This window comes from Lacerta agilis, chromosome 8, assembly GCF_009819535.1.
Source record: "Lacerta agilis isolate rLacAgi1 chromosome 8, rLacAgi1.pri, whole genome shotgun sequence".
In the NCBI taxonomy this organism is placed as follows: domain Eukaryota; kingdom Metazoa; phylum Chordata; class Lepidosauria; order Squamata; family Lacertidae; genus Lacerta; species Lacerta agilis.
In genome coordinates, this window is record NC_046319.1 from 56,267,792 (window position 1) to 56,388,925 (window position 121,134).

Below are 121,134 nucleotides of genomic sequence, written 5' to 3' on the forward strand. Positions count from 1 at the left end.
CTTATCTCATTATACATGACAAAGCTATCTTTAGCCATCTCACCCCTTGCCTTTCCCTGTAAGACCCTGTAAAAATTGCAGTCCTTAAGAGTGGTCTACAGGTTTTCCACACCTATCAGCTGATCACCCATTCCCACCACCCTTCTGAGTAATACCCCTCCCCACTCCCTCACTATATTTAAGGGTCTGGTGACTTCCGTTTCAGTGTATCTGAAGAAGTGTGCATGCACACGAAAGCTCATACCAAGAACAAACTTAGTTGGTCTCTAAGGGGCTACTGGAAGGAATTTTTTATTTTATTTTGTTTTGACTATGGCAGACCAACACGGCTACCTACCTGTAACTTAAATTTTAAAGAGACTAGTTAAACAAAAGGTGCTCCCTAACCAATCAGGTTAAATACGTTAAAGCTTTTTTATGTTCAAAGGACTTCTGAAAGTTGCAAATAGCGCTTCAGACATTGTCTTAGAGCCAGGCATTCTCCCATCACTCTCCTAAATTGATGCTGTGATGTGCATGTGTTTTGAAGCATCTTCAAAGCACCTCATTTTAGTCCGATGCAAGCTTATGGAGGTTTAATTGAGAAGAGCTTATTTTACCAGATGGCATAAGACATGGATGGGTAACCTCAAGCTCAGGGGCTGAATGAGGTCCCCCAGGTCTCTCTGTGTGGCCTTTGGGGGAATTTCACCAGTCATCAGCTGTGCTTCACACTCTTCTGGGTGTAATGGGACTTTGTATTCCATTCTTGCTCACTTGGACGGTGTGTGAGATTGTAGAAACTAGCCAAGTGGTACAAAGGCAACGTTTTCATTCATTACTCTGCTGGGTTTTGCCCTGCCCGCCACTGGTATCCCTTCCTCCCAAAGATTGCCCAGAGGGGAATTTGGCCCTTGTTGTAAAGGTTCCCCACCTTTGGCTTCAAACTTCATTCACTGGATAGAAGACATATATGGTCATGGAATGATTAGCAGTGGTGTCCAAACTTTTTTCAAAGAGGGCCAGATTTGATGAAGTGAAGGGCCGTGAGGATTGACCGAAGGGCCAACCAAAGTTGTTAACCTTTATTTTAGGACTGAAGTTATTGAGCTTTTTGGGGGGTTGAAGTTGTTGAGGGTTTTTTTTTTTTAGGATTGACTTTGGACATGCCTGGATTAAAGGAAATGTATCCTGCCCAATTGCATGTTGTTAGGTCTGAGGGTGCATTTTCCCCTTTTGGGAGAAGCAGCGAGAGCAAAATTTACAGCACCTGCAGCGACATCTCCCAGACTGTGTGGTGTGTGATTGTGCCAAGGGTAAAACCGCTACAGTATGCTGAGAAAGCAAGCAATTAAATAATGACTTTATATGCACCCACTGGGGAGGCTGCCTGCTGTGTCCCTGCTTGATTTGTTGCCCTGGTCCTGCTTCCATCAATTCAGCTTGCTTGGCAGGGATGGGAAGCTTAATGTTGCGTTCCTGCCCAGGTCACTCTTCCTTCCAATAAGGAAACAACCATCATCCTTACTGAAGCACAAAGACAGGGGCTCCGCTGAAGCAGGGTGGGTGGGTTATTTTAAATCTTGACACAGGCTAGCACATAACCATTTTTAGGTGTAATAGCCAACTGAGCTCCCAAAGACTGTTAACACCCAATCGTAATGAGCACGCAGGTCAGAAAGGCGCTCCTTCAGGTAACTGTAGGATTTCTGATGGTATTTTTATTGCTTCTTCTATGTCTTGAATTTTATTGTATTACAGTTTGGAGTTCATAGAATTGTAAGTGGCATTGGTTAGACATGCCATGGACCACCTGAAAGAATCTTTCAGGCCACTGGTGGTCTGCAGAGCAGTCTTGAGAACACCTGCTGTAGGGTAACTTAGCTGCTGCATTTTACACTTCAGACCAGCTGTAAGGGCAGCCTCCTGAAGAAGAGGAGTAGGAGTAGTAGTTTGGATTCGATATCCCGCTTTATCACTACCCTAAGGAGTCTCAAAGCGGCTAACATTCTCCTTTCCCTTCCTCCGCCACAACAAACACTCTGTGAGGTGAGTGGGGCTGAGAGACTTCAGAGAAGTGTGACTAGCCCAAGGTCACCCAGCAGCTGCATGTGGAGGAGCGGAGACGCGAACCCGGTTCACCAGATTACGAGTCTGCCGCTCTTAAACACTACACCACACATTACAGTATCCAATCTTCAGATCCAGAGCACCAGCATCTCAGCCATACTAGATTTAGCAGAGAAAATCTTCCTTTTCACTCTATCAATATCCAGGGATTTGGAAAGTGTGAATTTAAAGACCGTAACAAATTATTTCTTTGGGCAGGTTTCAAGACTATTCAAGTGCAGAAACTGACCACTAAGCAGACATTTTCTCTCTTTCTGGAACTGGCTCCCTCTGGACTAGCCAGATGCCCACAAAGACAATGTTAATAGTGAAAGACTTTGCTTTCTTGACTTCTCTCCCCCACCCCTGAACTGGAGACTGTGAGGGGGAAACCACCACTGTCATCCTGACTTCGGAGTAGCACCATCTCAGAGATGCTTTGAGGTGTGGTTTCAATTTTGAAATGAAAAGTGAAGGGTTTCACACCTATGCCATGCAGAGTGGGGAGACATACCATCCAGAATGTTACAACCAAGGAAGATCTAAGTTCAGCTCTCTGCTAAACCGTAATCCCAGCTGTGCGATCATGGCACAATCACAAACACCCAGCCTTCCCCACTGCCCTCTGTGTTTTGAACGATAACTCCCATGCCCGACATTGGCAATGCTGGCAATCATAATCCAGAACATCTGGAGGGCAGTAGGTTGGGGAGTGATGACCCAACCTATTCCAGAATGAAGTCTGCTATATACAGCTCATTTTCTCCCAGGACGAATGCCTGGATACAAATGTGTTAATAGCCACAAAGCAATGTCTGCCTGTAGAGACAAAACCAACTCCAGTCTACTTCGTACTCTTGAGAAATGCTATCAAGTCTACCAATTCTGAATTCCTTTCCTAATAATACTGAACTTGGGTGCTGAATTGTACCAGCCAGGTAGGCAATCTCAGCATTCTTGGGGGAAGGGGAACCATGAAGTTTGTGGGGAAGAGGAACATTATGGCAGATATCAGCCTTCCTTTTAGGGCAAGGCCAAGCCTTCCAGTGTTGTAGGACAGGGCAGCAACCTTGCCTCAAGCAGTGGATTCTAGGGCAGCCTTGAAATTAAGTAGATTTGTCACTTTACCACCACAGGGGAAGATGCCAGTTATATCTTCTGCCACAGGGCCCAAGTTGTCTTGGACCATCCAGTGGGGGCTGTTGGGCTGCTGATTTGAGAGAAGACACACGGCTCTTGAACTATCATAGAAAACAAGTTTATTGCATTTCATGCAGCTTTATTATACACATGCATTGACTGAGACTTCATACAGTTAACCAATAACTCATATCTGTGCATCCAAACCGAAAGTATTTCAAAAAATAGTTCAAGGCCAATATTAAAGCCTTAGGGGCAGCTTTCCCCAACGTGATTCCTCACCCCCAATGCCCTATCAGCCCCAGCCGGTTGTAGTCCAGAACATCTGGAGGGCGCCAAACGTTGGGGAAAGCTGCCTTCAAAAACAGGTTTAATACAGAATTGCTGGGGCTGGTTTACTCCCCTCCCTGCCCCCTCCCTCTGTTAAGCTGAAGTTAACAATACTTAGATTTGGGACATTTAAAAAAAAGAGAGAAACCTTTCACACGCATACACCCACACGCAGGCTCGCACACTTCCTGACTGAAATATGAAGATGGGGATATGTCCAGCTTATGCAGCCAACACAGGGTTGTTGCAGGATGAAAGTCCTGGAAGATGAAGTTTACTGGACAGGGAAGTGGGAGGGACAAGGAAAAGATGCTGCACCAATGAAGAAACAGGGAAACAGATACACTGCTTTTGACAGAGCCCTATAAAAATTATCAGTTATGTACAAATCAGAATTGCTGAGCAATGTAGAATTTGCCATTTTCTTTTTAAAAAAGAAAAAGAAAAATATTGCAACATTGTCAGTTTGTGGGGTTTCCTTGCCTCCCACCAGATTGAAGCAGTTCATATAATACAACGTAGATTGCTGCCCTTGGCAGGTTTATATCAAATGCAGATATATATTGGGGAAGGGATGGAGGAGAAGAGCTGAAGAGGGTCTCTGGTTGGCAGTACAGCAATCAAGATGGTGTAACTTCCATAACATCCCACAGCCCTCTGGCTGGACCAACTCAGTCTCCTGTAACTTGTGGGGCCTGTCCATCTGTTGTCTGATTGGTGGACTGGATGAACATGGGTTGGGTGATGTCCTGGCCGGCAGGCATGGTCACTTGCTGGATCTGGTAGAGCTGTTGGAAGAGAACAAGCAAGGAGACCCACTGAGGTTCCCTCTTCAATGGATATACAGTGGTACCTCAGGTTACATACGCTTCAGGTTACATACCTAGCTAACCCAGAAATAACGCTTCAGGTTAAGAACTTTGCTTCAGGATAAGAACAGAAATTGTGCTCTGGCGGCACAGTGGCAGCGGGAGGCCCCATTAGCTAAAGTGGTGCTTCAGGTTAAGAACAGTTTCAGGTTAAGAACGGACCTCCAGAACAAATTAAGTTCTTAACCCGAGGTACCACTGTATTCAAATACAGAATTGCAGCATCTTGGAACAACCGTTACATAGGCAAAAGTGAGACCCACTATGCTAGGTCAAGCAGTTTAAACACACTGCTGGTGAAGTGTACCCTGCACCATGGCCATGTATGATACTCAACCAGGAGTCCCTACTTCACTGAAAGTGAAGAAATAACACCACCATTTACATCCCTAACTGCATCATTGCTCATCCCAAAGGCCCATCCAGTCCAGCATCCTGTTCTCGCAGTGGCCATCTAGTTGCCCATTATGGGGAACCTGCCAGCAGGACCCGACCGCAACAGCCCTCTTCCCACTTGTGATTCTCAGCAATTGGTACTGAGAAATATTGCCTCTACAGTTTCCCTGTCTCCTACTGTAAGATTGAAATAATAAAATGGAGACATAGACTTAATTTTTCAGAAGCCATGAACTTCCCAAGCTTTTCATTTTCTTAATGAAAATAAGAGGCAGGAAGATGGCCAAATAGGAGCTAGAGAAGACCCACCTCCTTCTGAACTACATCACGGTGCTATAACGTAAGAGTCCTCCTGGATCAGCCCAATGACCCATCTAGTCCAGCATCCTGTTCTCAGTGGCCAACAATATGCTTATAAGAAGCCCACAAGCAGGACCTGAGCACACCAGCATCCTCCCCACTTCTGATTCCAAGCAACTAGCATTCAGAGGCATACTGCCTCCAGCTGTGGAGGGAGAACATAGTAGCATCATGGCTAGTAGCCACTGATAAGCCTTGTCTGATCCTCTTTTAATCCAACCCAATGGCTGTCACCATGGGTTCTGCAGCTCATACCTGTCCGTCTGTAAACTGGCTGAATTGCTGCTGTCCCTGCTGAACCTCCGTCTGTGCAATCTACGAGATAGATGATTGGTTTATTGACATTTGCAGCCCCACTATGTAAAAACAAAAAAAGGAGGACAGAGCCCACTTGCCTTAACTGCACCCCCACACAGAGAGACCATTTTAATTTTCAAGACATGCTTGCCCCACCAGGTGGCTCTTGTCTTCGGCTGGCATCAGAGCCCTTTGGTTCACAAATCCACCTCCTTGCCCCCATTTAACAGAATAAGGCAAAAAGAAAGGAATAGAAATGTTCTATGGAAGTATCTTCAACATACAAAAACACAGCAATTTGCAAAACAAATTTTCTTCATCAGAGAGATTAGAGAGAATAAAACCACATAGGCCTGGAGGAAGGGTGAGGACAAAAGGATGATTGAGGCTGCTTTGTTATGCATGCTAGATTTTCAGATAACAGGACCAGTGGTCAGGCATGATGGGAATTTTAGCTAACAGGACCAGTGGTCAGGGATGATGGGAATTTTAGTCCTAAAACATCTGGAGCGCCGAGTTTGCCTATGCCTGCTATAGGCCATTCACACAGCCAGCTGAGAGAAGGAAGCTGTGTGCATGGAGTAGGAGGGGAAAGGCGTATTTTATTTTTTTTAAGTGTGTTGCTAGGCTGTACATAAAGATGCATCCCAGACCTGAAAGAGCAGGAATACTGTTATATAGGAAATAAAAGTAAAAGTAAATGATGCTTTCAACGAATGTATTAACAGTGACTAAAAATGGTTCTTGCAAAGCACTGGAAATCAGATATGGTGACTGAACAGAAATAATGGCAGTGTTAAATCTGGCAGGTGGCCAGAACAGAAAAGCTGACCTATACAAGAAAGGTGGGAGTGGGAAGAAAAGGGAAGGAATAGCATTTAGCTGAATTTGCCAAACACTGGAGGAGGCCTGTGCCAAACAACAGCCAGATTTTTGTATTCCAGCATCTGTTCCAGGACAGGTTGTATCTTTTGTATCTTGTAGTTTTCTCTGATGCATGACAGATATTTCCTGAAAGTGCACGTTAACTGTAATTTGTTTTCTGGGAGTTGTCTTTTGATGGGAATTCTGGTGATCAAGCCCCAGTACCTTGCTTGAAACACGAAGGGGTGGGGTAGGATGGAGTAGGTCCAAAACAGGTTTCAGTACTTTTTAAAATGGAAAAAGGCAGGCAGCAGAAAAAAAGACCCAAGGAAACTACTGCCACTCCCTTGCCTCAGTGACCAAGTTCAGGAAAATCCACTTCTTTTCAACAGACTAGGTACATTTTAACAGCTATTAACAAGCCACTGGACCTCAGTTTATACCTGTTGTGTGTTGGCTGCAAGTGTCTGGATTTGGCCCTGGACCACCTGGGCACCAGAAACGGGCTGGGTTAAGCGGATATACTGCAGCTGACCAGCGTTCAGATGTACCTAGAAACAGTAGGAGATGGCATATAGTTGGTAACCTGAATCATGCAGGCTTTACACCCTTGTTTCCAAAAGAGACAGAGATATTACACAGGAAAGGCTAAATAAAGCCAGGGCTGAAACGTGACCATATGTCCCCCTTTTACATCATCCCCCTTGACTGCAAAGCAATAGGAGCATGAAAGGAATCAGGCAGAAATATAGGTATCCACATGTTGCTCTTCATCAAATGTTAAAGGGGAACATGCAACCTAGCATTTCTGATTGTGCTATAAGCTAATATGTTATGTTCTGAATTATTACTATTACCACCTATGTTAGTAATTGTATACAAAAGTCTCAAAGCAACTTAACAATACAAAATATAAAAACATAAAGATAAATTAAGAGCTTTTTTAAAAAAAATAACCAAAGTACAACACAATAAGGAGGGTAAGTCTTACCCCACTCCCCTAAAAGATGAGCACCTCAATATAGGCTACTTGACTACCAAAGGTCTGGGCAAACGGAAATATTAGCCTTGCACCTACAACCTGACTGTCATGGGGCCAGTTGTGTTTCTCTGGGGACAGCATTCCAAATAGTCAACTTTCTGTCCTTTAACATTAGACACTTGTGTACTATATGCATGGAAACCTTTTTCTTAAAGGAGCAGGTGGGAGAAGATCTTCAGACAGAGAAAGTGTTTTAATACCTGTCACTGATGCCCAAACCATTTGGAGCAGAAACTATGAAGCTTGCAGTTTGCCCCCTTGCAGATTTCTCCAGCATGCAGTATTTTTCTCTAAACGTCTCACCCTGTTACAGGCAAAGTGTAGCCCCCTGTAGCAGATATACTCTATGTGAGCACAGGCACCTCTATGCATTTGTCTTTCAGTAACGAAATTTGCCTTCAGGGGAAAACCCTGTTTGCCACGAAAGGCCCCTAGTTAGATTTTAACTATAAGAGCTAACTCTGAAATAGACAAGGCAGACTTTCTGGGGTTTAACTATTTTTCTACTGCTCAAAACCAGAAAGCTTTTGTCACAGAGTTAAAGTTAAATCCCGTTGCCTCAAGCTGTTTTGAGGTGCACCTGCAAAACCTTTTCCTAAGGTGGGCTGGGTATAGTTTGCAAACACTTGTGCACAACTCACACAAAGACTCTACATAACACTTGAACAGTTTATTATTCAAAAGCATTCCTATATCTTTTCATGTTGTTTTAAGGACTGCAACCCATCCTGGTTGTACAAAGCAGGCAAATGAAGATTTCAGAGCTGAATGCAGCTTTGGTAACAAAAGTTGCAAGACGATGTGATCTTTGACTTAAGAACACTAAATATATATTGTCAAAGTGTGCTGTGCAGAACATACAAATGACAGCCAGTCCTACCCATAGGGCTTGCAGCCTATGCGACAATGAACAAGATGTGTGCAAAATGGATGTGTGGGTATGTGTGAGAGACAAGGAGTTGGCTTGGTGGAAAGAAGGGAAGGCTGTCAGAGGTACAAGGCATGCTCAAAAATTTAATGAATGCAGGTCATTGTCCACCCCCCCCTAAAATTTACTTTCAGAGCCTCACAACCCTCTGGCATATGACTGTATGCAATTAGCTGCTGTATATAAGGACCTGTTGACTCAGATATGAAGCCAACAGTGGCATCAGAAGAGCACGACCATGGCTCATCCACGTCTTCCTCTTTAACCCATCCCACCAAGTGAAAGAAGTAGGAAGGGAATGAGCTCACTGGAGCCAGGGGCTCCCACCTGTACCTCACCCATCTCTGCATCTTTCATGGTGAGCACAGCTGCTCTGGTGGCAAAAAGTCTTTGGCTCTGCCTGCTGGAGAATCCTCCCTCGCTCCCTGAAACTTTGGACCCTTCCTCCCAGTATTATGCACAGTTTGAGAGCCACTGGCGTAAGTCAGCGAGAGAGGAAGAAATGGAGGCAGAAGTTTAGAAGAGAAGGAGCAGGAATAAGAAAAAGGAGGACATTTAGGCATAAGGTAGACTGCTGTGCAATGAACGGAAGGACCCTGAAGCTCACACAGAAGAGAAACAGTATGGATTTGAGAGCAAGTGAGAGTCAAGTGTCCAGAAAGCACTCCAATATGTGCTGGTGGTGAGGAAACCCCCCCTCCCCATGCTCCCACACACCAAAGAATGCCATGCAAATGGAAAGCTATCATGGCGGGCTCTATCCTAATCTTCTTCCTGTTTACGTAGCTTTTACAGAAAATTGTAGTTTATGACAAAAGTTATAATTAATTATTTCAGTGATTATTTGCAACATGCAAACATTAGCTGGATTACAGAAGTGTTTGACTTGAGAGCACTGCACCACATACGTTTTTTCTGAACTTCTGAAATGACGGGCACAGATGGTTTGCGAGTGTGTGTGGGTTTGTGGGTATTTGAAAGTGCAGCACAGCAGAAGGCAAAAGTGGGAGAAACACACAGAAGAGAGCTACTGGGTTCTTTATTGTAGCACAATGTTCTTTAACCTTGGGGCCCCAGATACAGTATTGTTGGACTAAAACTCCCATAATCTCTGAGCAATGGCTAAGCTGGCGGAGGAGATGCAGTCCAACAGCTTCTGGAAACCCAAAGTTGAAGACTGAAGCCCACTCAAAGCAGTGATGGGTGTTGAGCAGAGAGAAGTAAACACAAGTCCCTAACACAGTACTATTTCTGCCTTCTGAGTTGTCTTAATAGCAGGATATCGTCAACAACAACAGCCTGCAGAGAGAAGACTCTCTTGAGAACAAGGGTCACAAGAGGACAGCCTGAGTACAAAGAATAAGATCAATCGTATGCCTCCTTACCGGTATTTGCTGAATTTCTCCAGTATTAGTGATGATCTGCTGCATGACCTGCATGGTCTGCCCAGTCCCACTCTGTGCTGGCTGAGCCTGCCCCTGTGGCTGAGCCTGGACAATCTGAACCTGCTGCCCTTCTCCGACTTGCATAGTCACAGGGGTGGTCTGAAAGAACAGAGCACAAGAGAAGCATCCTGAGCCTTGAGGTATCCCAAATATACCTGACGCCTGGCTGGTTCCCTGCAACAGCCAGACTGAAAAGAAAGAGAGAAATACACAGACCCTCAACTTTTTCCAAGCAATGTCCCAATCTGCCAGAATTTATCTGCTGACTACCTTCAAGGAGGTGCAATGGATAAGATTCTGATTTTTATATTGTGGTAAAAACAATCCGAAAGCAGAAGTGACCAGTACCTCCACTCCCAGTGGAAAGTGAAAGTGGGTTAGAATCAGGACACATCTATGCAGCTTAGTTGCACTTTGGCCTGGCTGGAATTTATCACGTAACTGTGATAATGCCTCTTGCTTGCCTGTATGGAGGATGGAAAGGGATGCATGTGGTGAAGCTGATTTCGCATGGCCAGAACGTACCAAGGTAAGTCACACACGTGGCACTCTTCAGCCCACCTCTAATGCAGGGCACAAGCCCTCTGGAATGCCATTTACCAACCTGCCCTTGCTGAGGCTGTGCTATGATGATCTGCCCTGGCTGGATGGTCGTGGTGGATGTGGTCGTCTGCTGCCCTTGCTGCTGCCCCTGCACCTGGACAGCTGCAGGCTGCTGAGCAAGTGTGAAGTAGTACTGGACAGGCTCTGCCGGGGTCACAGCCTGGCGCACCTCCTCCTGTGCCAAAGGAAAAAAGGGGGATGAAAAAGCAGAGTTCATCAGCTGAAGTCCTCTTTGTGATATCCAGTACAGCAGCCTGTGCAGATCCTAAGTAATGGACAGCAAGCCTATGCCTACTGACCTGAAAATGATGGGCTTCAATGGACTCAGAGAACAATGCGTGTCTCTCCATTGTCAGAAACCTTATGGTGCGCGTCCCCCAATTTTTTAATTGATTTTGTTATATACAAAAACATGTAGACACCAAAAACCCTGATACCTTATTTGATTGGTTTTGTGCTTCTATCATCCACTTTGCTCAGTCCTGCTTTCTACCCAAGCACATTGTAATTTGATTTAGAGGAAGCCACAAGAGGTTAATGTGTGCTGCATACGTGGGACATCGCTCAAGGGTTTGGTCTTAGCAGAAAGTGGTGTGTGTCTATGAGACAATCTTCCAAGTCTGCAAAGTTTTGTGATATCCCCAGCTGACTCAAGGTTTTCGGTAGGTAGTGGGTGGGATCTGGGGTGTGTGTAAGTGCTTTTATGGTATAAGTACTTTCACCACTTTTTAAAGAAGGGGGTGGGCTTTCATACTCCTAGAACAGGCTTCCTCAAACTCAGCCCTCCAGATGTTTTGAGACTACAATTCCCATCATCCCTGACCACTGGTCCTGCTAGCTAGGGATCATGGGAGTTGTAGGCCAAAAACATCTGGAGGGCTGAGCTTGAGGAAGCCTGTCCTAGAATATCACTACAAGCAGTGGAGAAAATGGCAGTCCTCTAGCTGAAAATCTAGGGTGCTACAGCCAGTGGTGGCCTGGAAACAGGAACACCAGGGTTCAAATCCTTGCTCATCTATGATGTTTGTTGGGCAAATCTTGCCTTGCCATCTCTCCATCTAATTTACCTAGGTATGGGTGAAATGGGACCCCTCATATGCCACTCTGAGCTTCCTGAAGCAAGGGTGGGGTGTTAAATGAACTCCAGGAGGAGAAAAATCACTCCCATTCTGAATTCTCCAAGGTGGATTTGGAGAGCAAAAATACCTCCTTGATCATAACCACTTCAGACTGGATGAAAACTTCTCTGTAACTCAAAAGTCTGAGTGTGTATGGCATAGGTGGGTGGGTTGCCCTTTCCGGAAGCATGTGGCCAAGAACACTAGTCTCATCTGGACTAGTGTTGCTGCCCCCTGCAGATATGGGCAGCGTTGGGTAATAAACAGCATAACCTTTCAGCAGGAAGCTTTTATAGACTGCTTTTGAGCCCCTATCAAAGCTGTGAGTTAATAATAATGAATTATGGTGATAATCTATGTTGTTGTTGTTGTTGTTGTTGTTGTTGTTGTTGTTGTTGTTGTTGTTGTTGTTGTTGTTGTTGTTGTAAGAACAGCACTCTCTTCCCCACTTTGAATCAGCCTGTAAGAGATGATTTGGAAATAGAAGATGAAGATGTCTGAAGATGAACAATCCATGGCAGAAGGCGTAAACAACCTTCTCCCAGCCACCACAAAGTCACAGCTGAGAGTGTAGGATGTTTACACATGCTGCTGCATGGGAAATTCTGGTTCTATGTAGAGCATACACCACAAACTGCTTGCAAATCGGTTTCCTTTGCCTTCTTTCCTATCCCTGAAGGTAGAGAAAGAAACAGGGCGTGGACACTTGTCACCTTTCAATTGCCAGCTTGAGCACCAGCTCTGCAAAGCTGTGACACAACTACCTTCTGGTTCAATGGCAACACACCAAACATCGAGTTCCTAGTATGCATAAAGGCATATGAAGCTGAAAAGTTTGTAAGTTAGTTACAAGATCCCAAAGTATGTTGAAATCCCTTTTTGGGAGCCTTGGTTGCATCTGAGGGTTAGAAGTCATTCATTACTCTTTTTCATTCAGCCAGTTGGCTTCAATGTGCTCTCCCCCCTCCCCAGCATGGAGTAAATTATCTCCATGTAGGAAAAGGGAAGGTGTGAAGATGTCCTCACCTTCCAGTGTTCAAAACTGTAGATCCTGTGGATTATTCTGGCTAACTTTACATCTTAAGCTTATCAGAGACAAACAGGTTACACAAAGCATTATCCTCATACACAATGGGTACAAAAAATATAGTTCAAGTACAACTTTCATTGTTTCTGAAACATTTTTGGATGCACAGTGATTGGATTTTAATGACTTATGCTTCTGAACCGCAGTCACAGTCATCCAGCTCTCCTGCCAATAGTCTTGTAGATTAGTGGAGGCCAAGCAAAAAGACCGCCAAGAATGGCTGGAATGGATTCCATCAACATAATGTAAGGATCTCTTGTGCAAACTTATTGGTCTGTCCCACTCTGTAGATCCAGGGTTGATTGCTTTAAGGGGAGGAAAAATCTCTTTACAACGCAAGAACTGGATAATGCTTTGCCAGAAGAATGCAGGCCTGCAACCCACCCAGCCCCGCTTTTGTCTGAAGGACACACTATATATCAACCCCAAATAATGCTGTTAAATAAACGTATGGTACAGCCATATTCGGAATGCTGTGTACAATTCTGGTCACCTCATCTCAAGGGTAGAGTTGGAAGGGATTAAAAAAAAAAGGAAAACAAGAGTGATCAAAGGGCCAGAGCAACAGTATTGGGCCTTTTTTAATTTAGAGAAAAGGCGAGTAAGAGGTGACATGATAGAAGTTTATAAAATTATGCATGGCATGGAGAAGGTGGATCAAGAAAAGCTCTTTCCCCTCTCACATAATCCTAGGACTTGTGGACATCCAATGAAGCTGAATGTTGGAAGATTCAGGACCGACAAAAGAAAGTACTTCTTCATGCAGCACATGGTTTAAATACAGAATTCAATTAAACTATGTCCTCATGTTGTTAAGAGCGAGTGTCAGAACCATTCCTGTTTTCCCTGCTGTGCCATATAGCACTAGAAGGCTGAGGAGCAGGGCTGGCTGTCAGTCTCAAAACTAGGCACGTTTTAGCTATATAGCAGGAGCTGGGGGCTGAAGGGTGAAAAAGCTAAAGACCCATTTTCTTTTCCTACAGCAACCCTGTATAGTGAAGGGAGCAAAGTCTATTTTATAACGCAAGGGTAAACATCTCCCTAACCCTAATCCCTCCTCCTCCAGGATCGTTATTATAAACTGCTAAGAGCTTGAGCAGGTCAATTCCCTCTTCTTCCCACACACCTAGTTTCTTCTCCCTCCCCTTCTAATGACACCAGCTTTTATTACATGGTGAAAGTTCTTGTGAGGCTGTTTTGGTTGTGTGTTTTTTATAAAACAAAACAAAACAAAACAAAACAAAAAAATCTTTTAATTTGCAAACTTATGTACCAAGAGAGCCCACCAAATACGTACAAACCACTATCTTACTTCTAGGTGGTTCTGGTTTGCTTTCAAACCAATGACAAACATGAGGTGGTCAAGTGCCTAGCAGATAGGCTGAAAACAAGCATCTGCCAGCAGGATGTGGTCCAACTCAAACTGGGGTAGATGTAAAGCCATTTCTGCCTGGAACACTGCAAAATATTAACTAGGAATGCAAGCTATTAAGATGCTGAGGGTGACTTCATTCTAGACAAAAGCTCCATGGAATCTGAAGTGTCGCAATCCTTGGATCGCAATAGGGAGAAAGAGCTGCAGCTTTCCCCACACATGGCCTCCTGAGGCACCTATCTTACTCTATGTTTGCAGTGAAGGCTCAGCTGAAACAAAGTCTGCTTTGGAGTTCACCTGGGAAAGACAGAAAGTAGAAAAATCTTCAGAGTGCTGCAGTCCGACCAGCTAGAACCGGGGCTGCTGATAAAGCTAGCGTTTGCTCTGATGCTCAGTGGCTTCCTTGGAATCTCTCTGCAGCTAAGCAAGCTCACCCTCCCACCACACCTGATTTCTTTATGGATAGAAAACCAGGGGCTGCCCTGCAATCTGGCAACTGGCTGAGTGGAAGCGAGGCCTTTGGTCCAGACGACCTGTCCAGCATTTCCAGTTTTGTTTCCAACATGCACATTCTCCCTGGCACAGAGAGATATTGGAACTGAATTTGGTATGTGCTGTGGACCACGAGTTCCAGGTTCAGAAGTGAGTGCCAATTCTTACGTACCCAAAATGACACAGTCACAATGCAAGAGGGGAGGTATCAGTAGGGTATCTTGTGGTTTGCAGAAGAACAAAAAATCTTTTGGAAAAAGAATTACCAAAACATCCCAATGAGAACATCTGGAAATGGTGCCCCTGCTGGAGTTATCAACTGTGTTGGAGATAATATCCATCATATTCTGAAGTGTGAGGTGGGATTTTAAAATCACAGAAAGCAGGTGATAGTTCCAGTATTACTGTATGTTTATTCTATAGCAGCTTTCAAAATTCCAGACACATACATGCTGTACTAGCAGGAATGGAATTTAGAAACGGGCACAGCCTGTGGTTGTCAGATGACAGAAGCAGAGGCTGCTGTATTGATGAGAGATTGAATTTCAAAGACAGCAGACCGTCCTTACAGCAATCCTGGAGAGTCAGCTTCCTCAGAGCTGAGGAATCAAGGCTATCTTAAGCTTCCCAGTAAAAGCTCTTAGATAATCTTGGAGCTCCCCAGTGACAGCCTTGCCCAAATAGGAAGCTTTCCCTTCTGCAGTGACTAAAGGTAGATTCTCACATACTCCGTATCAAGCCCGTTTGTGTGCCTGCAACCAAGAAGTACCAGATTCAATGGACCACATTCTCTTAGATTGTCCTTTACATAGCAGACCTCACCAACAGATGCTGAGTAAAATGTTGGATCGCCGGCCCACAACTCTGAAAAGAAATCAAATGAAGTTCTCCTGGCAGATTGGGACAATGATACCACTGCTCTAGTAGCCTCCATTTTAGCCACAATTTTACCCAAAAGGGTTCCCAACAAACCATCCCCTCGGGAAATAGACTGGGTGTAGCAGAACATCTAAGTGCACACGACCACAGTGTGACCCTATAACCCTTGACAGCTTCACCCTTGTCCTTTTAATCATCCCAGTGATTTGAAACGTTTTATATTGTGATGTATTTTATATTGTGAGGTATTTGATTTGATTTGGAAGCAGCTGGCCCCAGAATCTCCCTGGATCCAAGGTGTTTAACAAAAATGAACAGCATTTTGCATCACTGAAAGAGAAAGCTAAATTGTGATTTGTTGCATTCCTGCAAGCGGAAATTAGCAACTGCCATCTATTAACTCCACTTGAACTGCACATTAACATTCCCACACACTAAATCAACTTGCAGAAGACCATCAGCTTGATATTCTCCAGATGTTTGGACTCCCAACTCCCATCAGCCCCAGTTAACACAGCCAGTGGTCAAGGATTATGGGAATTGCACCCCAGCAACCAATTCCCCACTCCTGAATGAAGGGTTGCCCTCAACACTGCTACTAAGAATACTTAAAGGTCTCTGGTTAATGTAACCCAGCCTAATTATGTGTAGCTTCATTTGCTTCAGCCTTTCCTTTCCTCCCACTCCTGTTGCCTCCTGATCTGTCAAAATTTAGTTTATAATTTCTGTGGAGCCAGGGACCTGTCTTTTTTGCTCATGAAACTGCAAATGCCCCATGTACAGTGATGGCTACATTACTGCAATGAAGCTGGCCAAACTTCTCTCTGAAGTTCTTCCAAAGACATTGTCTCTGCTATAAGACAGGCACAATAAGGCACCGCCTTTAGCATTTTCCAGGAACATTGGTTACAAAAACAGTGGGATACAAAAATACAAAATGCCCTTAGTATTCAATTAAATAAAATTATATAGCAACATCTGTACAGAAATGCAAGTCTATTTATGAGTAAAGAAAGATGGTAAGATAGTTGTAGGTGTTTATATATATTCATATTCTGAGGGTGGTTTAATGCAAAGCTGTGGCCTAAGTGTTGATCTTTAACCTGCTCTAACGCTGCAGTTGCCTCCAACCTCAAATGTTGCCTCACAGTGACTCTTCAATACAAACCCATTATGTTTCAGGAGAACTGCAGCAGCCTGCCGCTGTAAACATCCGACTGAAAGCCCCTTCAAGCACCATACAGCTTCCAGTCAAGGATGTTTACAGGAGCAACAACTGCCGAGAAAGATTCGGGATGTGACGTTCCTGGGGTGGCTCAATTCTTGTGGCAGGGAGGACATGGGCCCTCGATGTGGCCTGGGCTGGTGCTCTGTACGGCTTCTTGGAGGAACTGGAGTCTTCTGGAAGATGGCGATTCTTCTAAATTAGCACAATTATCTCTGATTGTTGCTCTAGGGAAGTCAATGTTTGAACTATTTGACCAGCACACTTACAAGGTGTTTTGACCAGTCAGATGTGAGCACCTTAATGAAAGTTCCAGATGGCTGTGAGGAGAGTGGCATAAACCTGTATGTATCCAATCTCTAAGCACCCGGCATAAACCGAGGGCATTGTGCACAGGTTACTGCTTATGTAATGGGAGCCTGCTGTGCAGGTAATCAAGTGCCCAATTGTGCATCTGTGGAAGGGTGCATGTGTGTGTGCTCAGCACTTCAAATCAACACTCATGCTGCTTTTCACAATTTCTAAAACATTCAATTATCCTTCTCAAAAGGTGCCAGCAATACCATTTGTCACTCCAACAAGACAGAAAAGGTAAGGGTTTTGAGAATAAGACTCATTTAATACAGGCTGACAGTCTAACTATACCCGGTTTAAATATATATGCAAAAAGCAGAGTGTTGAAGCTGAGTGAACAGCACTTTCCCACCCCCACTAAAGGAGAAGATGTGAACTCTGGCGGCCATGCAGGTCAGCTGAACTTTGTTCATATTCAACAGTCTAAAATCCAGTTCTGTGTGACACCCACTGTCTGGATCTTGTGTCTTACCCATTCATTCAAGTCACTATCCCTATTTCTTCCCCCAACCCTATGTGCATCACCCCCAGGTATCTGCCTGCCCCAAAGGCATGTTCCAAGGGCAATGTTTCAGGTATAACCAGTATTTTGTGCCTGGTCTTCCATAGCATCTGACCACGGAGCTTGGCCACTCAGGAGAGAGGGCAGCAATGGCTCTACTGGAAGTTGCTTCCACTGCGCCATTCGGATCCCCAGACCAAGCTCACCTACAGAGTGCTGATTGTCCCAAATCTCCCCAACCTGAGGGTGCTACATCAGCATTGATTGAAAGATGGTCTGAAGGGCTCGCTGCTAACTTCCCTAAATGGTAGATAACGGAGGCTGGGAAATTTTGAGGGTGGTAAATGCTGCTCATGCAAGACCTCAGCTGTCTAACATGTAATGTTCTCGTTGTTTAAAATTGATTTTCTTTATGCAATTGTACCAATTGTTTTTATATCTGTAATTGTTTTATATAGGTTATATAGGAAGCAATTCATAAATGAAATAAAATCACCATCATCTCATCATCATCACAAGAGATTTGGATATGTGTCCTGAAGTTTTGGGGGCCGAACAGAGCTAGTTTAGAATCAATGCAGTGCTTCCAGACTAGTCACATCTTGATCCTAGGCAAGCACTTTTGTCTGTTATATGGTGATCTTGGGGGAAGGAATCAGCACAGGCAAAAATACTGGCACACCGCCCCCCCCCCGCCCAAATCTTTAGAGACCACAAACACAAACAGGGCACAGACTGTTTCACTCTCACCTGGCGCTTGGGAGGTTTAAGTTCATCCCTCGGAACAATGTCAATGAGAAAGTCAAACTGATCAAACTTAGTGATGGCCATGGCAATGTCGTTTCTCTGTAACAAGGAGAAGGTGGTGGTTACAATAAGCCTTGCCCACCTGTACACTGCTGGAATTGACCGGGCTCAGATTAACAAGCAATAGCGCCTCATCGATGTTAGAGTAGCCTTTCTCAGTCTTGGGTCCCCAGATGTTGTTGGGCTACAACTCCCTAACAAGCAGGACCAGTGGTCAGGGAAGATGAGATTTGTACTTCAACAACATCTGGGGATCCAAGGTTGAGGAAGGCTGTGTTAGAGGTACTTGGCAATAAAGAAGCGAATCCTTAGCAGTGGGAAGCTATCAGAAAATCTGGAAGGAAAGGTTATTTTCAAACTTCACAGCCTTGTGGAAAGTCAATCAATAAGGGATATCTTGAATTTTGCTAGTTTACTCAACTCAAGGACACATGCACTGCTTATTTAATATTATGTGGGTGTGATTCAAAATCCACCTAAGGCTACTCTACAGCAGCTGGTTAAGGTCACAAGTCTTGTATGCTCCACACAAAGGAGCAACATAATTTAGTATTACCAGCCAACTACTTTATAATGAGTCGTGGGTGGTCCACTTGTCCATAACTGACCCTCAAACTGGGTGGAGAATTATGGATCCTGAGATCTGATTATGGAACTTTCAGCATCATGTCTATTTTGGTCCTTAGTGCACCTTGCAAGAAATCCATGATTATTATACAGTATTGAATTACTACTAGAATTCAGCCCCATGCGTTTTGCTCAGGAACCTCTAGAAAGGTGAACCCCTAGTGCAGCCAACCAGTTATTACATTATTAACTGCAAGCAAAAGCAGAGGAGCACTTCAGAAAGGGGACTTCCCCCCTCCCAAAAATTAGGGATTCTTTTTGCCTTCAACTTGTTTCCAAGTATCAAACCAGTGTGGCAGCCATTGACAAAAATCTGAGCTGCACTTCTAAAGGCAATGACACTGGTGAGGTTGAACAGAGCAACCTTTGCCAACCTGGTGCCCTCCAGATGCTTTGGACTCAACTCCCATCAGTCCCAGCCAGCCCTGCTGCTGTAGTAATCTGAAACATTTGGAGGTGAAAGGTGACACAAAGGTTCGATCGACATAAGTTCTCAGGAAACACATGTTACACGTGGTACCTCGGGTTAAGAACTTAATTCGTTCCGGAGGTCCGTTCTTAACCTGAAACTGTTCTTAACCTGAAGCACCACTTTAGCTAATGGGGCCTCCCATGCAATTTCTGTTCTCATCCTGAAGCAAAGTTCTTAACCCAAGGTACTATTTCTGGGTTAGCGGAGTCTGCAACCTGAAGCGTCTGTAACCTGAAGCGTCTGTAACCTGAAGTGTCTGTAACCCGAGGTACCATTGTACTGAACACAGAGGCAAGAACTTCACATTACTAGCCACCTCACATATGCAGACACCTCAGGGCCACTTTCTCCTTGCAACTCTATCCCCACCTATTAGCACCATGGGGTTCTGACATATATCTTCAAAGGAAACAAAGTCTGAAAGTGGGGGAAGGGTTAAGTTCCTAAATGCTGCTTCTCCATTGCAAACTGCCTCCTCCTCCTCCTGACACCACTCCGCAGCAAAGGTGCTGCAACTTGGTTTTGCATGCCCAAGTCAAATAGCTCCAGTCTACTCTCCATTCCACTTCCCTGCCCCAGCCCCTACTGGAGAAATATTCAGAGAGCAGAAGGAGATACCTTGGCACTTTTAAGGTAGCTGAGAAATAAGTCTTCCGTTACCTGCAAGGTCCTGCGCTTGTTGTCCTCTGTGTGTATCCAGGCCCGTAGTGTCAGTTCTGTGATGAATATCTGAGCAGCCTTGGCAAACAGAACAGGCGCCTCTGCACTGATCATCTAATAAGGAAAGGGTGCATTTACTCTGACTATAGAAAAGCATAACTAGATGCTAAAGTCTGTCCCCACACACCCTTAAGTCTTGCTGCTCAGATTCCAGAAAGTGGACTTCCCCATGTACAGGAAAGAGGTGTCAAATCATTTTTGTATTATCACATTTTTATCATGCTCTACTCGAAGTGGCACATGTGAGTTACATGTAAAAGCACCTCATGGCCTCTTCAACCCAAGTTGATGCAAGGTTTCAAGGCTAGTCATGTCACAGACAGTGATAATATATCTACAGAAGAAGGGGTAGTTAGGTCTCTGTGTTCTTGACTCTAGTGCGGGTGTGTGTGTGTGTACTTGTGTTGGTCACCCTTGCAGTTTAAGAACAGATATGACAATTCCCCAAGTCATCTGCAGAGCAGACAAACTTCCTCTCTCACACAGGAAATGTCTCCTTTCACACTGTCAGCCTCAGTGCAACCCTCACCACTTCCAGATACAGTAAAAATAAAACTGTCAGTCAAAGAAGTATTAGCCAATCATGAGTTTTACTCAATTAAAATTGCTTATAAATAAAACGTTCTGAAGTAAAAAATATTAATACCCTGTTTAAAACACAAACACAACTACATGCACAATGCCAGAAGAGGCATTTCATCTTCTGTTTATTGGACCTCATTTAGCTAATATTGAGTCTACAGACAGGGGTTCAGAACTTCCATAGCCTTTCCTGATCCAAAAGACCAGGAGAAAGAGAGCTGCGTATTATCTGCATACTGATGACACTGCAAATCCCCAGATGACCTCAACCACCAGTTTCATATAGATGTGAAAAAGCAAGGACGACAAGCTCAAATGCCTTGGGGTGAAGCAGAAATCTCCCAGTGCTATGTTCTGAAGTTAATCCTGCAGATACGAGTGGACCCACCAAAATCACTGTGTCTCCCAACCAACAGAACCAATCCAGCAAGATAGCCATAGTAAATGGTATCAGAAGGTATTGAGAGATCAAGAAAAAACTAAGCAGGAGTAAACTCACGGCTCTTTCCTGACAGAGGTCATATTTCAGGGTGACCAAGGTTGTCTCTTTGCCAAACCCTGGCCTTAATCTGGACTGAAATGGGTCTGGATAATCCAGAATATCCAAAGCAAAAAAATAAATAAAAAAAAAATCCTTCCAGTAGCCCCTTAGAGACCAACTAAGTTTGTTCTTGGTGTGCATGCACACTTCTTCAGATACACTGAAACGGAAGTCACCAGACCCTTAAATATAGTGAGGGAGTGGGGAGGGGTATTACTCAGAAGGGTGGTGGGAATGGGTGATCAGCTGATAGGTGTGGAAAACCTGTAGACGACTCACGACTGCAATTTTTACAGGGTCTTACAGGGAAAGGCAAGGGGTGAGATGGCTAAAAATAGCTTTGTCATGTATAATGAGATAAGAATATCCAGTAGTGCCTGGAGTTGGCTTTGTTACCAATTTGGGAAGAGGTATCCAGCAGGGATGTGTTTTTAAATATTAAATATGCTGAGAACAAATTTATTGACTTGCAAATGTTAAAAGTCAACATTTTTTACAGGAATTTTACCTTTACATCTTCATCTAGTTTCATGATCTTCTTTATGCGTGCCAATGGAAGTTCCTGAACTCTGAAATCTTTCTGCAGAGATCAACAGAAAAGAAGAGACTTTGTATCACTCTGGTACACACAATTCAGTATAGAAAAGGACGTTGAAAGGCATCTACTAAAATAATTAGCTAACACAAGATGGCTTCCAAACATATTGTACAGGAGATTGTCTATTTTTCCTTTAGGCAGCCTTTTTTGACCTGGTGCCCTCCAGATGTTTTGGGCTACTACTGTACTGGCTGGGGCTGATGGGAGTTGCAGTCTAAAGCGTCTGGAGGGCACCAGGTTGAAAAGGCTGCTCTGAGGGATGACAAATGTGGTCACTTAACATTTGGAGCTCCTCCTGCTCCCCTTCATTACAGCGCCATTGCTATGGTTATGCAAGTGACCCACAGATCTGAAAAAGGACAGTTTGGCTTCTGTAATATAATCAAAATCTCCACAGGGATTGTCAGGAAAGGCACCTGACAATTACCCAATTCAAAAAAGCAAAACCAAAACATGCTTAGCAGCAGCGAAGTCAACTCTTAGTTGTCCTAAAAATGAATCCTGCTCTAATAAATTATGTTCTGTACTCTCCCCACCCCCAAGGTCAGAGTGGACAGGCATTTATAAAGTTCAAGGGAAAAATTCTATCGCTTCAGGGTCAGAGATTCTGATTTATCTTCCAGCTGTTGTGACTGCTTATGAAGAGATGTTTCTAAGCAGAACCTAACAACCATCGGGATTAATATGGGGGGGGGGGCACTCCCAGTTATGCAGGGTCCAGGGTGCAATATGATCTTTAACGATCCAACACCTGCCCTCTGAAGTGGGCCTAGAATCTAAAAGGTCAGTACAGCTGCTACTTTGTGTAGTACAAACACCCATGATTCTACACCTTTCACAAGTGATGGCTTTTCACACCCACTGAAACTTCAAGATCATTTAAGAACAGCCATCAAGTAAGCAGTCTGTGAAAAGAACTGAGTTGGCAGGAGACCTCTTGACTTCGATGGACATTTATCTGCACTGTTCATGGATTCAACTGTCAACTCTTGTGTGCACAAACAAAGCAAACACTAGTTCCAGAGAGAGAGAGACGCTCCCAGATGCTTAGATCAGTGTTTTTCAACCACTGTTCCGCGGCACACTAGTGTGCCGTGAGATGTTGCCTGGTGTGCCGTGGGAAAATTACTTTATATATAGTCAATATAGGCTCAGAGTTAATTTTTTTAACATTTTCTAATGGTGGTGTGCCTCGTGATTTTTTTCATGAAACAAGTGTGCCTTTGCCCAAAAAAGGTTAAAAAACACTGGCTTAGATCATGCACATTGGCACCATCAGCATACAGGTGACACTGCATACCAAAGCTCAGGAAGATCTTGCCCAGCAGCCTCTTACAGATGTTGAAATTACAGAAGTGACAATGTGAAACTTTGAAGAACTCGGCATATTGGTAGCCGTGATGTACAAATTAGCACAGTAGTATGCTAGCTGCATAAGAATTACGTTGGCCTACTTTGTTGTTGTTCAGTCGTGTCTGACTCTTCGTGACCCCATGGACCAGAGCACGCCAGGCACCCCTATCCTCCACTGCCTCCCGCAGGCCTACTTTAGCAAGTTGTTAAAGGATGACCAAAATAATATGGGAAACGCTTGGAAAAGTGCATTGCAAAAACTTTGTGTTACCATAATCTCCACTGTCTCATACAAATAATGGAATTAACACCTGGTGGTTAATTCCAAATAATGGAATTAACACCATGTCAAATACAGCCAAGAGGTTTAGGACAGTGGTTGCCCAAACGTATTTCAAGAAACACCAGGATTCCTTGGAACATCAACAACCATTCTTCAATTAAAAGATCAGGAATGGCAGACATGTTTCTCTGAAAACAGTTGTTTCTCTGCAACACAAGGTGTGCTCCAGGATAGAGTGCTCAGCTGATGTGAGGGTCAACATGCCATGTGAAGTTATGGATGCCTCAGAAGCCTCTGCAACTTGCAGGCTAATGTGAAGGGTTTTTCCCCACAGGCAAGTCAATGTGTAAGTAGTCTCCTCAAGCTAGAAAAATATGGGAGAAAGAAACAAAGAAACAAAGAAAGTTTTTTCTTTTACTGATCTCTCAGAACAGCCAAGAGGGATACCATCAGTAAGAGTTGTATCCAATTCAATTTGACTCGGTAGTCACACTGAAATTAAAGGATTGAACACTGTCATTTTCATTTATTTCAATGGGTCTACTCTGAGCAGGACTAGTATGAAATACAAACCAATGCCTCTGTCTCACACCCAGACCAGGCATATGACTGAAGTGGGACTTGAGGTCACATCAAACAGCAGCAGACTCTGAACATTCTGTACACCCGCCAATTGCATAGTACAGGCAAATCAGGACCTCTATTTGCATAGAGGAACATTTAGTGGATTGGCTGTACAAGACGTAATTTCAGCAATGATTATAAACAGAGTATAGCTGCAGAGGGCTTTTTTGTAATTATCTTTCTTCCACAGTCCCTATTAAAATTTCCACTCAGGCAGAAGGGTTATAGCTTGACATTCAATGTTTTGTTCATTCACAGTGTAATAAATTGAATCACGTGACCAGAGTACTAAAAAAACCCAAAAACACACACACCAAAAACTGCCCCTTTTTGGAAAGCTGCAGAAGACTTTTTACCACTGAGCTGAAATCTCAGACTTGCAGCTCCTACATGTAAGAGCTATGTTTACTAAAGGATCATAATTAATTTTATGCATCATTATCTTTCCACTGGCCTCCAAAAAGGCAGCTCTAAGCATCAGATCCAAATGGGAAATTTATCTTAGGCTGCTGGTTCCAAGGTGGGCTCTAGGGTTTATTTACAATTATATCAGACTCTAATACTGATTACTCTCTAAGGTAAATTCTTCAACCAACAGGTCCAAACCTCTTCATAAATTTGTTGATTTAAAAAGAAGTGGGAGAAAGGTCTAAAAGGTATTGTACTCCTGACTGGGAATCAAAGTATAGTTTTTACTTATCAGATTTGTAGAAGGAGGCATGGTCACTAACCATTCAAATTTAGATTTTTCTCAGAGATGTGTATGTTTCTGCAATTGATTATTTATGATGTATCTTAATTTAAAATATTCAAAAAATGGAGAATTATATCCAATTTTTCTAACATGGTGGCGATGCAGGTCTCTAAAGGGGTCTTATTCATCTGTGAATCAACTATGTTACGAGTTTAGTTCCTACACAAAGTTATATAAGGCACTGGACCTCAGGCCAATGAGCCATATGAAAATCTTTCTGAATGCAAGAGTCCTATTTGGTCCATCCACTGCAGCATGTAGATGCTCCAGATAAGCCCTTCATATTGTGCCCTCCTAACTGGTATTCAGAGGCTCAATGTCTCTCACCTTACCGATTTCATTTGGCCATCATGATAAACAGGCACTTAAAAACCTAACCTCTGCAAATTTGTCTACTCCTCTTTTCCAAGATTCCTCTGAACATACATCAGTCCACTGACCTTCTATTAGAGAAATGTGATTTGCGAGGGCATGGACCCATGTACTTTCAGTGATCCCACACATATTGTGAAGCAGCCTCCCAAGAGAGACCTCTTCATTACTTGAAGTCCTCCAGAAAGCAAAGACCTTATCATTTGTAAATGCTTTTACCGTCTGATTTTAACAGGCTGATTTATTCCGGTGTTTAAGCCTATGTGTTGCCACATTTAGTATTTATTGTAGCTAAAAATGACTAACATTTAGTTCTATGTATTTTCCTCATTTCAAATTTGCCACCTTGAGCTTTTAAAAAATAATAATAATGGGAAGTTGCTCAATAAATTAAGAATAGAAATAAATAAAATGTAAGAAAATCACATGTGCTAGCTAAAGATATGAATGTCTACGGTGGGTGGCGATCAGATGACAACTCCACCTAAGTGAGGCATCTACAACTGGCACGATTACATCTGTGGGACTGCAGGTTGCATGAAGGAATGGTGAATGATGGAAAACTGTACAGAACACCAGATACCTGCCATCCATCTCAGATGCACAACCCTACCCACCCACGAAGGCAAACAATACGTTTCCTGACCTGAACATATGTGTCTCTTCTCTTGTAGTTCTATGGGGCTACGTTCTGTTATTGGACACACACAAAACACTACATTTCTCTGTGTTCCATTCAATAAGAAAGCTGAGCAAATCATATTCCCGGAAAGGGAAATATTATAGACTTGCGCCTACACAGAATCCATCTCTACAAATGTGGTCCCTTGTAGAATTTTCTCTGCATTGCAAAGCTTCACAAAAAGCCAGCACAAGAAGCAATTCTCTCTGGCGAAAGGGATGCTGCATGGAAGATGGAGCAAACTTGTTTTCTCCTGCTCTAGAGGCTAGGACCCAAACCAATGGCTTCAAGTCACAGAAATGGAGGTTCTGACTATACATCAAGAAGAACTTTCTGAAGAGCTGTTTGACAGTGGAACACTCCCATGAGAGGTGGTGGCCTCTCCTCCATCAGACATTTTTAAGCAGAGGTTGGATGACCATCTGTCATGGATGGTTAGTTGACATTCTTGCATGGCAGGGGCTTGGACTAGATGACCCTCGGGATCTCTTCTACCTCTACAGTGCTATGACCCCCTGCTTGTATTGCTGAGTTTATTGGAGGTAAGAAGACCACAGTTACAGAAAAAACCAGATATTCAATCTTTTCCACCCCCACCCCCTTGAGAAGGCAGCATAATAATCAGCAATCCCTTGTAGATGAAACTAATCTGGTGGACAGTAACTCCTCCTCAATAATGCCGCAAATATCACCTGAAAGTTCTGGGTTTTTAAAAAAATGTAATATCTTACCACTGTTAGATTTCGAATCTCCTCCATGACCCGAGGCCAAAAAGACTGAAGGCATTGCTGGGCATCACTGTTGCCTCCTGAGCCAAAGCTCCCATCTGTGGACATTTTGGAAGCTAGAAAGAAATTAAGAGACATGTTAGAAGCAGAACTGTCTTGAGGAGCTGCAGAGTTCACATTTACCGGTAAAAGGTTCTCAGATGGCTTTGGGACATGAAGAGCAAATGCACAGCCTTCAATAATCTGGGGTGCTTCCCACAATTCTCCTTCATTACGAAAATTTTCTTAAGAGTCTTGAGAAGACACAAAGGACTTCTCCACAGATTCTATTCTTATATACAGTACCTTTCAGAAAGATCTTACATTTTGCATTTGTGACCAGGCAGTGTACTTTAGGGAGTTTATTAACCCACATGATTCTTCTGATTCCTTCAGATTAGGAATGGTTGTTCTGGCTGGGGCTGATGGGAGTTTTAGTTAGCAGTATCTGAAGGGCTGGAGAAGGCTACATTAGAGCTTTCTCTGCCATAGCATCTACATTGTAAAACAGTCTCCCCAAAAGCCTACATTCCACTATTTTAATTCAGATATTTTTGTTCACCAAGGTTACAATCTCAGTACAGTACTCATACACATGTATTAAATTCTACTGAGCCCTGTGGGTCTTTGGTCAGAGCAAATATGCCAGAAAAATAAATAACTATTTTTAAATGTTTGGCATTTAAGTTAACATTTCTTGGCTTGCAGACACTTGTTACGGTTGTATATTGTTATGCTTTTTCAATGTTGTTGTCGATTTCACATTTTTGATGGTAAATTTACTGCTTTGTATGATGCTTTTTGAAAAAGTTTATAAATGATATACCGGTATATGAACTTCAGATCACCTTAGCTTAGGTCTGGGTGGGAGGAAAAGGTTTCCAATTCACTGATGACCTTGACAAATATTGCCTTAAGTATCTTTTGATAGCACCATGGCCACAGAAACAGAAGACATCCCTAAATGCAAAATGAGAATACAATTCACATTCTAGCTAGGAAGCAAGTGTTGCCTAGCACTATCCCTTCAAAGATCTTTAATGATATGGATTCAAAGAGGCGGCACATTTCTCCTAACTTCCTAAAGACTGCTATCAGGCACAGAATTCTTTGGAATGGCAGTCTGGTAGGAACTTGAAGCTCCATGACTGTACTGCTCATAAGGTAAATACTTCCTCACCTACGACAGTTACCGTATTTTCCGACGTATAAGACGACCCCCAACTTCTCCAGTTAAAATATAGAGTTTGAGATATACTCGACCGCAGATTCTCCACCCGGCGTATAAGACGACCCCCGACTTTTGAGAAGATTTTCCTGGATTAAAAAGTAGTCTTATACGCCAGAATATACAGTACGTCAGAAGGGAAGAAGAAAACAATAATTAAAAGGGGAAAATACAGAAATCAGCACTTTTCCAGAACAAATTGAGACCCAGCCTTACAGCCACTAGGCAGAGCCTATCAGGGAGACTGAAAAGCCCTCCTGAGAAGCCAATCGTCAGCTGGCCCTGCCTCCTGTTTAGATGGAAGAGAATATCCCAAAGGATAAGATATCTCTCTCTTGCCTTCACATGAGAAGTGATAAGAAACTCCAGGAGGAGATTGTATACTAGTTTTTTTACAGGGGACAAAAGCCTGGATTGGCCAGAGAAAATTTAAGTTTGCTAAATATTCTCTCGGAAGATAATTCCACAGCTGGTTTTTTGAAATGACTGTGTTAAATATGGTATACCTTCCTAAGTTTGCATGCAGGGGAGAGGAAAACCAGAGATTGTTTTTATTCAGACTTTTAAAGAAAGCAATCTTTCTGCATAGTGGCGTAATGGGAAATGGCTGGGGGCCAGGAACAATTCTAACATAAGTGGGTACGATTCCCACTGACTTATGATCTATTGTGTGTGGTGGGGTTTATTTTGGACTTTTACTCAGGCAGAGAAAGGGAAGAGAGCTCCCCTCCCCAAAGAATGTTGAGAATGCCGTGGTCCTGGGGCAGCTAGCATCTGGACCTTGGCTTATGCTATGTAAAGCAACAACCTATTGCTTAAAAAAATAGTAAGCACAGTGCTAAATAATTCTATTGTGGGAAATTATTAGTACTTAAGTTTGCAGCTACAACTCCATGAAGAACAATAAATTTTGCTGGTATAAAAGAAAAGGAAAAATCAGAAGTTAGCTAGGACTGGTTAAGTTTTCTAAGACTGGATTTTGATGAATACTCCCTAATGGCACAGCATCTGCAATATCTTGAGAAAATAAAAGATCGCTCGCAGCTTCTTTAGAACATATTTAAATGTAATCAATCCACTCAAATATGCAATTAGTTGACAACCCTAATAAGTTATGCTGCCACATGTATGCAATTTCCATAATATATACCAAATAGATAATTCATGTGGAGCTGAAAAGACCAAGGCAATATGCAGCCTGATCCCGGGCAACAAAAGCAGGGCAAACCCCCACCAGCTGCGCGCACATTGTTTACTGATGCAATCTATATCACAGCAGGCCAGAGCAAGCTTGCAACAGAAAAGCACCTGCAGAGCAAACAGGTCCAAATGACAAGGCCACACCACCCAACATCTCATCCCATCTCGCTGCAGAATCTAATTAGGCCTCCGAGGAAGGGAAATAACTTAATACATAGTCATATGGTGGTGTGGATTGTGCTCCGACACCAGTGGGCCACTTTGTGTATTCTGCCCCACCCTGGGGGATCCAAAAGACACTTCTTCATAGTATTGGTACATGCAGCAGGCACTTGCATTGCATTTTACTAAGCTGTCAACCTGCTCATGCAAGATACATGTACTTCCACACCAGTGCAAACACCTTGTCCATGAGGTGGGGGAAGAAACCTTCAGGAATCATATAGACGATGACCCAAAATACATCTTCCAAAATCAATTTTAGTCCATCTTTAAATTGGCATAATAGTTCTATTATGTTCTTGCGCTGTCCACGGGAGATTATTCCAGAATTTCACATCAGATTTCCATCATTTATATTTTATTTTCTAACCGTTTATGTTAAGCAAGGGATTATCTGGAATTCTCAAACAGAAGAACAATAATGATGACCAAGAAAGCTTGCCCACCACTACCAGTTCCCCAAGTAAAATTAAACTGCATGGTATTTTACAGCACACACAGTTTTTGTGGGATGATGGCAAGAAATCATTAGTATCCCAGGTGAACCGAGAACATCTCAGGATATTGTCCCAGCCCCAGAATGCTCAGCAACACAGAGGGGTCCTCAGCAAATAAGCTAGTATGTGGAAGCGTTCTCCTAAAGGGGAAAAAAAGGTTAAGAGACTGTTCTTTAACAAGAGCACACACACACTGGCATAAAATTTAATAGGGGGTTTATATCTCTTTTAACTACAGTCCATTAACATTGTTTGCCTTCAGATGCTTAGATATGTTTAAGAACATCAGCGATTGAAAGGCATGCCTATATGTTGTCCCTACATGAAGGCAAGTCTAGATTTAAGGACACACAAACTAATCCCCCAGATCTGCTCTGTCCTGGCAGGAATCTCTTATGTAACTGATCTTTCAATGTTAGCACACTAGAAGCAGGCAGGACTTTCTCCTTTCAAGCAGCAATCTAATTCACTCAAAAAGCAAAATCAATATATGATCCCACCACCCTGCAATTTCCCCCTCTCAGTTATACTATCAGTTATACCACAATTTGGGTGTTTTTTATGGCATATCTCACAAAAAAATTAAAAGATCAAACTATTTTAAAGATACATCTGGGGGGGATCACATTCAGAAAAAAATAACAGAACAGCAATGGAACAGCATCAGTTTGGGACTGAAGTAAAAACATCTGGCACAAAATTTGTGGAGCAGGAGAAGAGAGGAATAAGTTTGATTTCTTTTTCCCATATTGAGTCTAGGAAATATGGGGGGACATAAATCAAACCTTTTTATTCCTAGCTATCCTCTAACATAGTTGAAAATATGTGCTTGTTTTTCTAAGTTGCCTATTGGCACAGAGTGTCCCTGAGAAAGCAGAGCTAAAGTGCTTCAATACTCTCTTACTAGGTCAAGTGATAGGTTGACTAGAACAGGGCAGGGCAGCCTTACTGATGCTCTTAAAGCACTTCACATACATTGCCTCCAGAATTGTTAACTATAGCAAGATGCCATGTGCTCCTTGGCATGGTGCTAGTGCCAGAAGTGACAGACCCACTTCCAAGTTTCTCTCTACCACACCCTCTCTGCAGAAGCTTAGGCACACTTCTTTGTGTAGTATATCATCACATGGTGCTATTCCCCAGCCTGCAACACTGGTTGCCACTGGCATGGAAACACATGAAATGAAGAAGTGACTATCACACAGGGAAACACGCCTAAATGTGAAAGGAGGGGAGTGAGAACTCAACAGAGCTGCCATTTTCAGAGGCAGCATTATGCTGAGTGTAAGGTGTTGTTCTATCTTAACACAAACCATTATCATTATCCCCTTATTGTTGGGAGAGGGGATTATGAAGGTTCACAAAAATCTGTGTCTTCCCGCATCAGCTACATGCTGGCAAGAACTGGAAGTCAGGTAGCCAATGGCATACCTGCAAAAGCAGCCACATTATTCTACTTCATGGTATTCTTTTAAAAAGTATCCTGTTTTTACAGGATGCTTTAAAACCTAAACATCAGTGCTTCCTTAAAAAAGTATCAGGGAGAAGATATGGAGTCCGGTTTAGTAAATTGTCTGCAGAATGAAAAGTCTACTAGAAGCTTTAAGGAATTAACTTTCATTCAACAACTGCAGGAAAGCAAGAGACAGCAAAATAGCATTCCTTCCCCTATTGTTGCATCCTACATCTAGGTGAACGCTGTAAATATTGCACCTCTGCTCACAAAACTAAATTGCTTACAGTGGTTTTTCAAACTTTCCACCCTCAGAGAACATTTTCCACATCTTTGCTGAGGAACTTTGGCAGGACAGGCGACCTCATGAAATTCCTTTAGAGGATTCTGGGCCAGGTTCTAAAACACATGCTTGGTTTACACTGGCCAATCCAATCAGGTCTCGCCATCAGCCCACTTGAATTGTGACTGTGTCCGACTTCTGTAGACAACACACATTTCAGGGAGGATTTCCCAACATTACTGATTTTCTTGTTCAGGAACCCCAGTTTCTCTGGGCAGAGTTTCAAAAAACAATACCTTGAAGACTGTTAGGTACATATGCTCTTTAAACCTAAAAAATTCATTTTCAATAACAATAAGAAAAATTTCTAACTCTCAGTGCAAATGACAAAAGTCTGAGAAAACATGGAGAAATGCTTAGTAAAGGTTGGGAGGGGACATGGCTACCAGCAAGATTTCCAACATCATTAGATGGTGGTGGCAAGAATGCAACATAAATACTTTATTTGCTTATATTAAAAATATTGGATTGCTTTGGAACTGCATATAAATGAGATCCCGCTTCCCATTCTGCAGTTGTTGCATATATACGTAGATGCTTTTAAAGTGTGTGTTAATTTTCCATGTTGAACTGTGCTATGCTATATTTATCTTACAAAAACAACACTGAAAACTGCTGCATATTCTCAGCAATAGGAGTTTCCAAAATAGGGGCTCATTTTACATTCACTTTTCTTATACTGGTTTCTCTCCTCATCCCTAACACAAATAAACGGAAAAAGGAACGGGAGGGGAATAATTTGAGCATACAATGACACATACACCAGTCCCAAGGATGTTTGCTTCAAGCTTTATACCACTCTGCAAAATTCACAAGCAATGTTTCTCTTTTTAGCAACTGACCTAATCAGTGAGAAATAGCAAGCAAAATGTGTACTTTTCTTATCAGATAACATTATTCAGTATCAATAACCATCTACATGACATATGATTCCCTAAAACTGAAGCTTAATTTTATTTCTTTTAAACAATTTTATGCTATAGCAGCAAAGCCAGGAAAACTATTTGCTATTTGCTGAAAGGACAAGAGTTCCTCCATCCAGAGCTATACAACAGTTGCTCAACTGTAGCCCAGCTGCTCAACTACGGCTCCCCCAATGCCTTCTGTACAAGCCTGGCCTACAAGCTTCCTACAAGCCTGGCCACATTCCTGCTCACTTTCACAAGCAACCTACACTATTGTAGGCATGATATGCCTACAACATATTGTGCACAATACGCATGGGAGAAGAGCTAAACCATACAACCTGAACTCATTTGATACTATGGACTCTAATCCCTATCACTCCTGACTACTGCCTGTGGCTTATGGGAGTGCAATTTCAAAACATCTGGGAAGGCACCATGTTGTTGTTTCAGCCCTTACCTCTGGTAAAAGTATTTCTCAAACCCAGTTCACACATCACAGGAAGCCATGGTTAATGGCTCCCTGTGAGCAAGCAGGGTACAAGGTGCCCAGTCACTCCGCTTGTTGCTCCTTTGACACAATAAGGAATAACAAGCCATGAAGCCTGGATTGCTGTTATGTCCCAACTGGGATATCATTTGTTTATCCCTAACAACCATGATTTAATGATAACTGTTTGCCAGGGAGAAACAAACCATGACCTCCAATTTGGATGCAAGGACAACCAACACAAATGCTATTGGGGAGGAGCAAAGTGGGAGTGATCAAGCAGTACATGCTAGCATGCTGCTCATTCATGGTAAGCAATGGCTTACCGTAATGTGTGAACTGGGCCACTGCCAATGTCAATCAGATTACTCTCTCTCTCTCTCTCAATCTCTCTCTCCCGCCCTTAAATTGCAGGAAACTGAACTGAAATAGTTCAGGTTTGCCAGTATTTAAAAATGCAAACTACAACAAGAGACAATACGGTGTGTTGCTTTAACATTAATTTATTCAAAATCTAGATGCAGAAAGAATAAATGCACCTGTTTTTCTTTTAAAGAGATAGCACCGTCTAATGGGATAATGGAACTTGGGTCTGGAAGACATGGTGTCCCAATCCCACATCAACCCCATGTATTTACTGGGAAGTCTCAGCTAGCTCCAACTGTTTCCTTGAAATTTCACACGAGACAAAATGTATAAACTCTATACATACTTGCAGCGGCAGTGGAAAGAACCCATAAAAGTCTGACATCTCATGTGAGATGACACAGGGATCTATTTTTACATACTCAAGGCAAGTGAACATTCAAAATAAAGCTGATCTTCCCATTAGAGGCCAATTGTGTGTGTATGCATAGGGATATATAAATATGTAGATCTGCATCAAAGGTTAGATCAAAGGCTAAAAAGGGCTTGTGACAAAGCCACACAACTCTTAGGCTAAAGCTGACATTTAGAAAGTGAATTTATTCCAAATTTATATTCCACTCTTCCTTCCCAAAAGGAGACTATGGCAGCTCATAATAAAATTATGTAAAAGCAATTCAAAACTACACATCACAGACAGCTGTTAAAAGCAGTACTATCCTTCATAAAACTATTGGCCAAAAAAGTATTTACATGTTTGTTGAATACAGAAAAGGGGTGGTGGGTATGGCGGGGGAGAGAACTGCCTGACCCACCTTAGGATGGAGTTCCATGGCTGGACCTTAATTATTTCTTCCAATACTATTTGCACCACTACAGCTATACAAACTGAAATTTTGTTCACAAAATTAATGGCTGGAAAGTCTACATACATAGTAGGGAATCACCTCGCCCTCAAAAAGCAAGAGAGAAGGTTTATGTGCACACAGGGGATGGCATAGGAATAAGTGTCGTGTCATTATGTGTCAAGGCAAGCATGCCTAGTCCTAGTTTCATTCCTCCATTGTGCATACAGTAAAATACGTGGTAATGGCCAGACGGCCTTAAAAAGGGACTAGGAAATTCATGGGGTATAGTTCTATCAACGGTTACTGGTCACATTAGATAAATAAAACCTCTATATACCCCAAGTGATGGGTGGGGCAAGCAACAGGGAGGAGCCATTGCCTTCAGGCAAGTTTCCCAGAAGCACATGGCTGTCCACTCTTGGAAACAAAACACATGACTACAGGAATCATTGGCTGGGTCTGGCAAAGTCCTTATCATCTAGCAAAAGAGACATTTTCTATTGGCAGTGAAGCGTGTATCCTATGCATCTTACAAATGCACAGGGCAGCACAGTATTTGACTTCTTGACTCTCTCAACTTTTAAGATCGTTTTTAGTTCTCATGGCTGCACAAGGAAGTTGGAAAATAAGTCAGAGCAAAACAGCAGAAAGCCAGAGTAAACTTTTATAGGCAGCAACCAACTTCTCACCAGATGCATGAAGTAGACTAAGAAAGTGGGAACACAAGAGGGGTACTGAAAAAGGAACTTGTAGCCAGCATGTTTATTCTGATTATAGAATCTCTCAAGGTGCAGACATGGCACTGCCTCTTAGAAGGATAACTGATTTGGTTCTATTGTGTTGGTTCTATAACCATATCTCCTCTTAAATAGATACTTAAGCGCTAACCTTTCCACATACAGTATATGAAGAAGAATCTGTGGCTCTTAACCTGGCTGTTAACTTGTGGAAAAGCTTACTTTCACTAACTTATTTTTGTTAAGTGTTTATAATCCACACTATTAAGAGTAGCTAAGCACAATCTGTGCCCACAAAATAAAGAATAGTTACGTAAAGCCGCACCATACACAATCCAATTCATGTACTCAAAAACTTGATACACTGGTGAAACACAGTTGCCTTGGCAGTTTCTTTCATGCAAGGTCGGAGGATTTTTCAGTTTACAAGCAGACGGAGGAATCACAAGCAGCTACAGAAACAGCATGCAGCAAAATTCCAGAAGAAAGGCAATAAGCTACCGTAAATGCTCACCAAGAGAAGAAATGACCTTTTGCTGGTGCCCCACCATAATCACAGTCCATTTGGAAAATGCTTCACTTGCTAGTTTTAAAAAGTAATGTATTAAGAGAAAAGCAAAACCCATTGGCATCGCTATTTCCATCTATTGTAGTTGTCTTTAAACAGAGCAGTTCAAGGACATAAATAAAAATGGTACTTCCAAAGTTAAACATTTACTGGGTCTAGTTTATCAAACGGCTCATTATTTTTCATTTCCTCACAACCATTCAGATTTTCCAGGTTAGCAAGGTACTTTCCAAATGCGGAACCACCTTAGAAAAGATCGATTCAACATTGTAATTCAGATGCGTTGCTAAATGTAAGTCAGAGAAGACTGAAACTCAGGAGTGAAACACTGCATGTCATGTGCTGAATAGTACACAGGTGGTGTGATTTGTCCTTTAAGTTTTGTGATCTGAGGGTGAACTCTGTGGTGTGCTCTCTTTTAAGCTGATAACATTCTGAAAAACAGGAGACCTCATGCCTAAGGCACACTGATCCCACCCTAATCTGCACCTGCCCATTCATATTTCCAAAGTGTTAAGAGACTAGTTTCTTGGACCCTAAGAGACTGTTTAAAAACAGTAATCTTGAGCAGTATTTTATATACATTTTCAAAAAAAAATAAACAAAACTCACACACACACACACATTTTAGAGATAGGTAAGATTTACCTTCCTATTGGGGAGAATGGCTGTAGCTCAGTAGCAGAGCACACATTCAGTATACAAAAGTTCCCATGTTCAGTCCCTGGCATCTCCTGGTATGCCTGGGAAGGACCCTTGTTTGAGACCCTGGAAAGCTGCTGCTAGTCAGTTCAAAACAGGGGTGGGGAACCTCCAGGTTATGGGTAAAATCTGGCCTGGAATGGATCACATGTGACATCAGGTGTGGGGCAGGTACCAATGTAGCTACTAAGGAACTACCAGGGGCTTAATGAGTTCCCAATTGTTCCTTTGGTGGAGCAAGACACTTTCCTGCCCCATCACCATGTTGCATCAACAGCACAATTCAAAGTGTTGGTGCTGACCTTTAAAGCCCTAAACGTCCTTGGCTCAGTATACCTGAAGGAGTGTCTTCACCCCCATCGTTCAACCTGGACACTGAGGTCCAGCGCCGAGGGCCTTCTGGTGGTTCCCTCACTATGAGAAGCGAAGTTACAGGGAACCAGGCAAAGGGTCTTCTCGGTAGTAGCACCCATGCTGTGGAACGCGTTCCCATCGGATGTCAAAGAAATAAACAAGTATATGACATTTAGAAGACATCTGAAGGCAGCCCTGTTTAGGGAAATTTGTAATGACTGATGTTTTAATGTATTTTTTAATTTTTTGTTGGAAGCCATCCAGAGTGGCTAGGGAAACCCAGCCAGATGAGCGGGGTAGAAATAAATCATCCTCCTCCTCATCCTCCTCCAAGCACAAAACAGTTTGTATTGAAACTGCTGCTAAAACCTAGCTTTTTTGTAGATGACTGACTTATACAGCTGACACCTTCAGAAAACAGGTTTGAACCCAAAGCTGTTGCAAACACCTGACAACTAGCTGGCTGATGGACAACTCGGAAGCACTGCATAACCACCTTAGACAGGTGAGTGGAAGAAGCTACTTGTCCGGTATCAAATGTCGTATTGGTCCGTCTGACTCAGTATAAAGCAGCTTCCTTTATGTCTTCTTGGTGGCCTCTTAAAAGAACCTATTTACTGTACCATTTCAGGAAAACATGGGAGCTAGAATGTTCATCAAACCTCTGAGTGGACAATTAAAGAGTTAGTATACCTTCAGGAGAATCTGGCCTCTGAGGCTCACAGTTGCTTATTCCTAGACACTTTCCCAAGTCATCCAAATTTAGTATGAGGTGCCACACATGTTCACAGATAATTGTGTAGGCTGTACTGCAACAATGAGAGGGCCAGCTACATGTCTTGTGATCTGTACACTTTGGCTACCCTTGGCCATTGTGTGATCTGAGCATCTCGTAGGTGGTCTTTACCAACTCAAGAAGTTGGCCCAGGTCAACATCAATGACCAGATTATAACAACTGAAAACATAAATGTTCTGAACCAGCTACTGAACCACAGCAAGCACAACAATATGAGTCCAACTTCTGTTATTTTTCATTCCATGTTGCATTTAATGGAAGCTCTAAGAAGTTCTAACTGTAGAGGGCACGGACTGCTTCCTCTATTCTCTGCAATTCATTCTCAGCCTCTGGGAGGATTATGTTTTGAAAACATATCTTAAGCATCACACTCAACAAATGTAGATTTTCTTTTTACAAAGCTGGCTAAACATTATTTGTAATCCATTATCCTACTAACCATTGTTGGAGTAAAATATTCTAATTATTTTTTAGTTTGTTATGGTATTGTATGCTGAAAAGTTCCAATCCTGAGCTCAAAAACTGCTCACGCTAATGAAATTCCCTGTCGCAAAATGTGCCTAGAACAATGGGAGTTTCAAACACTGGCCAATTGTTCTTCCATATAATTCAATCACACCCTTTCCTTTTATGGCCAAATCACACATTTACAATCTGGGAGTATTGTGTGTGTGTGTGTGTGTGTGTGTGTGTTCAGGTGGCAGATTCTATGTGCACCACCTCCTACCACTACCATAGTCCTCTTGAACTTACAGCATTGTGTGTAATGCCCAAGTTCTGCAATCCTCCTCCATCCAAACACACATACAGACACAAGGATGATGGAAATCAGGGTATTAAATACACACACACACACACACACACACACATATATATATATATGCGTACCTATGTCTCAAACATTACACTACTTGTGAGAGTCTGCTATATGTACATTATTTCTAGATCATAGATTAGTTGTCAATTTTCTATTTAATTTATCTATAAGATTCTCTCAAAGTGACATGTTGTTGTTCAGTCGTGTCCAACTCTTCGTGACCCCATGGACCAGAGCACGCCAGGCACGCCTACCTTTCACTGCCTCCCGCAGTTTGGCCAAACTCATGCTAGTTGCTTCAAGAACACTGTCCAACCATCTCATCCTCTGTCGTCCCCTTCTCCTTGTGCCCTCCATCTTTCCCAACATCAGAGTCTTTTCTAGGGAGTCTTCTCTTCTCATGAGGTGGCCAAAGTACTGGAGTCTCAACTTCAGGATCTGTCCTTCCAGTGAGCACTCAGGGCTGATTTCTTTAAGGATGGATAAGTTTGATCTTTTTGCAGTCCATGGGACTCTCCTTCAGCACCATAATTCAAAAGCATCAGTTCTTCAATGATCAGTCTTCTTTATGGTCCAGCTCTCACTTCCATACATTACTACTGGGAAAACCATAGCTTTAACTATACGGACCTTTGTTGGCAAGGTGATGTCTCTGCTTTTTAAGATGCTGTCTAGGTTTGTCATTGCTTTCCTCCCAAGAAGCAGGCATCTTTTAATTTCATAATTGCTATCACCATCTGCACTGATCATGGAGCCTAAGAAAGTAAAATTTCCCCCTGCCTCCATTTCTTCCCCTTCTATTTGCCAGTAGGTGATGGGACCAGTGGCCATGATCTTAGTTTTTTTGATGTTGAGCTTCAGACCATATTTTGCGCTCTCCTCTTTCACCCTCATTAAAAAGGTTCTTTAATTCCTCCTCACTTTCTGCCATCAAGGTTGTGTCATCAGCATATCTGAGGTTGTTGATATTTCTTCCGGCAATCTTAATTCAAATTAATTAATACAAAGTGACATACAAAACATTTCATCTGCAGGGTGTGGGGTATCAGTTTAATACAAATTGTTATAGCGTGTGTTTAAAATTGGCTGGAAGCCATTAAACACAATTTCCATTTGTATGTACTGTAATGGGAAACTAAGGCTACGTGCAGCTTCCTGGTTTGTTTTGCTACTCATGCAAAGGGAGGAGCAACGGAATTGCATACTTAATAATAATAAACCAGGACATGATCATGTGAATACAGTCACAATCTTAAAACTGGTTCATTTCCACCTATCAAACATTGTGTTAAAGTTTGTTTTTTCTATGTAAACGAGAATCACTGGAGAGGATATCAAACTACTCAGGTTAATTATTATAACATGGTACTTATAACAAATGCTATGTACATGTGGATTTCCTATTAGACTCAAGGACTAGCAACCAGGAATTGCACATCCAACAACTTGAACTGTGCAACATGTATAGTTCTCCATAAATGCTTATGACTCTACTCAGCGTTTGAAATTGAAAATTGAAATTTAGCACCTGGCTATCGACCACTTGTGACCAAGTGTAGATGCCTGGGCGCCAGTATGGTGCCTTACATCTCCACCATCTGGAGGTGCATGCCTGGGGATCATTGGATCTTAACTGTTTCCACACATTAGCAACATATCCTGTAGAATTCAACCTGCTATATTTTAACTGCACAATCAGAATGAATTTCAGGAACCAAAAAGCTGTATTGAAAAATACGGGTTTCGAGCTGTCGGGCCCCAAAATGGCAACTAGATATTCCATTTTTGCGACTATAACCCTGGTTTAAGGAGCCATTTGGCACCTAACTTATATATCTAAGTTTCTAACACTGACTCTACTAAGTGAAAGCATGGACATTAAAAGTTTGCATCGCATGGAGATGCTATTTTGCCTAGTAACTCCTAGTCTTTACTTTTGGAACAGTTACAACTCAATCTTATGAATGCTTACTTGAAAGAAGTACCACTGTATTCAAACAGGACTTAGTCGAAAAAATGGGCATGGGATTGCAGCCTCAGCCTTCATGTAAGTGATCTTGCTTAGTATCCTTACTAAGAGAGACAACAGAAATACTGTATGTCCCTTAGCTCTAAGGAGCAGTAATTCTGCAGTATAAAAGGCTGAATGCTGAAAGGCATTCTAAAATGCTGCTACGCTGAAGGCTCTATATAGGTGCAAACAAGTATGTTTAATAGTTATAGCAACTATTTAGTATGCATGCTTCCAAATGCTTTCACGAGGTTGAAGAGATACAAGAAGTTACTGATATTATAACACCTGACAATGCCCACACATAAATGTTCCATAATCAGAAACCATAGCATGAAGTGAGTTTACAAAACATGGTCTATGCCAACTGTGTGTTAGAACATATAAACAAACCATATTGGAGGTAATAGAACAATAATATCAGAGGCTGCTACACCATCGAAAAAAGCCGAGTGCATGGAAAATGAAAGCAGACAGGCACCTTTAAGACAGGTTTGCCTAGTGCAGGGGTCAGCAAACTTTTTCAGCAGTGTCCCTCAGACCTTGTGGGAGGCCGGGCTATATTTTGAAAAAAAATATGAACCAATTCCTATGCCCCACAAATAACCCAGAGATGCATTTTAAATAAAAGGACATATTCTATTCATGTAAAAACACGCTGATTCCCAGACCGTCTGCGGGCCACATTTAGAAGGCAATTGGGCTGCATCTAGCCCCCAGAGACCCCTGGCCTCTTGTTTGGGGACCCCTGGCCTAGTGCTTTGGGGAAGCTCAAACCATAGTTTGGGTTCTAAACTATGGTTAGCACAAACCACTGAGGGAGGAAAATGGCAGTAGTGAGCAAGATACCCTGAAAATCAGCTTGTCCGCCATTATTAGTCATCCCATTGTAGTACACCTAAAAAGCTGCAAGGATCCCCAGAATGCATGTCTGAAAAGCATCAAGCAGCCAAAAAACCATGGTAAAGAGTTCTGATGTTCCATCATTCCTTTCCACGTAGCCTTTCTCTAAACATGTCCTCCTCATAGTCAAGACTCCTACTTCCTTCAAACTTCCCTCAAAAATGCACTTCAATAACCTCATCTTCTCCAAATCCTCTAACAACCTAATGACAGCCTAAATTTTGTCAAACAGAAGTGAAGACTTCAGTCGAGGCCCTGAATAAGCCAGAACAGAGCAATACTCTTGTTAATGTCACTAAAATGGCAATCACATTTTGGGTGACATCATCAATGTTTTACATGGAGATTTACTGCTATCCTCTATTTGCCAGTGGGTTCAATGACTTGAATAAAGGGACAGGAGGCATGCTTTCATTTTATCTAGGACACAGAACTGCAAGCATTAGCGAAAACAGGGTCAATCTTGAGAAACTGGGGTGCTAGGATAAAAGCAAAACAATGCCTGGTTTATGATTCATAAAAAGGCCAGTTCTGCAGTTTCCTAACACATATACATGCAAAGCCGAGTCTATGCATTTAAGGATGGTGGTGACCAATAGGCTTGGCTTGAATCTTATCAATCCCTTCCATGAGGAGCTAATACTGGGGCAATACAGAAGCTAGTTGGAAGGAAATAAGTGTACCAATGTACACAGAATATGCCAGTGGCACAATCCACAAGGAAGCTCTACTGTACAAGCTCCACTGATGTTGCTATTCATTTCAGGAATGTGCCCTAAGTTCTTAACTACAGCAGAAACAGGGATGCATAGACATTTGCAAAACTTCGGTGCCAGCTGGGGAGGGGGGGATGGGAGACCTGAGGACATCCATGAAATGGGATCTCTTGCTTTTGCAGTTAAGTGAGAGCTGCTACTGGGCAACCAGAGCATCTGTTTGGGAGATCTATGTCCAGCAAGGGGTTGCTGCTTGCAAATGGGGACAAATGAAGTTAGAGCAATCTCGCAATATCTCTCTCTCTCTCTCTCTCTCTCTCTCTCACACACACACACACACACCAGCAGGATACATGGGGTCAGGGTGGTGGAGGAGAAACATGCTCCCTGTCCCCTTCAGCAACTCAAGACACCAGGGTCAATTTTGAGCCAACAAGGCTACTGGGTGGCTGGATGCTTGCCACCCTCAGTCATGAACAGCTGATACTTGAAGGGTGGTGTAAAATCCATCCTTAGAAACTAACACTTGGTAATGTTTATTTCCAAGAGACACTCTTTTGTTAACACCATGTTTAATGTTGATCCAAAATTAAGTTGTGCCCTTGTTCATCACCCCATTACATTTGGGGGGGGGGAGCGTGGCGGCTGGCAACCTGCTTTGAACGCTCAAAATATAACTCCCAAAGCCAGTGGAGAAAGGTTAGGCAGGATATAAGGACAGAAAACAACATTCCTTATCATCTTAAATATCACAATCCCTTGGAATTTTGGGGACTGAGGCAAAGGGGGTGGGGAAGGGAGAACAATTTCAAGGATTTCTGTTAAAATGGCTTCAGTTTCAGTCTTCCACTTACTTATACCAACTATGGTTTTGCTCAGGTATTACAAATAACTCTTCAGCCTCCTCCTAATCCAGATGCTCTTGAAAGCTAAGAACAGCATAAACAAACTTTGTCCTTCAATCGTTAAAACTCAGAGAAGCAGTGCTTCAAGGTCACTCTTGTTAGCAAAGGAAGGCCTTGCTCCAGCAACTTTTACTGCAACACCATTCCAACTACGAGGAGGGAGAAATGTAAAAAATAAAAAAGCCATGAGTTTCAGTCTTTACTCAATGCAAACAGGTAACCCATTCCAGAGAGCACTTGTTCCCCTTCTTCCAGTAAAGGATGATTGATCTCAGTGGCAGGAACATCCCAGTGACCTTCATCATCTACTTACAACTAAGAAGAAAAGCAAAAGCCTTCTAATACTTGTCAAAAGAAAGCAGAAGTCTGCAAAAGAGATGCAAGTCTTTTGGTACCCACAGCAAAGTCTTTAGTGGCCTGTGACCAAAGGAAAAACTTGTCTCACTTAAACCTAGATATGAGGCAGAAACTACAAGGGCAAGAGATTGAACCCTTCTCTGCCCCCTTTACTTTCCCACATCAACAAAATGTGGTTGCTGCAAAGGTTTTCAGATCACAGCACATGGAAACTGACTTTATGATACATGCAATACAATACAGAATGACAGCTGCCGTTCAGAACGATGATGATTTAAGCAAGTAATACACCCCCCTCACTGAAGCTTTATAAACACCGGGGGGGGGGAGATGACAGGTGAAAAAATATTGCCAATATTTACAAATGCATGGCACCTACATTAACTCTAATATGTACAGAGTAATGTATCAGTTTGGGGCCTCAGCTACTAAAGACTGAATGGTATATATAGCAAGGGAGCAGGTTAATGCTAACTCTCCTCCCTACACCCCCACTCCTCCAAATGTGTTGCCAATGTTCTTTGTATTTCCCAAAATCAAAAGGGCATTTGAAGAACAACTCCCTTATGTTTTTCTCCTTCTATGAAAGCTTCAGTGCATTTGAACAAAGACAAATTATCAGGAGGGGAAAGGGGGGGGGGAGAGAAAGAGTTCCAGCTTTTCAACCCAGATCTTGCACAAAAGATTAGGCATCTCTGCACAAATTAATCTCTTTCCTCACACATCTCCTTTTACAGCTACAGAAGTGGGGGCAAGCGGGGAGGGGGGGAGGGCAGGGAGCCAGCTAAAGGGCATGCACAAGCCAAGGAGAGCAAGGTAATGTAGGTGCTCCTCCATAAGGTATGCAAGGAATGCAAAGGGGCCATTTTCTGAGACAGTTTCAACTTATCTGCACTCTTGGATTCTTGGTTACAGCTAGGATCGCTACATAGAAAACAAAACAAAAACAATTGTAAAAACTTACCAGGGGTTGCGTTTATTTTATGTGCAGTTAATTGTGCTTCCTCTGACAGAGCTAATTAAGTCACTCCTAGCCCTTCTCCACACAAACACACACAAAACCAGAGGTGGAGGAAGAGGAAACAAAGGCAGCAGGAGATGCAGGAAAAGGTCTCTGGAGTGTCCACTGTGGTACAAAACTGAACAGCTGCCCTCCCAACAAACTATTCGCCATTTTTCTTTGTCTTTCAGCTGACCCCTGCCTCAGTGAAAAACTCCCAGAGACTCCAATGAAACACTGTGCAGCCTCCTTCCACTTTAACAGTCAAAGACATTCAATCTAGCATGCTATTTGACACCAAACCTCGCCTCCGCCTGCATCTCATTGGCTAAGCCCCTATATCTAGGAAGATCACAGAGGCTGGATTGGCTGCTCCAGTCATCACTAACCTCCTTTGTACACTTCCTGTTTTAAAGTTACCTTGAGATGCAGAACAGGGGTCAGACACGGAGACTTCAAGCTAGAAACAACTTACATAAAAGGAACTTCTGGCAAAGACACACTTTTAGCAATGAGAATACGAAATCATAAAAAGAAAGACAAGCCTCCCCCCCTTTTTTTGTCTGTATCCAGCACAGTAACATCTACATTTCTGGCTCTTTCTTTCACATTATATTAATAAAAACTTGGCACTGCTAATCATAGGATTTTTTAAAAAAAAACCTGGTAGTAAAAAAATCATTTTTTAAAAAAGCTATAATTTTCACAGCATGTCTATTGGCCCCACAGGCTGTCCATATACAGCATAACTTCACAGGCATTGAAATACAGAGCAACAACAAGCACCTAGGGTTGTGCTCAGAAGGGGAGAAGAGAAACAGTGGGCACATATCATTATTAGAGTACAGTACACAGGCACCTTTATGGCAGCAGGACTCAATAGCAGACTTGAGGTTTAGGAGCGCTGGTTCTCTTCCCACCCACCCCTCCTGTCAAAGTGGTCTTCTGGCAAAACTAGCTGCCCATCAAGGGATTCCCTTACTGCACACAGTCATCACAAACGCTTCCCACACCTCAGCAGTTACACATCAATTGCCAGAAATGCGGCAGGTTTCCATGCCTGCAACTGAGCTCAGCTTCCTGCAACTGCCAAAGACATGCCAATATAATAATTCAAAAGGCAGGTGAAATCATTTTATGCACCTACACCTGCACACTTTTCATGAGAACATTCAGAAAACTGCCTAAGAACCTTGTGGCACCTTCCCTAACACAGCATAAGCTGTCATGGACTAAAGCCTACTGCATCAGATGCATTTCTCTATCTACTGAATGACCTGCAGCCCCTCTCTCTTCCTAGGTTCCTTCTTCTCCCTGGCACCACTCCCTCTCTCTAACCCAAACCCTCCTTTCCTAATACTGCCTGCTTGTCTTGGGCTGCTGCCCTCTCAGGCCTGTTTTCCTAAGTTTTCCCTCTTCCCCTCTTTTCCATGTCCTTCTCCTGCCTCTCTTGATTTCTGAGTAACTCAGATCATGGCAACAGAGCTGCGCTCCCTCCACAACCAGCATGACATTAGAGCAGGCATAGGCAAACTCGGCCCCCAGATGTTTTGGGATTACAACTCCCATCATCCCTAGCTAACAGGACCAGTGGTCAGGGATGATGGGAGTTGTAGTCGCAAAACATCTGGAGGGTGGAGTTTGCCTATGCCTGCATTAGAGTAACTCAACTAAACAATGTTAAGACCAACACCACCATAATCTCTTGCAACATTACAATGCTTTACCTAAATTGTAATAAAACACAAGTACTGCGACCAAGTACTAAATTAACTGTGTACATCAGTTTCCAATCCAGAGGCAAAAGCAGAAGTGCTATGGTGCTTGCATTGCACAAATCCCTTCTTCCCCAAAGTCCAAGCTCTTGGATCAGGAGAACACACTGCATATGTTAGGCAAGCCTTGCAATTGGTCTTTGGGAAGAGTAAATGATTCCTTGTAATGTAATACAGCAATATAATAAAGCCATCCCAACTCATAGGCACATGTGCACAAACTGTTGCGCAACCAAGCCAATTATTCTGTGCATATATGAAAAGCTGAATTCTTTTGCTTCTAATATCTCTTTAATCAAAGGAGTGTTGGGAAAAGCAGCAGCAATGAATGGATTGGCAGAAGAGAATCTTTGCTGTTCCGTTCTCTTCTGCCAATCTAGATATGTCACTCTAGATATGAACTAGAGGCATTTACACAATCTGATATACAAAATGCCAAGCAGCCCCAGCCCCCAAACACAAATGTGAATGATTTTTTAAAAAATAAAACATTAAAAAATAAAATAATCTTCTATATATTTTGGAAAGAGTTTGGCCTATCTGTTTGTTCTCTGAATTTGGCACTTCTTGAGATATTGTTGCAAAAGTTGGCACAAGGGTTCCCAAGGTGAGGGTGGCAGACTTAGTTGATGCCAGACACTATTTTGAATTAAGATGGCAGACCAAAACATCACTTTGGCATGACTTTGCCTATTTTTTGGCATAGGTTTGGCCATCTCTTGAGATTACGTCACCAAACCCGGCACAAAGTTTCCTGCAGTGATAACTGTATGAAATCCCTTTCAAAACAGAGCATCCAGATATGTAAGGCACCATCTGGGCATCTCCTGTCTCCAGCTGACACTGCCACAAGAAAAGAAGAATAACAGAGAGCCACTATTATGGCACCTTGAGGCAAGACAATCATATGACCAAGAAAATCAGAAGTTCCTGCAGGAGAAATAATTTGAGACCGGCTGAGGCTGAAAATAAATCAATATAGTGGAATAATAAAGATCTCCAAAGACTATCTGGAAACCTCAGAGGCTGAAAAAGGAGCCCTACAACAGAAAACCCAACATCAAGAATGGGAGGTCTCTGAGACCTATACTTCAAAAATTAATGCAGAGATGTTCAACAAGATCAGGAGAATAAACCAAGTAGAGACAGTGAAGAAGATTACTCTGTACAACCTGGGGCAAAAAATTAGGGCGAAGACATTACTGAATGATGATTTGGAAATACAAAACAAAAAAACCCCATAATCCATGCCTCCAAGGCAGAAACTGTTATCAACAAAGAATAAGAGTCAAACAGGGCCATGATCCTGATTTTAAAAACATGGGGTGGAATCCAACTATACAGCTTCGCAAGCACAAGAACTTTTAACTGCATCATGGAATTTTCCTGCCTGTTTCCTCTCCTCTAAACCTGTTCAATGAGTTCCTTCAACCCTACAGAGCAGATTTACAGGCACACAGGAGGTACACAGGGACAGGAAAGTTCTATTGCATCACTGGAAGTCCTTATGCTAGTCAAACTGTTTAGACGGACAATGCTCATAGTTGAGACAGATGTTGAAAACGAGCTTTTATAAGATGAAACATTACATACTTCTCTTCCTGCTGCAGAATCAATCATTTGTTTGCATTGCCTAACAGTACAAAAAGCTCTTAAGGCAGCTATGATGGTGTCAGATTACATTAGAGCTAGAGTGAGGAAGCTGGTGCCCTCCAGATGTTATTGGACTCCAACTCCCATCAGCCATTGTCAACATGGACAATGTCAGGGATAATAGGAACTGCAAACCAGCATAGGAAGCTGCCCTATACAGAGTCAAAAATTGTTCCATCTAGGTCCAGATTATCTACACACTGGCTGCCAGTTTGTTTCTGGGAGCCAATTGAAGGTGCTCAAGCTACTGTTTAAAATTGTAAACAACTGATGCCCCAAATATCAGAGGTATTTCCCTAGAGACCCTCTCATGTGTTAAGATCAGTCAAGGTAACTCTGCCACCCTCAGAAGTTTCAGGTGGTGGCAGCCTGAGAGACAGCATTTTCTGTGGCAGCACCTAAGATGTGGAACTCCATCCCCATAAAGCTGCATCTCCAAACCCACTCATTACACGGCTTTCGGTTAATGCTAAAGATGCACATCTTTAACCTGGCTATTGACAATATGTGTTTCCAGTGATTTGTGATTTAACTGTTTTTAACACTGAATTTCAAGCTGCTGTAATCTACCTCAGAACCTGCTGGTGAAGGGCGAGTAATCCATTTAATTCATTCATTCATTATTTGACTGGCAGCAGCTCTCTGGGTTTCAGACGAGGAACAGTCCCAGCCCTGTCTGAAGATTCTAGGGACTGAATCAGGGACCATTTGTATGCAAGGCTCTACCAGTGAGCTATCTGGAAGGGCACTGGTTCTCCACCTCTGCACCAGAGTAGTAGGCGAATTGAATGGGATGAACTGCAAAAATAATATGCATGCTTATTAATAAGTCAGTTCCACTGATTTCAGGAGGATTCACGCCATAGTGCACAGAAGTGCACTACACAGTATAACACAAGCTTCAAATGGAAATTAGAATACAAAACAAGGAAACAGATAGGATGGAATTTGTTATTTCTTTCAAACAAATTTGAGAGGATTCAATATCAGCTTAGTGTGAGAAATAATGATGTGTCAGAGACATCAGTTTATGGCCATTTCACAATTCAATCCTGTACATATCTATTCAAAAATAAGTTTTATTGAGTCCACTGAGATTTATGAGGCAAGTTTATATCACTGGCGTGGGGAATCTTTTGGGCTTGGCAGGCCAAATCTTGCAGATGGGGAGAGATACAAGGGCCAACTGTGAAAGGTACAGTTTGGGAGGAACTGCCTAGTAGGTCAAAGCAAGCTAAATTTGGCCCATGGGTCTGAGGTTCCTTTTTGTGTGTGGAAAAAAATGCATTTGCAAACAAAAACATATCCAATGAGGTTTATGCAGCAACGTTACTGCAAGAATGCCTTGCAACTCAGAGGTTCATAGCATACACAGGTCCCCTTCCCATTGCCTCTAATGCAACTGAGCTGCCTCAATTTACACCTCGGGTCGGCAACCTGCGGCCCACGGGGGCAGCTTAACCGGCTCACATGCCACCCCCGAACCGAGCTGCCTGCTCAGCGAGTCCCTGCGTGTGGCACTAAACCAGTGTGGGGACTTGCTTCTGCGGTGCCAGAAACAGGAAATCACGTCTGTGCATGCCCAGAAGCCAGAAATCACGCACACACAATCTGGCGCACGGAGAGATGTCCACGGGACTTGACCAGCCCAGGCAGGTAAAACCTTGCCAACCCGATTTACACCCACCCACATTCCTAGCATATGCTCATTTTAACTAAACAATACCTGTACTACCTGCTGAGAATAGATCAGTATTGTGTAGGGAAGGACAAGGACACAGAAATCACAAGCAAAGTCACTATGAGTCAGATATAGCCCTGGGCTGCCTAGTTAATGCCAGAAAATTAAAGCAAGATAATAGCGGTCAAGCAGGAAACTTGCTTGATAGAACACTTCAAGGCGTAGTAATGTTTCCCTTAACATAAAATCTGGAGTTTCAAGTTTAGTGTTTTCTCCCACATAGTGCATGTACTGTTTTTAGAAAACAGCCACTTAGTTCCACATGTTTATAGCTGAAGTGTTGTAATTTATCACTAGGTATATTTATCCATGGGACACGGGTGGCGCTGTGGGTTAAACCACAGAGCCTAGGGCTTGTTGATCAGAAGGTCGGCGGTTCAAATCCCCACAACGGGGTGAGCTCCCGTTGCTCGGTCCCTGCTCCTGCCAAATTAGCAGTTCGAAAGCATGTCAAAGTGCAAGTAGATAAATAGGTACCTCTCCGGTGGGAAGGTAAACGCCGTTTCCGTGCGCTGCTCTGGTTCGCCAGAAGCGGCTTAGTCATGCTGGCCACATGACCCGGAAGCTGTACACCGGCTCCCTTGGCCAGTAAAGCGAGATGAGCGCCGCAACCCCAGAGTCGTCCACGACTGAACCTAATGGTCAGGGGTCCCTTTACCTTTACCTGTATTTATCCTACTTATTTACTTTAACTATACAATATACTTTGAAGACTTTATATGAATGGTATTACTAAATGCTTTTCCAAGAACATCTTCATAAAAAACTTAATATATATGTTTTAAGGAAAGGCAAATAATTATACATAGTATTTCAATTCCCAGTGTCATGTTACTTGCCGCAAGAGCAGTTAAAAGCATGCCAAATGCTTCATCTATTTGCTAATATCTCTAAGTAGTACGTAGTAACCTCCAAAATGACATTTACTCAAAAACGTATTTAAAAGTGATTATATTTATTTTCACACATGATTAAAAGCTTAAGGGCTAAACTGTGGAATGTTGCAAGGCAGTCTTGTAAAGCAGTTGCACAACTGTCCCTCCATCTCTCACCTCCAATGCATTACAGAAGAGCTTTCCACACTCTGTCGTGACACTGTCGGCTGCAGGGTGTAGGTGTGTTGCAGAAACACTCCCCAAGCTCTTCCTGGGGTTAATTTAACCTTTGGTTTGCTAGGAAAACTCTTGTCGCAAAATGATGCACTTCTCAAAAGTGTGTCACCAACATGAAAAGTTTGGAAAGCTCTATATTACAGGATATGTTCCTATTAAGATACCTTTACTTGCTCCCATGCAAATATGTTCCCATTTCTATGTCTTTCAATCAGACAGTGTATTCAAAGTCACTTACAAGAAGAAGATTTAATCAAGTTATGAGGAAGCAATGAAAATTGTTTGGAGGAGGCTTGGGAAATATACAGGCCTACCTTGGAGATATTACGGGTTCAGTTCCAGACCACCACAGTAAAGCAAGTATTGCAATAGAGCAATTCACACCTTTTATGGTTTTGTTCCCCAGTACATATAAAAGTAATGTTTACACTATACTGTAGTCTATTAAGCTACCACCCCCCCCCCCGGTTGCAGGGGCAGGAGGGGAAAAACCTGGCCCCAGCCAGCTTCACTCCAGTTGCCCAGAGGGGTGGCAGCAGCAGCGCTTCATTCCCCTGGAACAGCAAAGGAACAGTATCTGTGAAGCGCAATAAAGTAAAGTGCAATAAAATGAGATATGCCTGCACAGTAAATGTTTTATCGAAGTTAAACAAGCAGTGCACAAATGAAAAAATGAAGTGTCACAAAAACTATCAGAGCAGCCAAGGGAGGGGAATCACAAAAGCAGTTGAACAGAACTTCCTTAGGTCTTAAAATATAATAAAAGCTTCTATACAGTTTGCTTATTTTCTTTCTTTCCTCCTCAATCCCTTTTCCATTTGCGTCATTAACGACTCATAGATTATAAACCTGTCTTGCTTCTTATTGGCCTGTAAGCCTACCTAGGAATCTTTCCCGCTGAATAGCAAGGTACAAAGATGCTTTAAATATAATCAGGTCAAAAATAAAGTCAAGGCTTGGGTAAATGGAAAAGGACAAATACAATGACTGAGGCAGCTTTGTTTTTTATTTAAATATCACAATAATCCTCCAATGAGCTCAGGGCAATATACATGGCCCTTTACTACCCTCTCCCCATCCTCACAACAACCTGGTTCACATATTCTTTATTACGTTTATATCTCATCCTTTAGCATACATCATTCCTCCCCCCTCTATTTGATCCCCACAACAGTGCAGTGAGGCAGGCGAGACTGAGAGACAGTGGGTGGCCCTAAGTTACCCAGTGAGCTTCATGGCCCCATAGAAATTTAGGTTCTAGTTATTACACCACTATACCACACTGGATCTAAGAGGTAGGTAAGGCTTAGAGGAGAACACGTAGCTCAAGGTCACACACTGAGCTTCATGGTTAACAGATGTGAGCTACTCTAACCACTGTGCCCACTGCCTCTTCCTCAGAATTCTAGGTCCTGCATCCCTATAACATGCTTACTCTGAGGCCCCACTTGGCTCCTTCTGTCCAACCACCTTAAGCGTGCACAGGATGTTGATGCCTCAAGGTATACTAAGACCCCAAAGCCTGAACCCCCCCCAGATCACCTTGCCCTCAGCCCCGCTCAGACAACTTATCCCGCTCTCTCCCACCCTCTATCCTGGTTACTTCCATAAACTTCAATGCATTCCCTTTCAGACGCACGCGCTCGCTCTCAGCCCCACCCCAATACCGTTGGGCGCTTAAGGGCATCAGAAAGGGGCGGAGGGGCGGGGAAAACATGCGATTTCCCTTGCATCCTGCTCCCTCCACGGTCCGCCGGCGACACTCACCCAATCGCCGAGCTACAGTTCCGGGCGGCCGCCTTACCCCACTGCCGGCCAATCAGAGACGGCAGCGGAGGGCCCGTCTAACCAATCAGAAGCGGGAAGGGAGGGAATGGCGGCGCCGAGAGAGGGGGAGGGGGAAAAAACAGAGTCCAACTGCTGCTACTCCTCTCTACGAGATCTACCCCCCCAACAAACAAAAAAAGATCCATACTAGACTCACCAAGCTAATCAAGAGTCCGTGGTTTCCGCTGCGTTCCGGTGGCGGGTGCGAGTGCTAGTGCGTCAACCGCAGCCCGCGCGCTCCCGGACGCAACGAGGAAGGGGGGGCGGGGATGTGACGGACGGAGCGAGCGCAAAGTGGCGGTGAAACAAGATGGCGGCGGGGCTGGGACTGAGGAGAGTTAGCCCCGCCTCATCTCTACGTTTGTTACTTCTTCCACTTACTGCGCAGGCGCAAATCTCTTCCCTCCTCCACGTTCCTCGTAGCTGTTCGGTATCGCGAGATTTTTTTTTGCCATAAGCGAGCGACGCGCGTTCTTTTCGCGTGAGAGCCTCGGAGTTGTAGTTTTTTTTCTACCTCCCCGGAAGGTAGTTGTATTCCAGAGAAATAGAACCACGTTTCCCAAGAAGGAGAAGTGGGCCAAGGAGGATTGTGGCACCGCGGCAGAACTAAGCGCACGATACGATCCTGTGCACACTTAGTTAGGCGTAGATCCCATTTCTTATTTCAGCAGGATTAACTTCCGAATTTATTTCCACTACTTGTAGGGTATGGTAGTAGGAGGCCTCTCCCTCCGTCCTCGTTATTGTGCATTCGCGAAATTTTGGTTATCCGTACTGTTCTCATCTGCAAAAGACCTAGGGCAGACCTGCTGCTTCATTCCCTATCACAAGAACATAAGGAGAGCCTGATGGATCAGCCTAATGGTCCATCTGGTTTAGCATGCTGTTCTCACAGTGGCCAACCAGATGCCATTATGGGAAGTCTGCAAACAGGACTCCAACACAGCAGCCCCCTCCCCTTCCATCAATTTGTAATTCCAAGCAGACATGCTTATAAGAGCAGGGGCGGGCTTTGGTAATCTCTTGTAATACAGTGCCCTGTGCGAGGCCAAAATTTGGCGTGGATTATAGGACAAGATGGGACGTGGTTGGTGCTGTGGGTTAAACTACAGAGCCTAGGGCTTGGTGATCAGAAGGTCAGCAGTTTGAATCCTCGCGATGGGGTGAGCTCCCGTTGCTCGGTCCCTGCTCCTGCCAACCTAGCAGTTCGAAAGCACCTCAAAGTGCAAGTAGATAAATAGGTACTGCTCTGGCGGGAAGGTAAACGGCATTTCCGTGCACTGCTCTGGTTCTCCAGAAGCGGCTTAGTCATGCTGGCCACATGACCCGGAAGCTGTACACCAGCTCCCTCGGCCAGTAAAGCGATATGTGCGCCACAACCCCAGAGTTTTCTGCGACTGGACCTAAAGGTCAGGGGTCCCTTTACCTATAGGACAAGAAGAGTGCAGGAAACAAGCATAGTCTTTGGGCTTATCCACACTTACTTTTTCTTCCTCTTCCCAGGCATGGTCCAAACTTTAAAGCTCCAGGTCTGAGCTCCCTTTTTTGCCCTAGAGCTTTCCCCCAGAGACCTGTTCTTTAGTGTCCAGTTGGAGCAAAGGGCAATCCGCTTAAAAGTCGAACTGACGTTTGCTCTGATTGAGAACTGAAGAGCGAGTCTTCATGGGGCTGCTGAATTTGCTCCCTGGTGCCCTTTTAGAACACACCAGCACCTTATTTCAAACCATCTGAGAAGTCCAGATGGCTTCAGGAGATTTCTGCCCATCCACTTTCCTTTTTATGTCTAACATTCTCTACCACTCATCAAGTAATGCTCCATTTCCTACCCAACAGCCTCTGTATCAGTAAATGAAAGCCACTCTTTCAACAGAATGGCCAGATTGCAGTACAAAAAACACCACCGCCTTTTGCAGAACAAGGTCTGTGTGTGCCAGGCAGGCCTGAAACGTTGCAGCTTGCAAAAGTGAAGTTTTCTGCCCACCCCCAACCAGCACATTCCAAAAGACATTCTCCTCTGTCAGTTTCATGATAGAGCAATGTGTGCAAGTCTGCAGTGTTTTTTGTTTCTGCACTTTTGTCTGGCACCACATATGGTGCCTTTGCTGAAAAACAGAAAAAGAGAGTTGGTTCTTCAGAAGTTAATTGTTTATTTCAGAGCCTAGCACATTACAAGTCTGCATTCTCCAAGTTGTAGATTTATGGGCATGGGGGGACAAAGTACAATATTTTTCCCCTGCAAAATAGGCACTTAGAAAAACAATAATCTGCTGTTCCACATTGCATAATTTGCCTTGAACTGAATAATCAGAGATTTCATGGTCAGTTTGATGGTCATGAACCCCCTATGTGTATCTGCAAAGTAAGGAAACAGTATATTTTTGAGTTTCTTTTTTGCCTCCAGATGGAGGCAGAGAGCAACCACTGATCCTCATCCTTTGGACTGCTTTAGTTATGCAGAATATTATGATGATGTGTTATAAAGCTGAGCCCACTCAAAAATGCTAGCTCCAGAGCCACTACAGCTGAAACCACAATTTTCCCGACACACTGGAATAATTAATATGTAATCAAGCATAATGGCTTGCTGGGGGAAGCTTACAACAACCTTCCCCAAGCCAGTGCCCTCCAGCTCCCATCAATTAAGGGTGCTGAGTGGATGTTAGGAGCTCTCTATTCCCCCCACAGACCTACAAGTCTCAGAGTGCTTTAATTTTCAATCCCTCTTCCCAAGGAACTCTTGGAATTGTAGCTCTTTGAAGGTAATAGGGGTCTCCAACACCCTTACCAAACTACAGCTCCCATAATTCTTTGAGGGAACCCATGATTGTTTAATGTGGTATCATGGTGCCTTAAATGTGCGGTGTGAATATGGCCTGAGGAAAAGCACAACACATAGGGCTCATCCACACTTCTGCTTGTTCTTTGTGTAGAAAGCATGGGTCCAAATGGATTTCTGCTTGTCCCGTGTTGTTTAGGCAGGGGTCCAAGCAGTTTGGGCATTGCCCTGCTGCTTTACCCTGGAAAACCCATTCTTTGGTGCTAAATTGAATCAAATGGCAATCCAGGGAAAATCCAATTGCCATTTGTTCCAATCCATCAGTAAACCATGGTGAGTGGTGAGAGCAAGAAGACTGGGAGGAAAAGGTTTCAGAAGCTGAAGAGGTCACAGGGCTTAGTGAGCTGGGAGAGTCTGGCAGAGAGAAGTCCAGAATCAGAGGCAGAAGCTGAAGCAGGAGATGAGGGAGGCCGTCAGACTGGTGAAGAGTCATGGTGTCTCCCTCTCCTGCTGCGACAAGCTGCCCTCCCCCTTGTCTCCCAGAACCAGAAGAGGCATGAAAAAAGGCAGAGGAGGCAGGGACTTTCAGTCTCCACTTTCATGGAGGAAGTCCACCGGGGACTCATCTACACTCATGGTTTTTAATGCTAAAAATGAGTATCAAAAGGCTATTGATAATCATATAGCCATATGATGTTCTTTTAAAACTTCAATAATGAGTTATTAAAATGTGACACCAGAGGGCGCTGCAGAATTCTCCCCGTCAAATAAGTGGGTAGACCGTGTAGAAAAGGAAGCGGAGGAAAGAGAATGCCTTTATGTTTTAGAATATCAAAAACATCGTTCTAAGAATGTTTAAAGATTGAGTATAGATCCAGCGAGGAAATCCACTGCTCTGCTCATTAGGCCTGACACTCAATCAAGTTTTTGGAGATTGTGTTTTTGCTATTAAAGAATCAACTCCATCTTTGAACTGTGTGATTACTGACCAGCATGCTCCTGGGACAGAACCACAAGATCTACCAACCAAAGCAAAAAGTAAAAGAATTAGGTGGTCTGTGAGCACATTCTGAGACTCAGAATTTATTTTCAGTACCAGAAGTTTGTTGAACTCCTAGACTCCTAGTTAGTCCATGCTTCAACAGTCTAATTTGGTATGCAGGGGAATGATATTTTTGTTGCCACTGCAAAGTGTCCAGAGATCTGCCAGTAGATCCTAGTCTACCCTTGGTCCCAATCTGCAGGCTATGAAAAGTTCCCAACCCTGGTTAGCAGCCTGGGCAGAACTCATTCTGAAAAGGCAGGGATACATTTGTGGCCAAATGCAAACTAGCTGGCACACCAAAAGCAGTGATGACCTCCTTGTTTATCAGCCATGTCTTTAGCAGCCATGCTTTCTTTTCCCCATACATGTGGTGTAACATGTGACCATGGTTTTAGGGAAATGGCCTGGCAGGGTAACTCGGGCTGAAAGTTTCGCACTCCTGCTAGAAAGGAACCAAAATGGAATTTATTAGATACACAGACACCTCCACAGTGGCAGAGCTACCTGCTCCGGCACCAGGAGTGCGTACACCCAGGGGCGTGGCTAGCGCGCATCCCAGGGGGCGTGGCACACGTTGGGGGGGTGCGGCATGTGGAGTATGTCCTGGGCCATGTGCGACGAGTGGCCCAGGGGTACACAGCGAGTGTCCTGGGGGTGTGCGACGAGCGTCCAGGGGGGCCGCGATGGCACCCCCCAGGATGGCAACTGGTCGGACCGCCCCCCCGCCCCCCTTCGTCTGCCAGTGCATCTCCAGAATGTCACAAGTTGCAGGAGATCTGTGCATGTCTGAGACCAAACAGGTGCTTCAGGCTTCACTTTGGAGCTTGAAATGGCTGCCCTAGAAGCCATTGGCTTGCTTCATTGGAAATTAATCTGGAAGCCTTGGTAGAACCTGGGAAGGTAAAGATCTAGGTTAACACCCCACCCCACCCCACACACACACAAAAATGCAGAGGGAACCTCAGTTCTACTATCTCCGGCATGAAGTTGAGAGAACAGAAAGTATCCTACTATAAAATTAGATTATGCAGCATGCTAACATTTCTTAGAGTATGCAGCATGCTAACATTTCTTCATCCATGTGCGTCCAAGGGGAACCATAAATTAATACATTTATGCCATCTGTCCAGAGGCAGCATCTAGACCTACCTTTTACCCACCTGCATCACGAGCTCTTCAAACACTCCAGATCAGTCCACAGATCGTTGATGGGCTTTGGAGTCAAGCCTATCAAGGAAGCCCTCCTTGAATCCTCTTAAGACATGTCTCAGAAGGCTAATCCTGTTAAAGCCATGATGTGCCTTTTGCAGAGAACCAACTAACAGTGATCACTGCCAGAAAGTGGCAAAGATCCAGCTTCTCTCAAGGTTGAGCACTTTAAAAGAATGTTTTGAATCAAGAGATTGAAAAAGATCTAAGATTTTCTGGAACTTTAGGCCTACAGAACAGTCTAGGTTTTTTCTTTTTCTTTCTTCTTTCTTTTGATTTATGTTAGAAGAGCTGGCCCATGGCATTTTGCAGCCTGAGGCGAAGGACCTACCGCTGTTGCTTCTGCTCACTGATCCCATATACAAGAGCTGAGCAGAGTCTGTAGGACTCTGAAGTTTAAAACAGTTGTGGAGTATCTGTGTTCTTCCAGATGTTCCTATTGGGACAAGTGGGTGGGCCTTTCTCCACCTCTCTTTGCTAGATGCCACACCCTCCTTGGAAGGGGAATGATAGGCCGTGGCGGCTGGGTACATGAGAGCTGCGTGTCTGAGCTTTTGGATTGAGGTTCAGATTTCCAGACACACGGGCATGTCTGCTCTGTGCCAGACTTTCAGCTCAGCTCCCTTGGAAACCTAATGGGGAAGCAAGATCTGCTGGGGGGCGTTAATTCTGCGAGCCCCTCAATACTACGCTCAGGCTGTATATATGTGCAACTGAAACCATATATCCAAAAGACTCCATGGTCTCTGTTGACTATTCCAAGGAAACTGAATCCCGAGGAAGCACAGGCACCCGTGGAGTTTCTTGCTGATTAGAGGCGCCTGTTTGCATCTTTTATCTAACTTTGAAACTCTTGTGGCATATATTGTGCAGCCACATTCAATGTTTCTGTACATTTTATTTACTAAAACAAGATTTTAAAAAGCAAATAATGTGCTATTTTTTATTTATTTCTCATAGCTGCTTTGACTAGAATGTTTCAGAAAAGCAGGTTCGTTTAGTAAGACAAATATATGTTACGATTAGAACAGAATCTTCATAAAGCATTTTCCAGGAAAGGAATATCCTGCTCATGCATGTTTTTGGCAAGGGCACTAAAAAGAACCAAACACAAATAGTTAATAGTCTCTCCTTCTGGCCCATACAGGAAGGGCAGAACAAAGTCTGGCCGGAATTGGGGGATTTGCAGCTGGGCCAGCTGTGAGGAATTAATTAATTGATCCCCGGTCACATTGTGGACAAGGAGACCTATGGGGAGCTGAAAGATGGCCTGCAGAGCTCCACTCCTCTCTTCTTAAAAGGGGCTTAGCTCTAAGGAATGTATTCTGAGTAAGCACAGCATCCTTGAAAACCCAGCTCTGAAAATGACAGCCCCAAGACCTGAACCAACGGATTAAAATTATGTACAGGAAAGGAGACTTTGATTAAACATTCAAATATTGATTAAACCCTAGGAAGAACTTTTTGAGGGCGAAAGCTGTTTTGACAGTGGAACAGACTCCCTAGGTGGTGGACTGTCCTAAGATCACTGGAGGCTTTTAAACAGGTTGGATGACCGTGTATCAGGGATGCTTTAGCCGAGATTCCTGCATCGCAGCGAGTTGACCTAGTTGACCCTTGAGGATCCCTTCTGAGTCTACAACGATAAAGTTTAAATTCAAATGGTATTTATCAACCTGGCTTAGATTTGGAGTTGCCAACGTTTCAACGGGCAACTCTAGTTGTGTGCTTCGTAGCAGGTAATGATAGATAATGTTAGTGGGTGTTAACATTTCTTTTTGTGTTTGGAAAGCTTCAGCTCGTGATATTTTTGCAGACAAAGTTTTCTGATAAAGGCACAAGAGCGGGCTAGTTTTCCACCCCCATTGGGAAACTGGCACGCCTAGCCCAGCTGGCACTGAGTGTCACTGGCATCGCCTTGTGGAATTCTCTGCCAATAGTGATTCAGTAGGCGCTTTCTGTTTCTTTTAAATGCTTGCTAAAAACTTTTCGATTCCATCAGGCTTATGCAGGCAATTAAAGAACATGTACCGTATTTCCATAACAGTTGGCTGAACTCTGATTCTAATTTTTTGATACTTTTTAAAAAATAAGTGCTTCTTTTTTTTCTTTTTCTTTTTAGAAACAAAGGTGCCCGGTACTCGCCATGAAGTTGTTGCAGTAAGTGCCACACTTTTAACATTTGAAAGGGAGAAAAGGGGTGCCTGTACTGTGTACCTTGGAGTACTCCCAGAAAAAAGTACTGGTTTTTATTGCATGAATTTATTTATAATTGTTGCGACTCCTCCTCCTCATTATTATTATTATTATTAATAGCAAAATATAAACATTTTAAATAAATATTAAGGAAGCAAAACAGTCTACCCATCAGGAGCTGATCTATGTGTCAGTCAGTCAACGTTTGTTACGGCAAGCAGCCAGCATATTAAACCAGAAATTCTGCATAATTCCCTACATCAACAATAAAAATGACTGATATGGGGTTTTAACAGTCAATATACTAATAAATGTACTTAAAATACATGTCCAGAGGAATAAAACACCATAAAGGAATCAGAGATTATCTAAGAACTGTAGCGGTTTCTGGTGATCTATATGTGTAATGCATCCTTAAGCTTTATTTGATGAGCAAGCATTTATTTAATAAGGTGATATGGTCACACGTCTATCAGGGGAAGCTAATCTAGTGCCCTGCAGATGTTTTGCATTTGCAACTCCCATCAGCCTCTGCAGCCAGCTTGACTACTGGTGAGGAAATGTAGTCCCAGCAACAGCTGGAGAGCCACAGGATTTACCACTCCTGCAGCACAGAAGGTGTTGGGCTTTCCTTCACTGCTAAGTTTTAAACAGAAGCTGGACAATCATTTGTCAAGGATTCTTTAGCTGTAATTCTGGCATTGCAGGGGGTTGGACTAGAGGACCTTTGGTGTGCCTTCCTTCCAACCCTACGCTCTATGATTCTGTGTTCCAGTCTGGTACCCAGACAACGAGAGCTGATATCCCCACCGGGCAAAAAAGCAATTGATGATTTGCATGCTGTGATGGAAGCAACACTGCAGGGTGGGGACAGGTGTGTGTGTGTATGCACACACCCAGTGTTTTCTTAACCGGAGCAGCAGCTGCATCTGAACAGCACAGCTCAGAGTAGCACCGTCCAACAGTTGGGCTTTCCCTTGCCTCCGCCCCAGCTGTGGTTTCCAGAAGGGGATGCTGTGCTGCCACTGCTGAGAGAGACAGCTGGTACCCACCCCGCTCGTTTAAGGCTGCATCGTCAGATCCTGGCAAGCATCTTTCTACAACAGCAGAAGCAGGGAAAGGCTGCGAGAGACAGGTGGATGCATGCAGGAGGCAGCGGGGAGCAGCTCTTCGCCAGTGGCAGCAGGGAGAAGCGGGGAGGTGAGTAGCTACTAGCAGCCGGCTCTGTGGGGGGGGGGGGAAGCATTTGTTCTGACTGAAGGCGGGAGATGTTCTCTTTGGGAACAATATGGATGTTGTCTAGGAAGGGTGCGCAGCCTTCTGGTCTCCTGGGTTGTATTCAAGCGGCTGCAATTTACTCTCAGCTGTGATACTCTCTTAAGTTCGACAAAGGGCCAGCCTGTGTTTTAATTCAACCCCCACCTCCTAGCAACGAATGGACTAAAGGGGCTGGGTGGGGGATTGGTGTGTGTGCATGCACAGAACTTGTCTTTTTCCTACAGGTCCTAGGGAATTATGGGGTATGCGCTCCAGAGGGCTGTTGGTCATCAGTTCTGCAGGTGTCCTCCTCCCAGTATTATGGAGGAGTGCATTATTCCCCCCCCCCAGGAAGAGTTCTGACTTTTTTTCTGTGACTGATCCTGGTGATCTTATGCCTTTTGCAGAAGCCTACCCGTACATGCCCCATAACATGCTCCCCGCCACTTGGCTCAGCGATGGGGAACATGCGGCCCTCCAGGTGTTGTTAGACGACAGCTCCCGTGGCCATGGGCTATGCTGCCTGGTGCTGATGGGAGCTGCAATCTAACAACATCTTTGATTTTGCTCCACATCTGGAAAAGCTTGAATCTGCTGTGGTTTTGCATGCTGGGTGGCTGTTCTAGGCGCAGCAGCAGAGTAAGTTAAAAACAAACAAACATGGCAACCCAACTGGAAGTGACCATCTCTGGAACACCCCCCCCCCCGAAGAGTGTGTACTTTTTACTCCAAGTGTTTCCCTGCCAACAGTGTAAAAATATGCATCACAGTGTTTCATGTTTAGAATATTTAGACTCCTTTTTTCTCACAGAGACTCCTAGAAGCTTGAAATAAACAACTCATGCAAATCAAGGCAGTGGTCCTCCTATGCAGGTTTACTTGGGAATCGGCTCATTGGGTGTTATCTCTGAGTAATAAGGCATAGGTTTGGGTTGCATGTGCTTCTGCCATAAATTAATACCCTAAATCTTCTACACAATATTTTGTTTATCGTCTTACAACCACCAATCAGGTTTGCCAACATCTTTACTGCTCTTGTTACAGTACCTTTGGTAACAGTTTGATCCATATGCATTGACAAGTATAAATGTCTTTAGGTGGGTTTTGATAGCTTTTTTCTTCTGTGTAGTTTTTAATGAGTAAATGCTGCTTTATATACATTTTTTATATTTAACTCTCTGGTTGTATTCTTATTGTGTTCTAATGTTGGGAGCCACATTGAGATAAAATTTTCTATTTTTAAACGGTGGGTAAAAATGACTTAAAATATATAAATAATGATAATTTCCATGTTGTCAAGTGTTTCACTTGCTGGTTTCTATAGCTGTTATTAAAGGCAGAAGAACATGTCAGTCCTTTTTTTCCTGGTGAGCTGGCAACCCTAGCCAAAGTCCAGCCAAAGTCCATTGCAACTAACTACCCAGCTAGATTTATGTAGGAATTCCATGTTTGGAGCTTCCAACAAATTTTTATGCCCTCAGAAATAATTGTGTGTGTGTGTGTGTGTGTGTGTGTGTGTGATTTGGATTGGGGCCTCTGCGCAAAAGGAAGAGGTCAGGTCCTGTCCCCTGTACCAATTCCCCACATTAAAGCAGTCCATGGAACACAGGGAGACATAAAGCTGTCCACTTTGGTGGGAAGCATACAGCCCAATTCTGCATGTTTTTACTTTGAAGTAAACCTAGTAAGCTCAGCGAAGTTTATTCTTAGGTAAGGATACATAGGATTGTTGCCTTACAGTGCAGTCCTTTACATTTCCATTCAGAAGCAAGACCCATTCAGTTCAATGGGACTCTTTCTTAGGTCAGTGGGTATTGGGCTGCAACCTCTGAACTGACAATTTTAGGTGGCTTGGGATGAACTGAGTTGATGGACCATCCATACTGGACTGTGGTTTTGTTCTGTTTTGTTTTTGAATTAGTTTACACTGGGCCATCTGCACATCTTCCCATAGTGGGATTTTGTGTACAACTGCTCCAATTCCATCATAAGCACTAATCATCATGAATGCACAATTAAAATCATGTTTGGATACCCAGCGTCACTGGTGGACTGTTCTCCTGCAGTTGTTCAAGAGTTGGTCTATTGAAAAACTTGACAGACCATTTGGAGAATGTTCTCCTAAGTCCACCTTCTCCAACCTATTGTCCTCAGAATTTTCTGAGACTTCATCCGGAAGTCAAACAACATCTGGCGAGCTACAGGTCCCCATCCTGGATCATGGTTGTATCAAGACAAGCAGGGTTTCCCCCACCCTGCAATCTCCTAGCAGGGGAATGTTTATCAGTCAGTCACCACTTGAAGGGCCATTCTGTCCAAGTTCTGTTTAAATAAGTGCAAGAAGGGAGACCAGGAGAGGGGCTCAAAGTGGTTAGCACCATCAATAGTGAGCAGCACCTGGGCAACTGACTAAGCAGGCACACACAACAGATCACCTGGTTATACTCTTATTCCCCACTATGGTGAGACATACCATGTTTCTATTTAAATTATAGTAATTATTTCTAATTGAACCTATAAATTAGCCTCTTCAGTTTTATGCAACTCTCTTTTTGTAGTGGGGTGTGTGTGAATGCACTCCCCTCCCTTTTTGGCCGCATCTGTGACCACTCTACTGCTACACCTTATGCAGCACCTTTGCCCTTCATAATGTTGTTTCATGCAGCTTTAACCAGATAATGAATCAGTTGAAACTCATATGATTAACTGATGGAGCTTTCGTAATTGACTGAGAGCACTCTTGGCTACTGATAGATCTTGTGCCATACCTCTTTCTGGTAGCATTGCCATCTTATCAAGGGGATTGGGTAAACTTGTGGAAGGTGAGGATGCAAAGCAGCAACTGTTCATGATCATAGAATTATAGAGTTGGAAGGGACCCCGAGGGTCATCCGGTCCACCCCATGTAATGCAGGAATCTTTTGCCCAATATGAGGCTCGAACTCACGACCCTGAGATTAAGAGTTTCATGTTCTACTGGCTGAGTTGTGATATGCTACCTCCAGGGGTCAGAGGCAGCCTGTCTCTGAATTACCACTTGCCGGGGTTTAGCAGCTGGAGAGAACTATTGGGCACATATCCTGTTGGTGGGCTTCCTTCCCAAGGGCATCTGGTGGTCTGCTGTAAGAAGCAGGATTTGGACTACATTCGCCTTTGGTTTGTTCCACCAAGGCTGCTCATATGCTGTTATGTCCAGGAAATGGCTGGTTTGGCTGATTTTCTCAAATGAACAGCAGCCAGAGCCATTCCCAGGTACTTAAAAGAATTGAGGCCTACGTCCATAGGCACAATTTGCAGAAAATTTGAATATGCTAATTTGTATTGTGGGTGCGAATTTAGAATCTAAATGTCACAGAAGGCAAGCCAACTGACTTCCCATCTAAATCACCCCAAATTAATTCTTCTTTGGTTAATTTGCACTCTACCCCCAAACCAGTTCCTTTTCAATTCATTTGCCCCAATTAACTTCCCAACGGATCCTGTTATAAATCAATTTTCTTTCCATTGCCCCTATTTTGTGCCCTCAAATCATCTCTAGATAAGGTGATCTTAAATTTATTTTCCCAAATTAATACCGGTATATTCTATGCAATAATTCAGATCACCACTGCCAATTCACCACCCTGACACATACACACACACACACACACACACACACACACACACTTGGAACACTTGGGGCACATAGGAGAAGATTTGGAACATGTGCCCCATATGACCACCCCAACAGCACCCAAACAGGAGCTGGAGAGGTAGGAGTTAGCAGGTGAAGCTTTACATGGCATTATCATCTGCTAACCTCAGGAGATCAGGCTGTTGTTAAAAGCACAAAAAATCAGGGGCCATTCAAGAAGTTGGCAAGCTTTCTTTCCATTCCATTCCATTCCTACGGGGTGCAGCCAGATCCCACACAGGTGTATCTGTAGGTAGTATTCACTGTATTCAGTATGGTCTGAGTTCTATGGAAAGCATGCAGCCTAATCGTAAGTATGATTATTCAGAAGTAAATCCCATTGAGCTCACCGGGGATTGTTTCTTAGTAAACCTGTTTAGGATGACAACTTTGGCTAGGCACAATCCAGCCAAAAGAACTCTTAAGGCCCAGTGATTTCAGTGGGAGACAGTTAAGCATCTGTTTCACTTGTGGAAATCAGTGGGACTTGAATTCAGGCAAATTTAAAGACATTCTTTATTTTTGCAAAGCTTTTCCATTGATTTGGGTTGAAGAGTAAAACCCTAATAGCCAAATCCCCCAGTACTAGAATTTAGCCATGGCATTTTCATGAAAAAGTACTTATATGAACACACTGCCAATTCTCCACAACCAGTTTGCACAGATCAGGAAGCGTGACCGGTCCTTCCAGTTCTCATCCAAACAAACTGGGTCCAGAAGACCTCTTCTTCAAAATGAATCACTGAAGGTCACGCAGCTGACATTCCTGTGGGTAGACGGTTGCAGAGTAGAAATTCATTCCCACTCCACTAACTTAACAAAGCTGTATCCACAACCTTGTTTACAGGGGTGGGGAACCAGTGACCCACAGGCCAATGTGGCCCCCGGGGGTGGCCTCTATCTAGCCTGCATTGCCGCCTCCTTGTGCTGCCTGCCACCCTGTGCAGGTTTTAGGCTTGAAAAAAGGTATTCTACTGGATCCAATAGGAGGGTTTTTTCAAAAATACTACGGAGCATGGAGGTGTTTGCAGAAGCATCACAGCTGGGGAGGAAAAGGTTAGGCCAGGGGTCAGCAAACCTTTTCAGCAGGGGGCAGGTCCACTGTCCCTCAGACCTTGTGGGGGGGCAGACTATATTTTTTTTTTGGGGGGGGGGGGCGGGAAATATGAATGAATTCCTATGCCCCACAAATAACCCAGAGAAGCATTTTAAATCAAAGGACACATTCTACTCTTGTAAAAACACGCTGATTCCCGGACCGTCCACGGTCCGGATTTAATAATAATAATAATAATAATAATAATTTATTTGTACCCCGCCCATCTGGCTGGGTCTCCCCAGCCACTCTGGGCGGCTTCCACCAAACATTAAAATACATTTAAAATATCACAGTTTAAAAACTTCCCTAAACAGGGCTGCCTTCAGGAATTTTCTGAATGTCAGGTAGTTGTTTATTCCCTTGACTTCTGACGGGAGGGCGTTCCACAGGGCGGGTGCCACTACCGAGAAGGCCCTCTGCCTGGTTCCCTGTAGTTTTGCTTCTCGCAGTGAGGGAACCGACAGAAGGCCCTCGGCGCTGGATCTCAGTGTCCGGGCTGAATGATGGGGCTGGAGACGCTCCTTCAGGTATACAGGACCGAGGCCGTTTAGGGCTTTAAAGGTCAGCACCAACACTTTGAATTGTGCTCGGAAACATACTGGGAGCCAATGTAGATCTCTCAGGACCGGTGTTATGTGGTCCCGACGGCCCCTCCCAGTCACCAGTCTAGCTGCCGCATTCTGGATTAATTGCAATTTAGAAGGAGATTGAACCGGATCCGGCCCCCAGGCCTTAGTTTGCCTACCCATGGGTTTGGCTTAATATATATATATAATAGCTTGTGTGTGTGAGATAAAGAGAGAGTTGTGTGTGAGAATGGGTGTGTGGTCATGCCCACTTTGGCCCCACCCACCACTTGCATGTGTTGTGGAAATTGAATTCCAGTGTAGAATATTAATTTGGGGAAATAAATTTTAGATCGCCTTATCTAGAGATGATTTGGAGGCAGAAAATGGGGCTCCAGAGGTCTGGTTAACAGGAATGCAACCCTCAGGCTGGAAAATGTTCCTCACCCCTGTTGCTGGGTTGAGGCGAGGAGAGGGTCCAAGAAACTTTTAACAAAGGATCAGACAGCCAGGGGTTAACAGGCTACCTTCAACCGCCAGAAGCTAATCTTCCAATTAGCTTTAATAAGACAGCAGCAGATCCCTTTGGGGAAATGTGGCTTGGACTAATTGGTGGCAAATTTAAATGATTTTGCCCAAATGCTGGGAATGTAAAACCGATAATGGAACAGGGGTGGTGTGTGCATGTAGAGTGCACAGGGCCAAGAATAAGGAATGCTGGAAGGTCTCCCGAAGTGCCACCTTTGCATTAAATCATTCAGTTGCTTGACAAAGTAGAAATCCAACAGGTGAAGCAACCCACTTTCCACAGCTCCTCCTGTCAGCCAACAAGGAAGCACATGGATGGAACAGACACTTTCTGGTGGTTAACCCAACAAAATAGAAAGAAAAGAGAGGTGTGCTGGAAGCTTTATCCTCCCTGGTCCTCGGCATGTGGGGATGCCCTGTGTTATTTTAGCACTCTGCATATTCTCTGGGGCACTGCTGCATGTAATCCAGGTGTTGAGTGGTAGAGCTCTGGAACCGAAAACCCCCATGGCCAAGGCTGAGTCATGGTGAGCTCTGGCTCAGCATAGACATTGTGTATTCCTTGGTTAAACTGGGGCTTCATCCACATTATTGCTTGAAATAACCATGTTACAATAACTGCCAGTGTGGCATCTGAATCACTCTTTCATGTGTCCATCCAGGAAATTAATCCAGCTACTCTGGATTAACACTAGTGAGGATTTGGGTGGGTACACGTATCACTAGAAATATCAAGTTTCAATGACCAGGGTGTGGGAGTAGTTTTTTTTTGTCACCCACCCACTTTGAGGCTTCAGGAAAGGGAAGGTTAGAACAGACTGTGTTGCAATTAAAATTATCTGCATAAACACACTGGGAATCGTTTTTATAGTATTACTCCGGATCAATAACTAGAACAGGGGTGATGGAAGGGATTATGCATAAATGCCTCTCCCCCCCCCCCCCACTTCTCAGACAAGGAGGCATTTAAAGTGAACCTTCAAGGCTATGCTAAACAAGCAATTAGCCTGGCACTGTATTACATCACTCAGTGTACTGAGACACTGAGACAGTGCCTTGTCTAGAGTGGCTGATTTCATTAGCACCACGACAGGGCCTTGTACTATCTGAGAGATGGCAGCTTATACAACCCAAAGCCCAACAGCACTCTTTGGTGCCCTGCTCCCTAATTTCAGAATGAAAACACCCGCTTTAGCATAGCTCTTCATTTATTTCAGAGTTTTTATACCCCACTTTTCCTCCAGATCTGAGCACAGGGCTGTTTGCAATATGCAGCATACATTATGAACAGTAATACAGTATAAAATAAAACAGTAGAAAATCATGCACCCATTATTTATTTATTTTTTAAAAAAACAGCACTAAGCCTAAGCTCCAATCAGCATCGACTTCATCCCGCTCCAAACACCTGAACAAATAAATATATTTTCACCTGTCACATAAATATAGCTGCTGTTTTCATGAATATGTGCATTTTGAATGCACATTTTACTCCATTATATGCATTTTTATACACATTAATTAGCCAATGAACTGCATTTCAAAGTCTGGAGGCAAGTGAATTCCAAGGGATGGCTGGGTCGCAGTTTGTGTGTGTTTTAGGAAGAGTAAATAGGTAGGTTTACCTGTAAATGCAAACAATACCAAATTTCTCCCCCATCCCTAATGTAGGGTGACCAAAAGAAGAAGAAAAGCAGACTGAACACCAATATTTTATCTTTCATAGTAGTGCACAAGAGAACATGAATTTAGTGACACAAATAGAAAAAATATCCTCTTGGGGGTCCTGAACATAGGAAGCTGTCTGATACTGTCAGACCATCCAACCATCTAGCCTGGTGGTGTTTACATGGGCTGAAAGTAACTCTTTGGGAATTTAAAGCTGGAATAATTCTTATTTTAGCATTATTCCACAAGATCCTGAGTTGGCAAGGATTATCGTAAATAAGGGACCACCTTCATCCAAGTCTGGGCTTTCTCACTGAACTATAAGCTGATTTTAGTTCTTGTTTCTTTTGTTGCCAAAGGCAATAGGTTTCGATTGTGCTGTAGGAAAATAATAGTAATAATAATAATAATTGACGATGAAGGGCTAGAGGGAGTAAAAGCAACAGTGCTAGAGGCTAATGACTTAATTGGAAATCATTTAGGAAACTGCAAGAAAGGTTGAAAGCAAACCAGAACACAGATGAAGTCAGTAGTTCTGGTTTAGGGGTGTACAAGACTTCTTTTAGACTGGAAATTATCTTAATCTAATGGATTATTTTGCCAGATGTCTGGAAACAATCTGGACTGAAGCCAAGGTTCAGAGATACTAGCATGGGCTGAAGCCATGGGTCTGCATCAGTGTACCAGGACCGGACAAATGGAGGTGGGGAGAAAAGGGACACAGCTTTGGGTGAAGAAGAGGATACTCTGTAGCATCTTCCTGAGCCAGTGGCCCTCCAGACATTTTGGGCCACGACTCCCATCCGCCCCAGCCAGTACAGCCAAGCCCAAAGCATCTGGAGGCACCAGGTGGCAGAAGGCCGTAGTAATGCATGATGGAAATGGTCTGAATTTTGAACACACATTCTCTGCCCTAGAAACGGATGTCTTGCAATGCAGCAAAAAAAAGAAAAAAGAAAAGAAAAGAAAAGAAAAGAAAAGAAAAGAAAAGGGGTGTGTGTGTTCTGACCTATTCATTTTGTTTTAGGTGTTTTTATACCACCCTTCAATCATATTCTCCAGGAGGGATGGCGAAATAGGAAAAAAGAAAATTAAAATGCAAGTACAAGTCAACCCAAGGCTACAGAAATATGAAAGAGTTTTCAGATTAAAATTGTATCTGAAATGCTTGGAAGGGAAGGTCTTTGGAGGCTGAAAAGACATGATGGTAGGAACCAGGTGATCACCTCTGGGGAGAGAATTGCACACCTGGGGTTCCACCAACAAGAAGGCTGCCTCTCTGGTAGCCTCCTGCTTCATGTCAGATGGTGGGGCACCTGCAAGGATGCCCTCCGCTGAAGATCTCCATGGATAGGCAGGAGGCAGATGAAAACACACTCTTTCAAGTTCCTTGGTCCTCAGGATTTAAAGATCTGAAACAGCACTTTGGACTGGGCCTGGAAAAAGAGTGGGATCTTGCGTAGCTCACAGGGCATCGGTATAATGTGAACATAAGTACCTGGTCCCAGTTAAGTACTCCAGTAGCCACATTCTATGCTAACTGCAGTTTCTGAGCAGACTTCAAAGGCAGGCTCACATAGAGTGTATCAGAACAGCATAAACTGGAGGTTACTAGAGCATGGATAACTGAGGCCAGGCTATCTCTGTTGAGGTAGGGGTACATTAAACTTTTAAAATAATATCTGCTTGTTTTCTCAAACCATTTCAGAGGGCTGATGGCCAAAACCCTAGCATCCTTCACTGAAATCCTGTACAGCATGGCCGGTCTCAACATTATGCACATGTCTGCTGAAGCCTTGGTGGGTCTGAATATACTGATGAGGCATGGAATTTCTTTGCATTTGAAAACCTATGCCTTGCTATCTGATTTCCCCATGCTAACCTCACTCATTTCCCCCATTTCTAAAACACAGACACTCTTTTTGCCCCATAGGGACACCCCTCCCTCCTTGAGAGCTTCTCTTTTGTTTGTGGTAAGCATAATCTTCTCCAGGGTTTGCTGCCAGCCTTTTGGAGTTCTCCCGAAGGGAAGATTAAGTTTTGTTGTTGATGAGGCTGCAGTGCCCTAATGAAACCCAAGCACTTGCTTTGCAGAGATCAGCTTCTGCTTGGCAAGTAAGAGCAAAGTATGACTAAGAAGTTATCAAGTAAGGGCCCTGCAACTGATCTTTCTGGGTGAGGGGATGCTGCTTGATCCCTCCAACAGCTTTCCCCAGGGCAGGTGAAGGGTATTGAGGTCAGACATGGATGACCCTGCCAATTTTTGTTTGTCTCATTTTCTCATTTTTCTAACCATTTTTCTCCACATTTCCCCATCAGTTTACATATTTTTAAGTCCTTGTGGAAATTCACCAGCATTTTAATGCTAATTTCTCCACATATTCACATTTTGTATGCAATTTTGCCTAACACAGACACTTCCTTAAAGCTTTTTTTGAACATGTTACTTGGCATTGCAAAATTCAGAGAAGTGTGAATTTCAGAGGCTGGCTGTATTTGTTTTGTGAGTCATTTCGTAAAGTGTGAATTAAGTAGGTTTTCCTTTAAATTGAAACTGCATTGATTTTCTCCCCTCATTCCTCATAAGAGGGCTGTTGGAGGTCACTGCCCAGGTGGAGGGGTTGTTAGTTAGGTTTAATCTGTTTCTGGTTGTGTTAATTTCACATGTGCTTATTCATAACTACATTCCATACTTGTTTCTGCATTAATTTGTTATTATATATGTATATCCATGTGAAAATTGTATTTAAATGCCTACTTTGTTACAAAATAGGTATTTAAATATAAACACATACTTTGGGATAAAGCATAAATGAGACAGAATGGATTTATAAATTGGCACATGTAAAATTGACACAGTACACATTTCATCTAAATGCGTGCATTTCTGAACATACTTTATCTTAAAGTATACATTTTCATTAAAATGAATGTTGACTTTTTTTAAAATTTGAGGACTATATTGCAAATTTTGGAGAAGTGCAAAATCCAAAAGATAATTGCACTTCTATCTGTTTTTAGTCTGGGACTTGTGAATTAGATCAGTTCTCTTTAAAATATTGAGCATATTATGTGTGTGTGTGTGTGTGTGTGTGTGTGTATACCGTGTTTCCCCGAAAATAAGACACTGTCTTATATATTTTTTTCCTTCAAGAAAACACACTATGGCTTATTTTCAGGGGATGTCTTATTTTAACCGCTCTGCGTCGGTACGCTGCATAGCCAATCCTATCCAGGCCATCTTAAGGGAGGCACCACGTCACTATGTCTTATTTTCGGGGTATGGCTTATATTGCACAAATGCATAGAAATCCTGCTATGGCTTATTTTATGGGTATGTCTTATTTTGGGGGGAAACACGGTGTGTGTGTGTGTGTGTGTGTGTGTGTGTGTATGATATATATATATATATATATATATATATATATATATATATATATGATACTACTGTATCATAACTGACACCCCAGGAATCCAGCTGCTAAGCAGAGGTCACTTCCAAGCTGGCGAACAGGTGGACTGGACCAGTGAGTGGTTAAAGAGTTCAGTCTGTAACCAGCAAAGGTGGTTTTAGGGCAGCGTGACCCAAGCAGAGAGGGTGCCCAGGAGGCATGTGGCTGGTTATGGGAAGGAGCCATGAGGGCTCTGACAGGGGCTGTCTTTAGCATATGCGCCACTGGGGTACAAAGATCTGCCCAGCGCCCCCAAATTTAGTTTAGCCACCCCAAATTAATTTTTATTGAGCTTTTTTGGGGAAGGGGAAGCCAAAGTTTTTGGCCTTTTGGGGGGGGCAATATTTGATGCTACGGGGTAATAGAGCGACAGAGGAGGGGGCAGGGACTTTCGCTCCATTGCTTTTCACTGCCGTCGATTGAGAGGGACCGATATACAGTAGTTATACATTTGGCACCCCCCCCCCCTAGAATTCGGCACCTGGGTGCCTCGTACCCCTTGCACTCCCCAGTAAAGATGGCCCTGGTCCTAGAGTCCTCCCACCTCCTTCCCAAAGCCTTGTGGGGGGAAACGAACCAAAGAGGCAACCCACCCTCCCCCCAAAAATAGCCCCACGAGGGCTGAGTATGCTCTGAGGCCTGTGAACATCATCAGACACAGGACATGGAGTGTCAGATGGAAAAGAAACAGGGGAAATAAGAGATGGAAGAGAGGAGAGTTAGTGCTTGAGACCATAATTAACAGTTTATATTATTCCGGGGTAAAAGAATTGTGGATTTGAACAGCAGCCCATCTATTGGGCCCTAGCAGTTAGGGGATGAGGATATACGGCAACATTTCATTATAGTCCCACTGGTAAACAGGTATTATGAAGAAGCCTGAAGTGTTCAGTACACTCTTCACTCTCCCTGCTGAAAATGTCTTACCCCCTCAGGACATTGGGGAATGCAAAGTGATACAATAGTCACATGTTTCAGCAGAGTACCTTGCAAACAAATAACTAGGCATGTGACACACCCCCCAGGCACAAAGGCAACTCAAGGGCTTCCAAGCAGCTCCCCTGCGACTCAACAAGCACCACATTCTCCCTCGGTTCCACTGAGATACGTTTGTGCAGCTCCTTGGGTCTGATTACATATTGATCCTGGTGGCAGCTTCCATTAAGCCCAGTTCCCCCGGTGCTTGGCCTTGCTTCGTAACCCTGATGATGGAAAATGCAATGGCTTCCCACAAAGCATCCTGGGAACTGAAGTTTGGCAAAAGCGCTGAGAATTCATCACTAGGGGCCTGCATTTCCCAAGGTTTCTGGGGGAAAGGGAATGACTGGGAATCTACTTTAAGATGTGCAGCTCATGCTCTCAGTAGTACACCGATGAGTCATGCCAGTTCCTGCCTAGGCTCCTGTTCTCACACCCTTTTTTCTCTCCTCTCAGTTGAAAATTAGCATGTAGGGGTGGCGGGGCAGAGAGAGAGCAGGGACCACACTTTTTTGTTGTTGCTTAAATTACTCTGTAAAGGACTATATACACAATGCTGATAATAGTCAATAATTTTTCTATTTCTAATAATAAAAAAATACCCCAAGGAAGCCCATTTTTTCTCTATTGGTCAAGACCCCTCTGTCAAATCTCTACTTTTTGAGACCCGTTTCTTATTTGAACATCCCTTTAAATGCAAACTGAATCAAATCCCCCCCCCATCCCTACCTCTGATTTGTGGTGCGCCTTAGGTCTAGAGGGAGAAAGCAAGTGAGTGGATGGCAGAAGTTGTGGGAGGAGGAGGAAGGGAGCACAGTGGTGCCATCAGGGCCTTGTGGGCAGAAGTTTGTTTCGCACTTGTGAGTAATTGATCCTTCAGTGTGGCAACACCTACCCTTTGGAACTCTCTGCCCCTTGATATTAGGCAGATGCCTTGGCTATATTGTTTTCAGCACCTGCTAAAAACGGTTTTGTATCAGCAGGCTTAGCCAGGCACGTAATTTTAACATGCCGTTTTAGCATGTAATTTTATTATGTATAATGGATTGCAGATTTCATTTGATTCCACTATCCAAATACAATATAGTCACTGGGAAGCAGTAATGATATTGCCCTGATGACGTATGAATAGGCTCTCGGTGGAATGATTTAATGTGACAGTTGTAGCGGATCTGCCTCTAACTGGTCCTCTTTTCTTTTCCCTCCTGCTCCCTTGAAAAATTGGGATTTGCATCCTGTGCCTTAAAAGTCTTCATCATTTGCATGCTTCCCTGTGATTGGGCAGCACAAACTGCAAAGTCCTAGAGGATGCCCAGTGAGAGAACCACATGTAAATTGCAGCATTGGTTCTTGTTACTATGTCAGAAGTGTGATGCTCTGGCAGATCAGCGTATGTGCATCAGACGTGCATCTCAGTGGCTTCAGATTAAGGGGGCTGCGATTGCTGAGCTTGCTCCCACAGAGAGCAAGTTATAGAGAGAGCAGGGATGAGGACCCATCTTCAGCCAGAGGGGTGTATTCCCTTTTGGGCCCCCACCCAGAAGCAAAAGTGATTATAGCAATGGATGTGGATTTGACCTTTATACAGTACGGTAGTTTCTACACCCAACTCACACACTCCAACCTGTCCTACATGCAGGAAAGCAAGAGGTTTTTATCAGAGTTGAAGGACATATCCCAGCCAAGCAAAAACATGCAAGGAGGGTACAAAGCAAGGCCAGTGGGTGTTGTGACCTTGGGGGAGTCTTGGGGGACTGCATTTGGCCTCTGGGCCTGAGTTTCCCAGCCCCAATACAGAAGGATAAAAACAGGAGTCTGGTTACATGCTAATCTTGATAGCAATGGGGCAATATAACCACAGCAAATGACATGATGAAATAACTAAAATATTACTTAAATGGTCTTACGTTCCATCTTCTTAATGTAATAACCATGGCGCTATGATTTAAGTGAGTTTTAAATGTGAAACTATATGTGCTCTAAGAGTTTTTCTGTTTTAATCAAGGGGCAAGCTGCTCTTGTTGTTGTTGTTTCTTTATGCTTCCTAACTGCTTCTTCCTTCTGCTTCTGCACATTTCCACATCAGTTTGTGATTTTATTTTTTATTTTTTAAAAACAAAAACAAATGTCCCCATGGAAATTCATCAGCGTATATTGTGAATTTCTCCTAAACATACACATTTTTGTATGCAAATTTGCCTAATTATACACACTTTTGCAAAACATACTTTCCCTAATTCCCCCCTTATGCTCACTAATTGTGTTTATGCATACTTTACCTTAGTATATGCATTTTTGTACACAATATTCAGATGGAGAAACACATTGCAAAATTTGGAGAACTGCAAATTTACAGGACAGCTGTGTTTCATTCCACCTATTTTTTAATATATTTTTTGCAACCTGTGAATTGGGAAGGCTCACCTTTAAATGCGAGCTGAATTGATTTTCTCCTCCCTCCCTTTATTCTGGCTCAGAGCCATGTATCAGGCTGCCGTTGAATTACCTTGAATGGTACCTTTTGCCCTCTTCAGTAATGACCTTTAGAAGCGCAAAATCTCTCTTAGACAGTGGCATTTCACATAGTGAACACTTGTCACACCCCTGTTCTCCTTCCAGGAAGCACTGCCTGAACACCCCCCACCCTCACATGTTGCTATAGGCTTTATTCTGCCCGCTGGTAATTTACTCTGCAATATCGAGTCCTGACCTGGCTACTGAAGTACGAAGTATGTCTGTCTGGAAAAGCAGTTGACTGGGATAGGAGGGGAAAGGATTACATTGCTCTGCCCAAACAACAATGTTTGGGAAATGACTTTACCTCAGTGGTAGAGCATTTGCTTTCCAGGTTCAATTCCTGGCATCCCTAGGTAGGGTTGGGACCCCTGTTTGAAACTCTGGAGAGTCACTGCTGGTCAGTGTAGACAATACTGAGTTAGATGGACTAAGTTAGATGCATTTCTGTATACATTACTTGGCTTGAGAAAGGTATTGCAAAACTTGAAGAAGCGTGAATTTCAAATGATGGTTGCATTTTTGTTCTTATTGTTTCAGAAAGTGTGAATTGGGCATTTAATTTCTCCCCCATCCCTTCTGAGATGACAAAACCTTGTCCAAAACCCACATGGATTAGGATATTGAGAAATCATTTACAAACCTCTCCTCAAATGCAACGGGTTTGCGTGTACATTCACACATACTTGCCTTCTATGAAGGGACCAGTTCCAGCTGAGATTCTACTGTTTAGGTCTGATATATGTATGATGCTTCTCTTCTTTCGCCTTCTCATTTTTGGTGACCTCCCCTGTGTGATGGGTTGTGGATAGACTTCAGCCCTCTTCACTGACCTGCGCTCTGCAAAGATTGCCCCCAGCCTCTTCTTTTATCCTGAATTGGATTAGGAAAGTTAATCAGCCATTTTATGGAAGTCTCAACCCTTCCTGCTCTTCAGGATTAAGAACCTACTGCCAGAGCTGTTAGCCACTTCTCTAACATGATAATTGTTTCTTGGCTGCTAATATATCCTGTACACCCCCCCCCCCCCCGCTTCCTTGCAGTGAGAATAACTCTGTCTTAGGAGAAAGAAAGGCTCCGGAAGATACTGATATTGCCTGTTGGTATGACTGTGCTCTCTTGATGTCTAAGCCACAGGGAACCTTTCCTTCACAAGAAGAAAGATAAGAAAGCTCTGATTCACACATGTATGCATGTCCTTTGATGACTTCAATGCACAGAATACCACTGAAGCTTTCTGACATCAACTTAAATGCACTGCTTTTCAATAGAGTTTGCAAAGGCCAGGGCTACACAAGTGGCAGAGTGGGGTGGTGTGATCCTGCAGTGGCAGAATGGACTGTGCCACTTCAGACTTCAGGCAGGTACCATTGTTAATGCTCTCCTATGCGTTAAAAACCAACCAAACCCAAACTTCATTCAATCAACAAGGAAATTGGGAGGGAAGCTCCTAGTCCAGTGTGCTGTTGCATTACTATTCTACTTGCATGGAGTCCCCACTACCTGACGGGGTATAGTCCAGTCTAGAACCTTAGAACTATGCCACTATGTTCAAGATTTTGGGGCTCAGTCTTCATATTCAGCAGCATGAGTTGGTGTAATGCCGAGGCAATAGAATAAGAAACCTTATTCTCTGAACTGCATGTGGAAAGGAGATTACCATTTTTGAATACTCCCCATGTTCCCAGTTAATTGAAATAAAGAACATTGAGGAGAGCAATTCTAGCTTAACCCTGCCCCTCCTGTACTGGCTTTTTGTTTGCAAGGAGGGGGTTTTCTCCTTGATGTAGGAAAGCAGTAAAAAATTATGATTGGCCCACCAGGAGTGATGCAGCTCATTTTACCACCATATTGCTTGTTTGTTTGTTTGTTTGAAACATGCCTATACTGCCCTTCAATTAGACAGATCTAGAGTAGTTTTCAATAGCTCATAAAACACAATACATTTGCAATAATAAATAAAACACTTTATTGCAGCAATAAAAAAGCAATTGCAGCTGAATCTTTCTAGGCAGTCTTCAGGGACAGCCCTATGCACAATGCACTGCGGTAGTCTAACCTGGAAGTTACCAAAATGTGGGCAATTGTAGCTGAGCTACCTCCATCCACGAGGGGTTGCAGCTGGCAGAGCAGCCTTAGCTGGTGGAAGGTGCTTCATGACACTGAGACCTTGTGGGTCATTAATCACAGAGCTGGACTAATGAACACCCCCAGGCTGTAAATATGATGCTTTAGTGCAAGTGTGATGATTTCCAGAACAGGCTGAGTAACACTTCCCCGGACAAATGAACCATTCAACAACAGTACTTCTGTCTTGTCAGTCCTGAACTTCAGTTTATTCATCCTAATCCACTTCACCACTGCCTCCATGCAATGATTCAGCACATGGACTACTGAATTTGTAGGCCCACTCTCAGTGGTCATTTGTAAGTGTGTGGTAATCAAGGGTAAAGAAATCAACAGATGTGCAACCCAATCCAAACTTGATTATTATTATTTTACCCGTTCTTTATAAGGGCAAGAGATGCACTTGTGACCAACTTTGGCTTTGCCCAGTGGAGGACTGAATCTGGAACATGGGATGTAGAAGGAGGAAACTCAGAAACTTGATAAGCTTTAAAGATGAACCAAGTGTAGAACACCATGGCTTACAGAATTTTTGCGGTTCGTGGTTCACTCTTAGCCTCATCTGCCTCATCCAGGGCCTGGATGCAGCTTTCCAGGCCTCTCTGGCTTGCATCCATCTCTGGCCCTCTTCTGCACCTTCATAAGGTACTGTTGCCTGGCTGGAATGTGTTCTTGAGTTCTGACAATGCCCCTTGCTTGTCAGGATGGAAAGATTGTTCTGCCCACTTTTTGCATCTGGCCCCTCCCACCCCGGAAGGTTGCCCATGAGGGCCCATTGGGCTGAAAAGGGTTCCCCATCCCTGAGCTAGAAGCTATATATGAGCTCTTCTAAGTCAAGAAGTCAGTCCTAAGGAGTGGGTGTCCTCTTGGTAAGCCCTGGACATCTAAGCCAGGATTTCCGCATAGCAACTGCTGCCATTACCTCCTTTTTCGGGTCCTCACTCTACAGTTAAATGGGAATTTCGGTCCATTGACAAGCCTGTTAAGTTTCTAAGAGAAAGCATCTATTCCATGCTCCATAAAACTTGGGACAAATATATGTGAGGCTACATTTTCCTTGGTTCATGAGGAATGCTGTTGGAGTAAATTTATTGTTCAGCAGTGGGCAATGAAACAATTCCAGGTGACTTCACTGGAGCCAGAGTTTTCACCTTAGTCTTCAAACATCTTAATTCTGGTTTCGCCTTTGTCTCCTGCATCATGCCCAGCATGGACAAACGGACATTTGGATGGATGGGCTATTTTATACTCGGCCTAAGAATCAGGTGCTCTGCAAAACAGAGCGACAGCAACAAAAACAGTGCTTGTAAGAACTGAAACAATAGTATGCAGATATTCAAATTTGCCCCAGAATTTCATTTGACAAATTTTACGTACAAAATTTTGAACCTGAAACTCGCATTTAAACACTGTGTGAAATTTTAAAGGAGTCCAATTTTGAATTAGATTTGTTGGCGTCTCTCGATTAGTTTGATTTGGGCAGGTGTCAAACCTCATAAACTGTCACCTCTCAAATACTAAATCCGATTAGACCTAGGCCCAGTACGCACAAGCATAAATGTCACTTGGTATCTAATCACTCAACAAATCCCTTATGACTCTCGGCTCAATGTCACAAACTAACAAAATTCCCGGCATCCAAATTTTACCCAAGATTCTATGGTTTCTTATTTGTGGATCGGCACTGATGCAGTGCTGTCATTACCAAAGCACAGGAGCGACCTTATGTGCGTTGATTAACATATCATTTAAAAAAAGGAATACTGATGTAATGAGACCATCACATCTGGATTCCTTTCCTGTTGTGATTTAATCAACGTACTTATGCGTAATTACAGCATCAGAAACAAACCCATCAAGACCCCTATGTTGCCTGGCGTTTTGATCAATGCGCATTTGCGCTCCCCCACCCAGTGGTCTGCCAGTAAGAAAGAAAAATACATTATGCAAACCTGCAGCAGACTGTGCACCTACCAATCCTGAAATTAATTTTAGAAATCATTCTAGTCGAACCAGAAACCCACAGAATGAAAACAAGATGGAGTGGGGTGCACACCCACTCATCCCCAGCAATCTGCGTTTGAGGTGCTGTGAGGTGATGCTGAAGCTCTGTGGCATGTGATCTGTGATGTTCAATTCATGCATGATACAATCACTGATGTCGCCGCCATCAGAAGATGGAACGTGTTCATTTGCAGCAACTCACAGTGGCAGGCAAATTCCAAAGAAGAGGAGCCCGTTTGGGAGGATATTAGGGAAACTGCGAGGGTAATGGGGATGCATGTGCTGTGTGCGTCACCACTTGTCAGTGATCTGATTAGCATTGTGGAATAATGATCCAGTGGTTTGTACTGCTGTGGTTGAAATCCAGAACACTTGGAAGATAGGGACACATATCCTGTGTACTCCGATGAGCCTTTTCCATTGAACCTTGAACCATTAGCACTGTACTGTCTGCTTTTCTGCACTGGCTCAGACCCAGCGCCATATCAGTGGTACATGGGTGGGGTTGAAAGCTGCGTGTGGGTTCAGATTCTTGCCCCTCTCTACATTTCCTCTGTGGCTCATCCCTCCCTGTCACTGTATACTACCCCCCCCCCCCCGGTGACAATAGACTTAATGGGGTGGGGAGGAGGAGTCACAATACCTACATTTGCTCTTTTCTCGTCGTAATATTCTGCAGTCGTCTGAGTTATCAGGAGTCCCAGAGATGTGATCGTGGACAGCGGAGTCTTGTCTCTTTTCTCTTCTAACATAGTTTGTGCCACTGTGAAAGTATTAATTCGTTTTTGTTTTGTATGTATGTATGTATGTTTGTTTGATGCCAATAAAAGTTTGATGATGATGAATATTTCTCTCCCCCAATTCATTTCTGGAGGGGGAAGAAATCCAGAGGCTACTTCCCACATGCTCAGACTTTCTTTCTTTCTTTCTTTCTTTCTTTCTTTCTTTCTTTCTTTCTTTCTTTCTTTCTTTTCTCCTTCTCTCTCCCTCTCCCCCCACTCCAACTTTTGGCTGTGAGGAGAATTGGGTCAGCAAGGTAACCATGGCAATGCTTAAGCAAAGAGAGTCTACGATCCAGCCCCCCTCCCCACCATCTCTCTCTCCCTCTCTCTCTCCCTCCAGAAACCCTTACATTACAGATTAACTAGATTGTCAGCTCCAGCAATGAGATTTGGGGCCTGAAACCCTTCTATTTGGGGGCCACGATTATTCCGATCTATTTCTGGAGGGGAGGTGGAGGGCGGGTTGTTGAGCTGCTTCCGTTACTCCATTTACACTTGGATGCAATACAGTATAGGACCCATCCATCTCTAGGTAAGGCACATCCTTCTTCCCATTAGCATTGATGTTTATTTTCATTGATGTTAGGCAAACGGCGGGGGTGGGGGGAGAGGTGTAGCATTACTTTTGCAATAACCCTTGGCAGTGGCGATTCTGGGTTGGCAAAGCTGATTTTTAAAAAAAACAAATACAGTGAGGAATTTGTCCGTCCCCCTCTGCCAAATGACTGGGTCTATGCATTGTATTTTCCTTGCCACAAAGGGAGATTTCTGTTTGCATTTTGCATGCATCGCTCTTTCAAAGAACAACCAAGCTGGCACCATGAGGCAAGGATGCTAAAAGATGCATTCTTTTGATGTCCTGCCGCCTCTTTGCTTCCTAAGGGTTGTGGCAGGGATGACAGGTCAGCAGGAATGTGAAATGGATGCATGATTTAAAAGAACTCTCAGAACAGTGTCTGGAGGCACAAATCGCACACACTGAGTTCAGTGGCCCTTACTCCCAGGTAAGTGGATGTATAATTACAACCTGGTTGAGCATCTGTAATCCTGTTAGCTGGTGATTGCCTCACTTCAAACAAAAAACCCTCTTTTTCTCTTGAAATAAGTTTTTCATGGTTTTAGGAACCTGGTATATTTGAGAATGTTTTCATTTGTTAAAAAATCAGAAGATGAGGGATAGAATGCTTCTGCAAGAGAAAGACAGCAAGAGTCGGGAATTGATTGAGCTTCTTTACCAAACCTTTCCCTCTTCTTGCTGTTTATTTGGAGAGAAATGATGAGGAAACAGTGGTTTGGTTTTGGGATGCTGAAGTGAATGAGGGTCATCCAGCAGCCACCCTGTGGCTAAATTAACAGTGCAACTCTCAGGTTTCTTTTTTGGAAGTACCTTAAAGGCATAAACAACCTGGGAGAGCTGAGGAAAAGGTAAACCAAAAAGACAGGCTAAGAAAAATAGATGCCTCCTCTTGTGTTCCCAAATGAGCAAAGAAGCACCCACTGTTTCAGTTTTTTGCCTCACCTTCTCTTTCACATGTTGCATTGCCAGTGATCTTACTGGCATCACTGTGGCATAATGATCTAATTTCTGCACCCACCCTAGTCTGGTGAATCTCAGCAGCAGCAAATAAAGAGCAGGGCAGAAGAGGCAACTGACATGGTACTTAGAATCATAGAATTGGAAGAGACCACAAGGGCCATCCAGTCCAACCCCCTGCCAAGCACTTTCTACCTGCTCTTTGAGAAGACTGCTTTAATTATTATTGTTGTTGTTAATCATAAATGAAATTTGCTTCATTGAATCACTCCCAGTGAAGCATATCAAATCAATTTCACAATACAATAAAAGCATACAAGACAATTTCAAATCCAATGCAGATATCGATTGGGATAAAAATCTCCATTTGGAAGTCTTATTGAAAGAGGAAAGCAAGCCCTTTTACAAACACAAACGCTCCCTCATTTAGCTGTTTATGGATACATGAGGTTTGAAGGATTCTTGCACCCCACATCTTTCTACCAGTCGTGCCTTGCCCTGTCCTGAAGCACAATTTCACTTAACATTGTGGAGTGTTGTCATTATGATAGCAAAAAAGAACTGTGGTAATCAGTTGTTCCAACGTGTGCTTGGGGTGTGGGTTGAAATTAAGCTGGCCAAACAGTGCAATCTATTGGATGCCTATCTAGATGCAAGCCCCATTGAGTTTCATGGCTTTTACCCCAAGATAAGTGAATATAGGGTCGCAGTCTAGTGGCCAAACTATACATGACCCTAAACCAGCAGTGGCACTCCAGGTGTTGTTGGCCATTAACCAAACTGTGTGGGGCTTGTGGGAGATGGAGTCCAGCAACATCTGGAGGGTAACAGGTTACCCACCTAGACACATCACTTGCAGTTGGTGCCTATCATGTCGCTGCATCCATGTTCCCACTGTTGCCCTGAGGGGGGCTTAGATGGAGATGACTCACCAGCAGCCACCAGCACCCCTTCGGCACCACCCAAACCTGAGGGCATTGCTCTCTAATCATCCTCAGACTCATCAGATAAGCCTTCTGTATTATCTCGTGCTCCATGGCCCTGCAGGAGCATGCGACTGCAGAAGCAGCTGTGGGCTTCGCTTGCCAACTTTAAGCCTTCAGATGACTTTGGTCCTCTGCTGAGACAACATTTTCATTAGCTCAGCCAACAGGGCTCAGCACTCCTTTAACAGAGGTTGGATGGCTATCTGTCATGCATGCTTTAGTTGGGATTCCTGCATTGCAGGGGGTTGGACTAGATGACTGGTTGGAAAGAGTTGTGCATCTCCAGTAGGTTGCATAAGAGAAGGTTGAAACGGGTTTAACTTGTTAAGAACTGAGATTGCAAACTTCAACCAGTCATTTGTTAGATTAGTCAACTAAAAAGCTGACCCCAATGAACAAAGCAGCGGGTTGTTCTTATTTTTAATGTTTAACTGTCTTAACGCCAGAATGGGCAAAACCTGCAGATGGCAGACAACTTCTTAAAGTGGATGTTTCCCCTTCTTCTCTTTCACACATGAAAGTTGCCTGTAAGTTGGATGCTGCTGTGACATGTAGAGACAAAACTGTCTTATTTACTCATAGAGGTATTGCTTTATTCATTTGCTGATAGAATAGAAATAGAAAACCCATATCAGGTAAGAGTTCTTTTAATTGGATGATGGACCTATTAAGAACTTGAATAAGGAGTGTTAGGATAGCTTCAGTGTTGGTGTTGTATGGCAGCATAATGAATTTTCAAAGGGTCCAACTCAGAAACCTCAGCAGCCTCATTTGTAAATCTAAGGAGAATTAAGTGTCTTTCACTCTATATCTGGTTCTCAGTGTTGCTATAGGAGCATTCAGATGAATCACGTGATCCCATTTGGATCATATTGGGCTGTTAGCACCTCCTTATGCACTCTTGTGGCCTGGGGATGTGTCTCCCCCATCTTAATCATACTCTGGCTCTGACTCCCCTGTAGCTTCTTTAGCTCCACAGCCATGTAGGAACACACAAGTTTGACTGGAATAAGTGGTCCTGACAGCTTTTTAAATCTTTCACATAATTCTGGTCCTTTGCTGATAAAACATACAGGTATAGCCCAGCTAGCAGGGGGTACATAGAACTATCCATGGTTCTGATTGTTGCTCCCTAGAACCTGCCATGAGAAAGGCAGTAGTCAACTTACCAGCCTTGACCTTGCCTTTTATACCTGGACTTCTCTCCACATAACTGTGATCTTAAGGAGCTGGTGTTGTCCCATGGCAGTGGCCTTAGAGGGAGGAACTTAAATGCCATTTATTCAACCCAATTTGTATCAGCATGTATTCTTTGCCAGGGGTGCTAGCCAAACAAAACAGTACACTGCACTTCCATGGAGCAGAACAAAGTGGTAGCAGATGAAGGAATTCACAGAGCATTCAAACTCTCCCTGTTTTGAATAGCAAATAGGCACTGTTTTTAAGGGAGAGAGCAAAACTAGAGCTTTTCTTCCCAGTGTGCTACTTTGCTACTCACAGAGAATCTTCACATGAAAGAGCATTCTGAAAAACAAGATCTCTTCCCTGCTACCAGAAAAGTGAGGAACGTCTCTTTGATGTTTGTGTTGACAAGGCCCAAGCAGAGTGGTAAGAGACAATATTTTTAGGGCCACCAGTATAGGAACATGAGATCTTCGCAATGCAAGTAGGAAAGGTTTTGACCAACTCCCGAAGTGAGGAGGGATGATGGAAACTCACAAAATGGATTTGCTGCCGATGTGATAAAGTGAAGGCAAAAGTTTTTCAAACTAAGCTGCTCTTAATTGGGGACAGGGGGCAGGCAAATTTGAGGTGCTCCGCAGGAGGCTGCAGTAGAAAGCACTTGCCAGCAGCTGAAAGGTCACTTGTGAATATGAGTAACTATGCTTAAAATGTGCTGGGATTATTTTAGCCAGTTTAACTGTCATCCTTTCTCTGCAGGGAATTCTGGGCACAGTAGTTCTGTGTGCAGGGCCAAGGAATATGTGGTAGAGAATTATCAGCACCCTCATCAAATTCCAGTTCCCAAGATTCTTTGGGAGAAGCCACTGAAGTAGCATGAAACCAACTTTTCCCTCATTGTATGGCTGAATACCTAGGTTTGCTAACATTGAACAGGTAACAGCAGCCAATCACTACAGCAGAAGAGCTCAGTGCTAAGGCAACTGCTTTGCACTGGAATGATTTCCGACATGGGGCAGATAGGATAAATAAGCAAACACTGGCAATTTCTGCTCCTGTTTCAATTTTTTTTTCAGAATTCTCTGATGACTCTAGTGAAGTGCACCTAAAATGTAATGTGTGAAGTGACCCTGAGAACTTCAATTATATACCATTGAAAGCAGGACGTTACTAAAAGTGTGTGTGCGCAGTTAAGGATCTCATTATTTTGACTATTACATTACTCTTTAATTTTCACCACTGTGCTAAGTATTGCTTTGCCATTTATGGCTGGCTTGAAGGAAAGGTCCCCTGCCTCGTTCATTTTCAGAGAATAGAAAAGCGACCCGCTAACCCATTTTGTTACTAGGAACTGGTTAACGCTCTTGAGCAACAGCCAAATCTTTTATTGAAAGGCTGGCAAGAGAGGTCTATTTATCTAAATTTCCTGGGGAACAGCTGATTTGCAGGACTAATTGAGGGCTGGGGTGGCATTGGCAATGATTTAAACTTGCTGCACAATGCCTGTCCAAAACAGAGCCCTGCTCCTTGACAATAGAGATAATTGGCCAACAGCATACAGCCAGCATTGTCTTTGTTCTGAGCCACAATGAAAATCTCAATTTCACATCCAAATTCTGAACTGAGAAAAGCCTGATTCTGCAACCTGAATAGATTCTGCAAATCAAATGAAGGGAGTCCCCTAGAGATTGAATACCCTGCCCTTTTAATACTGTTCATTCCACCTTGGGGCTTCTTAGATATTGTGGCTGTTCAAGGTTAACTTGCATTGCTAGGGGCTTAAAATATGCAGATTGGAGATAGAATTCAGTTTCCTATCCAATATCATAGTCCTTCCCTTTGACTCCCCATCCTGCCCCCGCTATATGATTGGAACAAAGTCAATGGGAACCATCCACAAGGGAGTTCTCTTGCAGAACTTCATTGAACTGGATGGGAAAAACACATGGACACCATGCTCTTGAACTTCTGCCGTTCATGTGCAGGAGCTTTTCCCAGTGAATGGTGCTTTTATTCAGACACCTCTGTTTCTAAATGCATGAGTAGCCTGGTGTCTCCTGCACACACTGGGAAAACCAAAAACCAAACATTCAAAGAGCAGTGCAGGGTTGTTTGCAAAAAGGCCTTCAAACAGCTCAGGACTGTGCTTTGAAGTCATGAGAGTTAGGGCTTCAAAGCACAGCATCATCTGATGCAAGATGATTGGCAGGTGGGTGGCTCTGCCCACCTGACAAATTTGACCAGGGGTGGGGAGATAATGCTCTGGTCTAGCCAGAAAAGCCTCCCCACCCCTGTGGTATAGAGTAAACTAATAAGTCATGGCTGAGCCTCTAAATTTGACTCCAAAGGCCATTTTGCCCACCCAATATTCACCTGAAATCAGGTGCAGGACAAGTAAAGCTGTGGCTGCAAAGGAACAATGGGAACCTTAAAGTGAGTTCTCCCAGTTGTTCTTTTGCAAGCAGTTTGGTTCAGAATGTTTAAAATTGGCACAAAATCCAAGCTGTGCTGCTTACAGCAGAGGTTATATCCACCTGACATCATAAGATGCCAGATGATTGACAGGGGATCTGGCCCTCTGGCCAAAAGTGCTTCCCCGCTATGATAAGTAATCTGTAATTCTTTCAGGCAAACAGCAATGTTGGCAAGCTCTCTTTCTGGAATCAGATCAGATGAAGGGACAGGGCTCCTATGCAGATAGAAGCAGGCTTAAGGTTCAGTCACTCTTAATTCACTTCTGTGATTGGTAGATTGTCAGGGAAAGGGGGGCAGCTACCCCCGTCCACTCCACAAACCTGAGTTGCAAGGGGCAGATTCCTCCCAACATTTTCTCTATGCTTCTCAGCAAATGGCTGCCATTCACTTTTATAGATGAGCCTTAGCTCAGTGGTAGAGATCTGTTTTACATGAAGGTCACAGGTTTAATCTCCAGATAGGACAGGGAATAACGTTTTCCTTAAATTCTGGAGACCCACTGACAGTTAGTGTGGACAGTATTGAGCTTGTTAGATCAATGGCCTGACTCAATATATAAGGCAGTTTCCAATGCTCCAGTGACAGAGCAAATCCTTTGCATGCAGAAAGTCTCAGGTTTAATCCCTGGCATCTCCAGGTAGGTCTGACAGAGACTCCCTGTCTGAAACCCTGGAGAGGATGTTGCCATTCAACGTAGCTAATTCTAAACAAGATAGACCAATGATCGGATTCAGAGTAAGGTTTCCTGTGTCATCGCTAGATTTCTCCTTTAGGTTGATGAGAAACAGTCTATTCTCTATAAACGCAAGGTGCTCTGTACTCAGGTGTAGGTTAGTAATCCCTTTGCCCAGTATTGCTACCTGGAAAGGAGACCTGGGACAGAAGCCTCCCTTCTCCAGCCAGCCATAATCAGGGCCAGCCCTACCATTTGGCAAAGTGAGGGGGCTACTTCAGGCAGCTGATTTTGAGTATCATGAAAGACCAGCAGATTGTTAGCTCTTTAATTTATCATGGCCCACTTTTTGCTGCTTGTGGTATTTTGTGCCCCAGGTACCCAAATAACTTGGCTGGCTTTGGGTACAATGCACCTTTACTGGAGGGGGACACCATTTGCAGCTCCACCCCAGGCAGCAAAATGTCTTGGGCCAGCCCTGTAAATAACGGGTGCTTACCCTGCTTCTTGCCAGTGACTGTCTCAGCACTCTGGTCCTCTCCTTCTTACTTTCTCCGAGGCTGAGTTGAGACTCGTGTGTTGCTGTATCATGCCTATTCTGGGTAAAGGGCCATGGCCCAGCGGCAGAGCATCTGCCTTGCCAGTAAAAGGCCCCAGATTCAATCCCCTGTTGTGATAGACCACTATCTGAAAGCTTAGACAGCTCCTGCCAGTCAGTGTACAAAATATTGGGCTAGAGGAAACAGTGGGCTAGACAGAGTTCAATTCATCTGGGATGTTTTCCCACACAAATTCCACTGAAACAAATGGAGGATGCAGAAGGCCACAGTAATGTTATTGTACGACACTCAACTCAATGAGGTTTGTGCTGTGGAACTTCTTCGTGGATTGTGCCTCACATTCATCAGTGTCTGCAAGTAGGTGGCCTGTGAATTTTCTGACTCCAAGCATAAAAATATTTCAGGCTGGTCCAGCAGTAACAAGCTATTTCCCATCTTTCTTGCCCCTTAGTGCTGTTTAGTGTCCAAAATTACGTTTGCCACCAGAAAAGAGGAGAAATTTATTTATTTATATCCTGCCCTTCCTCAGATAGAGCCTAGGGCAGCTAACAACCTTTATCAATACATCTGGGGTTCCCAAAATGGTGCATTCACCATCTGCCAAGACTGCATTTCTCTTTTTAAAAAAAGAAAAAGCTTTCATTGGTAGGGGTTGTTTGGTTGGGTGTTGCCTGTTGTTGTTGTTTTGTGTGTGTGTGCATTATTTGTTCAGGGATCCATGTTTTGTCTCTTCTTTGAGGTGGGTGTCTGAGCATCACTGTTTATCCTTCTTCTGTGGGACGAATATATTGATGTGCCCATGAGAAGGTCCTTAGCTTTCCAAATGTGCTCTCAGGACCCAGAAAGATTGAGTACCCCTCCAATAAATCAACATCACCCAAAATCATATCACCAAAAATCACACGGATGCCACACAAGTTGCTACAGTGTGGAATAAAATGCCAGGAATTTGTTGTCTCCCAGTTAGCTCCAACCAGCTAAAAGTGCAGCACAAAACCTTTCACCACACAAAAGCAGTCCAATTCCACCCGGGCACAGCTGGTAACTTAGCAAGCCAGTGAGAAAATGTCATCTCTAGAGATCTAGAGAGTTTGCTCATATTTAATGTTTAATTCCCCTCCATGCCTCCCCCCCTTTTTCTTTCTTACCGCTTTCCTGGAAGTGTTTTCCAAGGCGCAGCCGCCTTCCCCTCTTATTACAAAGTGGCAGGGAATGAATAATTTAGCTTCCTCTAGATGATGGATGCGTCCCATCACATGGGAAGGCTGAATTATTCATGGCAGGGAAAAGCAAGAGTGAGCAAGTTAGGCATCTGGGCATTTTAGGGGAGCATTGGAAGTTGCCTTATAGTGAATCAGGCCGTTGGTTCATCTAGCTCAGCACTGACTACACTGACTGGCAGGGGCTCTCCAGGATTCCAGGCAGGGAATTTTTTCCATCCCCTACTTTGAGATTCTGCTGGGGATTGAACCAAAGAGTATCTGCGCTCAAAGTGGATGCTCCACCATCAGGTTGCAGCCTGTCCCACTATGGTCTCTATGGCAAGGCTGAGCTACTTTTGCACAGAATGGGCAAAAAGAGTCATTTGCTGGGAATGCAACTAAAACCTAGGCTAGCCCAACGGCAGAAGCTGCCAAAGAATTTTAAGTGGGGCTGCAGGTGGGGAGCCTCTTCTCTGGGAGCTGGAGTGGTGGCCACACCTCTTACTGGCCTTGCCGCACACCCTCCTTGAAGCATGATAATGCTTTTTACTTGCCTGGAAAGAGTGTGTGTTTGTGTGTGTAGACCTCTGCCTCGTGACATCAGCAAGCTCTAGTTTCTGAGTCTCAAAGGACACATATCAGAAAATGTCTGGGAAATAACTGGAATTGAGTGTTTTGACCATATTATGCCTGTGAAATGTCAGTTCATTTCTGGGCACAGTTTAAAGTGTTGGTTTTGGCTTTTAAAGCTGTTAATGACTTGGGAACAGATTAACTGAAATAGCCCCCTTTTCTTGTAAGTACTTAGCCAGCTCTTAAGATCTTCAGAAACCCTGGTCTGAGTGCCCTCACCAAACAAAATGAGGTAGGCCACCACTAAGGTGAGGGACTTTTCAGTAGAGGCACCCCAGTTCTAGAATAGCCTTCCCATACATGTTTGCCTGTATGATCAGGAGAGAACCTTCCTATTTTCTCAGTTCTTTAACTTCTGTTTCACAGTCTGGGCCTGAAACTGTTTTGATTTTTCAAATCAAGCCATTCTAGTTTTTATTGTTTTATGCTGCATGCTAATACTGTATTATTTTAAAATGTATTATTACAACATTATTAATATTGTATTAAAAGCCATAGCTCAGTGACAGGGCATTTATTTGGCATGCAGAAGGTCCTAGCTGCAATCTTTGGCCTATCCAGATATGGTTGGGAGGGACTCCTTTCTGAAATCCTGATTTGCTGCCAGTCAGTGTAGATAATACTGAGCTAGATGGACCCAGTGGTCTGGTGTGGTATAAAACAGCTTATGTTCCTATTTTAAGGGTGCAATCCTATGGCTTGGGAAAGGGGAGAGGGATACAACAACACTTTAACGACTCATTTGACACCCTCTTAGACAGGCATCCCCAAACTCAGCTCTCCAAATGTTTTGGGACTACAATTCCCATAATCCTTGACCGCTGGTCCTGTTAGCTAGGGATGATGGGAGTTGTAGCCCCAAAACATATGGAGGGCTGAGTTTGGGGATGCCTGCAGTCTTAGAGATGCAGAAGGGGTGGACAGAGTACCATTCTGCGTTCTTCCAGATATTTCTAGGCTTAGATTTAAAACAACAACAACATTGAAAACATTTTCCCTCTGAAAGGGAATCAATAAGTTTAGACACACTCAGAAGTGTGACCAAATTTCCCTTTGTTTGGGGACCTAACAGGGAACTGGAAGAGCTTAGGATAGTTCAGATCTCAGCTGCTTTCCCATAAACCACTGTCAGTTTGGCCACAGCAGCAGAGGAGGAAGGCAGATCATGGGCCTACTGTGTTCTATCAGTTTGGCTCTCTCATACCCTTAATAGATTAAATATTTAATTCACTGATGGCGAGTCCCACAGAGACAACCTAAGGAAGAGATCCTGTATAATATGTGCATATAGGGAGGAAACTGTATCTCAGTGGCTAGAGCACTCACTTAGCATGCAAAATGTTGAGGGTTCAATTTTTTTGGCTAAGGTTTCATGGCTGATAGTCAAAGAAAGGTCTTTCCCAGCTCTAAGATTTGGAAGCAACCACCCCCAACCTAGACATTTTGGACTATAACTCCTATCAGCCCCAGCCAACATGGCCTTTGGTATCCTTCTAGCTGGCTGTGCCAGTCCACTTGCAGGATCTGCCATTAGCTAACAATAAAGAAAAGACAGGTGCCAAAGGACCTGCTTACGTTATATGAAAATCACAGTTGAGCTCTGGTAAAAAGATCTCCTGGGCATCAAGGACAACAAAAACGATTCAAGAGCTTCCAAGAAACTTGTTTTCTGGGTGTTACAATGTTGGCTTCTAAAATAAGACTGAGAGTTACACCATCCAATAGGACTTTTCAAATGTAGATATAGCCATTGGGTATTCATTGATCAGGTATCAATATGGCTATAGGAAATGTTTGGAGGACTTGACTAGATTTTCAGTAAGAAAATGATACATATTTTATTAAGAGCACTGTCCTTTGTACTCAAAAGTGTCCCATGGAGTCCAGTGGGACTTTCTCCTAATCAAGCTGTGGCCGAGGCTCCAAAAAGCGCCTTTTGCTATCCTCCTCTTCAGGGTGAGAAATAAGACCATCTTGTATGATTTATGTTGCTGCATTTTTGTTGTTGTTGTTGTTGTTGAAGACAATTGTGGTCTGTGATGCAAAACATCTCTGTTTTCTAAAGACCCCATCTGTGTGTACTGCTTGGTACTGTCATAATTCAGGGACAAATGCCATTGACTAGGCACAGCTAAATCTAATCCATGCCACGCTAGAGAGCTAAAACAGCTCTAATGTTCAAGCTGGCGGTCAGCTCTGGCAGGGTGGGGCAGACAGCAACACTCAGCAAAGCTTTAGGGCCATGGTAGCTGGTGTCCATTGAGACTGGCAGGGTGGAAAGCACAGAGGCAAATAGTAGTTGGAGACAGAACCTATGAGAGGCAGAGCCAATTAATGCTAGTTTTGTTTCCTCCTCTTCCCTGCTGAGTTCTGTCGGAGAAAACCTGAGACTAAGGGCTTATTCATACTTCCTCTCATCTCTCTGCTCCCCCCGCCCTGGGGAAAACCACTCTTTTGTGCTCAATTGGAGCAAACAGAAAATTGAGTTTTCTCTGGAGTGGTGTTTGCTCCGATTTAGTGCGAAGGAGTGGGTTTTCCCTGGGAAAGGAGCGGGGCAAGGAGGAAACTGCTTGGACCCATGCCTAGAAAGTGTGGGTCAAGTGGGAAAAGGTTTGGACCCATGCTTTCTGGACACAGGACAAGCGAAAGTGTGGACGAGCCCTAAGGAGGAGGAAGCTGACAGCCGGGATGGCCATCACTTGGTCCTTTTTAGTTTTTAAAGAAAAAGGTGGGTAAGGAGATGAGGACATGTTTTCTCCCCTCTCTCATGATACTAGAACATGGGGCCTTTGGTCTTATCCCAGCCTTTAAAATAGGTAATTATAATGTTCAAAGTGGGGGGGGGGATTGTTTGAGACATTGACAGTCTCTTTCCACTGGCACTCATGTCTCCTTTGTCTTCTGTTGCAGCTTCACCCTGCTGGCAAGGAGCCACTGAGATCACCTCAGGTGACCATGCTTAACGGGGAGACAAGTTCCTCCTCATCCAGGAATGTGGTCCGGAGCTCCAGCATCAGTGGAGAGATGTACAACATTGAGAAGAGTAATGCAGGCAACCCCGATTCAGCTAGCCTCTCATCCAATAAGAAGCGGCGATCCAGCCTGGGGGCCAAGATGGTGGCTATCGTGGGGCTGTCCCAATGGAGCAAGAGTACGATGCAGCTCAACCATCCTGGTAGGGAGGCTGTGGGGGATTTTTGTGTGTTGCGAGATACCAGGGGAGGGAGACTGGAATCTGCCTTCATAGACCTGAGAGTTAAGCAGTCTCTATGTATGGAGGGCTGACTAGGGAGGCCTTGGAGGACTCCCCTTAAGTGAAAACAGTGCTTTTGATCATGCTCGGGGACGTCATTTCCTGCCAGAAAGCAGAAATTTTATTCATTTCAGGAAGCAGAAGGAACTCCAAGTCCCATGCTATGCAATAGTAAATGAAACTTGTAGATATGCTCAAGGACAGCCTCCCCCTTACCTGATAGCCTCAGGTACTAGCTGGGGCTGATAGTAATTGTAGTTCAAAACATCTAGAAGGCACCAAGTTGAGGAAGGCTGCTCAGGCAAGCCACTGTGTGACCAAAGTTACCATTTGTTAAAGAGGCCGATATGCATGTCAAATTGACAAGTATCTGTGCCTAGAGAAGGAGTTAATCTTTCCTGATTTTAAAAAAAGTAACCACAACAAATGTTTCTGAGATACAGTTAGGTGCTTGGCAATTCCCTGAGTGGTGAGAAATGTCAAGAGATTTGGAGGTTTATGTTGTTGCTGTTGCAGTATCTAATTTATTGACATATATACCAGCAGCAGGGAGGCAAACCTGTCCCCTCCAAGGTTGCATCCCAAGTTCCATCTAACTTCCTCCCCCACCGGGGGGGGGGTAGAGCATCTGCTTTGCATGCAGAAGGACTTGGGTTCAATCCCTGTCACCCCACAGGTAGAGCTAGTAAAGAGTCCTGTCAGTATAAATAATACAGAGATGGCCTGACTTGGTATAAGGCTTCTTCCTACATCCATATGATGCTCCTTGCTGCTTCTTCTTCTGCAGAGTCAATTAACTCCCCTCTCTTGCTTACATGCACATTTTGCCCTTTCGTTTGCCTGTGGAATAGTTTCTCCTTGCAGAATTTCATGCCACTGCTCTCCCCAGAAGATAGCTTATGCTTTTTTTTTTTTTTTGCTTCAGCTCGGCTGCGGGCTTCAGGGTCAGTTGCTGCTATCTGGCACCATGCTTGCTAAGCTGCTGCCTTGTCCTCAGGAGTTAGGAAGGGTTAGCACATAATGGACAGCTCACGCTGGCTCAGCCACCTGCCCCTTTTCGTCCCATCTCTCGCCAGAACAGTGATCAAATTATAATCATTTAATAAGGGGAAATCCCATTCCCGTCTGTCCTCTTTCTCTTCTGCCCTCTCTCTTTTTCTTGCAACCTCTACCATTGGATGGAAGAAATCCCCTCCAGTCATTGTATATAAATCACACAAAAGGGTTCACAGTAGGATACCAAACAAGCCGAGTGCCTGAGCAACATCCCTAAGGTTTTGCAGCATGCCTCCCCAAAGGACTTTGGAGAAAGGCCCTGCCACACCCTCACAGCCAAAGAAAGTCTCACTCTGTTTTGCATGCAATCAGTGTATTTATTCCTTTGTTTGAGGGACAGGGAGTCTCCAGGCTCTGGTCTTTGGATCTCAGGGTTCCAGTGAAAAACAAGTCTGAAGTCTCTTCTCTCATTTCATAAAACAGTATCTATCAGCAGTTAAACACTTTAGAGCAGCCTTCCTCTACTTGGTGCTCTCTGGATGTTTTGTGCAACATCATCATCTTCTCCAGTTACTATGGCTTTTTCACTCTGGCAAGAATCCTGGAAGTTGGGAGCTGCTCCTCTTCTTACCAATTGAGTTGAGTACCACCTCAATAGCTTAATTAAAAGGAGGCAGGGGTGCCTCCTCTATCATCTGTACAGAGGAATAAAGGAGAAGGGACTAGGAGTCTGGTGCCCTTGTCAGTTAATCAAAATCACGTGGTGGGGAAGGGCCTGCTTTACATGTAAAAGGTTGCAAGTTCAGTCCCAGGAAACCTGAAGAGCCACTGCTAATCAGTGTAATGCTAGCCTGGAAGGAACAATGATCTGAGCTGGTATATGGCAGCTTCCTATGTTCCCATGAGTGGCAAAGGTAACAAGTGATATACCTGTGCAAATTGAAACAGATACTAGAACTTGTTTTGGTTGGACCAAAGACTGGGGAGATATAACAAAGGCATCACAGAATGGGTGGGTTTTGAGGAGGATTTGAAGGAAGAGCCTGTGTGGTATAGTGGGTAAACTTGGACTGGAAAGCCTTGTGTTCAAATGGAAGCTCACTGAATGATCTTGGACTCTATTTCTCAGCCTATTCTACCTTAAAGGGTTGTTGCTGCAAGAATAAAAAGGGGGCACTGAACTCCTTACAGAAGGGTTGTTGTAAAAACACATGCAACATAATTGAGCAGGAGATCAAAGCAGAGGGGAATATGTCTCAGTAGAGATGCATGTTTTGCAAATACGTAAACAAAAAGGCTTTCATGCATTCAGCAATTGCATGCAAGTCATTTTTGTTATGCAATTGCATTTTGAAACTTTAGGCTTTGAATAGCTACAAGGCAGGGGACAATGGGCAGTAACTTTTGTGACCTGTCCTTCTGCATTTGGCGTCATGAATTTTCAAAAGAGACCATCAAGTGGAACTGCTGAAAGGGGTGTGGAAAATGCTCTTTCAGAAGAAAAGGGGCCTGTCAACTATTACAGCTTCAGGAAATTTTTATTTGCCTAAAATAGATATTTGGGGGAAAGCCTGAAAAATAATAATATGAAGAGCCCATTATAATCTTGGCAGTTTTTCAAAGTCGTCCCTTTGCATTATTATAGTTCTGGTATTTGCTGGCATTTCATGGTTCAGCTGTGATTTGAAAAGAAGGAGTTTATTTGGAGCTTTTAAAGAGTTGCACATCTGAGATGTATTCAAAGGGTTGTAATTATCCACAGAAAGGCTAAGAAAAGAAAGAGCAAAAATAAATAAGTTAAAATGGTGAAGAACATAGCTCAGTAATGTGGAACCCCAAAGCAACATTCTCAAATTCAACTGAACTTGAAGAAATGCTGCCAGTTTAGCTGGAGAAAAGCTGATGCGGAGGAATTTTAGATATGAACAAAAAATTCCAGTGCTCATTGCCCACATGGAACAAGGAGCAGAGACACCAACCCAGGTTCACCTTTGGTGGTGTGAATCAAACTTTCCCAAATTGGTGCCATCCAGTTGTTTTAGCCTCTAGCCATGCTGGCTGAGGCTGATGGGACATGGGGTCCAGGACAGCTGGAGGGGACCAAGCTGGGAAAATGCCTCTTTCCCACAAATGATTATTGTGCAGCAGGGGAATTTATTTATCAAACCATTTATATCAGGCACGGGGCACCTATGACCCTCCAGATATTTTTTTGCCTACAAGTTCCATCATTCCTGACCATTGACCATGCTGGTTGGGACTGATGGGAGTTGGAGTCCACCTGTTTTCCATGTCTGGTTTATATGTTGTCTTTTAACCTCTAAAGAACCTCCCAGAGCAGTTTATAACTTTAAAATAACAGTGAAATTAAGCTAGAGCACATTAAACATGCCAATAAAAAGCAAATCTTTAAAAAAGTATGTGTTAAAGTAAGTCAGAAACTTGGTGGGGGGAAAAGCTCATCTTTCCACCTAAAAATCATTTTTTTAAAGTGCCATTCTAATATCCCTTGCATGTGTGTGGGGAAAGGGTGGCAGTTCTACAGAGAATGTGGAACCACTAAAACCTGCTTCATGAACAATCAAATATCTCCTGGTGGTAAAACACAGAATACAGCCTCCAGAGGTTGAGGTGGTCCTTCAAATACCTGGTCCCTAGACATTCCGTTTTTCAAAGGAAAAAACCACCTGCCTACTTTGTTTTTTGAGAAGCATGATCTCACAATAGGTGGGGATCTCTTTCCAGATATTGGAATGCAATACTCATCAAGGGTTGAGCACTAACACCTTCTAGCTCTTGGAGGAGGGGACAGAGAAACAATTTGAATGTGGTAGAGATGATCACAGTGATAGAGAGATTGCGGGAGATTGGGGGTGGGGGTGGGGGACAGAGAGAGATAGCACTGAGAGTTTTTGTTTAGAGTTGGCTGATGATGAAGCAGCTGTGGGTGCTGTGGCCTTCCCTGGGAATCTGGCAGATTTTCTGCCTTCTGGAGAGTATCTGTTTCCAGTAAGCTCAGCTTGAATATTTGTAATTAAAACATATGTTATAAAAATGTCAATAGATCACTGTCCTAATCCATAGGCAAGTGAACTCTGCAGCGATGCCCCTGAACCTCTCGCTGTTCAGGGAAATAAGGAACCAAGTGGCAATATATAGATGCCCAAGCATATCTGCTTACAGAATGAGTACAGAATTCTGGCCCATTAGGCGTTCTCCTGAATCCAATGGCTTTGCCGATATCCTAGCAGCCACCTAGAAAAGGTCAGAAGCTTAGAGCTGAGCTGATGTCCCTTGGTGCTCAGTATTGCATTATTACATCTTATGTCCCCTGCTCTAGATGAGCTGCACAGTCTCCGGGGCAAAGAAGTGAGACATAATTCAGTTTCTGTTGTGCTTGCAACCCTCCCATACTCTGAAGCTGTTGAATTAGCATGGGCCGAGGGTGCTGGCGGTTTGTATGGCATAGGTGCCCACCTACAGGGAACTGGACCAGACAGGAAAGCAGCAGTTTTCTTGAGTGTTGAGCAGAAAACTAGAAGCATCTGTTCCTTTCCCGTCTCCACCTCTGTCAATTACATCCAATGGGGAGAGGGGATACAAATCAGTAACACTTTGCCTTGCTGTCCATGGTGCTGAACTTTTATAAGTAGGGGGTGCATGTCTTCTGTAATCAACTAAGTTCTATTCTGAGTAGACCCACTGAAATTAATGGGTCTAAGTTAGGCATCTTCATTTATTTCAATGAGTCTACTCTGAGTAAGCCTAGCAACAAATACAAATTACTGTATAGTGCAAGTGTGGGGAACCTTTGACCCTCCAGATGTTACTGAACTACAGTTCCCACTAGCCCCAGAAAGCATGGTCAATAGTCAGGGATGTTGGGACTTGTCACTCAGGAGCATCTGGAGGGCCAAAGGTTCCCCATACTTGCTGCAATGTTCTGGATTTAGCCCAAAATCTGGAACTGCTCCTGCTCTGTTCACATACAAGTCATTTTCAGAAAAGTTCAGTTCTGAGTCTATTTATTCTCCCACCCTGCAAATCTTGAATCCAGGCAAACTGTGGCATGAAGGAAGAAGAAAAAAAAAGAAGCACAGAGGTTCAGCTGTAAATTAGTGTCAATGCAAATGGGGTTAATTAATCCTTACCATGGATTTGCCCACACTCTGTTCTGATCATGAAGCAAAATAGAATGGGGGTGGCAGGACTTTTATCCTCTGTGACTCATTAGGAAATAGCTCTTTTATGTCAAGTCAGACCATTGATCTACCTAGCCTGGTACAGCCTACCCTCTGGACTTTGGGCTATAACTCCTTCCATCCCTAGCCATTGCTCATGCTGGTTGGGGCTGATGGGAGCTGTGGTCCAAGACACCTAGAGGGCACCAGGTTTGGGCAGGTTGCTTCATTCTAACTGGCAACCAGCAGCACTGGTGGACCAGGAAACCAGTGTGTGATTCCACAGGGCTCCTAGTTTGAGCCTTAGTGTTTGCCCCCTCCCCCATGGCTTAATCACTTGCTTGAGCAGGATCCTAACTTGGGTTTGAGGGAGCCTGAGAGCATCATAGTAGGAAGGGGATCCTTTCCAGGCACTGATTGTGTCATTTGGTTGCTCAGAACAATCACTGGAGATTTCTTGGTATTTGGGGTGTTTAAGCCTCCTTTTTTACTCCTGCATGTCATGGTCTGGATTTTGTGGGTGTATCTGTGGGGTTGATTTCTTGATCTACAGTATGAATGGGGTGCCTGTATGCTCTTGGGCTCCAACTTCCACCATCCCCATCTAGCAGGGCCAATAGATGGGAGTTGTAGTTCAGCAAAATTTGTAGATTTGCAGATCCTTGATCTAGGGAGACTTAGCATGCCAACATTCCTGGGGATGGTTCAGCTCCCCACTGCTGGCATTCCTTCCGCTGGTGAGCAACTCTGGGAGGGAGGGAGGTGCATTCATGAGCAGCTGGTAGTCAGGCCATGCTCTGTGGGGATGAATCACAGTCAACAGGGCCAGAGGAACTGCCATTTCAGATCAGGCCACTGGCCCATCTCAATTCCCTTCCCATGACAGGCTTACGCTTCAGAAGAAAGCAAGCAGCCGGCCTCCACGTTCTGCTCCTTCCTCCCACAATGCTGTTTGCAGTGGTACTGGATGTGTGTGGGTGGTGGACTCCAGCAGATTCTCTCCTGACCTTTAAATCAGTTGACTTATGTCCTGCAATGGTCTAGTTTAAATTCTCCCAGAAATGCCTCTTGAGTGACTGTAAACCAAATTGTCTGGTAACCGTGAATGAGAGAGCTGTATAAAGATGGGAATTGGGGGGGGGGGCTCTCCAGTCTAGCGTAAAGATTCACAGATGCTTGTATATAGAAGAGGGAGAAAGGTTGTTTTCTGCTGCTCCAGAGAAGCGGACACGGGGCAATGGATTCAAACTACAAGAAAGAAGATTCCACCTAAACATTAGGAAGAACTTCCTGACAGTGAGAGCTGTTCGGCAGTGGAATTTGCTGCCAAGGAGTGTGGTGGAGTCTCCTTCTTTGGAGGTCTTTAAGCGGAGGCTTGACAGCCATCTGTCAGGAATGCTTTGATGGTGTTTCCTGCTTGACAGGGGGTTGGACTGGATGGCCCTTGTGGTCTCTTCCAACTCTATGATTCTATGATTAACACAATAAGTTATTCTGTTGTACAAAAGGAATCCTTCTTTCTAGGTTTCTAAATAGTTAAGTATTTGATGGAGAACAACAGGCTTTTCATAATGGGCATTTTGTACTGCTCCTTGACTAAAGAGCCACATTAGAATGTATCCTAGAATCAAAGAATCATAGAATTGCAGAGTTGGAAGGGACCCTGAGGGTCATCTAGCCCAACTCTCTGTTGTGCAGGAATCTTGACTAAAGCATCCAAGACAGATGGCCATCCAACCTCTGCTTAAAAACCTCCAAGGAAGGAGAGTTCACCACCACCTTAGGGAGTCTGTTCACTGTCAAACAGTTCTTACCACCAGAAAGTTCTTCCTGGTGTTTAGCTGGAATCTCCTTTCTTGTAACTTGAATTCCTGCTCTCCAGAGCAGGAGAAAACAAGTTTGTTCCATCTTCCATGTGACAGCCCTTTATATATTTGAAGATTGCTATGATACCTCCTCAAGGTCTCCTCTTATCCAGGCTAAACATACCCAACTCCCTCTACCATTCCTCATAAGGTTTGGTTTCCAGACCCTTGACCCTTCTCGTCACACATTCCAGACTGTAAACATCCTTCTTAAATTGTGTCACCCAGAACTGGACACAGTACTCCAGGTGTGGTCCGACCAAGGCAGAATAGGGTGGTATGATCTGAACACAATACTTCTCTTGATGCAGCCTAGAATAGCATTAGCTTTTTTTTTTTGCTGCTGCATCACACATTTTGAGTGATGCAAGATAGCTAGGGGAACTAAGGTCAGCTTTGATTAGCAGGGGCTAACACTTTCCTTCTCCAACCTGGAACCCTCCAGATGTTTTGGGCTAGGCTACAATTTCCACCAACCTAAGCCAGCACAGTCAGTGGTCATGGATTACTGGAGTCATTGTCCAAACATCTGTAGGATGGGGATGGTTGGTTGCCATATAAGAACAGATTTGTTTAAAATTTGCATATGCAAATTATTTATATAGTTTAAATTTAGGATTTAAATGAAAACCCAGTACACCTCCCCATAGTGGGGAAGGCTGTGACCTGGGGGCCTGTGTGCTTGCTGGCAATGCACTAACAGCTGATGCACAGTTTCAATGTCCCTGCTCTCCTGTCTCTGGTTCTTTATCTTGAAGCAGGACATTTTCAAATAGAGGACTGTCCTCTTTAGTGCAAGACATATGGTCACCCTAAGCCCATCTCTGGTTCCACTTTGTCCTTTCTTCCAGGTCTGCTCCTCCCATAAGGGCCTGGCGGTATGATTTATCCCAGACTCTCCCTGGGGAGCAGCCTGCTGAAGGATGCTGGCACAGACAGATTAGTATTGGTGAGCAAGAGGGAGAGTATAAGCCTGCTCTGGGAGGAAGGAAGGTACTGGGGAGGGGGTTGACAAGAAGAGGAAGGGTTGCCATGGCAACTCTGTGAATGATTGTGTGAAGTGCTGATTAGGACAGAAATTAGGGGGCCAAAAGGAGCCTGGGTAGTTTTGCTCAGTGGCGCACACAACTTCTTTTGCTTCTGTTCTGAAAATTATCCTCATCTACACCAGCCTCCTCTCTAGGGGCGCCCCGTTTTAAAGCAGGCTGTGCTCCAGCATCTATAAGTCAAATCAAAATTTATTAAACGGTCACAGACCAGATCGTCCTCTTCAACTGAACAACGAAGCACACACAAGACAAACACACGAAAAAACAGCATTTCGAAATTAAGATCTTAAATAAAATTAAACATTTGCCTTTGCCTGCACATTGCTGCATCTATAAGAGAAATTTAGTAGCTTTGCTTTGCTGTCCAATTGCCCACCACACCTCAGTCTGTGGCAGCATGGTCATGAGTCAACACCAGCTGGCTTCTGAATCACATCTGCCTTGGTGTGAGGCAGTCATGTGGATGGCCCCTGCATCAGGCAACATGGCACCCAAGCCTTAGAGCCTAAGGTTACCCAGATGCAAAGTGGAAAGCCCTGTCTGCCTATTATTTGTTGGTTGGCTTGTTTTAGTAATTACATTTGCATCCCGCCCTTCCTTCCATGGGAGCCCAGGGTGCAAACACAAAAGTGGTAAAATAAAAACAATTTTAAAAATGTAAAACAGTCACATACCCTCATAGCTAACAATTCTGAGGTTGCCAGAAATAGCCTTCCAGCTAAAGAGATGTCTGGGAAAACAGAAACATATTACAATTCCAACTGAAAGACAATAATGAGGGAGAGAGACACCTCACCAAAGGGCATTCTACAAAGGAGCTGCTACCAAGAAGGCCCTGTAATGGGCAGTGGCAGAACATCCAGCAGGGCCTCCCATGTCACTTGTAGGGCCTGAGATGGTTCATATTGAGGGGACACACTCTTTTAGGTACTTAGGTCTCAAGTCATTTAGGGCGTTGCACGTCAGTACTGAAACCTTGAATTGGGCCCTTATAAAGCAGGAGATGTGTGCTCTTCCACTCCTACTACTGCCTCTTCTCCACACCACCCTCCCCTCTGCTTTCCATCCCTTCCTGCAGCAGGTCAAAGGCTGCTGCAGATGGAAGTAGAGAAGGACAAAAGAGCTAAGGGCAGAAATGGGCATGAGCCTGCAAACAGGTTCTTTTGTCTTTAGGATTGCCACCTGACCAGGGAAAAACCACCCTGCTCTGTTCCTGTGCTTTTAACTGACGCTTGATAAATAGTTCAAACTGCTGCAGTTTTGGTGGCTAATTCAGAAGTTGGAAAACTAGGGCCTTGCATTGTTTGAATTTGACATTAAGTTGGATTTAGCATCTAGGCCTGGGAGAACAAACCTTTATCAGTCCAAGGTTCCCTCATTTGCAACCTCCAAGGGGCCATGGGCAGGTGGTGGGCGGGGCCAGAGGAAGAAATGGTCTAAGAAACAGCGAGGAGTGTACAAAGAGTTATATTCCAGCCAAACAAAAGTCACCAAGGTCTACAAACACTAGGGCTGCCATATCTTGAAGGGCAAAAAGAGGACAGCCCAAGCCGCTGCCAGCCCGAGCTGGGAAAAGAGGTGCGGGGGCTGCCACACCACTTGCCTCTTTCCCTGACTTGGGCTGGCAGTGGCTGCAGCAGGCAGAGCAGCTTGAAACTGAGCCTGAGCCTGAGCCGCCCAATCCCAACCCCCCCCCCCAAACCCAGACATTTCATTTAAAATGTAAACATCTTTTAAATGCATATTGGGCCCCCAAAAGAGGACATGTCTGGGTCCCCCCGGACGTTAGGCAAATGAGAGGCGACACCATCATGTTCAAGGACATACTAGCCAGCCAAAAACACTCAAGGAGGGCATGAAGCAGGGCCAGTGAAGTGTGTGGCCTGGGGAGGGAAATGAGAGCTAGTTAGGGAGGATTAGAGGGTTGCATTTGGGCCCCAGGCTTCAAGTTCCCCACTCCTGATCTAGACCAAATTGCTATCTCTGCTTGGTAGGGTTGAATAGAATTTTGGTCAGAAACATCTGGAAGACACCAGGGTGGAGAAGGTTAGATGCCGCCTCACCACCAAAGATCTAGAGGAGGGAGACATATTTTCAGAAAGATGGGCTCACTTTCCTCTTTGTTTGGCTCCGAGACACACAGAAGTGCCTGAGTTTGGAGCTGGAAGGGTTTAAAAATAGCTCTTTTATTTTGGATTCTCCAGAGGCCTGGCAGGAGGCTTTTCCGCGTGAGGCTTCATTGCGCAATCTGTGACAGCCTCAACGAGTTGCTCTTGAGCCCCCAAATATTGTGAGTGGTGCTGGTAGCTCAGTGAGAATGAGGCTGCTAATGAGTGGAAGGAAATACAATCTCTCGCACAGAGGCAAGCCTTTTCGATAGGGCTGGGCAAGTTGCCTTAGGCTCAGTTCTGAATTGACTTGCATAAAATGAGCTGATTTGGGGTTTCTTTGGATCGATCTTGAATAGCTTGGGTCTATTCTGGAGACTCCCAAGTTTTGTCACACTCCTGATCATATCATTACAGACATGGCCAGCTCTGGAGACCTTTTCTCCTCCACCGCCCAAATCCATGGCTATATCTGGGTGGCATAGCACATGCTTTGCTCGCAGGAAGTCCTGGGCTCAATCCCCAGCATCCCTAGGGTGGGCTGAGAAAAATGCTTTCTGAAATCCCACAGAGCCACTGACACACGGCATAGAAAACACCAAGCAAGATGGAGTATTGGTCTGGCTCAGTATAAGGCTGTAGGTTCCTTTGCAATCCCTCTCTTTCCATTGTCCCTATTTCTCAGAAATGATAAGGGGTGCTGCTCTGGCAGTGGCACCACTGTGGGTACAAAGGGCTCCTGGATCCTGCATAGCCTTTGGTAGCCTTATCCTCCATGAATTTGTTTAATACTTTTGTGCAATCGTAATACAAGTTGTTGGCCATCACTACATCCTGTGGGAGAGAACTGCACAGTTTAACTATGTGCTGTAAGAAGAAAATATATATATACCTCTTTGCCTGTCCTGAATCTTCCAATGCTCAGCTTTGTTGCATGGCCCCAGCTGAGATCTAGCATAATGAGACTGTGATCTTGTTTTTCATTCTGAGCCAGCAAAGAATTTGGAGGACAAATGCAGCTCACTTCATCATACATCCAAGCATTTTGAGCTTGCTCCAGAGGGCAGTGTTAAGTATTTCATCATTGAAAGATCAACTGAGCAACTGAGCCTTTTGAACATTTTTAAAAAATATATTTAAAAAAATATTGGTTGTGAATAATTTATCAAAGGGCCAGGGACTGGCAATGCAGGGATCAGAAATCTGTTGTAGGGAGTGCACAGTGTGAATCTGCTTTGCTCTCATCTGCTTTCAAGTATTCGCAAGCGATGCCACCCTTGATTCTCCCCTGGGGGTCTGCAAGTCAGGGACCGTTTCTAAGTGGTTAATCTTGTCCGCTCTACTGTCCCTATCTGAGGGAAAGGTCAGTTGTAAAGGGCAGGTAAACAGCATAGCTGAAGCACAAAGCGGGAGTGTTGCTTTGGTGAGCCATCAGGAGGGAAAATTCCCTCTCTTGTAACTCTCTGAGAATTACAGCTAGGCCACTGGGGGTGGGGAGCACACTAACGGAGACTGATTTGCTCCTCCAGGTTAATTGCTGTGGATTCTGAGGTTAGCTAGCTGTCTGATTTCAGTTGTGGTTGTGCAGTAGAATTATCAACTTTTTAGTTTTAACTTAGGACAAAGTGCCACATTTCGGAAATTCTCCCCAGACATCAATTCTGCCTTTGAAATCCCAGTAATGTCCGGACATATGGCAGCCCTGTTTTAACTATAGCCCACCCTTGTACATTTTACAGTACCTTGAGCAATAGATGAATTGGAGGTGTTTCTATCCCCATTCTGAAAAGCATCGCTTGCTAACACCTAAAGCACAAGCAGTGAGCAGGCACTCCCCTCTCCCCGCTATGGTGGCGCAGAACATGAACTGTGAACCAGGAAATCCCTGAGTGAATATTAACCTCAGCAATGAATTCATTTGCTAGCCTTAGGCATGATATTGTCCCACACTTGTGTAACTAGCCTCTGACCCACCAAGATGAAGGCAGCCCACTGGGGGAATCAACCTTGGGACACCACAGACCATGGAGTTGTGAGCGAGTTGTGCTGGTGGGCTGTGTGCAACTCGGTGGTCACCGACTCTGCAAACCTGCCCCCATTTTCTCAGCCTTAGTTTACCATGCCTCAGTCTGCAATGTGGGATGGGGGGATACGACCATGCTAAAATACAAACAGATTGTTAAAATCTGTTTATAAACTGACAGGTGATGGAAAAGGAAATGACTAACTTAGTGTGTTAGACATTCTGTTACAGTATGCAAAACTATACTGTAACACATATTCATTTTATACCAGTTTAGTGGTTTCCCCCAGATAATTCTGGGAGTTGTCATTTGATGAGAATTCTTTCTTGTTTAGCTCCTCCCCCATGTTTTTTTTTGGGGGGGGGTGTTCATAAGCATTGACAATGTTAAATCTGTATTGGATGGTAGTAATGTTGTAATTTTCAAATGGAAAGGCGGGGTATAAATGTTTAATTAATAAATAACATTGTGGCGTAGATGCACCCAAAGAGCAATCCTCAATAATTTGATGGACCTTAAGGTGTCTTGAAACCAATAATAACCCAACCATGGGCACTTTTTAACGCTTTGAAATCTACCCCCCCCCCCAAGTATAATGAAGAAGAAGAAGAGTTTGGATTTGATATCCCGCTTTTCACTACCCGAAGGAGTCTCAAAGCAGCTAACATTCTCCTTTCCCTTTTGATTTCTTTCAGATGGTGTTCCAAAAAAGCTTCGTAGTAACATCCGCAGAAGTACGGAGACTGGCATTGCTGTGGAGATGAGGAACAGGGTCACCCGGCAAGGCAGTCGGGAGTCAACTGATGGAAGCACCAATAGTAACAGCTCCGATGGCACGTAAGGCCCAGTGGCAGCAAAGGCCACTTTTCTATATAGGGCAGGTGTCCCACATCTTTTTTTAAAATGGCTTTCAGGTTTTACAATCAAGCGGTATATAAATTGTATGAAATAAAATAAACATAAATAAGCATAAGCACAGGAGAGAGAGATTATACAGTCGTTCCCCAGTGGCTTGGTTTTTTTCTTTTAGTGATCTGCTGTTGGTGGCTCATAAATGGGACAAAGGCACAAGAGGAACAGGAAGCATCGTGCCCTGGTGCTTCTTGTTCTGCATTATCAAAAACACATTCCTCAACAGAAGCCTCTGCAAGAAAAGTGAATGAAACACCAGATAGTTGGCCTGTCTTTTCCCACTTTGCTTCGTTGTCATGTCTGAAACCACCCTGTGGCATGAGGAAGAAATGAATGAAGGGGCAAATGAAGAAGTGACTCACGTGCCTTACCCTGCCAGGCTTTACCTGAAGGCAGGGGGTTCATTTCTTCTGAGGGAGATATGAACATACTCTGTCATCACACAGGAGACCCCTTTGTTCCTCATGGAAAATATGTGCATTTTCCAGACCCAGTGTTAAAGGTTGACATGGTTGAGGGCCCATGCCCTCTTAGGCAGCTCCTCCTCTTTCCCATCACAACCTGCTTGTTTGCCCAACTCTCAGGCAGGATGAGCAGGTAAAGAACCATGGTGGGGAGATGGAAGCAGAATTGCTGCCATGGCTGCTTGGCTCTGTCTGTGGTAGCACTGATGAGGCAGGGGAGCAGTAGCTGCTGGCAACAGAGGTAGTGAGGGGAGTAAGTCTGCTGAGGGAGGGGGTCCCATTGATGGCATCTTGCCCAAGGGCCTGCCAAAACTTTGGGGCTAGCACTGCATCTTTCCCATTAGACAAAGGGATGCAGGGATAACGGTGCATCTTGTTTCTGCATCTTCTCTCTTTTCACCTCTCAAATGTCCACTGTAGCACCTGCTCACTGTGTTTCCACACTGCCATTCCTCTCCCCTCACTCCGTTGTCCTTTCCTTCAGGTTTATTTTCCCCACAACCAGGCTGGGAGCTGAAAGTCAGTTCAGCGACTTCCTAGATGGGCTGGGGCCAGCACAAATCGTAGGACGGCAGACACTTGCTACTCCGCCAATGGGTGAGTGAACCAGTTCTAGGCACTCAGTGCCAAAAGGTCACCTGAACACCCACCTCCTTTGGATTTTGTGCAGTTAACATGCTATCAAAGTCCTCTTTCATTGAGCAGGCATGGCACAGGGGCGGATTCCTGTTGAGCTCTTCTCAGACTGACCAGAATGGTGCTGTTCCTCTGGCCCATTGTTGAGTTTTGATGTGGGAATCACAGGTTCAAATAGTCACAGAGCTATGAAGCTCCCCGGATAGCTTAAACAGGGGTGGCAAATGCATGGCCTGCCTGATGTTGCTGGTCTCCAGCTCCCACCAGCAACATGGCTGACGGGGATGATAGGAGTTGTAGTCTAGCAACAACTGGAGGGTCACAAGTCCCCATCCCTGCTTTAAGTGGTTCTTATTAGAAACAATCAAAGAAGGCCAGGAAATTGTGCCAAAAAAGAGCCACAAATCCCCTTTTCGTTGTTGTTAAGAGGGGATCTGTGATTGCCTTGTGTTGATTACGTTGCTATTATGAGGTATAACAAAATGCTCTATAAATACACCTGTTGTTTTGCAATTGAGGTATGAACTTTGAATCTTTTCACTCCGGTACTTAATTTTGAAAATGAAGGTTTTCTGGGAGATTCAACCATCCCTACTTGAAAGCCTGCCTTTTAAAATTCCTCTTGTCTTTTTATATGAGAGTAGGATGTGATTGTTAAGCAGTGAGGAAAAGTCTATCTGCACATGTTCGGAGGTACTTCTACATCCTTATTTCTCATGTTCCAAGCCTGAGCTCTGGCTCATAACAAGGACCACTCCCCCCAATACTGTTCTGTTCAAGATCCTGTTCTCACTTCCTACCAGCTCCATGTGCCACTGTTACAAAAATTCATTTGAGCATACTGTTCAAGATAAAGCAACTGTGAAAATGCACTGTTGGCACAACAGTAATTTTCTTAAAAGGAGGGCTCCTTCTGCTTTTCTGTTTCTTGTGCTGCTTTTATCTTTTTATTTTCTTTCTGTGCTGCTTTATTTTATTTCAATTTGCCTTTTCAGCCTGAAAACCGTGCCCTCTAGTGGTAAGATGTGAGATAACAGATGGCTCATTCTTCTCTTCTACAAATAAGACATATCATAAAGGAGTCCTCTCTCCTTTTGCACTCCTAGCAATGGAGAACCCAGTTTCTTTTTTGCCCTCTGCTGGTTAAAAACAGGAATGATGGGCATAGACAACTATCCTAGGGCTGTATTTACATGAACAGGCAAGACAATTTTGCTTTGTGCTGTTCACACATTACATGTGGGATAAGCAAGGCTTTTTTTTTTTCAGCTGGAACTCAGTTCCAGCACCTCTCAGGTGGGCACCATTGCTGTTATAAGAGAATAAGGAAGGTGTTCATGGTGAGTTCTGGCACCTCTTTTTCTAGAAAAATAGCACTGGGGATAAATGTGTACAGAGAGCAGCAGACTGTGCTTTTAGCTCCACCCTTGATGTCACATTTGGTCGTCCCGCTTGTGAGTAAGGGCTCTGCGTAATCAGAATACCAGCACAGATGTCCTGATGTGAAGAGCCCCCACTCATTAGCAGTTGCTCATACATTAAACTTCCTCCTTGCAGAACTGAGCCCCACATGTGGTGGATGGGGCAAGGAGATTCAACGCCAGGGCAGCGTTTAATGCACGGCCCTGCTTCCTACACATGTATTCCCTATACACAGGTCATGTGTGAATAGGGCTACAGTCTCAACATAAGGGCATGACAAGACCATGCAGTTATGTGGATACAGCACTGAATTATCCTTTTTGGTGCTTTCTGAAGAGGATCATAGCTCAGTTGTACAGCATCTGCTTTACATGTAGAAGGTCCCAGGTTCAGTTCCTATCGTCTGCAGGTAGGACAATGGGAGACCCTGGACAGCCTCTTCCAGTCGGTGTAAAACAGTGGCGAGGAACCTATGGCCCACTAGATGCTGTTGGATTACAAGTCCCATCATCCCTGATCGATGGCCATGCTGCCTAGGAGGTGGGTGGGAGTCCAGCAACCTCTGGAGAGCAACAGCTTCCCTGTCAGTGCTGTAAGCAGTTCTGAACTCAAGGAACTAAGTCAGCAGACGCCAGATTACTAGGTTCCTAAGCTGCCCTGCTTGTTCAAAAGCATCCTGGCAAGGGAATGCATCCTGGTGAGGGGCCAATTTTGGTAAAACCTTTGCACTGATGGGGGGAAAGTGTTTTCATCTGGTGAACCCTGCTTCCATTTTATATTGTTTTGTTTCAGTATTGTTGTTTTATTATAGGATTCCGGATTTTTGAAAACCCCCCCCCTTTAGCAGTGTTGGCTGGTATTTATTGGGACTGGTAGGGAAGAAGGTGGGCGTGCGTGCGTGCCGGGGGGGGGGGCAACCATAGGTGGAGCCAGAGCCAATGACAGGGAAAGCCAGCTAATTCTGGTTTCGTTCCCATCCTCCTGCCTGCTGAGTTCTAAAAAGGCAAAACTGAGATGGAAGAGGAATCTGACAGCCAGGGCCACCCCCTGGGCAAGAGGCATGCAGGGTAGGAGCAGGCTGAGGTTGGTGGGACAGTGTCCCATTTGCCTTTAGAGACTGCCCTTTAATCTGTAGCCAATCCATTGTGTCACAGTATTCCAAATGTGGATATGCTACAGAAATGTCAAGGTGGCATAAAGTAAGTTGCAGAGATCCTACATGACCGGCTCCGGACTGTGAATATGTTCCCATGATGACTTTCTCTGCCTTCTTCTAGGTGATGTCCACCTTGGAATGATTGACAGGAATGGACAGCTGGAGGTAGAAGTAATAGAGGCCCGGGGACTCAGTCCAAAGCTAGGATCCAAGTCCATTCCCGGTGAGTAGCTTCATCAGAGAAGGCCATATGGATAGAAAATATCACGTATGACAACTGGCACGGAGCAATTGGATGTGGTTTGGGGGAAACAGATTAGTGGACTAAATTTGGTCCATGGACCAGAGGTATCCCATGGAGGAGTTAATTGAGTTGTTTCTAGCTGTTTACTTGTTTCATAGTGCTAAACCTAGTCATTATACATCCTCCTGTCTCCTTTAGACGTAGAAAGAATATGTAATATGGGGTTCATGTTTGTAGAGAGGCAACTGGGGATTAATACATTCAGGTCTTCCTTTTGAGGAAAAAAGTACAGGGAAAACTGGGTCTTTTCCAGTAACTCCTTCCTCACTTAGTTTTTCCTTCCAATAGTTTTACCATCATTAGTCTCACTAAGACACCCAATTCCCTCTGACATATTTTTTTTTAACACACAGATTATTATTATAAATAGTCTTAGTAAGAGTGCTAGTAAATGCTTAACATTTAATTAATTCCTGAGATGTTTTCATTTGATCTCATTTGATTATACCTTTGTTGCCTTAATATCTGTTAGGTCCTTTTTAATCCTGCCCCAGCTTCTACCTTTTTCTTTACCAGAAGGCTACATTTTATCTGAGTTTCCCTGCCACAGGATAATTTTGTTTAACCATAAGGGCAATTGAAAGTGCCTTAATGTAAGAATAAAGTCTTCTCTCAACCCCTATCCCACAACCCCCCCCCAGAGACCTCAAAAGCATTTCATCTGCTAGACCACCTCAAAAACCAGCCCTGAGACATAGCTGCCGTTATAACAGGCCATTCATGTTTCTCTCTCTCTGCCAATGCAGCCACCTACATCAAGGTTTATCTGCTAGAAAATGGTGCTTGCTTGGCCAAGAAGAAAACAAAGACTGCCAAAAAGACCTGTGACCCGCTCTACCAGCAGGCCCTGCTCTTCGACGAGGGCCCTCAGGGAAAAGTGCTACAGGTGATTGCTTTCCTCCTCTTTAAAGGGTAAGAGGACCACTACCACAGCTCATCTTCCCTCGGACAGAATATGCCCCGGTGGTTCATGAGGGAAAGAATATTCTAGAAGCTTTTATAGGAGGTCAACCCATTGGGGCAACATGAAAGTTTCTGCTGAGGTAAAATGCCCAGATTATGGGAAGGGGCTCGGTAGGTCTGTGTGGCCGTGTGGGGAGCAATAAAAAAGCCAGGGTGGTGTATTGGGTAGAATATTGGACTAGGATCTGGGAGACCAGGGTTCAAATCCCCACTCAGCCATGAAGCTCACTGGGGCCAGACCCTGGGATAGTCATTGCTTCACAGGGGGGTTGTGGGGATTAAATGAGGAGCGGGGAGAAGTGTGTACGCTAAAACCGCAAGACAAAGCATTTGCTTTGGCAAAGCCCCAGTTTTCGACAAGGGTGAAAACACACAAGGCATGTTCAGGCATTTGCAAATGCTCAAAGTGAATGGACATTGCCTCAGCAGTCCCTTATCTTTCCCAGAGGTCTGCTTTCTCAGGGTCCCCCAAGGCAAGTGGAAGATGCTTACAGATCTTCCCCACACAACAGTGGGGGAATGGGAGGGATGTACGAGGACTGACAGCCACTGTTCAGGGTTTCAGGGAAGGAACCTTTCCAGCTCTACCTGGAGAAGTTGGGGATTGAGCCTGGAACCTTCTTGGTTGCAAGGTAGATGCTCTACCATTGAACTACAGTCCTTCTTGCATAAAGCAGCCCTTTAGTTGATTCTGTAGGGAGGGATTAAAAGGGATATAGCTTATGAATGTCAGCAAGTTAAAGGCAATGGAGCTCAGGATTGCTGACTGTATACAAAAATTATTATTATTATTATTAGGCGCCATGCATGTACTATTCTATTTCCTGCTTTCCTGTGTGTACAAATGTCCAGAATCCAGTTCAGATATAAAGAAATTAGAGGTGTCATTTTAGATTTCATATGGGGCCAAGGAGCTGATGTTAAAAGCCTGCTCTTCAATATATTCAAAATAGATTACAGACAGAAAAGGAAAGGAGAGTAGCATTAAGGGCTCATTCATACCTTTCGGTCCCATGCTTTCTAGGCACAGGTGGCACAGGTTGTGCTTTAAAGTGCTGTGTCCTGCTCTTTAAAGCTGAATAAGAACAAACAGAAATTTGGTTTTTTTGTGGATTGCTGTTTGCTCTGATTCAGCAGTAAAGAGTGGGCTTTCGTGGGGAAAGTGCCAGGGCAAAGACAAACCCAACAACAACAACGCTTGGACATGGTGCTTTAAAGCATACATCTGTGCCTGGAAATGTGGCACAAAAGGAAGTCTAGATAAGCCCAAAGACTATATGTTTGTGGTTACATTTTTATACTTCACAGTTGGCATAGTAATGTTAACCACAAAGGTCAAACTGTTGCATATATATTCCCCATTTTGGAACACAGGGATTTAATTGTTTATTTATGTATAGAATTTACAAGTTTACCTTTTGATGGCAACATCCTCAAGGTTGGCTAGCAGCTTACAAAAACCAGTACAAAAAAAAGAAAATATATTTGGTATGCACTGAGAGTATATTAGACCAAATATATTTTCTAAATTTTTTGTACTGATTTTTGTAAGCTGCTAGCCAACCTTGAGGATGTTCCCATCAAAAGGTAAACTTGAATGGTGTGACTCACTTCAGAGGGAAGATGGATAGGACTGTCCTGTGGATTATTTTGTCACTCAGTGGCTGTATTGCACCTCACAGTAAACCGTGGTGAATGGTTTATCACAATGCACAGCTCACTCCCACTTTGCTCCACTAGGGAGAAGGAGCAAAAAACCACAGTCCTTTGCTTATTATTAGATCTGAACCAGGGTTCAAACAAGCCATGATCTGAAGCTAATGTTTGTTCTTGGCTTACCAATCATGGGTTGTTTGGAGTGCTTCTGGGGAAGATCTTCATGTTCTCTGTGAAGCACTAATCATGGTTTAGGATGGTGTGTGAATGCACCCACTGTGTAGAACTAGGGAGTTGGCTAGAAACATAGGGGCTCCTAAGGATTAACCGTGGTGTGAAAAAGCAGAAGGTGGACAGATTCCTCCCCAACTTCCCTAAGTGGCATATCTGGTAGACACCCCCCCTTACTTTTTACTCCCCATAGTGAAGTTCTGCTGGCAGTTCAACTCCTCCTTCTCCTTCATTTTAGGTGATTGTTTGGGGAGATTATGGGCGCATGGACCATAAGTGCTTCATGGGAATGGCCCAGATCGTTCTAGAAGAGCTGGACCTGTCCAGTGTGGTGACCGGTTGGTACAAGCTCTTTCCCACCTCCTCGCTGGCGGACTCCACCATCGGACCCCTTACGCGACGTCTCTCCCAGTCCTCTCTAGAGAGTTCAATAAGTCCTTCTTGCCCTTAAGGATGGACTGGGAGGAAAGAAGAAAAGCAAAGGAGGAGACACCCTGCTCTGCCACCAATTTGGCAGCATGGTTTGTAAATATCCCATGTCTTTCCCTCCCATCACCCTTCCTTCTACTTCTTCACAGAGGGAAGCCTGCTACCAACGATTTTAGGCGTTCCCTCACTCACCCTACAGGTATGCGATTGTAGGAAGAGATGATTCCAGAATGTGGTGGTGGGGGGGAGGAATTAAAAGGAGATGGGGGGAGGAAAGGAACATGTGATAAAAGACAAGTCATGTGACTGGCTCCCCATTTTCAAGACTGTTGCATCACTTTCAAACAAATTGCCTTTGAAAAGGAGTCACCCATTTCTCACATCTCTAATGCATTTTGGGGGACACACATCTCCAACCCGACTCAGTTAATCCCATTGCAAGTAGCATGTTAATTGAATATGTTTCTTTCCTGCTCCATATTGTTTCATTTCCATATCTCTTTGAAGGAGAAAGTAGAGCTTTTCTCATTTTTGTTTAAAAGAAAAAAGAAAGACTGTCTGAAATCAAGCACTATTCAGCTTTTTAAAAAGGAATGTAGCATCTTCAGACATTATGTAGCCTGCCATGTGCTCACAAATCTCTCTGCAATATATGGGTAGACAGTTTTCCTCCTGAATTTCTGGGTGCGACCCTTGGAAATGTTGAGCAAGCAATGAGAGTTTTGTTTGTCTTGCATATAAAGGGTGGGAAGACAGGTGTGTTCTGCCAAAGTTGTGAAGTGGGGGGAAAGCTATAAATGGTGCATTTGACATGACTGTTAAGTTTAAAGCATATTAAGGTTTCTCATCTTATGAACAATTTAATTTGTTTCTCCTACTCCAACCAAGGCATTAGCCTTTGGGCATAATCCAATCTCTCATCCAAGCCCCACTGGAATTGTGGGGCTTGTGCAAGAGCCCAGTAGTGCTGCATTGCTTCAGCTGAGAGATGCACACAAGATAATGCCAGAGATTGGTGTCCTTTGCAGTTTCATCTTTGCATGATCTTTGCCTTTGCATCTGGGTCCAGTTTGCAACCCAAGGCAGGATGTCAAACCTGGCATTCAAATAGAAGGTGAAACTTTCACTGGACAAGGTTGAATATGCCTCTGTGAAACCCCATTGGTGGGCATATCTGAATAGCACATTGTGGTTTTCTCATAAGGGTGAGTGTGGTTCTGTCAATCTACTAACTGTTTTGAATTTAAAAAGTTCTGGCTGCAATCCTAAATGCACTTACTAGGGAGTAAGTCCCCACTGAATTCCCAGTGGGGTTTTACACCTGTGTAAACCTGCATAGGACTGGGTTATTAGTTGTGTATTCATGTGTTCTTAAGTAGCAATCTGGCTCCCAAAGCAAGGGCCAGTTCCTGTAGCAAAACTGAGAATTACAGCTTTTAATGAAGGTGCCTACTAAAATTTGTTGAAAATACTCAGGGGAGATACTGCTGGAAATCATTATTTCTTCTTTATTATTCCTTTGTTTTTAAAGTTTCACACTGACCATAGTGTAGGAGCTCTAAAACAGAAGGACCCCTTGTCACTGCAGAAGCAAACAAGAAGTTTCGGGACAATTTCTGCTTGCCAGGTAGCTTTGGATGTTTCATATTCAATCCAACAGTGCTCAAATTGAGATTTTAAAAGAAATTATTGTTAGCCGCAAGGAGCACATTTCACAAAGAAATAATCATATATATATATATATATATATATATATATATATATATATATATATATATATATAATGCATAAGATAAGATATGGGTTCCTCTGTTGATCTAGCCGAGCATGAAACAACCAAGTGCTTAAGAAGAGTTAGATTCAGAGAGATAAGAAAATAACCAAGAATCATTTCCACCTTTGAAATGGAACCTGAAGTGGATGGCAACCGTTTGCTGATGATGATCTGAAGGGATCCCGTCTCTGCCCTCACAAGGCACAAAGAACTGCACAGTAACCCTCTTTCAGCAACTTTAAACCCCTCTGATCTTTTGGATTTGTAATTTCTGTGCTTTCATGTTTAAGGCATCAGATGTACAATTTCAGCAAACCTGAAGCCTTCAGAGAGTTGATGAAATTCCATTGGTCTTGGGTGTTTTCCTTGGCTATTTCATGCCTTTGCTCCAGTATTTTGTCCATTGTGACTCCCCTCGCCCCCCCCCCGAATAAGCAATATGTTGGTTTGCACCCAAGGTGCTCATTCTCTGGTTAATGTTAGAAAGTCTTCAGTGGGGGTGGGGGGTGGGGGGAACTGATGCTTACTGATGTGTTAGTCAAGTCATCTGTATTGATTGCCTTTTGCTATCCTCCTGCAGGTGTGGGCATTGCAGAAGGTATAGCAAAGCATGAATTTATTAAGTTATTTTATTTTATAACTTAATAAATTAATAAAGTTATTTTAACTTATAAAGTTAAAATATATTATAACTTTATTAAGTTATAACTTTATAACTTTATTTATAACTTTGTTAAGTTATAAAATAAGTTAATGAAGTTATTTTATAAAACTTTAAGTTATTTTGTCCATCAGCATTTATGACAAAGAACAACCAATGCATCCGACTTTGGTCTTGCAGAAAGGTGAACCGATCTGTTTGGAGGTGGAAAAAAATGACTAAATCACCACTTAGGTCATGACATGAAAGTTATTCAATTGGCTGTCCAAGCCACCTACTTTCTTGTGCCAATAGGAGAACTGTGCAACCAACTAGACCTATTTCTTGAAACCAAAAGAAGGCCATAACAAGATTTGCTGCCAAAGGCATCACTGAGCCCACTTTTTGTTTGGGAGCAAAGTAGGATAGACCATTGAGATAGTGGACCAGTTGACTTGCTCCGCAAGTTACACCAGCTGGCAGAATATTCATGAAGCACCTAATGCCTCTGGGCCAGAACATGGAGGAACTCTCATGGATTCTCTTGTTATACATGGCTTAAGTTTCCATAATGGCACTCATGCTCTGGAAAAACAAGAATAAGAGAACATCACTTCTAAACACATCCTCACCAGATATTTCTTCAGATGAAACTGGAATGTTGTTGCCAGGCTGAAAGCACCGGGCAGCAGACAGAAAGCGGGTCAACGATTCTCCATTCCTCTTGCATCCACATGGTGAAGTCATGACAAAACAATATCCAAGATGGACGCAGTATTCTTGAGCCAGTGCTGATAGGCATGAAAAACCTGACCTGCTTCACACTGCAGTCAACCACACGTTAGCGCAATCATTGGACTGCTATGCTGTACATTAACTCAACCCACAATTACTGCACCAAACATCAAGGTTGGTCTCGGTGGGAGATGTTTCAAGAAGGGTATGAAGACAAGTCACAGGTGCAAGCTGGGGCATAGAACCACTCAGCCCACATGTCAGCATATCGGCTTAGGATTTATCAGTTGGCCCATAACAAACTGTGGTGGTGGGATAACTTCTTTGCTTTTCTTACCACGAAGAACCCCAACCCACATTTGTTTAGCAATGTGTGAATTAAGTTTAGCTCTATATTTTAATGTCTGCTTCCAAACATAAGTGCACTGGCCGACATCCAAAGAAAAAAGCAATTAGTTTCATGCATGCATTCAAAGACCTTAAAAAACAACAAGACTTTAAAAACTTTTTTCTAATGGCTCATCTTTGTAGGCAAGGGGTTGCATCCATGGACAGAAGATATAAAGGTTCAAATGGTATTTGGGGGGGGGGGGGGAAACCACATTCCAGATTCTCTTGCACTTAACAATTTTCTAGGGAACACAGAACCCATTCTGGTGGCAGTGATACTGTAGGAAAGAAAGCTGATGCAAACTAAGGGCGATGGGTCCATAGCTCCTTTCATCGGAAACCAAGAAGCACCTACTCTGCATTCCTAGTCTTATTCCACTAATAAATGGGACTTTTGAGCAGTTTCCCCAGCACATCCTGAAGGACAGTTGGGTTGTAGGGTGAAAGCATAGCTGATGAATGAATAATTTGGTATTTATTTGCACCACATTATTCTAAGTTACAGGAAATGCATGAAGGTGGAATTAAAATTGGGATCTATGGTTAAAACAAAGCCGGAGGGGGGGACTCATTTGGAATATTTCCTCTGGGAGTAGAAATGGTGAACAGCAACAGTCTTGGCCTTGTGCTGTTAATTAATAGCGCAAGACTAGCTGCTCCAGTTAACTGCTAGTTATTGGTTGTATACCTCATTATTTTAATTACTAATATGTTGTGACTTGTTTCAAGTGTTTGTCTGTCTGATAAAGGAAACTGTGGGTGTTGAGAAACAGCTGTGAGAAGCCTCCATTAGCACATCTCTTCCCCCATTTGCTTTGCCCGTGAGTAGATACAGATTCAGAGTTTGTCTGCTAGTGTGCGTTTATTTATTGCCATCATGTATATCAAGTTTACAAAAAAAGGAGTCCACAGAACCACAATAAAATCACAATTGAAATAATATCAGATATTTATGAGCACTTCAGCACAAGCCGTATAAAAGGCAGCCACTCGGGTAGCCATTCCCAAGCTGGTGCCCTCCAGATGTTTTGGACGCAGTCAGCACACATGTGCAATAGCAATGGCTATTAGAGTTCATATTGAAGTTGCTGTTGAGAAGTAGGTCTTGTAGAAGCCATTGTCCATTCCACAACTTCAAAAAAAAAATTAGTAGTAGTTTTTGGCTTAGAAAAGCAGCCTCATAACTGTTGAGGAGTGTTGGCAAAAGGGTGATGTGTGTGTGTTAATTGAGATTGTTTTTAAGTCACTGGTATCTGTCCACATTTAGGGGGTGGGTGGGTGGGAGGGGAAGAGAGAAAGATGTTTGTCGAATAGACATTCCAAGCACTTGCTGGAATGGAGGACTGTATTTCCAATATTCATAGCAAGGACCTCGAAGCAATGCTTTCCTGATGCCAGAGATGACAGCTTGTTCTCACTGGGCTTGGGTGCAACAGCCTCCCCCAAGACTGTGCACCTGGCTTTTGCCTAGTAGCGAACAGCTCTGGACTGTTAGCACTTTTGACGTTGGTGGCCTTGTTGGGGTTTTCTTCTTCTTCTTTTTAAAAAAGGGCTTATTACCGTACCGTATTTGTTAACTGAATGAAAATCCTTCACCTCCCCATCAGTTTGGTCTTCCCATCCCTTTTAAACAAAGCAACTAGCAAAATAGCACAGGTGATACCCACTGAATTCCCAGAGTGTGACAATGGAAACTGGAGGCGATTCTACCTCTAAATCCTGTTTGGCCTGGAGCTGTTCTGGAACTGGAATCGTGGTAAGGCCTGAGATGTATTCATAAGACAATTTAAAAAAAAAAAAACACCTCCAAAATGACCATTTAAATAAAAAGAGACACTGATAAATGCAAACCTGATTTATAAGCACTTTATTTTGCCATTGCTTTAAAATGAGACCTAATGCTTCCCTGAAGGAAAGAGTCCTTGTGAATACGATTCCTTCAGAATTGCTGCCCAAGGCAGATGTGGTGCGGGAATTCATATATTTGCAGAGTTTTATGCCACTTTTCATTATAAAAAAAAATCAAAACAATATATAAGTAATTAAACTGCATACAAAACACACACACACCTAAATGCTTAACAGAAAAAGGTGTTAATCTGCTTCAAAAGGGATGACAGAGTGGGAGCCAAACAGGCTAAAAGTTCTGGGCCTAAAACAGAAAAAAGCTCTGCTTCACAGAGGCCAACTTGATTTCTATATACTTTCAGCAGTAGACCTTAAAGGTCCAGTGCCGAGGGCCTTCTGGCAGTTCCCTCGCTACGAGAAGCCAAGTTACAGGGAACCAGGCAGAGGGCCTTCTCGGTAGTGGCACCCATCCTGTGGAACGCCCTCCCACCAGATGTCAAAGAGAAAAACAACTACCAGGCTTTTAGAAGACATCTGAAGGCAGCCCTGTTTAGGGAAGCTTTTAATGTTTAATATATTATTGCATTTAATATTCTGTTGGAAGCCGCCCAGAGTGGCGGGGATGGGAGGGGTATAAATAATAATAATAATAATAATAATAATAATAATAATAATAATAATTTGGTGGTGTTCATATGGAAACAGATTCCCCATGGACCTAAATCATTTATGTTCTTTAGGTCAAAAACAGAACGCTGAACTGAGATCATTAACCAGGGGTGGCTGACATTTGGTCCTCAACATGTAGGGCTACAGCTGACTACTGGGCATATTGACTGGGGCTGTTGGAAGGGCTGATGGAAGTTGGAGCCCCAACATCTGGAATGGCACAGGTTAGCCCTGCCAGGTTCACAACCAATGCAGATTCTCCAAGGAGGTGTATTGTGACTGTGGCACGTGGTATCTGCCAATAGTCAGGCAGCAGCATTCTGCTCTAGCTGAAGTTTTCAGACTTGCTTCAAGGGCAGCCTCAGTAACTGGAAAGCAGGCACATCCGTCACCTCACCCACAAAGTAGCATGGGCCATGGGACATTTCCATGGAGACAGGGAGATGAGGAGCAAAAGATTGAGGACTTAGAAGCCTGACATGACTGAGGAATGCAGAAGGGGTATGTGTGTGACTCGATCACAACAAATAATGTTTGTGTCACCCCTGCTTAATTAAACAATCAGTAGGAGTTAGAATACGGCAAGGAAGCAGGGATCAGTCTATTTCTGGCCTATGTCAGTTTCACACAATCATTTCCCCCTCTTTTGGCTTTAATCTGCATTTTTTTATTTTCAGATCTTTACAAAAACTAGTATTTAAATAAGTATTTCAGCTAGATATATTTTATCCCAAAATATGAAGTTTGGTACATTTCTTTTAGGTGATAACTGTTTAAGAAAATTTGGACCAGGGTGAAAGCCAAAAGATGATTATTTTCCAATCAGTGTATTTATCTGGGAGGTGCAAATCTTTTGCTTAAAAATATGGACCAACTATAGTTCTCCTCCAAGGAATAGCTACGGTAGTCTTCACCATACAGCACAAATAAGGTTTCTAAATCAGGTTTTTAAAATTGTGGTTTTGGGGTGTGTGTTTTTTAAAGTAGAAAGTCAATATTTTTAAAGTTGAGGTGGAGAACACTTTTGCCCTCCAGATGTGGCTGAACTGAAACTGCCATAATCCTTGGCCATTATTCATGCTTGTTGATGCAAAATCTGGAAGGCCCAAGTTTCCCCACCCATGTTCTAAGTCAACCAATACAACTGTCAACCTGCCTTCAAATCTCTATTTGGCTATCATTTAAAAAATGTATAATGGCCTTTGCTTTAAATGACAGATTTACCACAAAGTTTGAATACAAGGGAAAACCCAATACTTGGAGATTAGAGTTCAAAATCTCCTGGTCACACTGAGCACAAGAAGGGATGAGCTTGTGATGGGCAGTGGAAAATTTGATTATTTACGAAACAAGAAACATAACACATTTACACACAAATGGCAATTTTATACCTGCGCTCTGTAATGTTTTCTATGTGATGTGGTCTTTCCTAAATGTAGAACTCTTGTATTTTTCTGTGGGTTTATATGCAGCAGGACTGACAGCTTTGAGGGTGCACGCTCAATTTTGTATAAACATTCTTGACAAGTTTTTTCTCCTCTTTCCAAAGGAGACAAGATGGATTAAAAAAAAAGTTAATGTCTCTCCATTTGGCTTGTTAAATGCATGTACAGTATTTGGGCAGCAAGTAAAGACAATTAAAGCCAGTTTTGAAAACTGTTTTGACTGCAAACTGTGTTTGGAAAAGTCGCGCCAATATTATTTCCAGTTCTTGACTACACGTTTCATGCATACAGTATATGCACCAAAGGTAGGTGTTTGCATAAATTCACACTTTGTTTTAATAGGAGTCTACCTTAATTCTTGCAGATAAATGTGTGTGTACTCCACACTAAAGATGGAAGTGATTCATTCAACTTCTCCACAGTATTATCCCACCTTCATTAATCCTTTCACACTGTTCTCATCAAATGGTTCAATGACCTTGCTTAACGTTTTTTGCATCTGAAGCATGTTTTAACACACACGTTTTTAGCTTTGAAATCCTCCCCCCCCCCCCATGCATGCATTTGTTTTTCTGGAATTTGTGCTCCCCTTTATCATCTCCATTTAGGCAAGATTTCCACTTCTTTAAGGAAGCCTTCTTGCATTTGATAGCTTTCTTACATTATAATTTTTTTAGATGGATAAATAAACTGCTTAATGAAAGTACACCTCAGCAGCGCACACAAGACAATATAAAATAATCAGGCAGGCACCTCAAGTAG

General features: G+C 43.7%; 2 protein-coding genes across 7 annotated transcripts; one reads left to right on the forward strand and one right to left on the reverse strand.

Moving 5' to 3' along the window:
- Positions 1–4,104: 4,104 nt before the first annotated feature.
- Positions 4,105–52,443, reverse strand: NFYC (nuclear transcription factor Y subunit gamma). Of its 2 annotated transcripts, XM_033157657.1 has the most exons (10): positions 52,261–52,442; positions 26,541–26,653; positions 21,652–21,723; positions 19,961–20,074; positions 18,145–18,240; positions 10,364–10,537; positions 9,700–9,858; positions 6,788–6,895; positions 5,439–5,498; positions 4,107–4,346 (listed from the first exon to the last, which is right to left on the reverse strand). In XM_033157657.1, the coding sequence occupies exons 2-10, from the start codon at positions 26,643–26,645 to the stop codon at positions 4,230–4,232; spliced, it is 1,005 nt and encodes a 334-aa protein (XP_033013548.1). In that variant the 5' UTR covers positions 26,646–26,653; positions 52,261–52,442; the 3' UTR covers positions 4,107–4,229. The 2 variants fall into 2 exon arrangements, with proteins under 2 accessions (XP_033013549.1, XP_033013548.1); XM_033157658.1 differs by lacking the exon at positions 18,145–18,240 and having other exon boundaries at positions 4,105–4,346; positions 52,261–52,443.
- Positions 52,444–60,086: 7,643 nt separating this feature from the next.
- Positions 60,087–113,108, forward strand: RIMS3 (regulating synaptic membrane exocytosis 3). Of its 5 annotated transcripts, none has more exons than XM_033157660.1 (7): positions 60,087–60,529; positions 92,133–92,397; positions 105,394–105,535; positions 106,559–106,671; positions 109,410–109,511; positions 110,339–110,478; positions 112,681–113,108. In XM_033157660.1, exons 1-7 carry the CDS (start codon positions 60,473–60,475, stop codon positions 112,891–112,893), a joined length of 1,032 nt encoding a protein of 343 aa, XP_033013551.1. In that variant the 5' UTR covers positions 60,087–60,472; the 3' UTR covers positions 112,894–113,108. The 5 variants fall into 5 exon arrangements, with proteins under 5 accessions (XP_033013551.1, XP_033013552.1, XP_033013550.1 ...); XM_033157661.1 differs by lacking the exon at positions 60,087–60,529 and adding an exon at positions 80,295–80,509; XM_033157659.1 differs by lacking the exon at positions 60,087–60,529 and adding an exon at positions 80,958–80,981.
- Positions 113,109–121,134: the final 8,026 nt, after the last annotated feature.

Excerpts from the sequence above, each read along its gene's own strand:
- NFYC (XM_033157657.1), bottom strand. The coding sequence starts at position 26,645 with ATGTCCACAGATGGGAGCTTTGGCTCAGGAGGCAACAGTGATGCCCAG. Across the intron at positions 20,075-21,651 it reads AACTAGATGAAGATGTAAAG|ATGATCAGTGCAGAGGCGCC; the intron begins GTAAAATTCCTG and ends TTTCCTTATTAG. Across the intron at positions 10,538-18,144 it reads TTAAACCTCCCAAGCGCCAG|GAGGAGGTGCGCCAGGCTGT; the intron begins GTGAGAGTGAAA and ends CCTTTGGCACAG.
- RIMS3 (XM_033157660.1), top strand. The coding sequence starts at position 60,473 with ATGCAGGAGGCAGCGGGGAGCAGCTCTTCGCCAGTGGCAGCAGGGAGA. Across the intron at positions 60,530-92,132 it reads CAGCAGGGAGAAGCGGGGAG|CTTCACCCTGCTGGCAAGGA; the intron begins GTGAGTAGCTAC and ends CTTCTGTTGCAG. Across the intron at positions 106,672-109,409 it reads ACTTGCTACTCCGCCAATGG|GTGATGTCCACCTTGGAATG; the intron begins GTGAGTGAACCA and ends GCCTTCTTCTAG.